Source organism: Rhipicephalus sanguineus, chromosome 2 (assembly GCF_013339695.2).
Source record: "Rhipicephalus sanguineus isolate Rsan-2018 chromosome 2, BIME_Rsan_1.4, whole genome shotgun sequence".
NCBI lineage: Eukaryota > Metazoa > Arthropoda > Arachnida > Ixodida > Ixodidae > Rhipicephalus > Rhipicephalus sanguineus.
In genome coordinates, this window is record NC_051177.1 from 120,649,591 (window position 1) to 120,787,997 (window position 138,407).

The window sequence follows — 138,407 nt, forward strand, 5'->3', positions numbered from 1 at the left end:
TATACTCTTAACTTGAACCAGTAGCATCGATTCTGCAATTTATTTTTTAGAAGGCTTTTTTTCGGCATATTCGTAAAACCGGAAGTGCTCGACCGGAAGTGCTTAGAAGAGAAACAAGGGTGTCACTCCTTGTTCGTGCCACTAAAAACACGACCGCACAAGAACGCCCGTCCTGTGTAGTCTGCTATTTGTGCTACATCACAAATAGCAGACTACACACTATACTATACTGTACTATACTGTACACTATACTATATTGTACTATACTGTCGCTAGACTGCGTCGCTTCTCGACGCGGCTACACTCGGTTGCAAACTAAGAAAAAAAAAATGTAAACTCCGCCCACAGCCATGGCTGTCCCTCCCACAGAGAATTTGCATAATTGCTCCAGCCAATAGCGCTTACTTATTTTTGTGACGTCAAGCACTATCATCGTGTTTCAGGTAGTTGACTTTCCCATACAGAAACACGTTTATGTCATTGGTTTTAGGTGGGTAACTTGAACGTCCTGACGAGGGTGGCGATGCGGGCTTGTTGGTTGGTCATACTTGAATGAGTTGAGCGCATACGAGGACACGGACAGAAGGAAGAGACGTACACACACGTCTCTTCCTTCTGTCAGTGTCCTCGTATGCGCTCAACTCATTCAAGTTGAACGTCCTGGTAAATTTCGTCGGGGGCTCTGGCACCGCTGTTCAGCCAACCGCGATATTTTAGTAAGGTAGTAACGACGAACCTTTAACTCCTAGTATGCGTAGTATTCGAATACATTAGCCGGGAAAGAAGTACTTCCTATTTGAGCGGAAACAAGCTAGCACGACTGTCTGTCACAGGTGAGGGTCAGGCGTGCCACGGTTCTGTGGGCGAGGCTTATATATATACACATATTTTATGTTGGAAACGAGTACGGTGCTCGGAAACTCGATGGTTAACAGCATGATGCGGCACGCTGACGCGCATGCTTCAGGAACAGGTTGGCCCCTCCGCTCCTTTTTATTTGCGGTGGAAACGGCGAAGCACTGATTTCAGAAGTAGAGTCACGCGTTTGACTTCAGGTCACATGCGTCCTAACCTTTATTTATTCATAACCGTTCTTCGGAAACATTCCAGCTTTAACATGCATCACATTTCTAAAACTTATTTTTGCAGCCCACTGCAAATAAGAACGAAGGGCGCGCGCAAAGGTAGCTTCTCCTCAGATACACTTTAACGGCGGGAAAGCCGCATACGATAAACGCAGGCATTCCAAACATCAAACTAACGTTTAAAGACCCACCCTTTAAAAAAAACGCTTAGCCACAATTAACCATCGCCATCAGCCACAGCATCAACAAAGGGTACAGGTGCGCGGACGCGCGCATTGCCTTGCAGAGGAGGCGTAGTGGGTGCTTCGTTACTTCGCTAAATGATTAATTGTGGTGCAGTGGGCACTTCGCAACTGTGCTTGCAGTAGGCATCCTAGTAGAGCTTTAAACGGCCAATGTTACGCGCACAGATGCTCCTTTGCTTGCGGCACGGTACACGTGTTAACCGAGAAGCGAAGTGTGGCAAACGAATGCGAAGGCGATGCAAGCGGGGCCCGATCACGCTATCGCCTTTTACTCTTGAAGGGTAAGCTCAAGCGTTCTCCAAGTTTTCCTTCTAATAATGATTTCCTGAGCATTAGAAGCCTCGTGATCGAAAAGCGCGGAAAAAGCGTGTGTGAGTTGCCTCTCCGCGGAAGCAGGGTCCTTGAACGTGATAATAATAATAATAATAATAATAATAATAATAATAATAATAATAATAATAATAATAATAATAATAATAATAATAATAATAATAATATTATTATTATTATTATTATTATTATTATTATTATGTCTTATTTTACTCCTCCCCTTTTGTGTTCATTTCTGTTTGTCTACGTGTATTTGCTCTTTTTATTTCTGAAGACTGTCTGTATTGTATAGTTTATTTTTATTGTTTTTTTTTTGCGTGCGCCTGCACAAAGACCTTACGGTTGTTCCTGGCCACGTTAAATAAATGATTGATTGATTGATTGATTGATTGATTGATTGATTGATTGATTGATTGATTGATTGATTGATTGATTGATTGATTGATTGATTGATTGATTGATTGATTGATTGATTGATTGATTATTATTATGCTCGTGGTCTACGTACCAAGACACGAGAGTTTTTCTCTAATGTTCTTTCGTCTTCTTTTCCTATTATTGCTATTTCTGAAACCTGGCTAGGCGCTGAAATTCCCTCATCTGACTTTTTTCCCCCGACCTACACCACCTTCCGCAGTGACCGAGATTTCAGTGAAACCAAGCAGAAAGGCGGTGGCGTGCTGATTGCCATTGACAATTCACTGAAATCCGTTAGACGGAAAGACCTAGAAACTATCGAAGAATCCATTTGGCTAGAAACCAACCTTGAGCGCAGTGAAAAATTGTTGATTGGATGTTTCTATTTACCGCCCAGCATGTCCCCTGCCTCGTTTCATGATGTCATGTCTTCCATTGAACTTGTGGTATCTTCTCATAGTGGGCACAGAATTATTGTTCTTGGGGATTTCAATGCACCTGGAATTGACTGGAGCACGCTTACTTTTTCTCATTACAATCATTTCATAGAGAAAAAGTGCAGCCTGCTCTTGGACTTTCTGGCGTTTAATTCCCTACTGCAACATAACTCAGTCGTCAATTCCAGTGGCAACGTCTTAGACCTGTTTGTGTCAAACGATCAACCCCTTGAAGTTTCCCGCTCCAGCATCTCTCTTGTACGTCCTGACAAATTCCACCCACCACTTAACGTAAGATTATCCGCATCAGCCGAAACAACGAGCTTCAGCAGTTACGTAAACAAATCTCCGAGATTTGCCTTCAAGCGAGGTGATTACACGGGCCTCTATCATCACTTGTCTACCGTTGAGTGGTCACAGGTTACTGACAAACCTAATGTTGATGAGCAGGTTGATCGGTTTACGGAGCTTGTACTGAGCAGCATGCGTAATTTTATTCCCCAATATACACCTAAACAACGTAAATATCCCCACTGGTTCTCATCTGAACTTATCAGTGCACTGAAGCATAAAGATCACGCACACAGGAAATCTAAATGTTCTCCATCCAGCGAGTGGAAGGAAGAGTTCAGCTTCCTTCGAACTCTCTCTAAACGCCTATATAAACGGGATCATAGTTCGTATATTGAATTCTTAGAAAAAAGCGCCTCTGACAGGCCGGCTGAGTTTTGGAAGTATGTACGTAAACGGTCCAGCAAAAGCGGAGAGTCCTTCAGACTACTGGACTCAAATGGGGTACAAGTGCATGCCGTCGCTGACTGTTTTGCCACGCATTTCTCATCCGTTTATAAGGCCTCAGACTCTAGCACTGATATCAGACAACAGCCCAAGGCGGTTAGCTCATCCAGTACTTTGTCGCTGGATGAAAATCTTATCTGCGAATGCATTAAGCGCTTAAAACCATCCTTATCATGTGGGCCAGATGGCATCTCCTCCGCCATACTAAAAGCTTATGGTAGTATATTTGTCCCAGTACTAACTACGATATTTAATAACTGCCTGGACACTTCCACATTTCCAAGCATGTGGAAAACTGCTCGTGTTTTTCCAGTATTTAAGTCGGGCTCTAAAACAGATGCTTCTAATTATCGCCCGATTTCTCTACTATCTGCCACATCAAAGATCTTCGAGCTGGCTCTTCACGACATATTGTCTTTTAGTGTGAAAAACTCATTGATTCCTAATCAACATGGTTTTCTCGCTGGCCGCTCAACTACCACAAATCTTGCTAGTTTCATGACGCAGATCTCCACACCTATTTCTCAGAGAGGACAGGTTGACGTAATTTACTGTGACCTGAGCAAGGCTTTTGACGTAGTCAGCCACACGCTGATTATGGTTAAACTTGCGCACTTTGATGTTGACTTGTCAGTTGTGAATCTCCTGCAGAGCTATCTGCTCAATAGATATTGTTATGTTGCCGTAAATGGCCAAACGTCTTCTTTGTATAAAGTGACTAGTGGGGTCCCTCAAGGGTCGGTATTAGGCCCACTCCTATTTTTAATTTACGTTAATGATGTTTCTTTTGCCATTCGTAATTCTTCTTTCCTCTTGTATGCCGATGACATCAAGATTTTTAAGGAAAATCATTCAGTTAACGACTTTCGCTTGCTGCAGTCAGACTTGCGCTCTTTTTCCGAATGGTGCGACGGTAATAACCTTTCTCTGAATACCTCGAAGACAAAATTCATGTCTATCACTCGCAAAACATCTAGCGTGTCATTTCAATACTCTGTCAATTCTGTGCCGTTATGCAAGGTTTATGAAATCAGTGATCTTGGTGTTGTTGTTGACAGCGCGTTAAACTTTTCTTCTCACGTTAAGCGTGCTGCTATGCGGGGCCTTCGTTCTCTCGGATGTGTTTGTAGAATATCTCGAGAATTCAGGTCTCCCATGGCCCTACACAAATTGTACACGTCAATATGTCTTCCGCAACTTGAGTATGCGTCCGTGATATGGAATGGCATTGCTCAATCCAGCGGTAACACCATTGAACGAGTCCAGAAAAAATTCCTCAGCATATATAACCATCGCTTTGCTAAAAATGACTCTGGATCTCGTTCAAGTACTGCTGCATTATTATCACTGCCATCACTTCACTGCCGACGAAATCGCTCTGATCTCTTATTTCTTTACAAGCTAGTCCACGGTATCATATCCTGCCCTGTACTTCTCAATTGTGTAAATTTTCGAATTCCGCGTAAGTTAACCAGAGAGAACAGACCGTTTCATGTACCCGCCTGCTTCTTCCAACACTCTACCGTTCACAGAATACAAAGTCTCTATAATGTTAATTTTCTTGATCTTGACGTTTTTCATAGCCCACAATCATTGTTTTTATCCGAGCTTTGCACTGTTTTGACATAGTGTGGCACAATGTACAAAGTCTTCCCTTCTCAGTCTTTCCACATAGTTGTATATATGCAATCTAATTTTTTATGCCCCGTCAATATTTCTCGTGTTGTCTTATTTTACTCCTCCCCTTTTGTGTTCCTTTCTCTTTGTCTACGTGTTCTTGCTCTTTTTATTTCTGAAAACTGTCTGTATTGTATTGTTTATTTTTATTGTTTTTTTTTTTTTGCGTGCGCCAGCACAAAGACCTTACGGTTGTTCCTGGGCACGTTAAATAAATCATTGATTGATTGATTGATTGATTGATAATAATAATAATAATAATAATAATTATTATTATTATTATTATTATTATTATTATTATTATTATTATTATTATTATTATTATTATTATTATTATTATTATTATTATTATTATTATTATTATTATTATTATTATTATTATTATTACGAAAATGAAACAATACACATCTGAAAAGTTACAGATAACAAAATGTTAAATAAACATAGCTACTTGAAGAACACCTAAATATTTCAGTTACATCGGTAATAATAAGTAAGACACTTTGGTACTATACTGTACTAATAATAATATCTCGGGTTTTACGTGCCGAAACCACGATATGACTGTGAGAAACGCCGTTGTGGATGGCTCCGGAAGTTTTGACCATCTGTTGTTTTGCAACATGCATTGACATCGCACATCGCAAAGTGCACGGGACTCTATCAGTTCGCCTCCATAGAAATACGATGCCCGCGGCCGGAATCGAACCCGCGACCGTAGGGTCAGTAGCCGGGCACCGTAACTACTGTACCACCGCGGCGTACACCACTTTTGTACACGCACAGGGAATTAACGTAGGTTCGCCTTTATTCAGCTTTTTTTTTTCTTTTTTTTCACTGCTTAATTGGTCTCAACTTCAAGATGTGAATGTAGCTAGGGAAATCCGGGTGTTGCTCCTTGCTCGGCACCTCTTCGATGAGGAAATGTTGCCGACAACCCTGCAGGCGAGGAGAACGAATTCAAGAATAAATTGTCAGTATTGTACAACGTACGAAGACTTAAAAATGCCGAAACGTGCTTTTTTTGAAGACGTTGTCTTCTTGGCCTCCTCAGCCCACATGCTGCAATAGGTTACGATGTCCGCTTTCTGACTGAAATAAACCGCAAGAAACAAAATAACGTAAATTGAAAACTAAAAAGAGAGAGAGAGATGGTCTTTTTGAAATCTCAATCAATTGAATGAGCTGGCTGTCATGATGTTTTTTTTCTTCGATTGCACTTAAGGGCCTCGAACGGCATACGAACTATAACTAACTAACTAACTAACTAACTAACTAACTAACTAACTAACTAACTAACTAACTAACTAACTAACTAACTAACTAACTTACTTACTTACTTACTTACTTACTTACTTACTTACTTACTTACTTACTTACTTACTTACTTACTTACTTACTTACTTACTAATTATTAGCTAACTAACTTACTAACTAACTATAGTCTGATACAGCTCTTAGAGGTCTGCGGCATTTCCTCCTCAAAGGCGGACGCACTCAAGCCTGCACCAATAGGCGCGCACTCCAGACTGGTATCATGAGCCGGACCGCCAGTGACCAACCTTCGGAGAACGTTGCTGAGGTCATGACCGGGACTATTTCTTTAGCCGCGGAGGCGATCGGCTGCCATGCTTCGGTCATCTGGGCGGGGCCACTCCGGATTTCTCACGTTGTGTCCGACTATAACTAACAATATACATACAAACGCATCATGCAGCGCAGTGCATGCGCCGTTATTGCCGTTCTAGCCGCATTGAAATCTAATTCCGGTTAGCCACGTATCAAATCGGACCGATGCTATCGAGGGAAAGAACATATCCGCTTAGAAACGATAGCGAACACGCACCCGCAGGAAGCGGGCGACAGCTGCCGTGTTAGCTTCGTTGTCCCAGTCCTCGTAAGACACGAGCCTCTCCGTGTTCGGGCCGCACAACTCTGTCATGGTCTTCAGAAGCGGGTCCACAGCCTGTGACAATGAAGGACGCGCGACAGGATCAAGGCCATATATTCTAATCCATCGCATGTGAGGAGGTGCAGGCTGGGTACCGGGCGTGCAGGAAATCAAAGAGTGAGCTACGGTCTGGGTCCGAGCTAGTTGGCATGTTGGCATCTTAAAAGAACATAAAGCGCACAAAAGCACGGACAGTGAGAAGAAGCGATTAGGAAAGACGCTTATTTTTCCAACCCATAAATGAGCACACCGCAGCGTCTTTGTGTGAAGGGGAAAGGGAAGTAAGATAAGAGCGGAAAGTATAGCGCTTGTGTTCGTATCGTACCTCTTCTTTGTCCGTGTGTCTTCCCGCGCTATGCTACTAGCCTGTTCAAGATGTACCAACAAGCCCATATCGGTACCCTAGTCGGAAAGTAGACCCTATCGCCCCCTCTCCACCCCTTACTCCGGGCCGCGTATCTTTTTAGCAGTCCTAATCAGCGCTTTCATTTTGCTCCAGACATGATCACAGTCGGAATAAACCTTGCGTAGAAAAACTTCCATGGTTTGATCACGATAGATTCCTTTTGTGCATCTCACTCTGAATGCACAGCTAGTCCCGACCCCCCCTCCCCCTGGTGCAAATGGGAAACCTACGCGTCATACTGACAACACACACAGACACACACCGCAGACAAAGCTATCGACTCAGCTGACGACAAACTGGCTTCACTGCACATGCACTTACAATGTGGCGAAGCATCTTTTTACAGCGGAGATGGATGGATGAATGGATGGATGAATAAACTTTATTTCGGTCCCTCGGAACACGCCCTAGCACGTTGCGGGCAGCTTCCGCGTCGGAACAGAAAGATCAAGTCTCTCTGCTGCGTCGCGGGCCCGTTGGACTGGCGATAGTTGTGCTTCGAGTCCGGAGCTTGTAATAGCATCTTCCCATATTGGCGGCGTGATGACTTCGCCGCCGTGTAACGCGGGGCACCGCCAGATCATATGTTCGAGCTTAGCGATATCTACGCATAATGAACGTGCATTAGTTGGCTGTATTTCAGGATAGATCTTGTGCAATAGCGCGGGGTTAGGGTACGCCCCGACCTGAAGTAGCCTGAGTGTCAGAGCCTGTGGTCTGCTTAATTTTCTGTGTGGTGGAGGGTACTGTCTCCGCCCCAGGTAAAAATGCTTGGTGATTTCGTTATGCGAGGTGGGAGGTCCCGATTCTCCAAAACCTCAGCGCGCCCTCCGGCAGTGGTAACAGCGGAGATGTTAAGCTTTTTGTTATCTTCAAATTGTTTTTTTGTTATGCCATGTGGCGACACCAGAAAACTATCATCATCACGAACTGGCACGCGCTCTCTTTGTCTTCTTCTTCGTATTTGTCCTCCTCTTCACCTTCTGCTTCGCTCCTAGAACACGCGCGCCGATTTGTCCGGCGTGGGGTGCAATAACTCTGACGAGCGAGAGAACGAGTACATAGAGAGAAAGAGAGAGAGAAAGAAAGAAAGATAAATAGAGCGAAAAAAAGGGAAGAACGAGAGAGAAAGATAAAAAGACAGAGAAAGAAATTGACAGAGAGAGAGGGAGAGATGGAAAAGAGAGATAGCAAGCATAGCCGTATATGGTATGGTATACCAAAAGGTGGGAAAGGGAAGTGAGGAGGAGGAGGAAAAGCAGGAGGGCAATGTCGCCCTCCTCCTCCGCTGCTTCCTCAGTCGTCGCACCACTGATGCATAGCTGCCCCAACCTCATTCTTCTTCTTCTTCTTTTTTTTGTACAAGACACGGGGGAATTGAGCCATCCCCCCCGTATCGTGTTCGCAAGCCTGAATCCTGGGAATTGGCGCAAGTCGTGAGAAATCAAACTAACGTTAACGTTGGCTCTCACGACACGCAGCGACTGCGTGACATTCGCAGGCAGCGAGCATGAGTGGGTAAGAGCATGTCACGCGGCAACAAAAATGACACCGAAACGGCTGTGCAACATGAAGTGCGGTGCATGACGGGCACTTGCACAGCCCATCTCACATAATTCCAACGTAGCGGTTGTCGCAAAAATCGTACCCCGACAGCATGCGGTATACGTAACTTTCTCAACAGCAAGGCCTTGCTTTCATTCTGAAAGACACTCGTGCTTTCTTTTGTATGGCTCTTACTGCTATTCTAGGTGAACTCTTTATTCTTATTTAATTATCCTTCCGATATTACAAGGTATTGCCCGCGGTCAGGACAAAAAGAGGTGGTTAACCGCCTGACGTGGTCGCGCTGGGCGTAACAGCAGCAGTGCTTACATAGCTATACATACTCGAAATACAAAATGCACGAAATATACAAAATTACCAAAGCTGTAGTTAGCTTGACTAACTACTGCTCCTAATGTGTAATTTCAAAATAAGCTACAGAAATGAACTCGCTCGCAGTATTTTTGGAACCTGCAAACGAGGTGCAGCTTTAGAAATAAATGGTGGGATAGCGGCATGGACTCAGTGGCAATGCCGTTCTGCAGCTCTAAACACGAGATCGGGGCTTGATTTCCGGTTGATCAGAGCTGAATACGAAAAACTGTCGTCGTCCGTGCTTTTAGAGCGCGTTAAATAATCACGAGTGGCCGAAATTAATCCTCGGACATTCACTAAGGCGTCCCCTTATAACTGACTATATATGCAGTTCTCGAACGTCAGGACCCATAATTATTTTTTTAAGAACAAAGGAGCACATTGCCGTTGAAATGAGAAGACGACCGTGTTTACGATGCTCATCTTTTCCTTTGTTCGTTTCCTCAAACGATAACATTTGCTAGATATTGAAAAGCTTGGCCATATGTGGGCTCACTCTTCGCTCAAAGAATATATATTGTCTCCGGGAAGACGCAGGACGACCGGACCAGACAACGGCCGCAGAACCGTTTATTCTGCAGTGTCTGCCTGGGCTCCAAACACGAAGAAGAAGAAAAATAGGGACGATGATGATGGCTATATACAAGTGAGAACGATGACGCACGTTTAATGTGCTTACAATATATATTGTAGCTGCTCTGCCGAAGAACCTGTTCTTTTTCTCTTTTTGTTTTCCCTCCTCGGCCATAATGAATCATCATCCGCAGCATTAACAAAGTGTGCAGCTGCGTAGCTGTTCGTATTGCCTTACAGACGCGTCTTGGATACTTCGTTACTTCGCAAAATGATTAATTACGGCGTAGTGGGTACTTCGCAACTGTAGTTGCAGTATGCATCCTAGGAGAGTTTACAACGGCAAATGTCACGCGTACAGACGTCCCTTTACTCGCGGCACGGTTGACGTGTCCATCGAGAAGCGAGGCATGTCAAGCGAATCAGAAGGCGATGAGAACGGGGCCCGATTTCACTATCGCGTTCCGCCCCTGAAGGCGAAGCTTAAGTGTCCTCCAAATTTTTCGTTCTAATCAACCACTGCCTAAGCATCAGAAACCTCACGCGCGACAGCAGGTTCCCCGAACATTAAAAAAATAGTAATAACAATAAATGAAAACAAAAAGAAAAATTAACAAGTGAAAATTTATACATAACGAAACATTAAACATATTTACTTGGAGAACCCGGAATTGTTTCGGTGACATCGGTAATGGCAATTAAGACGCTTCAGTACGCGCACAGAGGATCAACATAGGTTTGCTTTTATTGATCTCTTTTTTTTCTTTTTTTTTTTTCACTGCTCAATGGGTCTCAGCTTCAAGATGTGAATGTCGTGGCTGGAGAAATCCGGGTGTTGCTCCTTGCTGGGCACCTCTTCGATGAGGAAATGTTGCCGACAACCCTGTAGCCGAGGAGAAAGAAATACGGTTAAATTTTCACTATTCGACAAATTACGAATTAGGAGGAGAAACCATGCTCCTTTGAGGACGATGTCTTCCTCCTTAGCCTTCTCAAACACACATTCTGCAACTGTCTGATTTCTGAACGAAACAAACCGCAATAAACGAAATACAATGAACAAAAAAAAAATAGGAAACCTTTCAAAATTACTACAATACGAAAGATTGTTTATCAAATCTCAATCTAGTGACTTAGCTTGCTGTCATCTTTTTTCCCTTGGTTCCTCGAAAGGCATACTAACTAACTAACTAACTAACTAACTAACTAACTAACTAACTAACTAACTAACTAACTAACTAACTAACTAACTAACTAACTAACTAACTAACTAACTAACTAACTAACTAACTAACTAACTAACTAACTAAGTATAGTCGGATACAACTTTAGAAGTCTGCGGCATTTCCTTCTGAAAGGCGGATGCACACAAGCCTGCATCAATGGGCGCGCACTCCAGAATGACGTCATGAGCCAGACGGCCGCTGACCCCGCCTTCGGAGAATGTTGCTAAGTGCATGAGCGGGACAATTGATTCTGTGCGGAGGCGATCGTCTGCCGCGCTTCGGTCATCTGGGCGGGGCCTCTCCGGAATTCCCAAGTTGTATCCGACTGTAACTAATTACATACATACATATAAGCGCGTCATGCAGGTTGCAGCACAGTGCATGCGTCGTTATTGCCTAGGACAGCTATTACAAGACCTGCCATTTTATTCTCTCTTTTTTTTTACATATATTTCTGACCACATCCATCTGTGGCCTTTGTTTCCGCCCTCCCCTCTCGCTGCAGAATAGCAAGCAGGCGAATATAGGCTGGCTGATCATTCTGCTTTGAATAAGGAGCTTTCTCTCTCTCTCTCGTTATTGCCATTGTGCGCGACGTAGCTAACTGAAGCCGCATTTAAATCTAACTCCGGTTGGCCACGTATCAAATTGCGCAGATACTGCCCAGGGAAATGAATGTATCGGCTTAGTAACGTTGGCGAACACGCACCCGGAGGAAGCGGGCGACCGCCGCCGAGTTCGCATCGTTGTCCCTGTCCTCGTAAGATACGAGCATCTCCGTGTTCGGACCGCACAACTCTGTCATAGTCTTCAGCAGCGGGTCCACAGCCTGCGACAACAGAACGCGCAATATATTCCGGACAAGATTAGCGTTATCAATTCCAACCTTTAACGTGCGGCGAGGTGCGGGCTCGATACTCGACATGCAGAAAATCGAAGACTGAACTTGGGTCCGAGTCCGAGCTAGTCGGCAAGTTGACATCTTGATATAGAGCGCAGAAAAAACACAGACAATGAAAAAAAGAAAAAAGACGCACAGAGTGCTCACAGAAAAACGGAGCAGCAGCAAGAACAATGACAGGAACAACGAGCAGAAGAATAAGACCAAGGACGACAGCCGTAAATGCAACAGCACCGGCCCCGTAGATAGAGCGATGGCCACGTTTGACAATTGTGGAGATGGCGCATAAAAATTGGGGCGACCTTGCGACGTACCTTGCGCTCGAGAAACGAAGCAACCTAAATGAATCCAAGAGACAATTAAGCCAAGGGAAGCATGGGGGACATTACTTGTTATTTTTAACTGTATAGTGTATTAGTTATGACATAAATGTAACTGAATTACAGTGGATGAGAAACCTCCCTCGCCGTCGGTGGGACCCGAACCCACAACCTTCGAGTTAAGCGTAAGATGCTCAGCCAATTGAGCTACGACGGAGGGCCTCCCCCGTCCACATTGTTGGGCATTACTGAACAAAGTGGACGAGACGACGCCTTCTTAGGAAACACACACACACACACACACACACACACACACACACACACACACACACACACACACACACACACACACACACACACACACACACACACACACACACACCGCAGAGCAAAACAGCGTTGACGAGAAGCTGGCTTCACTGCACATAAAGCTACAATGTGGCGAAGCATATTTTCTGGCATAAGAAACGGAGCAGTGGATTCGGCCCGCGTGTGGTGTTGGCAAGCGTGAATTTTGGGAATCGGCGTAGGTCGTAAGGAAACGTTCGACGGCAAATCTAACGTTGTCTCTCACGATGCGCGGCGAATGCGTGACATTCGCAGCTAATAAGAGTAGGAAAGAGCATGTCGCGTGCGAACAAAGATTACACCGGAGCGGCTGTCCAACTTTGAGTGTGAGGCAGGTCGGGCACTAGCCTAGCATATCTCCAATAAATCCAACATCGCGGATGTCGCAAAAATAGTAGACGGAAGCATGCGGTATATGTAACACTTTGTCAACCGCAAGACATTGCGTTCATTTTGAAAAAAAAAAGAAAAAAGAAAAAAAAAACTCGGGTGCTTTCTTCTGTATCGAGCTTTCTACTATTTTAGGCGGACTCCTAATGTATAATTCTAGAATAAGCTACACAAATTAATTCGCTCACAGTATCTTGGAAAACTGCGAACGAGGTGCACCTTTGGAAACAAATGGTGGGATAGCGGTAGTGACTCAGTGGCAATTGCGTTCTACAGCACGAAACGCGAGATCGCGGGCTTGATTTCCGTCTGATCGTGGCTGAATGCAAAAAATTGTCGTCGTCCGTGCTTTGAGTCCGCGTTAACCCATATATGGCCAGTGTCCTACATACAGGACGCTTCTTCGATGCACTCTAACTCGCTATTTCTTTAGCTGATGACTAGCGCCACCTACAGCACATCAAGCAGGCCTCATTCTCAACGCGTGCAAGCCTATAACATTGCTTGCTTTTCATGCTGCCACGTGCCGACCGCTCTCTCCGGGCAAACGCGTGTTTTGTGTGAAAGGCGTCATGGAGAAGAAGAAGTGCAGTGTCGGTGTGCACGTGAAATGTCTCAAGGCTTACCACACCCGCACATAGCACCCCTAATGCCCAGTGTCCTATATGTATATGACGGCTTGAAAAACAGTGTTGCGTTTACCTGACAGTAAATAAAGAACTTGTTCTTTCTTTCGAGAGTAAAAGTACACTTTTTGTGAAAAAAAAAATATTTGTTTTTTTTTCATTTTTTTATGAGTTTCGGCATATATATGGGTTAAATAAGCACACGAGGTCAAAATCAGTCCCGAGATTTTCACTAAGGCGTCTCTTTAAAACTGACTGTGCAGTTTCTAAACCCCGTCATTATTTGTTAAGACAAAGGGGAACACATTGCGGTTGAAATTAGTAGATGCCGCTCTTTTCCTCTGTTCATTGCTATGAACATTAACTTTGCCAGCTGTTGAAAAAATAATCCACATATGTTGGCAGTATTTGCTGACAGAAATACTCACGCCATTACAGTCTACAAAAAAAAAAAAAGCTTTCTGCCTTTTTTTTTCGGCGTTGAATGTGCCGACCGCCATCATTATCAGTTCGTCAATTTCACAACTTTAGCGATCTGCAAGCAAGTCAAGAATTAATACTGCTGAAGTGTGATTTCAGACGCTCGTAGCTGCTCGGTCGAAGATTGTGTTTTTCTTTTTTTATGTTTCTTTCTCAACATTCTTGATTTCTGCGTGTGAACAGGGACCGCTACATGACGGTTTTGAACGCAGTGATGAAGTTTCGTTTTACACCGGTCCGTGCAACAGCGTCAATACATGCACACGCGTACCCGACACGTGAACGGTAAGCTGAATAAGGCGAGTTTCTGCAGGAAATGCAAACAGAAACCTCAACGTAAAACACAGCATGGTTCGTGTCTATAGATGGCTTGCACCAAAGTCACGGAAACCGCGTATGTTGGAGCACCAGCATGTGGAGACGCGACGCTAGCGATGCCACATTAATGCTATCAAAACATCACATGCAGGTTATTTCGTTATGCGCACGCGCAGAGACGCTCCTGCCATGTCGTTTTCATATTGTCGCAATTCGTTTGTCATCAAAACCACCATCGTGGAGTACCAGTACATTCAGAAGCGGCGTCCATGACGTCACGTACAAGGTCTATTCTACTGTTCTTTTTAACGCGATAGCCTTAGATGCCTCAGTCAATGCGAAAAAAGCCCGTCGGCGTCAACACAAATGATGCAAAAAATAACAGTGTGATGTCGTCACCCTATGACGTTATCATGGCGTCGCGGGTCTGAAATTTCTGACATCACGTGACGTCACGTGATGACGTCATCACATGACATCGTCGCTTAGTCAAAGGCGGGCCGATCACGGAGGCAGTGCAAAACCAGGTACGGTGCAGAAAGCCTTTCGATTTGATCAATACAATCGACCGAGAGGGAAAAGAAGATGGCTTTCGCCTTCGAGTAGTCTTAGGCGAATGCATAAGGGACCATCTAATTTTTTTTTACTTTTTCAAAGAATGGAATCGATCGTTAAAGAGATACTGAACAAAATTTCTGCCGCCAAGATTTTCAACCAAACTGAGAGATTGGCTGCTGAAATCGGTAGACAGAGCCTTCAATTCAGGCAGAAACTAGAGGAAAATAATGGATTCAATGCGTTTTTTTTTTTTTTCACAAACTACTGCGTCTAGCAGCCGCGCCGTGAACTAGAGGAGGTGACGTTTGGTGACGTTAAGTACACCTGAAACTGGCATGCCAACAATTCTAGCCTTCGCCCGCGTCTCTCAACCCGCTCAGCTCTCCCTACGATTCCCAGAACCACTAAACACGGCCGCCGGATGAAAGATGGCCCGTGCGCTTTTTCATCCAGCGGCCGTGCCACTACGAACAGCACCGGCAGCGAACGATGCCCTACGGCTGGGGTAAAGCATCAGCGCTTTTGTGGAAGGGGGAGAGTGGGATGAAAGGAGAGGTGAAGAAAAGAAAGAGGAGGAGGACAGGAATACGGGCACCCTGCATGCGTCTCGGTGAATGTGACGTCACGGCTCGCACTCGCGTGCAGCCGCCGCACGCTGACAGTCCACCAAAAATACAGGCAACTGTTCAAAAATACGTGAAATAAATCCTGTTTATCGGAACAGTCGCGTCTTCCGAGTAGAATTTCGATGTTTTCGTCAGTTTTTCGAATTTTTGTTCAGTAACCCTTTAAATAAAACGTGGAACAGTCTACACCTGCAGCAGTAGCGCTTTTTTGTCTTTCGTTACCTTGTCGTAGTAGACGCATTCGCTTATGAGCATGACATCGGGGGCGACCATGTATGTGTCAGGTGGGGCGCCCCACTCTAGCGTCCTGACGGATGCCTTTCCTCTGAGGCGGTCACGGTTTTCTTCGAGGTTCTTCTCCAACAGAGGCACAAACTGCGGGAGGTCGGTGAGCAAGGCATCGTTCCTGCGAAATAGAATCACGCGTAGAATATTCTGTCAGCTCCGAATGAACTGGACAGAGAGAGAGAGGGGATGAAACAAAAAAAAATAAAATAAAAGAAAGCGTGAGGATGACATTACATGTGTGCACATGGGTTGGGAGTGGGAGCGCCGACCTCTAATAATTTAAAGGGGACGCTTCATACCTTTCTTTAGTCGGACATGTCCGTTCATTGTTTAAAGAGCAGGGTTATGGCCATGCATGTTTTTGACGATAATGGCGGGCCGGAACCCCTGATGTTGTGTTCCATGAGCTGTTTAATACCAACCTTTACCCCCGGAAAAACGGAAACCTAAGGCAGGCCGTTGTGTGAAGCGTACCATGCATCGTTCCATTCTTTTTTTTTTTTTTTTGCATCCATTGCGAAGCTTCTTTTCTGTCAGACTCAACCAATGTGTGTGTGGAGGGGGGGGGGGCGGGAGGGGGGGAGGATGGGATGGAGGTCCTGCGGAGAGAGTCGCCCATCCCGCCGGAATACATAAGGGCACTCGTGACCATACATGATGCCGGCGCAAGATGGAAAGTATGACACAATCAATGACAACGCAGGTAGCATAATTCTTTGGAAGATAGAGCGATCGACGGCTTTGGCACACATGAAGATCAGCGTGTGAAAAAGAACTGCGTACCAATCTATAAGAAATACGCCATTGCCGCAAGAAGCAGAAGCAAACTCACGCGTGAAATAACTGAGGCCGAAAAGATAGATACTTTAGGTGATAAGTATGTGTCAAAGCCGTCGATCGCTCTATCTTCCAAAAAAATATGTAACATGCGTGTTCATCGATTGCAGGCACGTAGGCAAGGAGGGAAAGGCCGCCCCCCCCCCCCCCGAAATTCGTCCAGCCTTCTCTATTCCCGGGCAACCTTTTCTTTTTGCCATGGAAAGACTTTCTCTCGAACAATTAGGCCTTGCCCCCCCCCCCCCCCCCGGAAAAAAAAAATTCTGGCTACGTGCCTGATTGATTGTGTCATACTTTGCCTCCTGCGCCGGCGTCATGTACCGATCCCTACTATAGGTCAATGGTGTTGACTTACTGATGTACTCGTCGAATGAAGCTTAGGTTAGAACTCCAGTTTTCGAAAAGCAGGACCGGTGCGCGAGCGGCATAAGGACCACTGATTGATTGATTGATTGATTGATTGATTGATTGATTGATTGATTGATTGATTGATTGATTGATTGATTGATTGATTGATTGATTCTCAGAAGTACAGAAAGTTGAGCCATGAGCTCAGCTTTCCAGGTGGAATTCTTGCTTTACTGATCGATTCAAGCGCAGCTCAGAGCTCAATTTTACGACAAGTGGAGGCCTCCGACTAGCGGCATACGAGCTGTTGACGGGTTGACTGATTTACTGAAGCCTATAGAGTTACAGAAAGTTGAGTTTAAGAGTAAGAGCTCAACATTACGTGTTGGGCTCCTGTTATTTCTCTTACAAGGCATGCGTGATGGTTGTTCACCGATAAAGACTGAATCAGACCCACACAGACACTGCCAGAATTAGTCACGATACAGTGAGCCAAAACGAATATTTCAAGGCGACATTGATACCCCTCTTGCGCCTTTTCTGGCTTTTTAAACTCTGCTCACGGCGATGGTGACTTTCCTGCTGTCGCGTAACACTTAATATTCTTCGTCAGTAAGCCCATCAAGACCCATGGTAGACTACGTTAAAAATAAAAATGAAGTGGAATACAGAAAAAAAAAACGCTCCCCGTCGGGGAATCGAACCCCGGTCTCCCGCGTGACAGGCGGGGATACTGGCCACTATACTAACGAGGACAGGGTACAACCGGCACGTACTAACGCTTTAGTGTGGCCCTTGGCATCGGTCTGCCCAGAAGAAAAAAAGATACTAAGAACAAGAAGAATATGGCTTTCGCTTTTGACTCGTCTGAGGCGAACGCATAACAGACCATTAACAGACAATGACGTTTTAATTACCCGATTTGAGGCGCCAAATCCGCTATATGATTACAATATGCGTCAAGCTATTGAGGAAGAGTCAACATTATCGTACTTTTGACTACCTTAGGTGGTGGTCAAAATATACGAGCACCTAAATCTGGAAGAACACCATAGGTCTCTTCGATTTGGCTGTAAAGGGCACAGAACGGAGCTGAAAACTTAACGTTTTTTTTTCTTCTGGAGTAAAATAGATTTAATTGAAGTAAAGACACTAGGCCAACGCTAAAAAAAAAAAAAGAGTAAAGGTTGTTTTGTTTTTTTCGAGCCTGGTGGCACATTTGTCACCGCCCCGTTATAAAGGGGACGCTCATAGCATCCATCCATCCATCCACCGGCGGAACCAGTTCAGCGGGTGCAGCACCGTCGTCCTCGTTTTGCTGGTGCCGCGCGCGCCCGCTGCACCGGTTCCCTCGTTTTGTCAAGGTGCAAGCGTAGTTCTGCACGAGTTCTCTGCCGGCCTGCACTCGCTCAAAAGGAGGTGCAAAGAAGTGCAGCATGGCGCCCTTCCTCCTCCCAAGCTTGGAGCAGACGACGCTGCGTGTTGTTGTTCAGGGCGTGCAAAAGCAAGTTAAACTGCTGACTCTGACGGGTAATTTTAGCCACGTCTTTTCGGCAGCTATTAAGGCGGACCTTTTACATGTCTCGTGAGCAGAAAAATTCACCGTACATGACGGCAATATGAATGATACAAAAAAAAGTAATAAAGATGTGGCGCGATTCGCGATGCTGCTCTCTCAGTTCGCCTTTGCGAAATCGTGAAGCTGATGCGATAGGAAGTCTTCTAGAAATACTTTTGAGTTTAAAAATGTATTCATCAGGCGAGCGTGCGTATACATGTGTCTTAATGGTTTACAAGAATTGTCACATTCGTTCCCTATAGTCTAGCGTGAAGTGGCGACGCCAGTAAAACCCTTTGAACACAAATTTGCGAGCATACACTTTCCAAGATAGCTGAACATTCGCGTCAAGTCGTCTTAGCGTCGGTCAAAGGACCTCAGATACTTTCGTTTTTTATTGTTGTATGGCCTCGCACACGCTTTCATAGAAGGCCGAAACCAGCGCAATTTTCCGCTGAACCAGTAAAACGCCTCTAGATAGTCTGAACAGTCTCTTGAAATTACACTCATGGAACCTGCCGACGACGTTCTCGTACCCGGGAACAGGAGTTACATCTTCACGTACCAACATGCAGGCGACAAAACACATACACCGTCAAACTATGGTCCCTAGTCAAACTCCTCCTCGGAGTCGCTGTGAGGATCGCCATTGTCCGAATCGTCCTCGCTGCAGAGTCGAGCAGTTCCATACGGCAGCTACGAAGAGTGCCACCGCGGCAGTGTTTTGGTAAACAACACCAGCGATACACGCCGCATCGGCTGTTCGACCAAGACGGCCTGCTCTTGCATCTTCGGTGGTAGCCGCCGCGTGGTAGTGTCGCCAGTGTCGCGGCTGCACCGGCTGCACCTGCACTTGCTGAACCGGCGCAGCACCGCTTCGCACCGCCACGGCACTTTCCAGAACTAGTGCAGGCAGTGCAAGCCAAATCGAAGAGACCTCATGGCCGTAGCTTGGGGAGGGGGGGGGGGGTTGAGGAGTTGCTGCCCCCCCCCCCCCCCCCGAAATTCTCTCATGCTTTAACTTTCCGGGTTGGTTGGTCGGTTGGTTGCAAAACTTTGTTGAGGTCCTGCAAGGCGCGGGTGATACTAAAATATTTACACGCCTTCACAGCGACCACGAGTTTCCAAAGTTAGCCGTTCTACATCTGTTGGCCGCCATGTTTAGTCCGCGATTTAAGAGTGATTGGAATTTTCGTGAACCGACGTTCACATATCCCGAATATATATATGAACTACTATGCGTCTTGACCAAGTGCACCGCTGCATCTCTTTAACGGTTTGCAAACGTCAGGCCTTGGTTCCTCTGTTAATTTCGTCCTCTCTGAACATATATTGGCGCAGCCATGGGTTAGCAAAGACAACTGGAAGGGTCGCCGTAGCCTTTGGCAAGGTTTGTCGAATGTCTGTCCATGCTGTTCGTAATAAGCGAGATTTCGAATTAAGCGGGGCCGTTATGGGTGGACCCGCTTAATACCTCGGGGAGACAGTATACGTTCCGTGAACTCATAACCTGTATACAGTTCAGCTGTAGAAACTAGTGATCGTTATGTTACAAACATTTAAAATACGAACACGGACAAAATTCGAGGAATGAAATTATGAGGAACGAAATTGTGAGGGATGTACTCGCATCAGTCAGGCTCCAGCGCTTGACGAGCCTCGAATGCTGCTTGCACGTCAACTATGATGCGCTTGAAGTTGCACACGCCGATTATAAAAATTCAGTGGTAGCCTATATAGCAGGTAATGACTCGCGCAGCTAAGCTCAAAGACGCGTGTTCGGCTCCCAGCTTCGGCGGCCTCATATGGATGGGGCGAAATGCAAAATTAATCCGGAGTACCTCCACTACGGTGTGCCTCATAAATATATCGTGGTTTTAACACGAAATGCCCCAACAATAACTTGAAACAAAAAAGTGAAAAAAAAAAAAAAACTCACTCCCCGTCGGGGAATCGAACCCCGGTCTCCCGCGTGACAGGCGGGGATACTGACCACTATACTAACGAGGACTGATGCACCTCGCCACTTACTGACCATTTGGTGTGGGCATTTACCGCTTTTTGTCTTCGTACTAGCGCTGATGCATCGTGCTGTTCGTGCTAAACGAGCTTTCGCTTTAAGTGGGACCTTAAAACAAAATCTAGAACAGACTTTTACTGCACTTGGGATGTTTTACGCTCCGCTCCGTGAGGTTAACAAATGTACTACGTACAGTACAGCCCCGCCAGGTGAAACTGAAACGAACAAGGCAGTTATTGGCCTTCTGACGCAAACTTATACGTGATACGGAATTTTGGTTGAAATAAACGTGTAAGCATTTGTAGGGCCAGTCAGAAATATTTACAAATATGAGTATATGACGTATCGGTCGGGGAATGTTTCTTGCCCGAAATATGCTCTTCAAGTTGCAGACATTTAAAAGTGAACAAGAAAACTATAGATTAAATTCAAAAGAGAGAAAAAAAAAAAAAAAACACTCCCCGTCGGGGAATCGAACCCCGGTCTCCCGCGTGACAGGCGGGGATACTGACCACTATACTAACGAGGACTGGCAACAAGCGGTCTTTAAGTCTAATAAAAAACACACACTCACCCAAAGCTGGCAGTAATGATGCCGACGATACCCGTTCCCGAGCCCAATTCCAGAACATTTTTCTTCGCATCCCATTCGCCCACACAGTTCTTGTGGTCGATGTATTTACCCAGCACGAGCGCGCCGTCCCACACGACGCAGCCCACGTCGCCTTCCGTCCACTGATGTATGGCGAGCTCGACATCGGTCGAGTCTAAATGCACAGTGCGTACGAACGTGGACGCGTTCATCGGGTACTTCGAAGGAAGAAACGAACGAAATTACGCTATGATATGGTCGCTCTCTCTTGTTTCGCTCAGCTGACCTGAAACGCCTGAAACTTGGCGCGCACGCACGCCATGCGGGTAGCCGCGGTAACAAAGAGCATTGGTATCCGGTTTAGTTTGAAACCAACCCGTGCGTTTATTACAAGAAACTTCTGCGTTCTTTCTGAAAATTTCGCGGTGTTGTAAGCGTGGCTCGCAAAAAGCGTTGGCTACGGCTCCGCGGCTGAGGCCGATGCAGCTGACGTGTAAACTACGTGTGCTGCGGCCAACGGCCACGACCGTACGGCTTGCTGTGTCAACATAAACTAACGCGAGGGGTCTCTTCGGTTTTCAGACGACGATGAGGCGAGGCGAGTGTGCGTGTAAGTTTGTTTGGAACTTCTACTTTTATGCCTGAAAAGTGCGTTACGATGAGTTCAGCGTTTGCGGCGGGCATCGTGAAAGACCACGGATGCTTAATGCACTTGTTTCGGCGCCGCGCCGGCCGGCGATAAACTATTTTTTGCCGGTATTGACACGTGGCGTTATGCATCGCGAGAAACACTTGCCGGTGTGTCGTGTCCGCCAACTTCGCCGTTCCTAGAGATCGATTTCATTTTGACAAACTGCCTTTTATCTTTTACGGGAGTTAACGAAATCTACTACGACATCTTCAGCGCCTCACGGTTATGCTCGTCTTTCGCTTAGGTACTGGCTCCTGATACTAGATAACGGCACTTTCACTGAATATCCTGAAATGTCGCCGTTACGCGTTCGTCTAGCCCGTTAACTATGTCGTCGTTTCATACGTCGCACAGGCTGTAGTGCTCAAACTTCGTGGTTGTTTACTGTCAGAACGTTCGGACTTCGCCGATCGAACCGGTTCTGAGTGCAGGCGTCTTGTGGGTGGGAGTGCGTTTAAATTGCCTTTCGGGGTGAGAAAACTGTGAAACAACATTAATAGCTTAATTTCTTACAGAAAGTATTTAAAGCGTAAAGGTTACAGTTCTTAAGAGGACCAACTTAAAGGCATTCGCTTGCTAAATTTGAAAGCAATACGCAGAACTGATTGATGAGATTGCCGCGAATTAACCAACCGCTTTGCAAGAAGTTGTTGGTCTTACTGTCTCAGCTGTCGGTACCCGAAACTAAAGTTGCATTAGTAATTATCAGAACACATGATCTGTTGTAGTAAATGATCTGGTGTACGCCTTGCTTACGTGTGAGAAATGACTCACATTTAAGGAACTTTATGCACGTCGTCCCACCTGCATCCAGCGCTCAGCTTTTCGTGCCTTGTGAAACCTCCAATTGTATGCACGTGCCTGTCTGTGCCTTTCAAGATTCTCATTTCTATCAAGGTCTTGCTCTTAAGGTCAAAGTTTGTACCAAAGGCTGCCTACCAGGAAGGAAAGAGGTAGTGGCCAAATTCCAATTATGCACGTTGTGTTTTGTCTTTGAAATTTTACCATAATTCCTCTGATCGTAATAGTGCAGCTGTATTGTCTTGAGTACTTAACAGTGCAGTGCCTGATAACGAATACCTGGACCTGGACTATGGTGCACTTGGAAGGAAATACGAAAGGACTATTCAAGTATTTCTTACAGCCTGCATTTTATGTGATGGCCTTTGCAGTTCTACGCTTGGGAACACCTCTGCCGTAACAGTGCAACAGTAGTGCCTTGAGTACTTATCAGTGCAACACCTGATAACAAACGTGTACACACACACACGATGTCACATACACAGTTTCTTATTGTGCTAGTACTCAAAACGTAGCAGCCACGAGGACAAAAGTGAACCATATTATCGCATACGCATCCTTTTACTTCCAAACCGTGGTTGTTTTTCACCACATTATCAGTTATCGATTTGTCTATTTGTTGCTATTTCTGTTGTGCCAGCCTTTGACCAAACGCTACATTCATAAACCTTGCTATATTCAGTTTAGTGGTGAGAAATTTCTAGGTATGGTTATGGTCGTGAGTGTGCAAATTGAATGTTTGGATTGTTTGGTATCCATAATATCAGCATATCGCAGGCAATCCTTGCTGATCCTGTTTTGTAGTGATGCCTTCTTGCACTTAGTCAGTGGTCAGAGTGATGGTCTGTTGAAGTTATCATTGGGGTCAGCTTGCCATGAGAGGTGGGTGATAAGACCGGAATAAGATGAAACAGAAGTCATAGCTACAAGATAGCAGCCTAGGCTAGCGCAGTACACAGTGTTATGCTTATTATTCAAAAGTAAAACGTGAAATCCTAGAAAGATTCAATGGGATAGCTAGATCATTAACAGTAGCATACGGTTACTGTGTAAATGGTTTCTGCATTCTTATTTTCTATGTCATTTAGCGCTACTTGTGGCTGGTTCGTATGTGTACAACCCTCCCTTTCCTGTTGCAGCATTACTTAGGCTTCTCCTGGCAGCTGTGCTAGGGGCCCAGCTATGCAGTGCCCTGTCACTCTCCACATATTTTGGTCCCGAAGACAAAGCCCGCCTCAAGAGCCTCTTCACGTCGCCCAAGGCCCTGGCAGACTTGCCGTCTGCGCACTACGCAGCTTACGGGTTGAACCTGCTGGGTGAGAAGATCACAAACCCCCAGGCAAGTTGACTGTAGGAATGGCAGTTACATAATACGGTGGTATGTCTTTTGGATGCAAGAAGCCGAGCGAAAGAGAAAAATTAGCGTATTGGTAAGCTAGCTTTCTCGAAGGTTGTGTGTAGGGTTTGCGTCGTATGTGTAGACAAGTGCCCACGCTGTCTGCTCGGGTGATATTTCAACTGTAGACAAGAAAATCGGACAACCTCCAACATTGCAACCTCATTATGATGCGTTAGTGGTGTATACTACTGGATTATGACCAGTTTAACCAAATTGAAAGTTTGTTATACTCAGACTCCAGGAAAGCACATTGCCTGTCCTTTTATTTTCTTTGCTCTATGTGCTAATTTGCGTATATGACACATTCTAAGCTGGGCATGCATTAAAAATTTTTTTGCTTCAAATAAAGATGTAATATAGGCCTTTCTTTCTTATTGTTACTTTATTTAATGCTTCTCTCGGACCAGATTGAATTAATCTATTAAATGCCAACTTGCATCCTTTGCTTTAGAAGACATCACTGTTGCAGTTATAAAAGCTGGGCTGTAATATGGGTGTTTGAAAGGGCTCAACTTTCGGAGTCTGTGATTTAACAGAGCCTTATGAATCCAGGGACGTAGCCTGAAGGGAATTATGGCTTTAGTTTTTGTTGGTGACAGTGCCATGAAAGAAATGTTGCAGGAGGCAAATAGCTGTGCTTTTTCTTTCATTCCATCTTTATTGTTTCAGGACTACTGCAAAGTTTTAAAAACTGTTGATCAAAAGAACCTCGAGGCCCTCTACCATGCGGCATCTGGCAGCAAAGCGCTCGGAAACTGTCCTGTAAGTTTTCTCACTGGTGAAATGTTTGTTGTACACAGTTTTGTAGGTACTTCACTAAATAGTCACTAAGAATTAATTATGTAACTCGGGAGAGTGTTGGATTGGTTCAGTTCATAGCACTAAGTGGTACAGTGCTAAACAAGGTGGGAGGAATGAGAAGAGACGAGGACAAGCACTTACTGCCAAATACATTTTACTGTTTGAAACGAGAAGTTGTATAGCATAGAGAGACTAAAAAAAAAGTTTTGTGACGTGGTAATGTCCTCAATTTATTTTGTTCGAATGCCTTGTCCCAAGAGCCGGCTGCTATAATGCTCATCTTGACCCGTCGTGGCAGCCTAGCAGGTAAGGTGTCGCCTTGCTTAGCTCGAGGACGTGGGTTCTGTTCCTGGCTGTGCTGGCCACATTTTGATAAGGGCGAAACACAAGAACACTCGTGTACCTTGATTTAGGTGCACATTAAAGAACACAACATGGTCAAAATTAATCCAAAGTCCCCCACTACAGCGTGTCTTGTAACCGTAATGCAATTTTGACAAGTAAATTCCAGTAAAATTTCATAATTACATTAGTGTTCCTGTTCACAGCATGTGCTGCCAATGTCGTAAGAAGCAGCTTTCCAGGCAGCAGGGCTCGGCTTCAGTTTTTCCATTCTCCTTGCTTACATTTAAGAACGTTTGCGTTTTTGTACTGCTGTTTGAAGTATCTAACACATGGAAGTATCAACGGTGACATCTAACGCAACCTTTTCTCTGAGAAGAGCTGCAGTAGCTCGCTAAATGGTTATTGTGAATGACATCCAATTGAGGGCACAGAAATGGCTGTTGTGAGATGTTTAACTATGCCCTGTGCTTCCTGCAATGCCAGCTAATTAACGTCTCTCTTATTCACTGTTACAGCTTGACATTCCAGAGGGCAAGGCAACGCTGCAGGCTGCTTTGAAGGAGGACTCATCCGTACCGCAGCTTTATCACGCAGTTCTGGCCCTCAAGGCTCTTGGTGTATCAGGTCAGTCTTAGATGCATTTGCCCCGCCACGGTGGTCTAGTGGTTATGGAGCTCAGCTGCTGACCTGAAGGTCGCGGGATCAAATCCCAGATGCAGCGGCTGCATTTTTGATGGATGTGAAAATGTTTGAGGCCCGTGTACTTAGATTTAGCTGCACGTTCAAGAACCCCAGGCAGTCGAAATTTCCGGAGCCCTCCACTACGGCGTCTCTCATAATCATGTCACGGTTTTGAGACGTTAAACCACAGATATTATTAATAGACCTCTACCGGCCTACGTCACTCACGCCCCGTGACGTCAGGTCACGTGACCTCTCGGCGCACGGTTGTCAAACACGGTTGGCAAAACACTCCCGCTACCGGCTCAGCGTGGTACAGTCACACGTTGTTTGGCGCACGTTCTTTTTTTTTCTTTTGAACCTTTGCCTTAATCTTTCGGTTCCAAGATTATTTGTGGTATGTGTCAAAGAGCATATAAATGTGTCGCGGACTGCGTGATGAAAAATTTGCCACGCTGCTGGCTGTTTACCTAGGAGAAGTGAACCCACGTGGTGGTCTGTGCGAGGAACAGCGGCATCGTCCTCGAAAATGTGTCGCGTTTACTGTGGCATGTACTGTGCGTTGAAAGGCAGCGACGATATCGGTTCACCTTTACGGACGTTGAAACTGACAATATTGCGTGTGTTATGTGCTGTGTGAATAAGGATGCATCTTGTTTGCGAAAACATTGGCGCACGTTGTGTGTAACAGGGCCATTTGCAGTGACCGGTTGTCGACGGAACATCAGGATTGGACATTTTATTTGACGCGATGATCTGCGAGTGCGTACCACGTGCGCACATCTCAGTGTTTGTGCTGTGTGCACAAAGAAAAAAAAATAAGTGCGTGATGTCCGGGCTCAAAGGTGAGACTACGCATGAGCTACCAGCGTGTTTTAGCATTGCGGAACATGCACGTATGGTTTACCACGGCGAATATCCAGAACCATACGCGTATCGCCTTTTATTGGAGATGTACGTCTTAATGGAAGCAGTCGAGATTCTTGTTTGTCATATTCTAGTTAGCTTATCTTTACGGCTAGATATTTATGAAGTGACATTTCGAGTTTGTGCACCAAGTCTAAAAAAGGGGAGTAAGTATGGAAACACGTTATAGGCATCAGATACAGCGAAATAACCGCGCAAGCGATTATTTAAAACTAAATTATTGTGTTTAACATCTCAAAATTGTTCAGTGGATTATGAGGAACGCCGTAGGGGAAGACTTCGCTTGAATTTTCACGGGGATTTGTTAACCGAACGCACGCCAATGACTAATGAGCGTTTCCTTCGTGTTTTTTTTTTCTTTAATTATCTCTGATCAGAATTTTGCGCCGCGTGTGTGAGAATCTAATTCGTGACCTCGCGCACAGTAGCTGCGAATGCTGTACATCGTTTAAAACTGCAGTGCAGATTTCGCGACAGAAACTGAGTACGTTCACATCCATTCCATGCTAATATTTCTCCAAACACCAGTCGTCGTGAAAATGTACAACGTTCGCTTTCGAGGAGCATAAGATTTTTTTATGGCTGCCATCCACGACGAGCAAATCATACGTTGACCTAACGGAATCGTTCATTACAGGCAGTAACTCTTCCTTCTAACAGCTGTGAGTTCACAAAATAGCAATTTGCAAAAACTTCTATCGAAGTAACGCAGACACACGCAGCGCTGCTATAGGGGTATTCAGACGGGGGAGGAATGCTCAGGGGAGACGGGGAAATTGCGTATCACGTGACCGCGACGTCACGGATTAGCGAGTGGGCGTGAACCCCCCGCGCCTCCTCGGAGGAGACGGGGACGTTTTCCCCGAAAGGACAAACGATCCCCCTGCGGTGGGGGATGTGGCGGAATTTCGGGCTCTTGTTTGGCCACATTGTTGCACTTGCTCCTGCAGAGAGCGGCAGTGGGTGTCCAGTCTGCAGCTGGATGGTCGTCTGCAGCTCGTCGTCAGCAGCTCGTCAAACGGGTGGTGCAAGCCACCAGAGTAGTCTAGTAACACTGGTCTCCCCCTCCGTTTGCCTCGTCCGTGTGAGTGGGGGGCATTTGTGGAGACCTCTCCTCGCGAGCTGACGTCACTAGGCTCCGCCTTTACCCCCCGAGCATTTCTCCTCCGTCTGAATACCCCTTATGGAGAGAGATCCCCGCCGGTGGAACTTTCTTGCCAACCAGCCCCATCTCCGAAGGCGGGACTTGGGGGCGGGACACTGCCAGTGACGTCACACTGTTTGCAAACAGGGAGAGGTCTATTGGATGCATTTGAAGTTGCATAGGAATAGCACAGTATCACTTGCATGCTACGAAATTTAGCACTGAAGAGCATGGTTGTCATGCGACAACATTAATGCTGTCGTGCTGTAGCGGTAGATCACACACTACCAGATACATGAGTTAAGGAGCTAGCTTCTTATCGAGAAAACTCGCATCCAAGCAAACAAGCAACACTAAAAAGAAGAGTGATGGTGGCATCACAATCATGAGGACTTGAATGGATGAGTACAGTCTATCCGATCTTTGCACATGCTACTATAATATTCAGGAGGGATCACTGGTGCTCGTGTGCATTTGAAAATACACAGCACTGTTTGTGGGATGTGTGCTACTGTGCCATTGTATACAAGACTCTTCGATATACAACTGGCGTCAACATTCAGGAACTTTCACATGCAGCAGCTCGGTCATGACTCGATAACGGTGATAAGCCGACTAAAAAACACTTTCTGGCCAGAAGCAAACCAATCTGAGATCAACGATATCCTCAGCGAATGCAACACCACCTGTGAGAAAGTTTCATAATAGAAAAAGAAAAAGACTGCCACTTGTCTCATTACATTTCAATTTTTTCAAATTACTTTCCCACAGAATGCAAGCAAACAGGAAACTGGCAACATCTGCGGAACTTATGTGATAGTAGCTTAAAGATTAAAGGCGCATTTACGGACAAAAATGAAGTAAGATTTCTCATTGTATTGTCAAGCTGTATTAACCACGAGTGCCATTTTTTGTGGAACGAATAAGCTGATGTGCACTTGCAGGAAAATAGCAGTTTGTCATTTAACTTACTGGATTGTCTGTTGAGTGGTAGTTCATTAACTTGTTCAAGCGTTAATTTGCTCTAGTCTATTAGCAATCATTTGAGACTGCATGTTAAATACATTATGACAAGCTCGGCACACATGTAAAATTGTGCCTAAGGCACTGTACTACTACATGTTCATGTGTATTTACCTTTTCTGTCCTTTAAAGTGGACTCTGCTAAGGTCAGCCAGCTGCTGCTTGCCGCCCTCAAGAAAGACGACAACATGGTCAAGTAAGTGGCACAGTTAGCACTCTCTACGCAGTAATAGGTGTGCCATTCGACACCTTTAATTTTTCGCATTTTCAGCAAAGCTGCCTGCAAGTATTGCGCATTTTTCAATGCATTATTCCTTTGTTGCTAAAGACAACAGAAAGACAAGAACGACAGGACTGTACACTAGTTAGGAGCTGACTTTTTTTTTCCTTTTTTTTTTAACACCAAAGCTCTATGCGACTAAAATCCGGTGGATTGCGCCCATAGACAAAAGATGTGTAGAAAAAAAATTTTTGGTCCCCCTCACCTGCTGTTCACCATAGGTTCCTCCTCGCCACTGCTGATGCCTCTCACCACTGCTGATGCCTCTCACAAATGTCGCGATACTCGACAGCGGCACTTCCCAACAAACGTTGTGCCCCTTTGTCTCGTGACGTAGAGATCGTGCTAGCGCTGTTATCAGCAGTTGCCCCTTGAACTCGCTATGGGACGGACACATGTCATTCGCTCGGAGGGAGTACTGCGGGAACTGAAGGAGCGCCAACAGAAGCGCGAATTGGCACGAAAACGACGTGAAGCCACTTTCACTGGCTTCCATCCTCCCAGTTAGTGGAAGGGCTCTGAATTTTTTAAAAATTCGGAACAGGCCTTACAGAAGGCATCAAGCAAGTTACTTGACTATTCGCGTCCTGCGTGTAATCTTAACAGAATGATCTCAAGTAATTGCGAAGCTTCTCAAGCATTGCGGCACTGTCTGCGCCAAGCGTTGCTAATATTTTTGTGGCTGAAACCTGAATACATCAAAGTAAAGTTTATAAACACACGTGGCCTGGATGCGAAAATGCTCGAGGCCCGTGTGATTAGATTTAGGTGCAAGTTAAAGAACCCCAGGGGGTCGAAATTTCCGGAGCCCTCCACTACGGCGTCTCTCATAATCATATCGTGGTTTGGGGACGTTAAACCCCAACAAATATTATTATTGAACGCGCGTGGAAATACTGACACATTGTCACCGTTACCGTCACTGAAGCACTCCGACATCAGTTAACAGACACTTGGTAATCTCTCGGTCAAGCCTGAAACAGTCCATGTACCTTGTCCACGATGGCCAGTGACAGTGGGCTCGCACACAACTTTTCGTTATACGAGATGTGTTTATATTAGGGGTGTGCGAATATTCGAAATTTCGAATATTTTTCTAATAGTGTTTGCTATTCGATTCGATTCGCACTGGAATTTTACTATTCGAACTTCCCAAAAACAAATACAGTCAACGTCCGATTGAAAGTGACCTCTTCAGATTTTCAATATGCTTCACCTCATTACACTCTCGTATTGCGGCAATGCTGCCTTTCAAGCTCCGTTACAGTCGAACTTTGCCAAGAGACAGTCAACGTCCACTTGGAAGTGGCCCCTAGATTTTCAATATGCTTCACCTCATCACACCTCGGTATAGCGGCAAAGCTGCCTTTCAAGCTCCGTTACAGTCGAACTTTGCCAAGACACAGTCAACGTCCGATTGGAAGTGGTCCCTAGATTTTCAATATTGACGCAAGATACATTCAGATTACGCGCCCCAGCAGTTGCTACGCCCTCCACGTCGTCTACGGCGTGCGTGGGAAACAGAGGAAGCAAAGCGTCGATGGAGCACGCCAGGATCACCGCTGACAACTCAGGCACGTGCGAACTGCACGGGACAAGAAAAGAAGAAGAGGTGCCGAACTCTGGTGAACAAGAGGAAGGCGTTCCTGCTGGATAGACACAGCCATTGTTTTATCTAACTTGTTTGTTTATAGGGCACAAGTTCGCCCAGTTTAAGCTATTAATTAAAGTGTGCTTCTTGACCTTTGCGTGACAATATGCTTCACCTCATTACACTCCGGTATTGCGGCAAAGTTGCGTTTCAAGCTTCGTTACGGTCGAACTTTGCCAAGACACAGTTAACGTCCGATTGAAAGTGGCCCTTAGCTTTTCAATTTGCTTCACCTCATCACACCCCGGTATTGCGGCAAAGCTGCCTTTCAAGCTCTGTTACGGTCGCAAATGGATCAACTCAAGAAAACGCTGGTTCCAATATGGAGATGAAAGATGTGGCAGAGGTGGGGGCTCAATTAATGCTGTTTTGGACCTGAAATTTGGGCAGGAAGTCCGAAAAATCGGAAGCCGAAGCTTTTTAGCATCCAAAATTTCAGATGTTCTTATATATCGACGTCTACGAGACAGATTTGGAACTCCGGACTTGAAGGGAGCACATCCTTGTCCGCCACATCAGTTGGGCTTCCACAGAAGTTGAAAGAGGAGGAGAGGCTGAGGAAATGGCAACTTTGCCTATCATGTGTTAAGTGTTGTCAGCAACACTTTGGTTGCACCAAATCATGTACATAAATAGAAATCGGCCTCTACATTGCCTCATTCTTGATAAGACAACTATGAAACACCACCCCGCCTGCGCTTCATCAACCAGCAAAAAGAAACACTTTCATGTTGCTATCTCATAAGAATATGCTTAGGAATCCTCTCTAACTTTTTTTTCTGCAATTTCACTTCGAAGTATTCAAAAAATATTCTAGAAATATTCTAGAAATATACGATAAATATTCGAAAAATATTCGATTCGATTCGCACTCACACTTCAATATTCGAATTCGCTTCGCAACCAAAATTTTGCTATTCGCACAGCTCTACTAAATAGGCCTAAAACAAGGCAAAACAGGAACCCACCAACTTATTCTCAGAGAGCTCCTTGCATGAGGAACAGTTTGTGTCGCCTACAGCATACAAGTTCCTCACCATCAAACTAAAGAATACCGATTGGACCATTGAGTTTGTCAGTGCAACAGAATGTCTGTTCTTCTGTTGAATCCTTCTGCTCTTCGCATTCATTTACCTTGTACTATATATATGCAGCCTGGGCTACGCTTTCCACGTGGCTTCGGTCTTGGGTGGAAACCTGACCCCATTCATGGACCGCATCGAGGATGCCATCGTGCAAGCTGACGAAGTCGGCACTGACCTTCTTCAGGTGAGCGTGCCTGCTGATGAGTACGTGTGCTGCGTGAAAAATCTTGTCTGTCTTCCTGTGTCAAGAACATGGTCTGTTTGGATCTTAGTCCTCAGATATGCGAACTTGTTTGTTCCGAGAATGACTAAAATGCTGCCTGCAGATACGTGAGGGACAATTGTTGGTTATGTATAGATTACTTCCATTGATTACTATCGTGAATATAAAATGAATACAAAATGTGGTAAACATTATGTGAAGGACATAGATGACTGGACAAGGTCTCTGCCACCCCCCCCCCCCCCACCCCACCCCAATTCATGCATTTAAGACAGTTGACAAGGTGGAACATCAGAATGACGGCAGTTGACTGGTGGCCGCTTGCAGTGGGACTAGTAGTAGTAACGACCCTCACATTGCCTTGAAGGCGAAGTGTCTGAAGTGCTAAATTGAGTGATGGTTATCTTACATAGAAAGGAAGGAAATTATTGAGACTGTATGCTGCAAAGATCAAGGGCCAAAGTGGGCTCTTGTCAGCAACATGAACTTTTCAAACACCGTGCCAAGTGTCACTTTATCTTCTAATGAATGAAGGAAGGGAATTTTCGAGGGCTTGTTTCTTTACAAGTTAAAAACAGTGCTAAAAAGACAGGACAAGAAAGGACACGAGACCACGGCGCTGACTAACCAAATGTGATTTATTCCTTCAGTCAGCATAAATATACTTCACCACTATTGGAATGCGCACTATTTATGCTGACTGAAGGAATAAAACGCATTTGGTTGTTATTCAGCGCCGTGATATCGTGTCCTTTCTTGTCCCGTCTTTTAGCGCTGTTTTCCATTCACAATCGTGAACCAAACAGCCCAAATGTGTACCCTACTACTCATTTCTTTGTTTGACACAGGGACACTAAAGGCAAATAACAACTTATGTCAGAGTGAAAGCTCAATGTATGACAACGTCTAAAACGGCAATATTATCAACAGCAGTGCCCTAGTTACCGAGAAATTAAGCTAAATGTATCACACGATGAGCGCCACGAGTGGCACATTTTGAAAATGATCCCGATGACGTATGAGAGTCTGCCTACAATTATACACTAGTAATCAAACTAGCAGCAATAAAAAAAGAACCTTCCGTGCTTCAAGAGACGTAATAAAATGCTGCTTGTTCGTTTCTGTTTGATTCATGGAAAAAAGAACCTCTTTGGCGTTGCCATGGGGGACGCCGCATGTGGTTCAAAGGTTCCGTTTTCGCCGAACTGTGCTTCGCCCGGCGCCCTGCTTCGCTCACACGGTCGTGTCTCAGTGGTAGTCTAGGTATCGCGTACTGCCGCGTGCGTTTTGCGCGCTCGTGAAAGTCGCTCTGACAGAAAGTTCGACAAAATGCCGCATGCATGTGATGTTGCCGGATGCCCGATTGGCGGCGTACACGCGGCGGTGCACGTCTCCAGTGCACGCCGCCGCGCAGTAAAGGCGGGCAACGTTGGGCACGGCAGAAGTGACGTGTGAAAGACTGATTTCAGGCGGGTGATTTGAAGTTCGCTAATGCGATGCGGACCACTAAAACGTGATTTTATTTCAAAATAAGCACTTCCTTGGCATAAAAGTAGCACTACGACGTTTCTGGACCGCTATTTCAACAATCAACGTCGATTTAATATTTGCCTTTAGTGTCCCTTTAATGAAAACCTGCCGAAAATGAAGCTAAGGCAGGTATAGGGGATGTTAACTGCACTCTTTCAAGTGCATTGTAGTAATTACAATATAAATGTGAAGAAAGTAAAGTGGACGAAAAGACAATTTGCTGCTGGCAGGGACCGAACCTGAGACGGATCCGAAGGTCGCCGGTTCGGTCCCTATCAGCGACAAGTTGTCTTTTCGTTTACTTCCTTTGCATCTACATCACAATTATTACAATACACTTAAAACAGCACAATTAATGTCCCTTATACCGTTCCTGGCTTCATTATCTGCTGGCTTTCATTAAGGTTCTCTTCTAATGGACACATATGCCTTAAATTTGTTCGCCTAGTATGCATGTTGTGGTTCAGTGTGTGCCATGCTCGCAACAGACTGCCACCCAACGCATTCAAGGTCGTTCAAGATCCATGCAGTGAATTGTATAAGTTATCTGCTGTTGTGTGTCCATGATAACAGGGCATCCAAGCCGACAGACCAAAGCGAAAATGATCTGCATAGCTGAAATTGTATACCATATTTACTCGATTCTACCGCGCCCTCGATTGTAACGCGCACCCGTTTTCCGCGACCAAAAAAAAAAAAAAGTAAAGTAATACATCGATTGTAACGCGCACCCATTTTTCGTGAGAGAAAAGAGCAAAAAAAGTCCGTAGGAGTCAAACTTCGCACATTCTGAAGAACAAGTATTTGGGTTTTGAAGAACTAAAGTTTCAAAAAAGTAAAACACAAAGTCAAAAGGTGGGCCTTGCCGCTAAAACTGTCACCACTACGGCGGCGATAAGAGTCGCATAATGGATCAGTCCTTGTCGCTGTCAACGCTCTTCAATTTCGGGAAACCGGCCCTGCTTTGGTCCACAGAAGCCTTTTCGTGAAGCTTTGCTGTAAAACATCTTCTGCTTCTGTTTGCGCCAGTCTCGCATGCACGTTTTGGGAACTCCGAACGACCGCGATGCGGCCTGATTTCCGTCAGTCTCTGCACATGTAATAACCATTCTTTTAAATGCGGCATCGTGGTGCACTCGTCGAGTATTTGGAGTCGGCACTCCCATGCCGTCGATGCGAACGCAGAACGGGATGACAATCTCCTCAGCACACGTACGAACTGAAACAATAATGGCAGAAATGGCCAAGGTGCGTAGGAGGCGGCCATTTTGAAATGCCGATGGCAATATGATAACCGAGTTTCTTTTTTTTTTTTTTTTTCGGTACTCGATTCTAACGCACATGCCATTTTTGGACTCGTTTTACCGGAAGAAAGGTGCGCGTTAGATTCGAGTAAATATGGTACATGGCTTAATTTGCGTGGAGGTGTGATTTGTGTGGAAGAACACGCAGAATGTTCTGTGTGGGTCATAATTTCATAGTGATAGGGGTTTCTTTTAGTGAAAGGGTAAATGATTTTGCAACGATTTATTGGAATTACGTAGCTGAACATTACAAGGCACAAGTGTTTTGGCAGGTGCGTGACGTGAATGAAATTGAGTGCCCGTCTTCTGGTGCAGGTTTCTGCTGTGTGGTTTTTCACTTGACTTACCCGCTTATTTTTTGCTCCAAGGCTTGACTTTTGCTGCTTCTTTTTGGGTACGCAGTTTGAGGGAGGCCTCAGTGTCACCGCTACAATCCTGAGCGGCGTGTATCGTCTTGCCGAAGCTGCCAAGAAGGCTCCAACAGTCACTAAGGCATGTATTTCTAGTGTTGTTTAACTTGACGATGTTAAAACGATTGATCTGCTGTGCTTCCTTAAGCCGAGGCTGAGCGATTGAGACTTCTTTGTTGCACGGTATCACACTGTCGTGCCAGCTCCATCTACTATTTAAGTACTGTGCTAGCTGACGAATCATAGTGTCTGTGGACTTCAATGCAATGTTTCAAGCTTTCGTGGCAAAAGCTAGCGCGTGTGTAAATATTACAACCAGAGGAGCAGCGAGTTGGTGCATAGCTTGACGAGGTTAAAAAGGGGAAAGTCTGGGGCTCTCTTCTTCTGTTTTTCTAAAGCTTTTGCCATTGTGCCCCTTTATCATGTCAATTTATGATAGGAACACCAAAATATGCAAATCTTAAAAGGTTTTTCACCAATGCCACTTAAATTTCAAAAGCAGAGGAAATTCAGCGTTTTAAAACACAAAGTTTGTTGTACAGAAAGATATTGATATGTGGCATCAGTTTTCGTGATCGATCACATTTAGTGGCGCTTAATTTTTCCATAAGGCAACGATCAGCGTGGTAAGCACCTGTAGTAGAGGTGAGCATCTGGTGTTGCACCATATTCGCAGACTGAGAATCACGTCGACGTAAAGTTTGCTTTCCCAGTTTTAACCTGTTTCTTTTTTTTCTGGTTTATCGTAATCTCTCATTGTGCACTTCCATAAGTACTTCTGAAAGTAAGCAGTTGGGATCACGTCCCGAAGTAACACAACTTATGCAAACGCATCTCGTAAACAAAGAAAAACTGCCATTCTTTGAATCAGTGGCAAGGGAGCGTTAGAATTACAGCATGGTTGCTTTATGGCATGGTGTGAATTTTCCGATAATACAGCCCAACTGTTTTGTTTTCTTTTCTTTTTGTTTCCAGGAGCAAGTGCTCAAGTTTGCCAACTACCTGCTATCCCGCAAGAACGTCCAGCCAGTCAAGGGAGCGGCCCTTTTGTACGACGTGCTCAAGCTGCTCGCAACAAACTCGGTAATTGAGCATCGCATTTTTTTTAATTCAGCGTATTGTCCCTTTCAGCCCATTTTACAGCGAACCTGTGTATGACTCGGATCCCAGGATCTCTGAGAGTGCGTTGACAGGAAATTCTATCAACCGAAGCGAAAAGTGCCCATCTCCAGTGAAATTACGCATGCAAGATTAAATGATTTTGCTGGGTTCTTTTATAAACGCTTGGCTAATTACAAGATAAGAGCTGCGTATTCCAGTAGAAGGCAGTTAAAATTTCTGGCTTCTCAGGTGCGTAGCCAGAAATTTTTTTTTTTTTCTTTGGGGGGGGGGGGGGGTTCCACCATACTTTATTTATGTTCGTGCGTACATTTGTATGTGTGCGTGTATATATATGCAAGCAAAACGGAAAAATTTCAGGGGAGGGGGGGCCACTGACGTAATTTCTTTCTTCCGTGCCATCTCACCCTGTGTAGATTCCAGTGTGCTCATCGTAACGAGAGAAGAGATAAAGCACGGGACGCGGCTTTCGTATCGCGCAAAATCGCAAAAAAATCGATTTTTTGAAAATCACATTTTCAGTTTCTGTAGCCCTTTTTCTATCTGATTCCAAAATATCTTCACTGAAAACCACCTAGAAGTGCTTTAAAAAATTAGTTGCGCAGGCTGAGGTGTCGAAAATTATTGTGGAGATCGCAAAAAAACAGTGCTTTTCAAAAATTTCTTGCTCCGCAACGGTACAACCGGGCGCCGCCATTTTGAGCTCGCCGTAAAGGGAATTTCTTCCTTTTCAAATTCCCCGCCTCAGCTGGCGCCTCCCTTTAAAAACAAGCGCACAAAAAGCAAATCTCTGAAGGTCGTTTCGAGGCCTCCGATTGGCTGCGTCCGCCATGTTGCTCCAGAACGCCTCGCCATTGGTCCGATGCTCGCTTCGAGAGGACAGTCGTCTGCTGCTTACGCGTCGCGATGTTACCTGATGTTACGACTGTCGAAAATCACGCTACTTAGTGACGCGTCCGCTCTCGTTCTGTGTACACGGGTCGACGATAATTTAGAATATGATTACCCTGTAGTTTGACAGCTGCAAGCGGAAGCGCCGTCATCAGTGTACGATAGACGGTAGCGTGCCGCACTCGTCGCGAACATCGCAGATGCGCGTCTCGGGTAGTTCAGCTTGTCAGCACTTCGTCCTCCGTGACGAAGAACTTCGCGGGACTACTCTTTGTACTCGCGATCGAACATGACGTGCTTTGAAACATCGGGCACCGCGGCCACGCACACCGTGACCGAGCTTGCTGCTCGGAGTCGTGGCTAGGCCTAACTCCGCTTACGGCGCTGGTTTACGAGACGAATCCGAACTTTGCGGGCACGGACATCGCGCTAGCGGACAAGCCGTACTGTGCTTCGTCGCAAGCAACAAATCGCATCGTCCACTGGCTACTCGAAAGTGCGGATGGGCACTTTACGCATCGGCAGCGGACTCCCGGTCAAGCTCGTCGCGCATTGACCGCTCCGAGCAGCGGCTAGCAATTTCGCGCGTCGGTGCCGCAAAATGAGAGACCAAGTACGTTACGCGCGCCGATTTTTCGTCGCCGCGGCTGAGCACAGCGTATTGTCGCTGAATGCCGCCAGCCAGCATATAGTGCGCGACTTCCCGGACCCCGCGGCCGAGTACATCGGCATGAAAGAAAGCGCTGGTGATGCAATTTAGGCACGCTTGGATTCGTGCTTGGTATCGCCGCTAGCTCTGATGAATCTTCTAAAATAACGAAAGCCTCGCAAATTACCGTTTCCGCGACCGAGTGGATGACGAAACGCATCACAGGCGAGGTTTGCAAATGAGCGTGGCGTGTGTGAAGCAGGGAGTTGAATTTATATCTGACCAACTCGCGTTATTGAATAAACTGCTCATATATTTCATCCCAGAAATGTTTGCAATAAGTGTGCCAATTTTCATGAAAACCTACGAAGGAATAAGAAAGTTGGTACTGAATGCCACGACCCCCACCTTAATTTTATTCAGAAGCTCACTGGAAAGAATGACCTCCGACATACATCCAATGTTTGATGGAGACAGTGATACTTCCCTGACTCTTTCTGAAGAAAGAACATACGGATTTATTCCATTGGCTAAAGAAGACTGTATAAATCATGTCAAAAAGAGGATGGGTACAGCTCTGCCAACACCTGTATCAAGAAGCAAAAAAGATCAACCACTTGGAGGATGGGCCGGCCTGACTCAAGACCTGATTAATTTAAAAGACTGACTGGTTATGGTATGGCTATCCGTGACAACGTTGACATTGATGACATGCAAAAGGCCATAATGGCAACGTTCCATCATGTCACCTCGAGAGATGAGGAGCCACGCCATGAATTCGGTCCACTTGGGTCCCTGAGCTGGTGCAAGTACCGTGCTGCAGAAGCTGAAGGCAAGGCTCCACCACCGCACACGTATAAATTGGCAGCACTGCATTGCTGCCAGTCTACTAAAACCTGACCACCCTCAGTTGCTCGGCTGTTGCCAAAAAAAAAAAAGTCAAAATGCGGCCGAGAGTCTTCATTCGGTAGTTTGGTCAATTCTACCAGAAGAGCTAAATGCTTCACTGATTGCCGCCGAAACAGCTGTCAATGAGGCAGTCTGCAAGTATAATACTGGCACCCTCCATGCTTATAGAGAGTTTTGTGCATCACTTGGCCCGAAGCCTGGAAAGCACTCCATTCAATGAGCTGCAGAGAAGGATGCCACACGGGAAAAAAAGGCATCAAAAGTGCACCAAAGCAAGCACCAAATGCTCAAGAGACCTCACATCACTAAGAACACAAAAAACTATGATCCTGGTGCATTCCAGATCACTGGACGCAAGGTGAAACTTCGAGAGCCGTTTTCTCAAAAGTGCCTTTTTGCCTGCCTGCCAAGTTTGCGCAGCCATTTTCTTCCTAACCGTTTGGCCTATTTTGACTCCGTTTCTTTTGTCACGTTTCCTAGACTACAATGCATGTCGTGACATTCTTTATTTCTCACTTTGACGCTTTGTAATTTTACGAAGTGACTACTCGTTCATCCCAAGAGTGTGCCCGATTTGAAGGTGTCAAAAAGAATCGCAATGCAAGAATATTGTGTTGCAAAAAAAATAAAGCAAGAATGTCATGACACTCAGCGTGCATTTAGCTATGCAACAAATATTCACCTAGCCTTCTAGTCCTTTTTTTAAACTCTCCAGGCATTGCGCAAAGTGCAAGAAAATGCAAGAAATAAAAATTTAATTGAATAAAGAGTTCTGAAGATATCACTCTGAAACTTTTTTAGAAGCAGCAGGGAGACATGCTGAATATTTGTACCAATTTTCATCAACATCTGTTAAGTTATAAGAAAGTTGGTTTTCCAAAGCCACGTCCCCCCTTAAAGCACGCAACAAACCCTTGTAACTCCACTCGTTCTTGACGGAGTCAAGAAATTTTTGCGGCAATCGATTTGTGAGGCAATGCGCTTATATAGGAACCATACAGTCGAGTTTTCTAGTGCGACTGCAGTGCCAAAACGCAAAGCCTAGCGGATAAAAAAAGCAATAATGAGACGGTGTCAGTCAAAATGGAACGCAATGCACGTGTCTCCCTCCCTGCTTGAGTGGGCAGATTGTGGCCGGGCTACACGGGGGATGCGTGCACGCATCTGTTTTCTGTGTGCCCCTAATGGCCAATGTTAGTGAACTTGGGACGGGCCAGTGCGAGCAACTTAGCTCCCCTTGGTCAGTGGACGGTGCCTTACTGAGGTCATTCACTAATTACTTGGAAAAGTGGTTCATCACCCCTTTTAAAAGGGGTCTGTTTTCCCGTGAAGGCCTATGTGATCATGTGAAACTAGGGTTTATGGCACATACATGTAGGCATTGTCTGCAGAGCAGCTTTGTTGCTGCCATTTCTCTTCCTGAATAACCCCAAACTCAGTTTTGTAATTATTCAGGCATTTCAAAGCCTGCACTGTTGTGATACGGCACTGTTATAAACTTGTATCATTGTTCATAATTTCAGTTCATTTTGAACACTCTGTAAGCATTCGCCTGCATGCGAACCTTGCATATTTCAGTACCACGTTCCTGTGGCAACCAGCCTGTCGGGCTCTGGCGCCCTGAGCAAGGCCTCGCCCACCGTTGTCGTGCAAGTGACGGACGTCCTGGGCTCTCCCCTGGGTCCCCTCTCTGTGTTGCTGAACAAGGCCGTCAGGCTGCTCGACAGCCAAGTTGTGATGGAGAGGAAACCGTTCGCACCGGCCAAGGAGGATCCGTGAGTTGTGCATTGTTGCTACAACTAGCGGTAGCCAGATGGTGCTGTGGCTGTTTTTGTGTTTAGCTAGAGGATGCTGACACCATCCGGTAGCATAGGTTCTACGAAAATGTACACATAATGTAGGAGTATAAGTTGCCGCACGCATCTGTTAGCACGAAGTGAGGCTTTGCTCATTGCTTAGCGCAAATTTGTATTTAAGGGGGGACGCGGGGATCAAGTCGTGAAAAATGGAAGAAAATCGATTTTCTGAAAATCACATTTTCAGTTTCTGTAGCCATTTTTCTATCTAATTTCAAAATATCTTCGCTGAAAAACATGTAGAAGTGCTAGTAAAAATTGTTGCACCCTCTGAGGTGGCGAAAATTATCGCGGAAATTGCGAAAAAGAACGCGTTTTTGAAAAAAATTATAGCTCCGCGACGGCGCGATTGAGCACCACCATCTAGGGCTCGTCTGAAAGAGCATTTCTTCGTCTTCAAATTCCCCGCCTCAGCTGGCTACTCCATTTAAAAGCAAGCAAGCGTTTAAGGTCGTTTCGAGGCCCCCGATTGGCCGTGGCCGCCATGATGCTCCAGCGCGCCTCGCCGTTGGTCCAATGATCGCTCCGGGTGTGCATCGTCTGCGGCTTCCGTGTCGCGAGGTCATGGCTGTCGAAAGCACGCTACTTTGTGAAGCGTTCGCACTCGTTCTGTGTTCGCTGGTCGACGATAATTACGCGTTAGCAGCTGCACCCGGAAGCTCAAGCATCAGACTGCGACAGCGCGACGCGCTCGTCGCGAACATCGCAGAAGCACATCGCAGACCTGTATTGCATTCACTCGTCGGACCCGCTGCGCCCGCGGTTGGAAGTTCGGCCCATCGCCATCTCGGACCTCGTGACGAAGACCACCACGGGACGACATATTGTGCTCATGATCGAGCAGGACTAACTTTGAAACATTGGGCACCGCAGCAGCGCACACTGCGACCGAGCTTACTGCTCGGAGTCGTGGCTAGGCCTAACTGTGTTGACGGCGCCGATGAATCTGAACTTTGCGGGAAAGAACATCGTGCTAGCAGACATGCGAAAGCGAACAAGCCGCAATGTGCTTTGTTTCAAACAACAAATCGCATCACCCGCTCGCACCTCAGAATCGCATATCGGCATTTTACGCATCGGAAGTGCCGCAGACCCCACGGCCAAGCTCGTCGCACAGCGATCGCTCGAAGCAATGCGACAATTTCACGCGTCGGTGCCCCAAAATGTGAGGCCAAGCATATTGGACGTTGATGTTTCGTCGCCGTGGCTAGGCATATTGCGCATCGCCACCGAATGCCGCCACCCAGCATATCGGGCACCAACTTCCCGGACCCCGTGGCCGAGCACTTGGCGGGGAAATAAGCACTCCGTGGTGATGTAATTTAGGCGCGCTTCAAGCCGTGTATGGTATCGCAGCAAGCTTTTATGAATGTACTGAAATAACGAAAGCGTCGCCAACTGCCATTTCCACGACCGGGTGAACGATGAGGTTATCAAGGCGGGGTGTGACAAATGAACTTGGCTAAAGGAGGGGACGAATTTTTATCTGCCAAACTCACTTCATTAAGGGGGACGCGGGGATCAAGTCACGAAAAATGGCAAGAAAGTCGGATTTTCTGAAAATCACATTGTCAGTTTCTGTAGCCCTTTTTCTATCTAATTCCAAAATATCTTCGCTGAAAACCACGTAGAAGTGCTATTAAAAATTGTTGCGCCCGCTGAGGTGGCGAAAATTATCGCGGAAATCACAAAAAAGAATACGTCTTTCGAAAAATTATAGCTCCGTAACGGCGCGACCAAGCACCACCATATAGGGCTCGTCTGAAAGAGCATCTTTCAGTCTTCAAATTCCCCGCCTCAGCTGGCTCCTCCATTTAAAAACAAGCGCACAAAAAGCAAACATTTAAAGGCCATTTCGAGGCCCCCGATTGGCCGCGGCCGCCATGATGCTCCAGCACGCCTCGCCATTGGTCCGATGGTCGCTCCCGGTGTGCGTCGTGTGCAGCTTCCGCGTTGCAGGGTCACGGCTGTCGAAAATCATGCTAATTACTGAAGCGTTCGCACTCATTTTGTGTTCGCTGGTCAACGATAATTACGCATTAGCAGCTGCACTCGGAAGCTCAAGCATCAGACCGTGCATCAGACTGCGATAGCCCGATGCGAACGTCGCAGAAGCACGTCTTGGACCTGTATTGCGTTTGCTCGTGGGACCCGCAATTACAGTCAATCCCGGATATATCGAACTCAAAGGGGATCGCGAAACAGTTCGATATATGGATAATTCTAAATATAAAATATGCGTATTTAAGGCTTATATTAATGCACTGCAGGTCTCAAAACAGTTTTCGGAATTCGTAACAAGTGCTAAGATGATTCGCTCACAACTAGTATGCTAAATAACAAGGTGGCAACTTTTTCTTTTGCAAGTTACTGCACATTATTTCGCACGAAAATAGTGCGTAAACTTGTCTTCCTTCTAGTGCACTGTCAAGTTCATCAAGTCATCCTAAATATCATTGAATCTTTCCAAATTAGAAAATTCAGCACATTCGGCCTCAAAACGCCGATGCAAGCTCTGGAGCGCTGTAAAAGGTTGTTTAGCGGCGGCATTGGCATCTTCATAACCGCACGGGTCCACTTCCGCGGCATCGGCAACGTCAGCCTTGATCTTGGCATCGATGCAGTCAGAAAGAGCGACGTCATCTGCGCCGATGAAGCCGCTTGCTGTACTCCTGTCCGAAAGTGCGCCCGGAAATGCTAAGTCACAAAACTCACTGAGGCACCGTACACAGTTGTCTGCGGTCATGACGCACCCAAAGTCCCCACCTCGCACCAAAGCCCACAAGAAAACAGTTCGTGGCGGTGCTTTGCTTGACGTCGTTCCAAGCACCAGTCATCATTTTATCGCTACGAGCGGGTCAATGTTTAGTTCTAGGCTTGTGCGAATAGTAAATTTTAGGTTCGAAGCTAATTCGAAGCGAATAGTGATTTTGGTCGAATAATTTTGAATCGAATTCGAATAGTATATATCACATATTATAAAGAAAAATGAGCATATTTGTCATGACCCAACCAACCTGCACAACCTTTTTTTTTAATTATAACAAGGCATGTGCAAATGTCATTCTTTTTGGTTCAAAGGAAGTAGAAGCAACTTTTAATAGTAGCAGGATATGGCTTTCGGTAGAATGAAAATAATAACCTGTAAAATATGTTACATTTTAAAATTTACTATGCTTGGAGCATATAAGCCGGTATAACAAGTTTTTAAACTTAAAAAATGATGAATTGATGTGAGGGTAATATGTATGTTCATTTAACCTTGAAGTGGGGCTTCGCGGCAGTACGGACTTTTCCTGAAGAGGTGTATTCACAGTATAGCACCCCTTTACTGCAGTGAAACCACCTTTACAGGAGGTTACAAGCGGACAATGCGGTTTTTTTTGTGGAAAGGTGTATTCACGGTATAGCACTCCTCCACCGCAGTGAAACCACCTTTGCAGGGGGGTTATAAGCGGACTAATATACACCTATTCGTTCATTTCGAATACTTCAAAATTTTCAATAATTTAAATTCGAAACGAAGCGAATTCGAATACTGTATTATTCGTTCGAATATTCGATGTGCTCGAATATTCGTACAAGCCTATTTAGTTCGTCTCCCAAATGAGGATTTGTCAGGAACGAAGCGAGAAGTACACAAGTCCTCTAGCCGCAGGAGACAACGCTGCGTCACTGCCCACAAACAACGAAGGAAAAGTTTCCTAAAATTAACTAGAGGGGACTCTGGCGCTGCGATCATTCAGCCACCATGGGAATGATGGGTAGTACACAGATTTGCCTACTCTTCGTACTTGTGGGCTGCGAACGCACTTGTGGCTTTGTTTATTGATGTGTTCTGGTTTTCTTTCGGATAAATGAATGGATCGTTGTGAACTTTGGGCAGATTTGAATTGGTGAGCCTAAAAAAGTTAAGTGGTAATGTGGAACTGCTGAACGTTTGCTGAACTTCGTCTTGCGACAAAGTGGATGTAGGCGACGCCGAGCCAAACGTAGCCGAAAGTACGAAGTTTAGACAAATCCGTGTACTACCCATCATTCCCATGCTGGCTGAAGCGCCATGCGTTGCAGCTCTCATAGACACTAGCGCCAGAGTTCCCTCTAGTGTACTTATAGGAAACTCTATGGTCCCCACCACCGTCGACATCTTGGCGATGGCGATAGCACTTGCGGCTTTGTAGCTAGCAGCCGCAGCTTTGGCGTGAAAAACAAGAAAAAGCGTAGCCTCCGAGATGTGCGTTTTATAACCGAAAACGCCAAAAATATGTCACGACGTTGCAGATCTCAAAGGCCATGCTTTTCAGGCTGGCATGCCATCGTGCGCGAACAAATGGGGAAGGGAATGCGAACGTTGCGACGAGGCTGCCAAGTATCTCCGCATTCGTCTCATTTTGGTGCCTTCGGCAATCGGCCCCTTTAAAAAACACTATGCCCGTGCCTTAAAACCTACAGATCGCGCATCCAAGTGCACTTGCAAGCGCTGCGCAACCAACCAGATAGACGTAATGCAACGACACCGCCTTTTCGTTACCTGCACGCCAAGAGTAATCGGAACTTGTCAGAACGCGGCCGAAAATGACCAACATTTGTTAGGAAAAATGCACTCCCTGGAGATCGGCGTGGCACAGCATTTGATATATATTGGATGTGTCGCTGTGCGGGAGTTCGATATACGTGTGCACCAGCCCTATACTTTTGCATAGGAAATTCAAGGGGATTTTTCAACTGTTTGATATAGCCAATAATTTGATATATCCGAGTTCGATATATCTGGGATCGACTGTAGAAGTTCTGCCCGTTGGCATCTCGGACCTCGTGACGAAGACCACCATGGGACGACTTTTTGTGCTCGTGATCTAACATGGCTAACTTTGAAACATCAGGCACCGCGACAGCGCACACCGTGACAGTGCTTACTTCTCGTAGTCGTGGCTAGGCCTAACTATACATTCACGGCGCCGACAAATTCGAACTTTGCGGGGAAGAACATCGTGCTTGCGGACATTTAAAACGAACAAGCCGCAATGCGCTTTGTTGCAAGCAACTAATGATATCGCCCGCTGGCAGCTCGGAATCGCTGATCGGCATTTGATGCATCGGCAGCGTCGCGGACCCCATGGCCACGGCCACTCGATCTCCCCAAGTTCATCGCATAGCGATCGCTCGAAGCACCGCGCCAATCTCGCGCGTCGGCGCCCGAAAATGCGAGGCCAAGCATATTGCACGCCGATGTTTCATCGCTGCGGCTTGGCATATTGCGCATCGCCACGAAATGCCGCCACCCAGCATATCGGGCACCGACATCCCGAACCCCGTGGCCGAGCACTTCGCGGCGAAATAAGCACTCAGTGGTGATGTAATTTAGGCGCGCTTCAAGCCGTGCATGGTATCGCAGCAAGCTTTTGTAAATGTACTGAAATAATGAAAGCCTCGCCGACTACCATTACCACGACCGGGTGAATGATGAAGCGTAAAGCGTATCAAGGTGGGGGTGGATGAATTTTTATCTGCCAAACTCGCTTCATTAAGTACTATGTACTCAGAAATTTCTGTGCCACCAATGTCTTGGCCACAACTGCCACAGCACACCTAAATTTGCATGCCACAGACTTAATGTGCAAGTCTGGGCATTGAGCCTGATAGGCTCACCCTTCAAAGAGCTGACAAAAATAACCATTAAAGAAAAAGGAAAGCACGTAGTGCAGAAAAATGAAAGATCAAGGACATAAGAAAACCCCTGCAAGCAAAGACACTAAATATTACAGCCCCAGGGCATTTTGATTTACATGTAGTGGCTGTGCAACTTTAGGGCCCGTTTTCTCAGAAGTGTGTTTTGACCCGACTGTCCCGCTTGCAGAAAGCATAGCACGACTATGGCTTGATGGATTTTCATGAGGTCTGTTGCATTGTATTCCCTAGTCAATTCTCTATGCTATGACATTCCTATATTTTTGAATTACTCTCTCATTTTCTTACTCTTTAGCTAATTTGACATGTCAATAACGAATGCATTATGCGAACATGGATGTAATTTTCCGTGTAAAAAAAATCGGGGTAATAAAAATATTTGGAGAATGTCATAGCATGAACCATTCCTAGGGCTAAAATATAAGGGCAACTTTGGGCTTTTACCATGTTTTGTTTTTACGCCAGGCTTTCTGCAAGTTTGGTACAACAATGATGCAAGTAAAAATTTATAATGTCAGAACTGCTGGAGATATCTTAATGAAACTTTGTAAATAGTCATTCAGTGCACTTCCCAATAAGCATGCCAAATTTCATTGCTCTACTACAAAAATTAAGAATTTCAGCTCCAATCCCCACCTCCCCCCTTAATGTGTACTGAATCATTTCTTCTGTCTTAAATAGTATATAAAAAGAATTTAAGCACAGAAAGAGGAGACTTCTATCAGCAGTATCTTCTGAGACATCCAGCTGGGCAATGCTGAACTAGACTGAGCTGTTGCTAAAAGCACCAGTTGGTGTAAACATTTAGTGTAAACCCTTCCATCCACGCTCCACTGCCTATCTCTGGATCTTGAGCCTGTTCCTTCTTTTGTAAACATAATCGCAGTTTTTTAATGAGTGGTAAGACGTATGTTATTGTTTTACCATGCGACCAACCACAGTCTTGGAACGAATAGGCTACAGATCGCGTTTTTATGTCCCCACATGGAAAGCACGCGCCTCAGAACGAACATCTTGCAGAAAAAAACCCGCCCATGATATACTCGATTAACTTCATCTGTGAGGTACCTCTGTACATTATCGAGACTATGTGACTCAGTACCAGCCAAAGCATGGCTACTTCTTCCCTCTTCCAGGTCTCTGTATGTGTTCAACTTTGTGTCGAACAAGCCGCGACGGGGCTTCTACCAGCTCTCCCTGAACGCTATTCCTGTCAAGGCTGACAATCGCCTTGTTGGAAACACCGATGCCGAGGTGAGCGATGTTGCTTGCTTTGCTGTATTGTCCTCTGCTAAAGAGAACTCACAGTTGATAGTTTGCTATCAATTATTATGAATATATGGCACAAACGTCCACAGTGTAGTATTTTAATGTATAAGGGTGCATCAAAGCAAACATATCAGTCACTTTTTGACCATCAAAGGAAAGGAAATGCTCTCAGATAGACACGTAAGCCTGCAAGTGCTTTGAAAATCAGTTATACAAAACTCAGAGACAGCACATTAAATGTTGTCTCGCTTGTTATTGTTTTCATGGAAAATTCATGAACACAGGTTGTCGCTAGAGCAGATGTTTCGGCAAGCGGACTTGCCTTCTTCAGGCCTTGAAGAAGACGAGTCCGCTTGTCAAAACGTCGGCTCTAGTGACAGCCAGTGCTCACGAATTTTTCGTCTCTTCAAGTTTCCAGCTTTTCCTGAACTTCTGCCCTTTTTTCTGTTATTGTTTTAATGTCAGCTCATTGCATTTGCAGATGAGCAGACGTTTTAAACACTTGGATGTCACTAGTGCTGAATTCACGGAGATGCAGTCAGACTTCATTCTCTCAGCACTCGATGCTTCCAGCAGTTAACTACCGGTTCAGCAAACTTTCTTTAATAGCTGTGCTGCTTTAACACCGTCAACCTTGAATATAACTCAGTGTAGATATACAATGAAGTGTAACTTATAAATGTAATATTTGGTATTTCCTTTTTGCAGTATGGATGTGTGTAACAGCTGCTGTTATCTTATTATAATAAAAATGTTTTTTTTATTGGATACAACTTCACTGCTTTCGCAAATATTTGTTCTCATCCTCAAAGTATCAAATTCACAGTATTTTTTCATAGAATGAGTTTTTTTTTTTTGAGTGGTTGGAAATGCAGAAGGGGGTCCCACAGGTAGTGACTGTATCAGGACCTCATGGACTGCACTGGGAAACTTATTGACAGTTGTGCTGCTTTAGCACTAGTGTTTCGGTGATGCTGAGTGACCTTGTGTACGTGTTCTCTCAGCTTAGCGTGAAGGTGCTGACTGATGTGGAAGTGGTTGGACTTGAACTTGGCACTGCTGACCGAGACCAGACAGCTGCTCCTAAAATGACTCCGTGAGTAGCAGTTGGATGTAATCTTTGTTTCTTGTATGTGATGTGCACCCGTCCTCAGTGTCGAAATGACATCAGCTTATACAGTAGAACCCCGCTGATACGTTTTTGAAGGGACCGTAGGAAATAAACGTAAGAGACGGGAAACGTAAGAGCCAAAAAACAGGAAAAACGGCAAAATATTTAGTGGTACAGAATTTTATTTCAATTCTTACGAGCAGCTCGAAAATTGGCGCGCTCAGCCGCGATCTACTCGATGGATAGAAACGCGGAGCTTAGGACGGCCTCATCTACAGAAATGTAATCAACGTATGTGATTTTTTTAACACCAACAGCTGTAGGCATGAAAGAACTAAGCACACGCAATCACGACCGGCGCGGCGAGTCCAACTGCGAACCGCACGCACGACCACGCGAGCTCCAACCAGCTCGAACTCCTCCCGTTCTCCGACAAATAACGATGATGATGAGTCTACGCCAACGCGATGGCAGCAGTAAATGCCAATCTCGAAGGCCTTGCTTTCGCAAGCAATTACGTCATACACGCCATGTTTGTGCAATACAAATCTCAGAGGCTATGCTTTTGTCAATAGTAAATGCCAATCTCGAAGGCCTTGCTTTTGCGAGCAGTTACGTCATAGATGCCATCTTTGCAATTTGAATCTCGAAGGCCATGCTTTTGTTTGCATCAATTGAAAGATTCTGTTGCTTGCGCCTCTCATGCGGCTAATATTACGGTCAAACGAGGCCAAACTGCGTGAAAATGCACCATGGCCGCTCTCTTTGGTAGTCACTCGGTCGGCTCCGAGCGCACTTCGCGACGTATCATACGGGAACGGTCCGACAGTTACGACGTAACAGCGGGGTTCCCAATACATTGTATCCTATGGGAGCTATGCTGGGACCGGCGGAAAACGACGTAACAGCCGGGAAAACGCAGCAGTGAGGAACGTAACAGCGGAGTTCTGCTGTAGTATGGTTTGGTAATGAGTCGTTAGTGCACTCAAACTGCTTACCATTTTTAAGTGCTTTGTTCCTCATTCGATGTCAAAACTAACAGTGCTATGCACTTTCGTTTAATAATAGCAGCCTTAGACTGATGTACGCGTATTTCTCCGGTAGAAATCCTTTAGCATCAGACTACTGTATATCGTCGATTATAAGTTGACATTTTTTTTTTTTTTTTCAAAAAGTGTAGGGATGGGCAAATGTTCGGGCATTTCGAATATTTGAACGAATATTAAGGTATTCGAATTCGCTTTGATACGAATTTAGATGATTCGAAATTTCGAAGTATTCAAAATGAACAAATATATGTATGTATTTCACCGCACATAACTCCCTGTAAAGGTGGTTTCACTGCAGCGTCTGGTTGCTGTGCCGTCAAACCACCTATCCAGGGAAATCTGCACTGCCGCGAAGCCACACTTCAAGGTTAACTGTACATATATTCTTTTTTTAAGTTTAAAAGCGTGTTATATGGGCTTATATGCGCTAAGTCTAGTAATTGTTAAATTGTAACGTATTGTACCACTTATAACTTGCACCCTACTGCTATTAAAATTTTTGTACTGTTCAAGGTTTCTTCCACTTCATTTCAAACCAAAAAAGTTACACTCACTCATACCTAGTTCCAATTCTTAAAAATATTGTGCAAGGGTCATGACGAAAATGCTAATTTTTCTTAATAATATGTGGTGAGTACTATTCGAACTATTTGATTCGAAATTATTCAACCAAATCACTATTCGCTTCGGATTCGCTTTGAACCTCAAATTTACTATTCGCCCATCCCTAATAAAATGACCTTCCAAAGTTCGGAATCGTAATATATACGTGGAATCGTAAAGTCGACTTATCTGTGGGGTCCGACGAAAGGTCGTCGTCCTCGGATTTCCTGCTATTCGATGCATCGATAACATCAGCCGCAGAGGCAGCGGAGTCGCAACAACAGCTATCTCCCAACGCGCGCGTGGCGCTTCCGGAGCTGGACATTTTTGCGATCTGCCACAACGATCGCGAAACTATAGCGAAACCACGTGGGGCGAAACTACGGAGCGCGTTTAAAAATCACCGCCGCGCGGCATTAATGCGAACTGCTTGGGAAACACGGTCTCGAAAGCAGCATTTCAAACCTTCGATAGAGGGCAAATGATGCTCTATGAATAAAGAGGAATTTACGTTGCGATGCGCCCTGCAGTTTTGTTCTCGTACAATAGAAACGATTCGTTGACAAACCATGGGCGTCCGTGTGGGCTGGCAACACTTCTCGGGGAACTAAACCACATGACCAGTCACATGCGCCCACAAGCGTCTTCGCGTCTTTTTGCACTCACGCCTGTTCGCCATTTCTGCATTTCACTTCGCTTGCAAGCAGTGGTGTGCGCGATTTGCGACGCTGCCAAACGGACGCCAAGATGCCACCGCTACACTGGCAACAGTGCAGTGCTGCTTTCAAGAGGCAAGTGATCCTCTACACAGAGTTGGAAAGCAACGTTGAAGCAGGGCGCAAGTTTGATGTGTCGGAAAAGTCCGTGAGGGAATGGAGAAAACAAAGGACCAAGATCTTCGCGTGCGCTGCTACATGCCGTTCCTTTCGCGGGCCGAAGTCTGGACGATACCCTGCCGTTGAGGAGGCGGTTCGAGATTGGGTTCACGACAACCGGCACCCGTTCCGACGGCGAGCAGCAGCAGTGGCTCACACGATGGCAGTGAACGCGACTGCGTCCTTCTCTCAAGCGACGACGAGTCGTAAGCAATGTTTCACAGGCAAATAAATGTTTCTTTGCATCACTCCCTCTTCTGAAAAACTTATTGGTGAGCTATGGCCGCAGCTTGAGGCTGTGTTCGGAGTCAAATTTTTTTTTGTTCCCCTAGAAGGGGTTGCAAGTTGGGGGCCGACTTATAATCGGAGTCGACTTATAATCGGCAATATACGGTAATTGTCCTTAGGTTTCTCTATTGCACTAAAAGATGCAATTCGCAAGTTTATCTTGCCATGCAAGTACAGACGTGTACAAGGGCACAAAAATGAATGGGAGGCAATGTATGAGGCTCTAGGACATAGTATTCCCCCATGGTAATGCTGTTGTTACTGTGTTGTGTTATTCAGGACAACACGCACCAGAATGTGCTTGTTTTGTAACCTGCATAGTTTGGCATCACGTGTATGTGCCATGGACAGCTTGTGAGCACTCACCGACGTACTACTTCTCGTCTGCTGTAGAGAATACTGTGCAAGACTGCCCGTCAAAAAGCTGCGCGATGCTTGCTGAAACATTGCGACCAACAGTATGATGTGTGGCTACTCTAGGGCCAATATAGAACAGTAAGCTAAGTTCATTTGTTTGGTTATCGAGAATTTGTGTCTTCAGCACAAAAGACGCAGGGTCAGCAAGGAAAGCATTTGCTACCAATCGCCCCACATTCTTTCCTGCCTCTGTGATCAGCGTATGAAAACCGCGTTGTTATACGTGTACACGCAGGGTGGCTTTCCGTAGCAAGATGAGCCAGGTCGTGGAGGCGGACCACCACCAGAAGCTGGTGATGAAGTTCTCGCTCAAGGATGTCTCCAACGGGGACATCATGTCGGCACACCAGGTCTTCGTGCACCTCTACCACGTGGAGACCAAGCGCGAGATCGTCTTTCTGGCCGAGCCGGACACGAGCGTCATCTACCGCTTCGACCTGGTAGGTGCTGCCACCTTTACGAACCTGTTTAGCTAATGGTCCATAGCATGGCTTGTGCTAGTAGAAGTGCTTGCTCAAGTGCCCCGTTCCTTGCCCTCTTTCAGGACTTGTTCCAAAAGGCGAAGGACATGGGCTACCTCTCTGGAAAGTACGACTTGTCGCTCATCATTGGTGATGCTGTGATTGCCAACCCTTTCAAATGGCACCTGGTGAGTTACAGAATAGCCTTCGCTTAACTCTGAGGGTGAATTTCATCACCAGCCTTATTCGCAAAATAATGAAGACAGTGCATGGTTTTCGTTTTGTGTTGAATGCTAGCGCATTTTCTTTGCAGCGCAGTGATGTAATGTTGTGCTGGACATTCTTATTCAACAGTACAACATAGACTCATGAATGCAACATGCATTTTTATGCTAATTACCAGCCTGAGACGGCGCCCTATAATACGTTTAGGAGCCTGTTCTAGCTGCTACACGAGGCTTTTCTTACGACTGTCTTTGAAAAGGATGGAGAAATCAAAACGAGGACTTTCTGACCAGCTTTTTTTAAGTGCAGCCGACAGGCAAAATGTATCATTGGGTCATGTCTGCTTTTGTTTGTGCTCTATTCATGCTTGCTAAGTCGTTTAGTGTCTTGTAAGAGTGGACAAGCAAGCCATGGCATTTGGTAACGACAGCAAAATCTATTTTTGTCAGCATTGGCATCATTGGTCACGTTGTGCCACCATCTTTTCTTTTTCGCCAGGCTTCCCTGCAGCTGACCCTCCCACCGAACCCATCACCCCCGAAACCTACTGTCGACGTGCATGCTCCAAAGCCCGAAATCAAGGTCGGTGAAGTTTTACACATCTGGCGTCTTCTGATGTAAGCTCCTGTGTCTTCTCTTGCCATCGTCGTGCTCTTTTGAGGACTTGCCGTACTAGTTATGTGACATGCAGTTCTTTTGGGGTGAGATGTATTTTTACTTAATGCTATTTCCCCTTCGGGGCGTAAAAGTATTGCCGAGGGTAGTGTATTACAAGAACACAAATATAATAGTAGCAGACGGAACAAACAGTGCAGGGAGTACCGTGCTCACAGATTGAAACGTGTGAAAACGTGTGTGTGGCTAAGTAATGCATGTATATTAATTTCCCGCCATTTTCACTTTGTGTCACAATGGTGTAAGATTAGCTCATCACACCTTTAGTGGTCTTTTTCGGCCCCTAAAGGGGGGTTAACATTGACTTTAACGGCCGGTTTCATAGTTCATGACATGGTTACCTTGAACAAATTTGCTTACCGGTTGTTACGCTTAATGCTATGATGTTGCGTTTTATTCCTTGGGTGCTGTACGTGGCGTAAAGAGTGAAAGTTAATGCGGTGGGCAAAGTTACAATGGTGCCCACAGTGGCTACCTGCCGCAGTGGTTGTGGCATTCAGAAGGGGAAAGGCATGCAAGATACATAAAGGTTTACTGTCAGAGCACTTGATAAGCTCCAAGAAGTGTGTTTTAAGTGTGTTTAGGGGCACGGCTTGTCGTCCATCCATGCATCTCATGTGGCGTGATCACGCTCACAGTAAAGCGCTCAATACAGGCCATAACGAGGCTAACAATGCTCAAAACAGAGTTAAAGTGAACGAACAAGGTCTGAAATAATAGGATTAACATAAATGACCCAAGAAAAGTAATCGCAATAATTAACTTAAAATCGCTAAAAACTTTTCCGAAACACACGGCTGATTCTGACACCGTTCAAGAGAGGGCGCCACCGCGTCACAGAGCGCACAATTTCTCCTCTCACCGGCACTCTACGGCGCTACATCTGAAGGGGGAAACGACCTGACGGAACTCGCTGCAGACGACACACATCTCAAGTGCCGTAACAAGCAGGAAGTTGATAAACCACAGCAAAAAGTAACGCACATGTTGCACACTGAGTTTGCTAATCTCCCAAACAAGATTCTGCTTGTGCCGGGGAAACCCTATATGCTTACCTCAAACATTGGCGACATCAACGGTTTGGTAAACGGAGCAGTGGGAACTCTACGAACGGGAATCGCTGGGTCCCCGTGCTACCCACTTCCTCAGGTTTCACAGTAATGAAGCTGCATTTTGTTTTTGTTTTTTTTTTTGTTTTTTTTTTTCTTTGAGTGTGGTAAGCCTGTGTGTTTCATTGTCTTTCTTTACTCTCGCCCACGCAGCATCTGTTCAGGGAGCAGGAGAAGCGTCCGCCGGTGTTACTCTCGAACGCATTTTGCGGCCTCGTCCTGGCTCCCCTGCTGCTGCTGATTGTGCTGGTAGGCAGGCCTCTTTTTCACAACGTTCCTTATCATTACTAGTGTCTATGCCAAGCAGCTGGTGGCGGTGGTAGAAGCATGTCGGCTCATTTGTTCGCAATATAATAATTCAAGAGTATGGCGATTCATTGCTGCAGCCATTGCAGGTGGCCAAAGTGACCACGCAGAATGGGCACTGAACTTGGCTACATTTTATTCACGAAAAACACATTTCGTAAGCAAAGTGTAGTTCTTCCTTGTGCACCCTGCGTGGTTACTCTTTGTCGTTTTCATTTGCACTGTTTATAGGCATTAATCAAAGCCAACTCACCTAAGTCTCCATTCTTTTTTTTAATTATGAGAAAGTCAAATGTACTTGCTCTGAGCCCATGCTGCTGTGGTTTCCAGCAAACTGTGATTCAAATAATGTTTAAAAATGTTCACGTATACTATGCTGTGTGCTTGTAGCTAATACTTTAGCATGTTGAAACAGGTAACCAATAGGCCTGTGTGAACATTCGAGTGCTTCGAACATTCAAACGGATATTGCAGTAGTATTTGAAATTAACAAATAGAAGTACTTTACCTTGTGTAGCTCATCTGGAAAGGTGGTTTCACTGTAGAGTAGGGATGATATGCCGTGAAACCGCCAGAACTGCTTACAGCTGTTCTGAAAGGAAAAAAAGAGCGTACAAGTCAAATAAGCTCAGCCCTCGTGGAGCAAGTTTTTTTTATGAGTACACATAAAAAAATCTAGTTGTTCACGTTCAAAGGAAGGAAAGACTTTATTAGGAGAGTGGGTTGAGACCCACAAAGGTCCTGGGTCACTGCACTGCCCTCACAATATGCATATGTGTCTAGACCACGCAAGGCCACGGCACAGGCACCCCATTTCACATCCCAGTTTTTGTGTGCTAGGAGGGCCATGCACACAGCGACAGCGTGTCCGTACGTGTGTGTCCGTGTTTGCTTCTTCGTCTTTTGTCTCGTATTTTGCGCTGTACACTTCGATTTGTTATGAATCAAGACCAACTAGCCCGGCTCTTCCGTTCTGTTATCAACGTGTTCACGTTCCTTTCAATTCATTCCACAGTGGGCACGCATCGGAGTGAACTTCTCTAACTTCCCCTTCAGTCTGAGCACCATCGTGTACCATCTGGGTTTGGGAGGTGAGTGTGCTATCGAGACAACACGAGGCATCTAGCTCCTGCTGCACGCAATTAGGCTAGTTGTGTTCTACATGCATAAACGTACGATTATTAATGCATTCCTGCCAAGACTGGCCCCTCTTTGTTCGTGCTTGCATCTGCACTTACAGGCCTCGTAAAAAGAAAAAGGATAAGAAAGTATGCTTGTGTAACTTGTGCAAACTACTGCTACTGCATACAGGACTGCTTGAGTGTTCACAAGTGCAACCTGACTGCAGAAGTAACTTTACTTCTACGCTGACTGCTCTCTTTGCTGTTGTCGAGGGTTAGCGAGGGTGTATGTGTATACAGTGCAGGTTATTATGCAAGTCTTGACTTTTGGTGTTGCTTCACAACTGCATGAATCTCACTTTAAGTGCTGCTTCCACGGCGACCGTATGGTAACTTGCATACCCCCAGTTTGTCGTGAAGTTTTCGAGTTTCAATGCAAGCTATAAGCAGGGAAGTGTGGTACTATATAAGCTAGCCTTTGGAAACCATTGTTTCCTTCCATTGGCATTAGATGTCATATTTATTCAACTGTACCTGTTGTAAGATACGTGTGGCAGCGGTCTGAATACTGTCAACACTGTTTAAATGCCCTAATGATAGTTCTTATATCTTTGAATACTAGTTGAGGCATGTAGTGCCATTTCTTTCTGTAAATGACACTGTGATGCAACTATCTTCTTTCTTGCTCCACAGCCATCTTCGGCCTGTTCGGCTGCTTCTGGCTACGGCTGAACATGTTCACAACACTGAAGTACCTGGCTGGACTGGGTGCAGTCACCTTCATATCGGGCCATGGCATGCTCACGCGGCTCACGCAGAAGAAGTAGAATGGGGTGAGGTCCTCACCCCACATTTTTTGTATATTATATCACTAGTTAAGTTTGTTTAGAGCATGGCCTTGCAGCTCATTGGCCCAGGAAGCCATGCAAGCCGTTCTGCAGTTATTGAAGGAAATGGATCGTCTGTAGGTATAGTACACTGCATGTGTGCATTGAATAGTCTGCGTTCATGCTTTCTTACTTTCTCATTCACCCCTCCCCACATGTAGGGTAGCAAACTGGACAAAGTTTAGTTAGCCTCCCTGCCTTTCCTGCATACCCCCCCCCCCCATCTCTCTAGTGAAGTGTATTAGTGCTTGTAGCGCCTTTATTCTTTATTCAATCAAGACGGTACAGCGCTAACAGCATTATCGCAAAGAGCATAACATGCTGGCTGTGTTCAGAAGAATGTCGGTGCATGTCCGCGAACCCCCTTTAATTTTCTGAAAGATATATATTTTGCTGTTCGAGTCCCCAGGGCCATGAAACCATTCTAGTATTGCAGAAAAATATTTTTTTTTTAGTAAAAAAAATTCCGAAGTCTCCACTCAGCAGAACTGCTTTTTTCGAATTGCGCGAAAATGGGATTTTGACGAGGTCTTACAAGATAAATATTGTAGCTGTGAGTCTCAAAATTTTTCTTGGCATACTACGAGTAACGTATGTTTACCGAATGTTGTTATCTTGCAGTTTTGTTGCTTTTATTTTATGAAATACCATACCCACATGCCATACCCACAAAGTGAATGATGATTGAGGAGCTGGCTCGGAGAAGATCTGGAAAACCCGTGAATCTTCCATACAAGTCCTCTACCATCATATGAAGACGTGACACACGTTGTTATATTTACATATACAGCATAGACCGCTTATAACGTAAGTCGCCGGAGTCGCGAATATCCGCACTATAAGCGGTACCACACTACAGTCGAACCCACTTATAACGATCCCACATATAACAATCTATCGGTTATAACGACCATATTTGGGTGCACTTACGATTTTCCTATGCTAACCATTGAAGCTGCGTCCACATATAGCGAACATTTTTCAAAGCCTCCTACTTTTACAACGAACACTTCAGACACGGTCGCGGTAAAAATATGGTGCATACGAAGCGAAAAAAAAAGTTAAAACATGCCTTCTAAAGCGTGACAGGGGCGCGCGCTCGTGCGTGCCCCGCTCCAGTTTACTCGCAACTAAGATACCCAGATCGGCGAGCACCGCACGCAGATTTCGGACGCTGCGAGCGACGTCGCTCACTTTTGAGGTGTTTTTTCAGTGGTAGAATGGCAATGAGGGAAAAAAAATAGTAGGCAGCATGAAGCCTTGCAGGCAGCTTTCGCACAGTAACCTTTCCTGACGCCGTTCTCTGCAGCTACAACCGCCTGCGATGAACCAAACAATGCCTTGGAACGCAAGAAGGCATAAATGCAAGAAGTGATAACCGCGATAACTTTCCATCGCAAAAAGGTTCACTGCGTCCCTAAACTCGTCGACGCCACAATGTGCCGCGAAAAGTCGTCCGTCTTTTCGGTAACGCAGAGACCGGTCGATCGGTGATTACGACTTCCACGCGATTGCGCCGATGCCTTCGCGGATAAGCATCAGAAAAGAGCGAAGGCGAGGTGGCGGTCGTCGATTAACGTGCCACTACAGGGGCGTAGCCAGGGAAAGTTGAGGGGTTGAAACCCCTCCGAAATTTTTCAGTTTTGCTTGCATATATACACACGCACACATACAAACGCACGCACGAACATACATAAAGTATGGTTGAACCCCCCCCCCCCTTGAAAAAAATTTCTGTCTACGCCCCTGTGCCACTATGCCTTATAGCCGACAGCCTTATCACAGTCATCTGTAGATATCTGCTTGGCTGCGCGTGTGGCGTACGGCGTACACTGCGGATTGATGGCGGTACGAGCGCGCCATGCTTAGCCATGCTGCCGTTCGCAAGTTCGCCGCCACCGCGTCGTGCGAGACCGCTTTAAAGTGCGCGTCGCTTTGTAGAAACGAAAGTAGCTCGCTGTTGTTGAGCAGCGCGGGCACCGAGAAACGTCGATGCACTGACAGCGAGCGTATACTGCGTGTTTGACTAGGTGAGAACTCAAGTGCGCCGCGCATCGTCGTGCAGGACCGCGAGAGCATCGCGGAGACGTAGAGTGCGCGTTGCTTGGAAAATGCTTGTTTTCGCTGCGTTGAACGGAGAGATTAGTCGCCGCACCCGTGCACGGTCCGGAGTGAAGCAAGCACGAAGAACGTACAAACGCGCGCATACGGCATACAGCAAGCCGCCTGGCAGTGACTCCGCTACCCAAGTAGGCGAAGCGCTGCACGCAACTAGCCAGGGATGATCGGCTCCACGTCGCGGTACCGTGCTTCGGTGAAACGGTGTCAGCTCATTGCAAAGGCGGTTAATTCACTCGTGAGCACGCAGCGGGCGTTGCTTCACGACGCGAAAAGGCTTAGCTTGTCACCGAAGGGGTTGTTAGCACTTTAAAAAAGTGCACAAGGAAAAAAAAACAGCTTGGCCGCTAAGCGCACGTTTTTAAGGGCGAGTCCATATACAATGAACTACTGATATAGCGACCACTTTTTGCGAGACTTTCCAGTTCGTTATAAACGGGTTCGACTTTATAATCAAAACAACATTTTTGAAAGGTTGCACGTGTGCAAAACATGACCAACAGGCAGGCGCGCGATTCTGACTATCGAGGCATGCGACAGGGACGTAAGTTTGCATATGCTTACATTTCAAAATGTTGAATGGTTAGCGTCCACGGACCTGCGGTGCCGACATAATGAACGCGGAAAAAATGCGCCGTCACGGGAAGTCGCCGCGGTAACACAGTGCGTGTGCGCAATGTCAAAAACGGTGGCGACCACAAATCACCACTCGAGTGTTTCACACGCACGCCCGCGTTTTCGTTAAAGATGCAAGTCACCCCTTCTAAATGCAACAACTGCAAAATGTTTCATTGATTCGGCACCAAACCGCAACTTCTGTAGTCCGCGGCCACCGACATGGCAGCTAGCGCTTGTTAGGCCTAGCGTGCGCGTTGCAACTTTGCGTGCCGTCGCGAGAAGCTTGCCCTAGACAACACCGAGATTGGGCGTAGAAGAGATCGCACTCGCGAGCTAAACCGTGGGCATCACGCGTGAAACGAAGTTTTGGTTCGGGGTCGGGAGAACAGCCGCGGCAACTATCCTGAAGAAGTCTTTCAAGCTTGTAAGTCCGCCTCTTGGTGGCAAAGGCGAAAGGTCAATTGCGTCTCAAAGCATTGTTACTTGCGGGGGCATCGAGGTTGCACGCGCGATATCTGCGCTCTACAACGAAGCAACTATTTTCCCGACGGAGACAAACAAATGGTAATGCGCTCTTGATGCGGACGCAGACGCCCGTACGTAGCGGAGCGTGCATTTCAAGCGGCCGAAGGGGGCAAAGGCTTCTCCGTCAGCCACGCAACCGCTCCCCCTCCTCACACCACGCACCCACGCCGGGCTGCTGCCTCCAACCGCCATCCCTTTTTTTGCTCCTTGCTCCTTATTCGTTCGTTCCGTCCCCTCCTCCTTCGTAACACCGTCTCCGCATCTCCGCTGAGAAGCACGTTCGCTCCCTCGCATCTCTGAGAACATTCCGGCAGCCGCATTATAACCGGTCTTTCATCTCGGGGGGCTGCACAATAAGCAGTATGCGTATACATGGAGTTCTATGGGAGGGTAAACGGGAGTCAGAAAAAACCGCATTATAGCCGGTACTGCACTGTAAGCGGTTACGTTATAAGTGGTCTAAGCTGTATACACGTTTTATCAATTTACAATTTTGATGAACTATGTACACAATTTACAATTATATGTATGCACATTGGTGAAGTATATACAGTAGAACCTCGTTGATACGTTCCCGCTTACCGATTTCCCGGCTCCTACGCTCGAAATCGCGAAAATTAAAAATAACCCAATACAGCTGTGTGTAATACGTTCCGGTTAATACGTTCCCGGAAAATACGATTATTCGGCAGCAACGTTCAGCACCGCGGAAAACTGCGGTCGTATGATACGTTTTGTACTCAGAAACTCCCATTCAGGCGCGCAAAAAGGGCCCTCTCGTGTACTTGTGAAGCGAGAAGTGGCAGACAGCCACCGCACGGCGACGGCAGCTTCTCCGCAGTGCCTTTCCCCCCTCCGCGCTTTCTCTGCTTTGCACAATTGTCCCCTCCGCGTCTCTTCCGAATTGCTCGATCGTCCCCTCCGTGTCTTCTCCGAATTGCTCAATCGCCGCTCTGTCAACCACACACCGGAAGGCAGGCGGCGACGCTGGCCGTCAAAATCTTCAAACGGCTTGCCGCAGAAACGCACATGCCGCCGTCGCATCACCACCGCTGCACAACACGCCGCTACCCGTAACCATAGCAACGCCGCCATTGTGCCCAGTGAATATGGCCGATAATTTCCCCCACACTTTTCTCCCGGAGCGCATTCGTTTTTGGGTTGCTGCGCCCGGCGCAATTCCAGTCGGCGATTCTGCCTACCAGCGGGTCGTCAGAAGCTGCCAGAAAAGATTTGTTCTGGAAGATATCTGGAAATTTTTTGGTTATCAGACGCCAAAACGAGACGATGCGCGCTCGCCGCCATCTTTTTGAGGACTCGACAGATCAAAGTGCGGGTGCTTGGGGACTTCACCTTCGGTTGCCATTACGCCGGGCGTTATCTTTTAAAGCCCGTTCCGCCGTGCGAGATGGTGCGATTACGAGTGGCGGCGAACATAGCTCGTGTCTGAAGTTAAGACAGAACGCAAACTGATCAGCGCGAGTATGCAACGTAGTATGCGATTGCCGCGAACAGATGTCGCTTTCGGGGACGCTTATCACTTTCGCGAGATTTAGCATATCGTGTTGTACCACGATTGTTTCGTGCACTGCGAAGAGTTGAGCTTCTTAAGCCTTTAGCGGGGCGGATTTTTCTTCACGGACGGGGCAAGTCACGCGTGATCTTGTGAACGTACGTTAGCGTATCCCAAATGCGTATGCTCGAGAATATCACTTCTGCTCTTCGGCAAACCTAGCCCCATATTTCCAAACGGCAATGCAGAAAGGACCGACGCTCATGCGGCGCAAAGTTTCGTCTGCTGACATGGCGGTAGCGTTTCTTTACGTTTACGCTGGTTGTCACAGGGTTCGATTTTGCAATATTCGGGTTGTCTCGGGATTTCAATACACGTGACCACGACGTTGTTTTCGGTCAGGACCGGAACTAGCTGGCTGACCTCTGGCTGCCAGCGAGATGCCAGGAGTTCGAAAATCGAAGAGTCCCGCCATGTTTCTTGAGAAATTAATGTTTTTTGCCCTTGCACCTCAATATGGCCTTGTCAGCCTCAATTTTTACTGGATTCGGATCGTACGTTTTCCCGGATCATACGTTTATTTTCCGCGTTTTTTTCGGAAACGTATCAACGAGATTCTACTGTATACAAGAAATATCTAAGTGCGCCTGATTCTCCTTTGTCAACACTTGCAGACACAACGCTCCTAATGTTCTTTCAATTTGAAAACTGTCCTCGAGACACGCACGACAAAGTGGCCCTAAAAATAGCTGTCCGACGCTCGTCTGCCCGTCGACCGTGTTCCCCGCTCGCCCTGTGAGATTTAATGGCCAGACTAGAGGGAAGACACGATGCGCGTAGCGTTCCTCTTCGAGTTCTACGACGCTTTGAATGGATGGATGCAGGTTACGGTGCGGGACTTCGCCCCAGCTTAAAAACCTGGCGAGCCAGCTGCTAAAAAAATCACAAATATGCCACATTGCTCAATAACGCTCAAGCTTCAGATTTTTTTTTTTACGTCTGTAGTACTCAGAATTTCCAAAATTTCCCAGAGTGTTCCCACACATTAGTTTAACAATTGTGTTAAATATTATTGCTGAGAATGATGTCAAACGCAAACCAAAAATGCATAAGCGAAGGCATGTCTGTAAAAATGCAATATTTTGAAATGCAATTTAAAAAAAAACATCGATTTTTTTTAATCTCCCCAGAATTAAAGCCCAGTGTATGCTCTAACTGGATCTGTAAAAGCATGTGGTATTATTTTTGTGAGATAGGAGTTGCCGAAATTGACGTTCCCGCTCAACCGCTTAAATGAGTGAGCATGTAGCTGTTGTTGCCACTGTCATGATTTTTAGGTCTTAAATATGTTCTCTCGCGTTCACGAAACATAAAATTGACAGCAAGAAGACGAAGTGTTGCTTTAAAGTGCGAATTTGTACATATGCGTGTTTGTAGTCATCCTAGTATTGTTCCTGGCGAAAGCAATTATGGGAAAAAGTTCGTCTAGATGCATACTCGAGTCGGGTTTTCGCATGCAACAGTTTCTTCAGCCCTAATGCCCACAGGACGCGAGACAGGCATTGAAGGAAGACTGGGTCCGCGCTGAAAGTGTCCTGGAGACGGCACCAACGATCTCCGCCTTCTTGTGCCTGCCGTTGAACGTCCGACAATGACGTTTCCCTTTACCGCCATCTTCGGAGGAGAAATTTCTGTTAAGTAAATGACCAAGTTGAGCTCCACAACAGCATTTTGCTCAGGAAAAAAATTTTTGCAAGACACAGATGCATCTGTACATTTTACGGCGATCTGTTTGAAGAGGCTGAAGCAGTGTCCAAGACGAAGAGTTTCTTCTGGCACAGAGCTCATGAACAAGGAATTATCCAAATCTTTTATACACCGAGAGTTCCACTTATAGCTAATATTTCTGTTGTGCTTGTTCAGAGAGTGCTCACTTTGAGCTGTGCAACTGAGCCATAAACCTCAGGGGAGTACAAGAAGGGCATGAATACTCGCATAGGCTGCTGAACAGCGAACTGCCGGGCAGCAGACGACACGAATGACAGACGTGAAAGCTGATGTGCGGCTGCGATTCCAACGTTTCTGAAGCGTATTGAGCTTTTCATTTTTATTGTCGTTTCGTTTTAATTTGTCGTTTCATGAACACGAGAGGGCATACTTACGGCCTAGAAATTGCGGCGGTACAGGCTGTGCTTTTTCAGCCCTAGCGCACTGAAAAATTAAAAAATAAATAAATAAATAAAAAGAAACAGCTCGGTACATTTCAGAAAGGTTAAAATTGCTACAGCAAATCAGCTCTCACATCCGTCAGTCATGTCATCTACTACTTGGCAGTCCTCTACTGATAAGCCTATCTGAGTATGGCTATCTGAGTATCGTATTTATGGCTGACTTGCAGAGCTCAAAGCCAGCGTTTAGCGCTATCTGAACAAGCAGAAGAAAAAGATTAGCAATAACCGAAACGTTCGGAGTATACAAGATTTGGATAACTCCTTGCTCATCAGCTCTGTGCCAGAAGAAACTCTCAGTCGTGGAAACTGTTTCAGCCTCTTCAAACAGATCGCCGTAAAATGTACAGATGCATCAGTGTCTGTCAAAAATTTTGTTCCTGAGCAAAATGCTGTTGAGGAGCTAAATTGGTCATTTACTTAACAGAAATTTCTCCTCTCAAGATGGCAGTGAAGGGAAACGTCATTGTCGGACGTCCTATGCCAGGTCCTACGCCAACGGAGATTGTTGGTGCCGTCTCCAGGACACTTTCTGCGCGGACCCAGTCTTCCTTGAATGCCTGTCTCGTGTCCTGTGGGCATTAGGGCTGAAGAAACTGTTGCCCGACTCGAGTGCGCATCTAGACTAACTTTTTCCCATAATTGCTTTCGCCAGGAACAATACTACGATGACTACAAACACGCATATGTGACTAATTTGCACTTTAAAGCAACACTTCGTCTTCTTGCTGTCAATTTGATGTTTCGTGAGCACGAGAGAACATATTTAAGACCTAAAAATCATAACAATGGCAACAATAGCTACATGCTCGCTCATTTAAGCGGTTGAGCGGGAACGTCAATTTCGGCAACTCCTATCTCACAAAAATAATACCACATGCTTTTACAGATCCAGTTAGAGCATGCACTGGGCTTTAATTCTGGGGAGATTAAAAAAAATAGATGTTTTTTTTTTAATTGCATTTCGAAGCATTGCATTCGTATAGACATGCCTTCACTTATGCGTTTTTGGTTTGCGTTTGACATCAGTCTCAACAATCATATTTAACACAATTGTAAAACTAATGTGTGGCAACACTCTGGAAAATTTGAGAAATTCTGAGTATTATAGACGTGAAGAAAAAAATCAAACTAGAGCGTTATTGAGCAGTGTGACGTATTGACAATTTTCTTTCACAAAATATGGGCAACAAAACTGCAAGATAACAATATTTGGTAAACATACGTTACTCGTAGCATGCCAAGAAACCATTTGAGACTCACAGCTACAATATTTATTTTGTAGGACCTCGTCAAAATCCCATTTTGACGCAATTCACAAGAATCGATTTTGCTGAGTGGAGACTTACGAATTTTTTTTACTGTGGCAAGGATTTTTTTCACAAATATAAGAATGGCTTCGTGGCCCTGGGGATTTGAAACGCAAAATATATTTTTTTCAGTGAAATTAAAGGGAGTCCGTGGACATGCATCGACGTTCTTATCTGAACACACCCTGCTATAAACCAAATTGACAGAGCTTTGGCTTACAACACAGCAAACAGCTGTTTATGGGAAAACTGATGCCCTCCATGCTATGTGCGAGCTAGGCTCATCCATGCACTTCCAGTAAAAGCAGCCAAGGATATCGTCCATATTTTTCCTTTTCTCACGCTGCTACAAGCGAGCTGGCTTTGTCTCGCCCCTTTTCCGTGCTACTGGTCGATGACCGCGCACATTTTGTTGAGCAGCAAAAACGGGAGCCCATCCATCTGCATAGGGTAATTGAAATATGTAGGCAACTGGGATATTTAAAAACGATGCCTCTAGCAGCGCTGGCTGCTTTGGCATCTTCATGAAAAAAAAAAAGAAGAAAAAAACCTACAGAATTTTCCTTGGGAGTTGTCTAAGTGATGTGTGAGCGTTACATTTATTGTAGCCTCCGTCCCTGGAACGCGGTTTTCAAGCAGCAGCGGCATGACGTCTTTCCTCTAGCGCTTGTCACCGTCTCAAACACTGTCTCATGGCACGCGCGTCGGGCTATTACTGAAACAGGGGTTTGGCATCAAAATTTTGCAAGGTTTGAATTTTTCAGGTGCGTACAGTCCAACCTGTAAGCTTTACACCTTGTCCTACAGTGGACTTTTATCCACAAAATTCAACAAAGCCCTCATGGGGAGTGTTATCTCGCTACATAATTGTCTTGCACTGCGGGTACAGTGCATTCATGCAAGTCAGATGTGTTAATATTTTGCAAGCACAGATGCGTAGTATGGTGGTATAGGAGAACTTATAGTAGTATAGCGCTTTGAAGCATGAGGGCCCAAGTTAAAACCTCAGCACTGGAGTGAAAACTTATTTTCGTTTATTTCTTTATCGTGGCGATCGTTTTATGTGGCAGACGAACAGACGAGTGGCCATATTTCTTGCTGAATTGGCATACAACGCTTATGCATTTGAAAATTAAAAGTGGTGCATTTCATTGTCCGACTCTGAAGATGATGTGTGCAGCTTCTGTGTGAAGGAGAACTTGTCTTGTGGATACCTTTAGCCAGGGTGTCGGAACGAAATGTTTTTCGTTTCGGTTTTAGTTTCGTTTCACCGCAAAAAGTTCCGTTTCGTTTCTGCTCCGGAACGAAAAAAAAAAACGTTCCGTAACGGTTCGTAACGGTTCTTTTTTTCTTTGTATAAAAAAAGAAAGTATGAAAAAGGTAAAGCAATCATTAAAAAAAAAACATTGGGTGGGACAAGGGTAAAACACGTTCTTCAGAGGAGCGGAAGTGACTGTACCACGTATTCCTACCAACTAGCACAAACCAGTATTCTTTTCAAAGTCATAGTATTTATTTTCTCACAAGAAAAATACGAATTTTTTCAGTTGGCTTAATTCTTTGTGTCAAGGGAGTGAGCACGATCTCAGAAGCAGCACGTCATTGAGTGTACTCTCTGATGTGCGAGACCGCTGTTCTGATAAAAAGATCGCCAGGCCTGTGTGAAACACGCAGCAAGTCACAGCAAAAGCTAGAAGAGCGGACTTCGTAGAGCCCGTTGTTATCTCTTGGGGCAACTAATACAAGTAAACATGCAACGGACCCACTACGTCATAAATCGTCGCAATTTTTCTGAAGTAGCGATGTTCCCACTATGCCATTTTTCTTCATTCTTCGGAGAATCGCGGTACCCGCTACACATCTGTAAGGCATTATCTGCACTTTGTGCTGTGGCTGATAATGAAGAATTATGGCTGAGCACTTTGCAGTGGGTGGGAAGGAGTGTTGCGGAATGGGCGCCTCCATTCGATTCCAATTCCATTCCGGGGAATTAGAACTTGCCGCAATTCCATTCCTTTCAATTCCTCGGAATGAAAAATACTTAGCCCATTGGCACTCAGGGAATGGCCTGGCAGTCCGATTCCATTCCTGTAATTCCTCAACGTAGGAAAGGCATCTTGATAGTTTTATCGAGTTAAGAATGAACGCCCCATAAAGCTGATGTCATCAAATGCATTAAGAACTGCAAAAGTACGCAAAACACGTTGCCATGGTCGAGGAATAGTAGCTTGATGACATATCTCGTGCAGTACAAGCACCCTACTAATTCCCATTGGGGCAGTTCTCCCGCTACCGATAGTATTTGCGTCGTCAACATGTTTGGACGAATGTTGGTGTTTCAATATTGTTTAAGCTTAAATCTGTTAATGCTTAAATGACGACATAGCATATTTTTATGCTGACAAAAGCGCCTTTGCATCGATTACCAAAAACTGGGCCGCACTGCCCAACAGCATTCACGCTTGTCAAGCGCGCCTCGCAAGCATGGATGGGGTGAGGAGAACTTTCTGTGTTCGCCTGTGCGCAGGTATGAAATGTCTTCCTTGTCACAAAGGTTATTTACGTGTGTCAGGTACTAAACTGCTCGTGAGATAAAGATCAGGCTGTGAATAGAGTATTCGCCACTTTCGGGGGGGGGTATCAACGGGAACCAACGCGCAGGTGTAATTTGTTTCTCCCTCCGGTATCTGCTGGGATAATGCATTTGTTTGTACACTAACTTATGCCTCCGTTTGTAGTAGGCGCGTTGCTTATAAATGTACCGTGCTTGTAATCAGCTAAGTCATTTTAAAAATACTGCTTTAGTGTTAACTTGCGAGGCTCTGACTTACTAACGTTTGAAGCTTGAAAAACAGCACGTAGACGAAAACGTCCTCTATTTTCGGAAAAAGACGAAATTCCATTCCCATTCCATTCTTCCGAGCGTTGTCCCCATTCCATTGCGGGGTCGCGAAAATGTTGAAGATTCCGGAGTCATTCCAATTCCGGAGTGGTAACTCCGCAACACTGGTGGGAAGCATTAAACCACACACTCTTTGCGCTATTAGCATTGTGTGATGACTGGTTCTTATTTTACTCTTCTGCCACCCCTATATTACATATGTTAACGCGATTCCTTGCCCGACATGACGCCTGTGTAGAGTATTTTTGCGATGGAGTTATAAGCACCAGCGTGACACTGTGGTGGAAGACCCGACTGCCACGCAGAGGGCGCAGATCCTAGAAATTTGTTTCTCATTTAATTTTTTCTTATACCACGCGATAGCGGTCACGTACACCGGCGGCTGCGGACAACTATGGAGCCAAAATCGGCTGTTGTGATCTCATAACAGCTTTTGCTGTAACAAACTTCAGCGCCGACAATGCCCTCTCCACTTTGGCCTGCTTGACAGGCACGCAAAAGTCCACTTGCGTTAATATAAACATCTCTGGTTGCCACTGTTCTCGTTTTTCGCACAATTTCAACATTGCTTTGGATTTGCTGTCTGAGGTACGCGCTAATACCCTGAGATATGCTCACATTGCATGAGCTCAGTTTTTCCGGATTGCGATATTTTCTCGTGAACCGAAAAATGATTGAAAAAATTTCGGTTTCACTCCGGAACGAAATGATAAATAACGTTTCGGTTACGTTTTCGTTCCGGTCAAAAATATCGGTTTTTTTTTTTTCGTTTTCGGTTTTTGTTCCGTTCCGACACTCTGCCTTTAGCTATAGTCATCTCAGAGTGAAACCAGTGATGACAGTTGTGACTCAAATGTTGACGCGGAAAGGTAGTGGTGCTAGGACGCGGTGCACTACCTATAAAAAAAAGAAACTCTGTGTTATCCCCTGGTTTATACAGTATTACACAGTCTGCAACATCACTAGAGCAAAACCTACAGGTGAACATAGAGTTTACTTCACATTTTATGCCTATCGCATAGTATTTACCTCTCGTTAAGCTTCACTTTTCCAGCTGCTCTAGCACTTTTCTTTTTAAATATTGGTTGAGAGTTCAGTAAATGAGTGTTTAAAACATTGTCTGTCATGTTTTTCCTATGAACTTTCACAATAAAAAAAAAGATTAACCATTCTGGGTCATAATTTGGGATAATAGCACGATTTAGTGTCTCCCACCACTGTGCACCTCAGAATTATATCGTTGTTTCTTGCACGTAAAACCACAGAACTAAATTTCATCAAAGTTGTATGCTTAGCTAATGGTTTGCGGATTACTGGCACGAGCACTGAGAACCCAGAAACCATGTACTAAATATCACACTATCTGTTAGAAAATGATGGACTATTTCCAACTCGTATTGCTGACAAGCTAAACCCCAGAAAAAATTTTTGAAAATTACATAAATTTAACCATAGCTATGTTTATAATGTGCATGAGGCGTTAAACCTTGTGTCTTTTGGTGTTATTGTGCGCAGCTGAAATAAGGGCTTGTCAAATTAACCATTTCAGTGATGCAGAAAGTAGACTATGTCAAATTCCAGAAATGACAAGAATGTAATTACCTTTCCAGTCTATACACCATTTTGCTAATGATTGGTTCCCAACACCATCCTTTTGACTATATACATTGTAGCACATGCTGGTATGAGTTACGTTGAGGTGTTGGCAACTCCTAGATGGGCCATATGCATAGTTATTTTAAATTCATAAAAATATTGATACGTGATAGCCATTATTGACTACTGAATGAATCCAATACTTCATTACCCTAACTGAAGCACATAGGAATGTTCATGCATAGAGGTACATTTTGCAGACAATCGCAGGTAAACAGCGACGTGCTGATGCATTGTCATAGGTACACAATGTCTGAAGCAGCTTTGCATACTAATCATTCAGTCATAATTTAGGAATCTAGAATCAGTGTGTAGCGAAATGTTGGTGATGGACTACAATGATGTAATGCTTCTTCCCTTGCCTCATTAGGAGGTGCTATCTAAATTTGCCTCAATATGTTTGCTTAGACTCCTGTCACACGTGACTGTTATTGGTTATACTGTTGGATTCCAAGGCTAATAAAAGAAACAGTTGATTGGATTTCGTAACATATGGCTAGTAATAATGGTGTTAGGAAATTATAACGATGCTACGATTCAAAACACTGAGTGGTTTGAATCGGCAACAGCAGTTGTTGCAAGTTGGTTCATGCTTTATCTCCATTCAAATGTTGAATCAGCTTTTCATTTCACCTTTTCTTGCTCTCTCTCTTTTTCTTTTTTTTCCTTGCAGATCATCTTGAATGGAAGTCATCGGAAGCAAGGGACAGGGAAGGCATCATTCCTTTTTTTTTTTTTCTTACTTTAAACTGTTAGTGTGCAGGTGGGGAGTTGCATGTGTTGTGTGCAAGGACATTTTTCATTCCATGGGTCTCTGTTTTCATGAATGTATGGCTGTGCTATTTCCTTGTCAGCTTGTATAGTAGTACGATGAGTGACAGCGTGCTTCATTGCTGAAACTCTCTTGCACCTGTTTTTTTTTTACTTTGTATTTGTTTTTGCTGTTGTATTTCATGCCTCAGTGGCTGCTTAGTAAACTGATTGAAAAAGCTCATGGTTTCTTTTTTTTTGTAAGTTTTTTTATGCTCACGATATCTGTCTGTCATGTTGAAGACCTGTAATAAAGAGCTCTTTTTCGGGCAGTACAAGCTTTGCCTTTTCTTTTTTGTCTGAGTGTTCATAGCTTCGATAGTGCATCGCTTGTCAGTGACTAGTCGACAGGAAACCTGGACGCTTTTAACCAACTCTTCAACTACGTTCACCTTATCGGCACATCACCTCTAGGCTTTGCAGTCTACAAGTACAGAATAGCCAGTCGCAGTGTTCTTACAATGTTTAGCTTGGAAGTGAGATTTAGGTGCACGTTAAAGAACCCCAGGTGGTCGAAATTTCCGGAGCCCTCCACTACGGCGTATCTCATAATCATATCGTGGTTTTGGGACATTAAACCCCAGATATTATTATTATTAGCTTTGAAGTGTAGGTGTTCTGCAGCTCACGTCGAAGGCAGTACATGTTACATAATACTAAAGTTGAGTGGAGGGAGACTAATAAAATAATGCCTTGGTAAAAATAGCTCGCCAAGTGAGTAGGATCGTGCCCAGATTTCCAACTTCTAGTCTTCATGGGCAGCACAAAACATTATTTCAGTGGGAGATATGTAACAAGGCGTATAAGTCTTGCCAATTATATCTTTGCCAATTATATCTCTGCCAATTATGAGCACTGGATGTATGCAACTCTAGCTAAACTGCAAGGTGATTTTCGACTTGGAATTTTATGCAGAGTTAGTACTTTGCAGTAGGTTTAGCTTTATGTAGACGTTTGTTAGCATTACGTATCATGAGTGTGCATAGTACTTGTATGTGCCAAACATTAGCAGGCTCATTTATAGCAAGAACCTTTGAACTCCATGAAAGCAAGACTTTTTCTTTTCTTAATTTTTGTCGTAATCGTGTGAAAAGTGGTAAAGTCGCCAGGAAATGGTGGCAGTACCCTCTCCATTCATTCTTATTTTAAAAAAAGAAACATTGGCAATTACATTCACAATAGATTCAAAGTACGTCGTCAGTTTGTGGTTACATCACAGCAGTGAGACATGAGGCCACCACTTCGTCGTAGTAAAATCATTTATTAAATGACATTGCCACAAATTACGCGTACTTTGGCTCAGTTGTGAATGAAACGGGCCAGTGATGTTCGCAAACGTATCAAATTGAACCCACTGCACAAAAGATGAGCAGAAACCATGCCTTTTGCTCATCTGGAAGATTCACATGCACCTGGCACTCTACGTTCGCATTAGAAGTGGTGGCAAGTAATTTTCTTTCTTTCTTGATGCAAGTGATGATAGTACATTGAGGCTCGGTTAATTGAGTGCTATTTCCTAGGTAACGTCAAGGAACACTGGAGCAGAAATTAGTACAGCGCAGAAAAAAAAAAACTGGAAACTGTCCCAACACCTAGCATTGCAGGTGACTTGAGCGAATATCCTATTCAAGAGAGTTATTTTTCTGGCAACCAAAGTGGGATGTGCACTGGATGGGAGAAAATCGGTGAAGTAGAAAAGTTTGGAGACATTCGAAAACATGGCTGATTTGGATTTTTTCGGAAACCTTGAATATTCGAAGTCGCACGCACTGCCATCCAGCATGCACATGTAATAGTCTAAAATAAAATGTTCCGAGATGGCAGAAACTGACGCCGTGTAGCGGCAGATGTCTTCGCATGATTAAAGCAAACTTTGAGCAAACGAAATTTGACGACCCGCTCTGCTTAAAAAAGCCGAGTAGTGTCGCACATGTGCTTCACAAACTGGTTTCACAACGAAATAGAACACCATCATGTATGCCAAAGCGATCATTGCAAGAGACAGCTAGCTGCCAACCTTTGTAACTCAACGTAAAAGAGGCCACTAGTTATTCGTAGACCAGCTACAAAGTTAACCGAGACTGACAAGTCTTTTACAGCCCTAACAAGCTGGGTGCGCTTTGAACATGCTGCACGGAATAAATTTTATACGGAAGCTAGCAAGTCCAAAAAGGCGCGCTTAATGCTGAGTCAGTCCTCGTATAACCCGGCGTAACCAGATAAAAAAAAAAAATAAGGTCACCGATAGACGTGGTTTAAGTAGTAAAACACGTGTCGCGTCCGAAACGCACTGCGCACCGTACAGAAACCGCAACTGGGTGACGTCACGTAACTGTCATGCTTGCACGCCCTCTTTATTAAGTAATTAAGCTGTTTTTATTTCGCGTATTCATTTCCACAACGAAGTGGGTTGAGTAAAAATCGTCGCCGTTTTTCTCGTGAAAATTTTGCGCCACGGTTACGGTCAACTCGAGTCGCGGCGTTCTGTGTGTCCAATCCGTGGCCAGTTAAATACCGCCATTACGCCTCGTGGTCTCCTTTTAATCTCGACCAGGGAGGCTGCCGTCTTTTGTCGTCTCTGCGTCGACCGTGTAAGTTGGACGAAATCCTCTCTTCCGTTCTCCCTTTATCGTTTCTCGACGTCGGGTCAGGTCTACGCCGTCCGTTAAATTGCGTCCCTCGTTCCATCGAAGCTCAGCGTCGTTCCATAAAACTCGGTGAGCTCGGCTAGTTTCAATGGAACCCGCGAACCCTAACTCGAAGCGCGGCAAATCGCACTACAAAAGCGCAGGTTTTCCGCGTCCGCGCATTGGTTTTGCCCGTTTTGTTCTTGTACTGGTTTATCTTCTCTTTCGTTTCCCAGCCCTCCCCGTGTTCAGACTTTTCTTGGGTGGATTAGAACACCACTCGCGTACCTACGTCTTCGCCGCTGTCGTGGAATGACGATTGCGGCTCATCATTTCATGCACCGATTTTACACCCCGACTCTCGAGCTTGTTGAAAAAGCCGCGTGCGTGACCGGCTTTCGTAGTTCTCAGCGTCGAAAATATGCGCGTTCGCTAGTGTTATTGGTGTAGAGTGTAGGCATAGATCGTGTTCTCTTTTTTTACTGGCAGCGCGAGAGGAATCTAGGGACCTCGCCTATGCTTTTTCACCACGTGGAGTGGTGCTGCGCTCTTTGGCAAGTGTCGCGCCGGCTTATTCAGTGAGTCGCGAGTAAGAAAGCCTCCGCTCTTGTTTGCTTCCCTAGTAGTGACATCGCGTCACTGACGAAGCGATTCTTAGAACGATCCGTCTCTCGTCTTTTTCTTTATCACGCGTTTTTCCCGCCGCTCTCTTGTCTGCCGGCTCGCTGGTGGCGGGCGGCTGCTGTGTCAAGTTACGTCACGGCGCGCCGCAATTAATGCTACTGCGTACTTGGAGACGCGAGACGAGTCAAGTGTGCACAGGGCTTCCTCTTGACAGAGAAAGCACTCGGCTTCTGTACTGTGTTGTCGTTGTTCACATTCGCCTATTCTTTTTCTTTTGCAGAACTTATTTTCACAATGGCTGAGCCTACTCGGTGAGTTCACGGACCTTCGTCTCACGACGCGAGACAGAATGAAACAAAAAAGAGAGCGAGATGCCGGTTTTTGTGGCTTGTTTGTGAAGCCGCCTCCTGTTTTGTCATGTGACCGCTTGTGGCCTTTGTTTTTTAACCTCTCGGGCACCAGCCCAAAGCCATTAGAGCGACGCACACCTCTTTTTTTACGTCTAGCTAGACCGCGACGTTCCTTTGTTACGCATGCCGGCGGCACCGGTTCTTGAGAAACCATTCTGTCTATGGTAACGAAGAAAAGCGTCTAACCTCCGAGCTTCGAGTGCTCCTTCGGGGGGTGTCGTGTTTTATGAGATTATTTTCGTTTCCCCATATTTTGTCATTGGCTGGCGCAAAACAGCGCCCCCCGCTACTGTGAGGAGTCGGCCGCACTGTAGGGAGTACAAGAAATTAAACGATCGGGTGGTACAATACGCCTCTAAAGCGGCGATATTAACGTTCCTTTGCAGTTTTTGTCATTGGTCACGTCTCATATTCAGAACTACAAAGTTCAGTCGTTCGTCCACTGTGGTTTCATTCTGCGTGGAATATGTCTGTGAAGTGCCCGGCTCGTTGATTGTAGTGTTTTTTTCTTCTCCATAACTGGATTCGTCAGCGCAAGCCTTCACAAAAGATGTTGCATAGCAATGAAGTTTGAGCTGTTTAGGTCATTAGCTTTACATCTCATTGAGCCATGTGATGCCCTGCAGTATTTGCATAAATAGGTTGCCATACTCTTGGCTCTGGTCATGCTTTGCTATCAGTGAAAAGACTTGATTTGCTAGAATAATGCTGAGGAATACTTGTCATAACTTCTGGAGTAATTTCTGAGCACAAGTTGGCCTTATGTAGACCACGTGCTCGTATTGCATATGGGAACAGTTAGGCTAATTGGTATGTAATCGCGCACGAAGCAACAACACATTTAACAAAGCAGTTTCATTTTGAAGCCTACACCAGTGATAGGTAAAGCCGAGAAAGTGAACAATTCTAGAAACTAGGTCTTGGTCTCTGTGCATCTTTGTTTCAATACCGTGGGCGTGTGGGGTGATTGTTATACTTGAAACTCCATGATGTCATAGGTAAATGAATTTCAATAAAGAATTGAATTTGTCAGATGCTTGTGCATTGCATGTTTAGGTATTGTGCTCATATAAAGGAATGATTGGGACGTTAAACCCAATAATTATAATTACTGTGGTTGATGAGTAAATGTTGGTGCATCAACTACTTTTCCCATGTTTTTCACTCTTGCTTGTACAACCTGAAGTTGGTGACAGTTTCAGAATGCAACAAAGGGGCCTCTGTGAAAAATAAGATGCATGAACTCATTCTCATAAACCCGTAGCTGAGACTTTTGAAATGGGTGTGTCTTGTAGAAATTGTGTTGTTTCACTGGAAGGAATTCGGTGTAGTTTTAGCAAGTCCAACATGTACTGCATTCTTTTGCTGTCTTTGACCTCAGTGGTTTTATACAGCATTAGTCTACACAAGGAATGCCCCCCTGTACCCAACATTGTTATTGACAAGGGTGGTCTATATTGGTTTCAACAGATACCACCTTGCTAGATCGCTACTGACCGCTTACTCCACACAATCATATCAATATATGGGAATCTACTCCACATTTCACTCTCTTGGAGAGAAGCTATGCTCAATTTTCACCTGCCAAGACATCGCATCAAGTCTTTTGTTTGGGTCCCACTTGCTCTGCAGTGGTTAAGTGTTTGGTGTTCCTGACACAAGCCATTTACTGTCATGTTCAATGTGAGCTTCAACGCACAATTTATGGCCAGAGCAATGCTCCCAAGAAAAAAAGAAATGGGCTTTCGTCATTGTGGAAATGTGCATACCCCCTGCATTCAGTCATGCAGAGCAGAGCAGACATATACTGATCCACCGAGCAACTACAGTAAAAGCTTGTTAATTCAAACTTGCTGCTAATTCGAACTGACGCCCTGGTCCCGGCACAGCCCTATGTATTTCTATGGGGGGGAACTCTCTATAATTCAAATGTGTCGTTATCTACAACGGTTAAAGGGGTACTGACACGAATATTTTCAGTTATCGTTTTTTTGCGTCAAATGAAAGGTCAAGCCCTCAGGAGCCTAGAAAAGGCAGTGCTAAGCACGAGTGCGCCCTGAAAAAGTAATTACAGTATGTTTTTAAAAGCTAGTTTCGGTTCCTACTGTACCCTGACGTCACAACACGGTATGAGCTTCTCGTCACGTGCTCGCACAATATATAGTGACGTTTCCACGGCCGCCCCGGACCGTGGCTCCGTTGGTGACGCAAGAGCGGCCATTTTGGAAGTTTTGATGACGCACAAGCGGCCATCTTGGAAGTTTTGGTACTAACGTCATCACAACTAGCCAGACTGCTGCGTGAAGTCACCAGAATTTGTACTGTAGCCTGACGTCAAGCTAGTGTCGATATCAGTAGGTGCACCAAGGAAAAATTGACTTTAATATCAAATTAAAATATCTTGTCAGCATTTGCTGAGCTTCACACTTGCTCAGAGCCGTCTCTGCATACTGAAGATTTGTATGGCAGAGTAAACTCGCCTTCGAAAAAAGGTGTCAGTACCCCTTTAATTCAAACTAGGAGCCCTCTGGCTTTCTTTCCTCCTCGCAGTAACCGGTCCAGAATGATCACCCAAATTACTCATTACTTTCATCTGTAAAACAAGTGTAGTGATTGATTTCCATGTATGATTTTATGGTTGCAAATGTCGTCTGTGCTGCTGCTACTGCTGTATGGGTGGCACGGCCCAGTCAGGCAGTGTTTGCCTTTAGCCGTGTCCCCTTGGACAATTGCAATATTGTTCTGTAAGTAAACTAAGAAAGAAAGACCTTAAATTTTGATTGTGTTAACTGTGCCATGTAAATGAACATGTTTTGGAGCACAAATAGCTTCGTATATTTTGGCATTAAGGCTCATTGCTCGCCCCGCCACGGTGGTCTAGTGACTGGCGCTCGACTGCTGACCCGAAGGTCGCGGGATCGAATCCCAGCCGCAGTGGCTGCATTTTCAGTGGAGGTGAAAATGTTTGAGGCCCGTCTACTTAGATTTAGGTGCACGTTAAGTCTAGATTTCCGGAGCCCTCCACTACGGAGTCTCTTATAATCATATCGTAGTTTTGGGGCGTTAAACCCTAGATATTATAATAAGGCTCATTGCTCATGTGAATGCAAGTCTGCTTGTTTCTGACGTATCACTGATTGATCGATAAATTCTGTTGGTTGTTTGAGCATGAACTTAATTTACGAAATTACCTGCCACAAATGTGTAGTATCGCCTAATTTGCAGGAATGAGTCCAGAGGTGGCTTCTCTGGGTTCTCTCCACACGGTGTGGCACGATATCTGTTCAATGTAGCGCCCGCGCACATATTCGAACTTTGCTTAGTTGGAACAGTTTTATAGTCCCCTTCGAGTTTGAATTAACAATCGTTTACTGAATTGTTGCTCTGTTTTGATGCTAATTTTTACAAAGCTAGATGTGCCATGATGCACACACTGCGCTAACGACAAAGCCCCATCGACACTGCTTGTTGAGCCAATGCATTTCGCTCAGGTATGAAAGTACTAGGTTACACACATTGCTGGGGTGTTCATTTTTCTTTTTCTTTCTTTTTCCTTTTTCGAAAGCATTAACCTAGCATTGATTCCGGTAGTACTTGGCATAAAGTACACTTTGGGTACTTTAGAATAGACATTTTGCTCTGTGCACTTCTGTGTTAGCGTGGGTCAACTTTTGTCTGTCCACCTATTTTCTCAGGGAACTGGAGGCTGGCGAAGGCAATGATGCCGACGTTGAGGATGTGGAGGAGGGCGAGAAGAAGAAAGGAGGTGAGCTCTCTGCATCGCAGACCGGTAAGAACAGCAGGGCGTCATTTGTCTCACTGGGTGTTCATGCAGGCATGGTTTGTTCAGTGTGCACGGAAACCTAAGAACCTTCCTTTAGGCTCGTTTGATGACTTGACAGTTCGCCGTTACCTAAAACAACAGTATTCTGGTTTTGTCGGAAGTCGTTAAGACTAAACGGATCGCAACTGTTCATAAAGAATCGTGATGTGGCGAGCATTCCTTACATGGAGTGCAGTCGGTGGCATTTGAGACGCGAGGTTATTGTCCGCTAAGTGTAGTCCCAACTGTGAATTCAGCTTTTGCGTGGTCTTTATGGGCTCATTGCTACCAGAGAGAAGCCACTGCTGTATGCGAGGCACAGATAGATCACTTCACTATGTGGGGGTGCTATATTACCCCTGTAAAGGCGACTGCCGTAACTTGGGCGTGGCCGCTGTGTTTGGAACGCACGTGCTTGGCGTAAGCCTATGCGTTCGTCCAAGGTCAGTGATGCGCTGTCTGTAACCAGAGTTTAGCGCGGTGGCGCCGGCATCGCCACCGCGAATTTAGGCCGGCGCATAGAAACAGCAGTGAAGTCTCTTTTTGGGGTGTGGTAGCGCGCGCGGATGGACGTCTCCTCGCGGTGGGTCCGGGGACGGTACCGCGGCTCGCTGCCCTTGGACCTTCGTGGTGAGTCGTGCATCTGCGGCGCCGCATTTGTATTATTTTATGTCTTATCTAGGTCTTATGTTACATTGTATTGCATGTCTTAATTATCTTGAGGGTGCGTGTTGTTTTCCCAGTATTCATTGTCAGCGTATAAGTTTTAGCGTGTTACGTTTACAAATTCGGCCGGCGAGTTTTGCATATATGTAAAGAATTGTTTAATAAACGTCCACGTTTTGTTGCCCGACCGCGTGAACTGTGTCCGTGTGTTCCGAGGGCGGCGGCGGCTATATCGCTCAGACCCCACAATTATGATGTTCCACATTGATGAGTGGTTGTGCATAATGATTGAGTTGATGCATAGCTGTGAGTGGCAGGGCCTATGTCATAAGCCCAGGTTAGCTATGCATGTCGCTCCTGTCAGCACCACAAGTCGTACAAGCTGGTGTGCTTACAATTTTTGTTCTCTTTCAGCTCGGCTGACGGCAGAGATGATGAAAGACCCTAAGGTGCTAGCAGCGCTACAGTCAAAACTCGGTGTTATGGTTGGTTCAAGTTCTGGCTACATTGAAAGGTGAGTTGGTCTGGTCTGTTTTTCACTCTAGCTGATATTCTGCCTTAATTAGATTTTGGTGGGTAGCAGGAAGGTGTGTGTATGAGTCTTGCTTCATTCATTTCTATGTTGGGGTGTTTGGTAGGTACCTATTCAATGATGCATGAACAGTCCTCCAAGCTGCTGTACGTTCTTAACTTCAGGAACTCGTGCAAAGTGACACTGTCAAGAGTTAGGGGGCCAAGAGATTTCACCTCGTACAACCTGCCACATTTAAACAAGTTGCATGCATTCTACATGAGTTTGTGGTAATGTTTCATTACCATTCGGCTTTTCAGCCAATCTGTTCTGCCCGTTCCTTTTTGTGCTTTCACGCGAGCAGCATTTGTAAAAAGCACAGGCATGTGCCACTCATAGCAGAGTATACGGACTGTGCAGTTGACTAAGGATGTTGCACTTCGATGCAACTTTTTGTGCCTTAAGTGAATGCTTCGCTGCCACCCTCTTTTCCACATCACTCCTTCACTTGGTAGTGAAGGCTGTGAAACGTTAGTGAAGCTGCTTTACTTTGCAGTGAAAGCAAGGCCTAACATTGCAAGAATGAGTCTTATTGTAGCCTGAGCTACAACTGGTCATGGCAATAGAAAGTTCTAGTTGCATGTTGGGCTTGTAGAGCATGAGGACTTCGATGGGTTCTTAAGCAATGGCTGCTTGTTCATTCAGCATTGACATAGTCTCGTGCACAAAATATTTCTTGCTGTCTAGGTTTTAGCCTTCACTAAAAGGAGCCATTATCTGATGACCAGTTTCACGAGTGTAAATTTTGATTGAATGGTACCTCAAGAGAATTGTGGTGCATCATCATGTGGTATATATACAGAATTGCGGTGTCTTGATGGCAAAAAGGTATGCAGTCAACTGCCGATTGGTATGCAGTCAACTGCCAAGGTGTGCAGTCAACTGCCAAGCACCGTCACCAGCCCCATGGACGTCAACGTATAAGAACGTCCAATTTTTCGGACTTTGTGCCCGAATTGCAGGTCTGAAAGGCATTAATGGAAGCCCACACCTCTGCTGCATCTATCATCTCGTAGGTTCGAACCAGCGCTTTTGGCGAGTCAACCTGTTTGCGACAGTAGCAGAGTCCGAAAGTCAGCTTTGTCACGATGCTGAAGTGTTATGGGGTGAAGCTGACCAGAAATTCAAAGGGACCGCTATCACTGTGCCGTGCGGCGATGTCTTTATGGATAAGCAGCGGAAATGCACGGAGGCCTGATGGCGGAAGGTGGCAAACGCGCCAGTACAGCTTAATCGTTGACAACCCTTATGATAAGAATCTTCAGTTAACTGCTAGGCAGTGCATGTGGCCTAGCGCAGTTGCATGCGTACTGCACGCATTTAATAGGAGAGAACCCAAACGCACCACGCTGCCATTCATGCTGCCTCTTTGTGCGAGACCGCTAAGTGCGCCGCACAGACGCGTTGCCTTCACGAATGAAACCAGCACGCCATTGCCGCACCCGTTTGCGGTCGGGAATGGAGTGAGCATCACGAACACTTTCATGACAAATGCATGCGTACCGTACAGTGACAGTTGACGATGTGCTGCACACAACTAGAAACGATCTGCTTCACACGGCAGCAAATGCTGCCTATTGACGAAGATTCAGCAATGTGTGCGCACGTGCATCGGGGGAAAGCCGGACGAGTCGTCTGCTCTTCCACCACAGTCTTTGTGTTATGCATCATCGTTTCCGAACGCTCCATGCGAGAGAGCCATAAGCTATTCCGCACTTCGCTGGTATCGGCGGCGCTCATCACAAGACTCAAATTTGCAAATAAGTGGCGGTTGGCACGTAGTTAAGCGGGGTTCGCGGAATGTACCGAATATATTTGCAAGAGCCTGGTAAATGCCTGATAAGTGTACTGGGAGGCATCGGAGCTATTTCGGACGTGGTTGTGGCGATTTGACCGCTTCAACGGAATAAAAAAAAGCTTGAATTCGTTTTTTCGGACGATTTCGCAGTTGCTAGGGAGTCAAAAATTGGACGTTGACTGGAAGGGCAATGTGTCTGAAATTAATTTTGTCTGAAAGGAATTTGACCGTACATACTTTCGGTATAGAGAGTCTTGCACATCGGAGCTTCATAGAAAGAGGACTTATGCAAGTGCCTTACGCAGCAGAAACCTGGCAACTCGTGAAGTCTTCCTTTTTTTAAGTGTAGTGACTGGTGCGTCAGCTGAGCTGAAGTTTTGCTTGTTCTTCGCAGGTCTTACAAATGCGCCTTACAGTAAAAGCTCATTAATTCGGATTTTGCAAGAGCAGAAAAAATGTCTGAATTAACCAAATTCCGAATTATCGAGTGTCAACAAACAAAACCTCTATAGCTATTGATGCAATCGCCGACAGCGCCCATGCTGTTCACATGCACAGAGTAAAAATAAAACCAGTTTTGCCATAGCCGCTGCTTGACTAGGTGTTTTTTGCAGCTTTTAAGATTTTTTTGTACTTTGTGAATTACTCCTGCAGACACTTGGTGGTTGGACCTTCCTCATGTCCAATTCTCAAAGAAACTGACAGGTACATAATTTCTAGAGGGACACTCCATCCGTACTGGAGGTTCCGTACATTGGAGCAATCCAGTCCCAAGTGTGTCCTACATACTTTAGCTGGAAATTTCAATCCAGCGTATTTCATGGAATAGTCTTGATTGAAAATTTTTTTTGGCAGAGAAATGTGCTAGAAATCTGTGGGCTATTGTCAGTGTAATTTGTTGCCATGCTGAGAGTCGCACAGTCTACTGTTGGACAGATTTCATTTCAATATCGGATAGTCTACTGTTGCAAGAAATCACGTGAACAAAATAAGTATCCTCTCCCTCATTTTTTTTTTCTCTCTCCTAGACTAGCTTGAAGAAAGCATTTTGCATTCTCGCAGTGAACTTTCTAAAGTGCCTTTGTCATTGCAGTAAAAATTTGCACATAAAAAGAAAAAGGGGGAGGGGGTCATCCGCACATTGAGTTGTGAGAAGCTAGAAGGCTGGAATGAAAGCTTCCCTTGTGATGAAAAATTTATTGTCTGGGACATGGACCCAGGACCTCTGCCATACCAAGGGCGGTTACTCTACTATCTCTGCTGACCAGGTGGCCAGCAGATAGTGCGAGGGCGCATTGACAACTCCAAGCAGGGCACTGAATATGGCAAATCAATTCTGTGTAGTCCGACAAGCTGAACTTTCCGTGCATGTAACATGGACACACCTTTTGCACATTGTTGATGCTTTGCAGAAAGACAGGCGGAAGAAACAGAAAGCACACAATGAACTCTTCAGTCTTTCTTTGCTGCGTCAATGCTACCAATATTCCATCTAGCCCCAACTTTCCATTCTATTGCAACTTTTTTTCCTGTCTAACGATGCCATTTTAAACGTGTCGTGCAGCCTCCCGGCCTGCGTGAAGAGGCGCATCAAGGCCCTCAAGAAGTTGCACGTCGAGTGTGCCAAGGTAGAGGCCCAGTTCCACATGGAGGTCTATGCATTGGAATGCAAGTACCACAAGTTGTACCAGCCCTTCTACGAAAAGGTGAGTCGGCTGTACAACATTGCAGTCATCGAATTTTTTGTTTTCCAAGCTTGTTGTCGTTGTGTATGCTGCATCGACCTGGAGCCTGGCCACACCAGAGAAAAAGCACGTGGCACCAGCACTTGCGGGATATTGTGGGTCCCTTCCCCTTGGCACGCAGCTGTATGAAATCGCTGAAAATAAAATTTTCAGAGAATAATGAAACGGTGTGTATGGGTTTGTGTGTATTGTCCAGTTCAGTGCTCTCATCTGTTCAATACCTATCCTTAGTACACCAGCTGTTTTGGAGCATTTCTTCTCTGGTGTGGTTGTGGCCACTAGAGTGGCCATAATGTGCTTCTTAATCATTCATCACTGCTAAGCAGCCTTGCGTAGCATTAATTTCTCTTGTGCACACTGCTTTTAAAGTGAAATTTGTCATTGGGTTGGCATTTGTGCAAACTGTCGTTAAATAACGAGCTGCGGTGGTAGCTGAATTTCAACCATTGCTTCATCTCGTATGGACTGTAATCGATGACAACCTTGTCTTGCTGTGATGCAGAGGCACCAAATTACGATGGGCAAGGTAGAACCAACAGACGAAGAGTGCGACTTCCAGACAGACTCTGACAAGGAGGAAGATGAGATTACGGTGAGATTCACATTGTTGTCTGGTTTCAGTGTATTTGTTTGCTTATGCCCTAACACTTGCTGCCCTGTGCAGGAAGGCGTGAAGAAGGCAGACATCAACGAAAAGGGAGACGAGAAGAAAGAAGGTGAGTGGGTCGTCGCTATTAGGTGGTAGTCTTGTACGAGTGCCTTTAATACTATTACCACCTTAATTAAGGGGGGGACACGGGTCTTAGAAGGCCGAAAATCGCGAAAAGACATTTTCGGAATCTGTATCTATTTTTGCACAAATCTGCTAAGTTTCTAGCTTCTATTTTCATTATTTCCGCCGTAAAATCAATTTGTAACACCAATATGAGGTGTGTCTGAGCGCAAATTGACGCTAAAATCGCGCTCTTTCCGCGCCGAACTGTTGCCGCTACACACGGGCTATCGTGGCACATTCTTAATTTTCCCGCCACCGCTGGCTCGCCTTGCTCATTGGTTTTCTAGCAAAAACGCGTCATCGAGAAGTACAAGCGCGCGATTCTGTCGGCTGTTTGGGGCACGTGACAAAATCTAGGCATTCGATTGGCCAAGCAGCGTTTCCGGTGTCTGCTTCACCGCCGAACGTGCGTGAGCATGCACCATTTTGTTTGGTATTGTTGACTGCCTACAGCTATGGGTCGTGTCATCAAGAAGTTCCGCACCAAACACAGATTTGGAAAGCGGGTGAGGCGATTGCTAGCCGAGAACTTCAGGAAGCGCCCCGCAACGACCAAGGACAACTAGGATGACGAACGCGCAGCGGCCAGTGGAGCGGCCGTCGACGCCAGCACGGTAGGCCTAATGGACGCTAGTCCTACGAGCCCGTCAGTTGCCGACAACGTCGCGGAAAGCGGCCGTGTGCGTCACGACACACAAATTCTGCAGCACCAACAGATAGAGGACAAGAAGGCAGAAGAGAAGCTGCAAGAGATTTCATCTGTTGTGGCGACGGAACGGAAGCGCAGCCTTATCGCTAAACGCGCGGACGCCGCGGGTCCCCCATCTGATGAAACGACCTTCACCAACCTGGACTTGGAGGCTGTAAATGCTTTGATAATATTGCATTTAAAGTGCAAGATTTGCAACGGAGACGCCGAGATCAGGAGAGGCGAGAGGGAATACGGCCTTGCCGTCAAGCTTGAGCTAGTGTGTGTGAACTGCGGTGACGGGTCGTCAAAGTGGAGTTTCGCCGCGCGTCGACGGACAGCAGAAAATAAATCCATTCACAGTGAACGTGCTCGCCACCCGCGCAATGCAGGCTACTGGCAACAGGCAGACTGCTTTTAACGACATATTTGCAATGATGAACATGTCGCGTCGCGGCCTCCACACGAAAACGTGGCAGGCGTACGTGAAGAAGCTAACACCTGCCGCTACTCTTGCTGCCTCGAAATTCGTGAGTGAGTGCGCGAGTTCGGTTCGCGACATTCTACGCGGAACTCAACTGTGGACAACCCGGGAAACATCGCAGTGTCATACGACGGATCGTGGATGACGCACGGACACTCGTCGCATATTGGTGTCGGTACCTGTCATTGAACTGATAAGCGGCCTCGTTCTTAAGTACGTCGTGCCTCCGTCATTCCAGTGGCTTCAGCAAGCAAACGCTCATCAGCTGATAACTTGCAGAAGTTGAAGAAAAGGCATGCTCATGCTAACAATCAGTCTGATTATATGCCTGGTGCATATTAATCACAAAAAGTATGTCTGCCTTTGATATTTTTCCTTCTGTAATGCTAAATAAAGTTTTAACCTTTTTTGCTCATTTTATCAGAACATAGATTTTGGCCACTTCCCTTGTTTGCTTCTTCTGTAAAAGTCGACCTAGGATAGCTAGAGCCACAATTCTTTTTGCACAACCTAGCTAAATGTGCATAAAAAGCAATGCTGCAAGCAGATTTTCAATCTGCAATTCCAAAATTTTTTATATTAATTTAAAATTTTCTTGTTTTTGGCTAGGTGTAGACCATGAACTCATTAGTGCTGTAAATTGAGTAGTAGTTGTTCAAGCTAAATGTGCATAAAAAGCAATGCTGCAAGCAGATTTTCAATCTGAAATTCCAAATTTTTTTATATTAATTTAAAATTTTCTTGTTTTTGGCTAGGTGTAGACTATGAACTCATTAGTGCTGTAAATTGAGAAGTAGTTGTTCAATTTCCAATCAGCTTGCAGCATTGCTCTCCTTAGGCTTTCTAGTACTCATATATGGGTTTATAATGATATGTTGCATAGATCATTTTTTATTGTTTCGGCAAACAATAGAATGAGATTACTAATTATCTCTGGAAATAATTGACCTGTGTAAAATATAACTGGATAGTTAAATAAAGCTAAAAAAACTGAACAAAGCAGTGCAGTTTCATCTAATTTGGCCAAGAAATAACCTATGTTATCTCTAAAAACCATGTCCCCCCTTAATTGAAATAAAGCTCTGAGCATGTTTTAATGCATTAACATACTTTAACTCAATCTTAAGGAAAAGGTCTTTAGACTTGTAATTGTTTTTTTTTTTTTTTTTCTTATTTTCAAATTGCCCTTCCAGAGACAGTGAGTGGCATCCCAGAGTTCTGGCTAACAACACTGAAAAACTTGGACCTCGTTGTGGACATGATTCAGGTGACGAAGTTTGAACTTTAGCAGAGCTGCCGTATTTTCCTGCGTATAACCCGCACAAAAGGTAGCTTCACTGCAACGCTTTACGGCAGTGGCGGTTTGTGGGATGGTGGTGGAAATACTGACTGCTGAAACTGGCAGTAGGTGAGCACGAAAAGGCGACACTGTTGACTACAACAGAGACAATGCAGTTTTTGCAATTGTCGAACATAGTGGGGTCATTGCTATGAAGATGTCAAAATATTTGCACAATTGAAATGTGCCAGCAATGTGCGAATATTGTAAATATTTCCACAGGTTGCAATCTGGTGTGCGGGTTATATGCAGTGCAGGTTTTGCACGAGGAAATGCAGTAGTTCATTCCATGGTGTGTGGCTGTGTTGGATGCTCGATCGCATGCTTTGTTGCTGGTGGTCATGTCACGACCACTCGAAGTGCAGGTTTCCAGTACACAGACTGCGTTTTCCAAGCAGGCATATTGGTCATGGAATACTTAGAATCATCAGCAAAAAACCTGGAAGAGTTGGGGAATTTGGACAAATTAACCCTTTGAGGGTGAAATTTTTTCGCAAGATCCAGTCTAAAAATGTGTAAATTTTTTATTGCTGAATTAAATTCTTCCGACGATTCTATTTAAGATAAAAATGTCTAATTTTTTTTCGTGACCGTAAAGTGACAAAAATTTATTTTTGTTGTTACATGCACATGGTTTATTAGTAGTCCGCATCTTCTCGCCGCGCACGCTTTCCAGATGTCCCTCCTTGATCGTCATCGGAGTCTGAACTCGTCAGAAAATCCTCGTCTGACAAACCGAAATTCAATGAATCAGATTCTCATTCGGCACTTATGGAATAGTCCGCATCGGAAGAATCGCTGCTCGACTCCCCGGCAGCAGAGCAACCGGCACGCGCTTCCATAGCTATGTAAGCGAACTGCGTCAGTGAGCACACTGAAGAAAACTCTATGGTTGTGCGCCCGTGCTGAAAGCAAAACGAGTGAAAAAGCTACAGTAATCCCTCGTCTTATTGCCAACAAGACGTAGTTAGTTTTTCCGAGAACCCAAAACTCGAAACGCAATCATGGCAGCGTCGTTTGTGTAATTTAGCGCCTCACGGAAACAGATGTAATCGCGACTCGGGGAGCAATAAAATAACAAGCGGACACCCTTTGAGAGATTAGAAACCAAACAGCCATCAGCTTTGCGTGTGCAAGAAGCGAAAACCACCCGAAGGACGAAACCAGCCAGACCGCGCGCGCGTTAGGATGCGCAATTGAAAGCCGCCGCGCCGCTTTGAAAAGCAAAAAAAGACTGAGAGACATCGGCGCATTAAGGGGGGACGCGGCTTTCGTATCGCGAAAAATGGTAAAAAAATCGATTTTTTGAAAATCACATTTTCAGTTTCTGTAGCCCTTTTTATATCCGATTCCAAAATATCTTCACCGAAAACCGCGTAGAAGTGCTATAAAAAAATTGTTGTGCCTACCGAGGTGGCGAAAATTATTGGGGAAATCGCAAAAAAACACTGATTTTCAAAAAATCATAGCTCCACAACGACGCCATCGGGCGCCGATATCTTGGGCTCATCGGAAAGCGCATTTCTCCGTCTTCAAATTCCCCGCCGCAGCTGGCTCCTCCCTTCGAAAACAAGCGCACAAAAAGCAAATGTTTGAAGGTCGTTTCGAGCCCTCCGATTGGCCGCGTCCGCCATGTTGCCCCAGCGCGCCTCGCCATTGGTCCGATGCTCGCTCCGGGAGATCGTCGTCTGCAGCTCGTGCGTCTCGAGCTCACGGCTGTCGAAAGTCGCGCTACTTCGTTGCGTGTTCGCAATCGCTGTGTTCATGGCTCGACGATAACTTTGAACAAGAACTACGTTTTAGTTTGGAGCTACTAGCGGAAGCTCGGTGGGATTACGATGGCGCGCCGCACTCGTAGCGAACATCGCAAACGCGCGTCTCGGACCGACTTTCTAGCGTTGACTCGTCGGATCCGTGGTTGGAGGTTCTGCTTATGCGCACTTCGGACGTCGTGACGAAGATGATCGCAGGACGACTCTTTGTACTCGCGACCACGCCTTACGAACTTTGAAACATCGGGCACCGCGGCCGGCGCGTCTACTGCTCGGAGTCGTCACTAGGCCTAACTCCGCTCACGGCGTCGGCACGCGAGACGAACCTCGAACTTTGCGGGCAACAGCAACGCGTTAGCGGACTCGCGGCAGTGTGCTTCTTCGCAAGGAACGAAGCGCTTCCCCCACCGGCTTCTCGGTACAGCGGATGGTCATTTTACGCATCGGCAGCGGACCCCACGGCCAAGCTCGTCGCGCAGCGGGCGCGCGTCGGCGTCCCGCAATGCGAGGCCAAACACGTTGCGCGCGCGCCTATTTTTCGTCGCCGCACCTAGGCATATTGCGCATCGTCACCGAATGCCGCCACCCAGCACATCGCGTGCTGACTTCCCGGACTATGCGGCCGAGCACTTAGAGGTGAAATAAAGCACTGTTGATGCAATTTAGGCGCGCTTGGAGCCGTGCGTGGTATCGCCGTAAGCGCTCATGAATCATCTGAAAAAATAAAAGCCTCGCAGAAAACCGTGTCCGCGACCGGGTGAATGATGAAGCGCATCGCAGGCGAGGTTTACAAATTACCTTGACGAGTGAAACAGGGAGATGAATTCATATCTGCCCAGTTCGCGTCTTGAATAAACTGCTAAGGAATTCCTATTCCACCAATGTCTTGGCCATAACTGCCTGTTATTTAGGAGGAAGTGATAGGTTGCCATGATGAGAGCCGCTTTTAGTATCCTATAAAAATGATTCAATGATGAATTGCAATCAAGACTGTTAATTATGTTAATGAGAGCATGAATACAAGAAAGCTGGCAAATCATCATAGTACATGACCTACTTGAATTACAATATCTTGTTTTTTGTCATGTCTATTACACCACTTCATAACTTCGTTTAAAATTCATGCTACATGTTCTTTGTATATCAGAAAAGGATTTTAAGAAAAAAGAAAGAAAACAAAGGCACAACCGATGAAAGGCCACATGTGCAGGAGGTCCAACCTTATAAAACACCTTAAAGATCACAATCTTCTTGTGTTTTGGAGAAGCAAGGCACTTCGAACTAAAGACAGGGCACTCAAGAAAGTGCACATTACGAAGGACTCAAAAGATTACGACCCCAGTGCTTTTTGATGAAGTAATATCGTTGGTACAACTTTAAAAGCCGTTTTCTCAAAACGACTTTTCTTGCTTCCTGCTTCGCTTGTTCCGCTGATTTCTGACTGACCGCTGGGTCTATTTCAGTTCCGTTTTTTGTTCTATATTCCTTGAAGCACAGTTCAGGGCGTGACATTCTTGCTTTTTCAGTATGGCGTTTTGATAATTAGCTATTTGACGAGTTGCACAAAGCCTCGATGCCTGTTGCGCAGTCACCTCATGAAAAAGGACAACTAAAAAAAATTTTGTTGCAAATAAAACAATCTAAGAATGTCACGCCCGCAATCAGACATCTTAGAATGCATAGCACTTTGAACGAGTTTCCTATCGCATTTTTTAAGCGAGTCAGACTCGGAACAAGAGCAGAAGGTGAAATATATTGTAAATCAAACAGTTGTAAAGATATATTCATGAAATTTCTACAGTAGCATTAAAACAACATTTCAAATAAGTGTGCCAATTTTCATCAAAATCCATGAAGAAATAAGAAAGTTGGTACCGAAAGCCACGTCCCCCCTTAAAAGAATTCCACGTATTCCCGAAGTGTGTCAGCACATTTCAAGCAAGAGAAATAATTGAAGGCGCGCACTTTAAACCAGCTGCACCACGAACGGGCTCGGATGGGCAAGCAATAGCAGACAACGGAGGGACATAGGTGCATGAAAAAAATTTTCACGTATTCTCGAAGTGTGGCAGCACAGGCCAAGCAAGAGAAATGATCGAAAAAGGCACGCGTTTTAGAAATAAACGCTATGCCGTACATGTACGAAGAGAACCCTTTGGTACCAGGAAGCTTCTGCCATACATGTACGGCGAAAACCCTCGAGGGGTTAAATTGGTGGACTCCCAGAGTTCTGTGTAGTGTTGGCTGCTCGTCCACCTCTTGGGCCTGACAAATGAGCTGTATTTTGGAGCCAAATGTGCATGTTAATGAATTACTCCTGCAGACACTTGGTGGTTGGACCTTTCTCATGTCCAATTCTCAAAGAAACTGACAGGTACATAATTTCTAGAGGGACACTCCATCCGTACTGGAGGTTCTGTACATTGGAGCAATCCAGTCCCGAGTGTGTCCTACATGTTCGATCTCTGAATTTCAATCTCCTGTACAATTTTTTTTCTCTATTCTCGTTATTGTGAGGTTTCTCGGATGTTAATGCATGCCTTTTACAACCCTCAAAGGCTTTAATCTAATTGCATTATGCGGGTGTTTGTCAGGTTATTGTCAGAAAAGCTGGGCTGTGGACTGTGTGTGCAAGTGCTTGAAAGGATTCATTTGTTTCTGTTCCTTATCTCGCTACAGGAGCATGACGAGGAGATCCTGAAGCACCTTATAGACATCAAGGTTCGGCCTCTGGAACCACCAGGCCCTCTTGTGAGCGCTTATAATTCGTTATACTTGGCAGTGTTGAGGGCTTCCTTGTCAAATTTTGACGTCCGCACTAAACGTGTGTAATTTGCAGTGTGCTGAAAAATTTTAAATATCTTGACTAGTGCAAGAATATCCAAGAACTTACAGGTTCTGTGGTCTAGTGTCAATTTACAGTGTGCCTTTGCAGCGCTTGAAATTGAAAGAACAAATTTTCAAGGCCCTTGAGGGAGGGAGCTGAAATTTTCTTTCCTTGGCAACCTTTGAATTTCTGAGCAATGGTGCCCAAAATAGATGGTGACCTGCTTTCTATGGCAGATCAGTGTTCATCTGGCAATATCCATTCATATCAAAGTTCAGAAGCTGGGCAAGCCTGGTGACTCTAGACTGTCAGAAAAGGTACTCGTGAATGAAAGCATAAAGTTTCGAAAGAATTTGAAGCAGTCATTGCTGATTTGACTGCTTCAGCACATGACTGCTTCGAAAAAGTAGAAGCTCCATGAGACATCGCCTTTGTAGGGGGTTCAGTTTGCCAAAGACTGCAAAAAGTAGCATGGAAACGCTGACAAACATTAGCTAAGATAGGGAAAATAGGCAACCACCCGTTGTAGCACAAAGCCACAAGGAAGCCACACGAAGCCCTGGACCAGGACGAATATTTTCGGCAACTAAGATGCTTTATTTCTGAGAAATACGTATGGTTCTCCTTGTGGCTTAGTGCCACAAACGGGTGGTTGCCTATTTTCCCTATCTTAACCCTTCCGCCACCTTGTGGGATTCTGCAGAACTGATTTGCAATTAGCTAGCTAATCTGAGGCTTTCCAGCTGCTGCATTGATTGGTGTTTTCGCTAACTTTTGGACACTACAGGAACTTAGCTATCAACACTGGAAGTCTCAAGTGTAATTTTGTATTTTCTGGAGCAAATGAAACTATCCTATATTGTTTTGTAAACATTGTTATAGCAAAACACTTCTACTTGGGATGCTGCTCTGCATCCTTGAAAAGCCTTTGACAGGGACTCAAGTTTTTGACAATTTGCCTTTGAAACCTCTTTGAACCCCTGCCTGCATGTTTTAACAGAGGCGGCATTTGTTCTGCCACAGGGCTTTGTCCTGGAATTTTACTTCGAGCCAAACGACTTCTTCTCAAACACGGTGCTAACAAAAACGTACGAGGTCAAGTGCGAGGTGGACGAGAGTGACCCCCTGTCCTTCGAAGGTACCAGACATTGTCGGCTGCAAGGGGCAAGTGGCATTGTTGAAACTAGTGTGTGTGTGTGTGTGTGTGTGTGTGTGTGTGTGTGTGTGTGTGTGTGTGTGTGTGTGTGTGTGTGTGTGTGTGTGTGTGTGTGTGGATGCATTTCATGTGGACAGTGCCAGACAGTAAGCAGCCACCAACCTTCCTGCCATGAGGCAAGCTCTCCTTGCATCTAAGGTATCCATACTATGGTGGCATTAGCATAGCAGTGCCTGCAGCAAGTGTTCATTTATTTCACATTTGAAAGCATTGCAGAAGGCTGCATTGCATTAGAGATCAATTCTAAGAACAGTTGCTCACTCGGGTAACTGTGCTCACTACATTCCTTTTGAGACAGCTACATCACGCTGATAGCAAGGAAAGGCATGTGAGGTGATTATTGTACGCCCCGAAGGGTGATTATTGTATTATACACCCTGAAGGGTACAACTGTTTTTGGAAAGTCCCATGCTCTTGCGATTGCCTAAGCAAGCGGCACTGCGTCAGGTGGTTAGGCTTTGTTGTACCAGCCTCATCCGCCCAATTCAACAGTGCAACACAAAAAAAAAAAATGTGCTGTGCTCATTTTGCTGCCATGTTTGTTTGTGCATCGCAGTAATTACAACATGCACACATTTGTTCAGTCACTGTCCACAGACTGCTTTTGCAGAAGTTGAAAAAATTACGCCAGCATGCTTTTGTCAAAACATGCAAGGGAATTAGTCCTTTTGAAGTGCCATCTCACGATAGCCTGGTGCAGCTCTCTGTTGACATTGCATTGCCTTCTTGATACTGCAGCAAGCAGTAGAGATCAGTGCCATATTTCTTCATGCCAAGATTTGTAAAACTACATTCAAGTACACTAGGCACATGCTGCAAATGAAATGCCCCAGTGCTTCGGATTTGTATTGCTGCGCTTGTAATTTCCGCAGCTGTCGTCTGTACGTTCCACCATCTTGGCAGGCAAAGGCTTTAGGTTTGCCTGATGCTGGTTAGCTTTTTCCTGCCTGCAGCAGACTTTCTGCGGCCTAACGATCAGAAAGCAATACTCTGATATTGAACCACACTCACGATCGGTGTGATTTTAAAATAGCGTGCTCACTGTGTGTGCCCAGTGAAAGCTCAACTACTGTTTGCCGCAACCGTTGCAGACAAAATTGCAGTCCCTATCAAAGCAGTCGTAAATACCGCCCACACATTTTTGAAAGCACACTCATGGCATATGCACATTCAGAACAGGACCACTGCCTGCTGGAACCACTGCAGCTGTACTCTAGGTCGCTAGCAACGTTGTCGTAGAAGGGGACTGCAGTTCTAATTGCACATGGTAGAAAACTAAACTTCTGTTTCCCACTGCCGATGCAGACTGGGATCGTAAATCGCATCCATGCATTCGAGGCATGTGTGCAGCCTATGTCAACCTAAGTCAAAACGAAATACTGCTAGTCATAGCTTCTGCATATAAACCCGAAGTCACTACAGTGATAAAAGCAGTTCTGAAGGCACAGGGCAACAGGGTGTCCCACACTACAGTGAAACCTCGGTGATACGAATCTCACGGGACCACCAAAAATATTCGTACCATTCGAAATTCTTATCACCAGAAAGTGTGGAAAATTAGCGTGCGACAAAAGAAAGCTGGCGTACATTTTCATTTGTTTTTCAGGGCCACAGCAACGTCAGGAAGAACCCTGAATAATTGTCAGTTAAGTTTTTGGGTGTTGGCAATCATACCAGCACTCGTAAATATACGGTCCGTACGTGCGTATTTAATGAACCAGGTGCATTGTCACCCGCGACAGCTGTAGCCCCTTCGAAATTTTAGTATGCTTTTTTGCATGACACCGGAGTACTGCAGCGAAAGTAACAAAAACACTTTGACGCGATGTATCAAGGCCACAGAATTACAGAACGACAGTCCTGTGTTATGATTTTGTTGTCGTTGAGGTGTTGGGGATGTCTTTTGGGAGATTTACGGCCGTGCCCGCACAAGTGCAACCTCAACAGTTGCGCATGCTGACGTTGTGAGGCCTGACTCCTTCGCCAAGACCGTCCTTGCCTTCTTTTGGTCCTCGCCCACTTTTAGAAAAGTGTTTTTCTTACACAGTGATTCTGACAATTTGGTGGTGCGGAGCGCATGCCCACACTTGCATTCCTGCGCTCGCACATGTTTGGCGCGTCTTCCGCAACAGCGCGGACAGCCCCCCTTCGTACCTGGGCGGTAGCGTACGTTTGTATCAAACGTCGCTGTGTGGAAATCGGTTCGCAACAACCGTACTCCACTACATTGCAGTGCAATGGGCCTTGGCCGGGACCAACGAAAAATTCGAATGAGCTGTGATCGGATCACCAAGGTTTCACTGTATGTTAAATGCAAGTAGGCACTTCAACGTTCCAGCTTTCCAGGCATTAATTCACGATGGTTTAATCTGATAACAAGCGATGCGGACGCATGTTTGTTGGGACCAGAGGACAGAGTCCAAATTATCAGATTTTCCTGATTAAGGAGGGTCAAATTAAGCTTTACTGTATTTGTCTATAGGTCTCGAAACTATTGAAGACTTGTGGTAAATCTTTGTTTCTGTCTGCTTGTCGTGTTTGCTTTCTCAACTGACATCTTGCCGAGGTCATTTGTAAATGCGGTGTACACACGTTTTTGAGGATGCTTAGTGCTCAAAAAAGGTGAAGTTTTGTGGCTCTTTGACTTGTGCTAAGTGCACTCTACTCGCTCGTGTGCAGGTGTACGATTGACTGGAAGAAGGGCAAGAATGTCACGGTGAAAACCCTCAAGAAGAAGCAGAAACACAAGAGCAAGGGAACAGTGCGGTTTGTGACAAAGACTGTGCAGAAGGACTCGTTCTTCAACTTCTTCAGTCCGCCGAGTGAAGCAGCAGGCGAGCAGCTGGACGAGGACACGCAGGCCCTGCTCGCTGCCGACTTCGAGATCGGCCATGTGCTCAAGGAACGCGTTGTGCCCCGGGCAGTGCTCTACTTCACGGGAGAGGCCCTCCAGGAGGATGAGGTTTGTACAGCCTGTGCTCAGTTCCTAGTCGGCACATAGGTTAAAGGGACGCTAAAGAGAAAAACTGTTTTTCGCGCATTAGTAAATGACAATTTCGCGATGCAGAAAACGCCACTCTTGCCACGAAAATGCGAGTGGCGACGCCGCCTTGAAATTCCCTCACCAAATGCCGTGAAGTCGTAGATTTTGACGGTGTCTACTAGTTTGTGCGTATTTCTTAAATTTCCAGTTTCATTTTGAACAGGTCTAGTAGCTCCTGAGATAATTGATAGTCGCATTCTGTTTGCCGAAGCAATAAAAATATGCCTATTCTACAGTGGGGATGGAAAGAAATGCAAACGCTGTGGCATCTGTATTCTGTGCTGTTCCGTATTTCTTTTCAAGCAGTTGTAGCCTGGATGGTGATAGAGCCATAAGTCATCGCCGAAACAATCGAGCTATTCTAGCATCTTTTTATTGCCACCAAGATCTCAGCGGGATGAAACAGTGCACCGCTCTGTTCGCGGTTTTCTCCACTCGCCGGCAAAGGGACACTCGATGGCGCATGGTTTTGGCATACAGGTTGGCAGTCGGTTGTCTACTGTTGTGCCTAACGTTTAGTGATCATGCAAAGCCAACTAGCCAAACAATTGGGGTCGCTCAAGGCATATGTGAGAGACACAGATGTCATCGCCACCTTGGCATTGCGTTGTGTACGTGGATAACTCGGGCCCATCAAATTAGGCACATCACATGCAGGCTCCTAGGGGCCATGAGTATTGTGCATTGCCACAGAAAATGCCCACTTAGCACATGGTGTGCGGACTTCTCTGACCTTGCTTGCGATCAAGCACTTCACGGTCTAAGCGGTGCCATCAAGCACTGGAAATACAGTTTAGGCGTGCATACTTGGAGGCCATTCTTGTTGCCAGAAGTTATTACAAGTTCAGGCCTGCTCCACTGTTTTGGCTTTCTCGTATGTTATGGGGCCATTTTGTGCACTCCTCAGGGCATGTAAACATTTTTATTGAGGTTGATCACCACACAAGAAGTTGTGCTAATTATGAACAATTAACTAGCAAAATAATTATCTATTAAATCAGTTACAGGGCTACTAATTAATCACTTTCTTTGGAGTCCGCACACATCGCACACTCACCATGGCTGCGTTGCAGGCACACTGGCAGAGACATGAATCGACGTGGATGTTATAAAAAAAAAATCTCACCATCTCCCACTAAAGGGAACCATGAGGCGATATGAAACAGCGTTTCGGCATGTCGAGCCCGCATTTCAGAGGGGGAGTGGATAGGAATTGTGTGGAGAGGGTTTGCACATGCGCAGTAAGAGTGGTCACGCCGCACACCACCGGTTTAAACTCTGCCATGAGATACTTCGCATCTAAAAAATTCACTACGCAAAGAGTTTCTTTGCGTCCTCTCCGTACATGGCGGGCCGTGCTTACATTTTCTTTTTTTATAAGAATTGAATTGTCTGAGCAAGAGGGAGTAAGTTAAATAGGCAAAGCGTGTATACCCTGCATTTGCAGTGACAAGGTTAAGTGGGAGGCTACCTTGGAAGAGAAATTTTTTTTAAGGGCATATTAATGAAATTTTCAGGATACCGTATATACTCGTGTAAGGGCCGCACCCCTACTTTAAAGGGGGAGTTTTGGGCAAGACAGGGCCCTTTTTTTTTTTAAGTTTCCTTGCTGAAAAAGTTTAGCAGGGCACTGAATCTAGTGTTGCTGATTAGGCTTTCTTAAATGCCCTGAGAAATTTATTCAGGTACATAATAAAAAAGACCTGAATGAAATAAGATTAACGGTTCCAGAGATATCTCTCAACTAAGCCGCCTCACAAACAAAAGAAGTCATTTTAAGAAAATGGGCTTCGAAAGTCACAAGCACGTATCTTGATCTAACATTACCCTGCAGATTTTAGAACATGCGTTTTTATTGGGATTGTGCAAATATTTGATATTTCAAATATTTTTCTAATAGTATTTGCTATTTGATTCGCACTGGAATTTTACTATTCGAACTGCCCAAAAACATACAGTCAACGTCCAATTGAAAGTGACCCCTTCAGATTTTCAGTATGCTTCACCTCATTACACTCGTATTGCGGCAAAGCTGCCTTTCAAGCTCCATTACAGTTGAACTTTGCCAAGGCACGGTCAATGTCCAATTGGAAGTGGTCCCTGGATTTTATGACCTTCACCTCATCACACCCCGGTATTGCGGCAAAGCTGCCTTTTAAGCTCTGCTATGGTCGCAAATGTATTAACTCAAGAAAACACTGGTTCCAACATGGAGATGAAAGATGTGCCAGAGGTGGGGGCTCAATTAATGCGGTTTTGGACCTGAAAATTGGGCAGGAAGTCCGAAAAATCGAAAGCCGAAGCTTTTTAGCATCCAAAATTTCAGATGTTCTTATATATCGACGTCTACGAGGCAGATTTGGAACTCCGGACTTGAAGGCCCTTGTCCGCCACATCAGTTGGGCTTCCACAGAATTTGAAAGAGGAGGAGAGGCTGAGGAAATGGCATCTTTGCCTATCACGTGTAAAGTGTTGTCGGCAGCACTTTGGTCGCACCAAATCATGTACATAAATAGACTTCGGCCTCTACATTGCCTCATCCTTGATAAGAACTATGAAACGCCAATGCTTCATCAACCTAGCAAAAAGAAACACTTTCATGTTGCTGTCTCATAAGAATATGCTTAGGAATCCTAACTTTTTTTCCTGCAATTTCGCTTCAAAGTATTCGAAAAATATTCTAGAAATATTAGATTCGCACTCACACTTCAATATTCAAATTCGCTTCGCACCCAAAATTTTGCTATTCGCACAGCTTTAGTTTTTATACTTTTATCCTTTGCCACCTTTCCTAGTGTGTTTTTGTTTTGTAAAGTTGGGGTTGCGATCGCAGAGGTTGATTCAAGACCCAGGCGCATTTCAACTGTGCATTCATGTTCCAGTTGCGCATGCTGAAAATACAGTTAAGGTTCGTAAATTCAGATATCACGGGACCGGAAAAGTGTCCAAATTAATGAAATGTCGAATTATTGAAAGTATCAAGAAAACGAACAAATGTATGTTACATCAATACTTTCATTTTCTTGATGAATATGTAAATCCTGCACTTATTTTGCATAAGAGCAGTGTAAAAGCCGCAATTTTAATCATCCTGCGATTTCATTCTCAATGCGATAAGGCGCCTGACTGCCGTGTGTTAATTAGCTCGAAATGTGCTCTGCACCCCTCCCTTATTACGTACCGCCATCACCACGTGCACGTGACGGTAGTTCTTTTGCCGGTAAAATGGCCTGCAATTGATCATTTGGCCATCACGATGTAGCAAACTAGTTTTATGCCAGCGTGCCAACCCCGGCTGAAAGCTAATCTTCAACAGCTTCCGTCACGTTTGAGTTTTGTGACACTGCACACACATTGCATCAAGTTAAAACGAAGCTGCTGAGTGCCGGATCCTCATGTGGACAAGATGACACTTCACATGAGGCACATTACACTTCTTAGTAGGCATGATGCGAGATCGTAAACGCGATGTAGAATTCAGAACGTGCCGCAAGCGATAACGAAAAGTGAAGCAGAACACACGAAGGCTGGCTGTACGGCGGCTGCAATGAGCGAAGCAAGCGCTAGCACTAGCCATGCAGACGACGCACAGAGCAACCGCTGCAGAAGGCCCCCGCGTCATCAGGCACAGCAGCCAACAATAGCCACACGTTCCCCCACTCTTGGGGAATGTGCTTAGTCCAATAGCAGCTGCACGTCGACGTGCTGGAAACTCGAAAGCCCTTGCGAGTGAGCTCCCCAATCGTAAGCTAATTGTTCTTCAGCTGCACATTCACCACTACCACTGAGGGCGGTAAAAAGAAAAGCATGGGAATTCAGAAACTAGTTTTTGTTTGCAAGCGGGCTTTTATTAAACTTTTACAGCCTGTATGTTTTTATGTGCTGATTTCAAATATTTCAGTTATTTATGGTATTAGCTCCTCAAAGCTAAATATGGTATTTTATGTGTTGTGAGGAGCAGGAAACAGTGCAATTACAAAGTGAATCAACATATCGCAATACAGTAGGCTGTCTTTACACGGAACCTGTAGGGACCAGGAATGTATGTTCCGTTTAACGGGATTTCTATTTACTCAGAGATGAACTGTGTTGCAGCATTCTGGTATGAAACCAATCATATTAGAGGCAGTTGTTTCATTTTGAGCAGCAATTCCGTTCGAGATTTCTGTTTAGAGCCTGCTGTAATCTCGAATGAGAACTGCATGTGGTGGAACAAGAGCAGATGTTCTAAACCCATTTGAACAAATGTCATGGCATGTTGAACATGTGCGAGCGAGTCTCACACTGGGAGTTTGCTCACGTAATTTCGGCGTACCATAACTTTTGTTCAAATCTGCTTAGAACATACGTTCTTTCTTCACTGCATACAATTTTCAAGCCAGATTATTGATATGCTGATTTGCTTTGCAACTCTGTTTAGGAAAAAATTTTGCCTTGAACAAGGAACGTGAAATGTCCGATATTTTAGAAATTGCTTATTGTACTAGAAAAATGTGCGCTTGTATGACTTGGGCACACAAATATATGGAAGTAAAAGTTCAATAAAAATATACTGAAAAAAAGTATTTCTTAGGTGGGGTTCTCTTAAATCTGATCACGTCTCTGTAAATGCTGCCTTTGTAAAGTTTCCGGAGATTGTTGCTAGGTAACCTTTATTTATGATGTATTTCGCGATTTGTTTTAGTATGATGAAGATGAGGAAGACATGGATGATGAGGAGGACGATGACCAGAATGAGTTCCTTGATGAAGACGATGAGAACGACCCAGACTATACGCCTAAGGTAAGAATGTCATTCTGTTTTGCAGTTTATTCACAAATGCTAATCTTTGCACAGTGCACAGCAGCCATGGTCCTCTCTGCTTGCTTGCACTTCTTTGGCGAACTGGTGTTGCACTGTAGTTGCACTGTAGCTGGTCGCACTCGCAATTGTGCAAGAGTCGCGTACAAGCACTTCAGTCTTGAAACTGGCTGGGCTAAATTTGCCTCACGTGGGCTTGAGACTTGTTAGCGTGCAAATTAAAGGCTGGTTTGCGGCAGACTATGTGCACAGTAGTAGCTTTGTTACTTTACAGTGCTTTCAGGGGGGACTTCATTTGTTCATGTGCAGGGTTTCCTGCACAAGATTTGCCAGTTTTGAGCAACGGGTTTTTAAATTAGTTCGTCCCTTTGCAAGGTCTTTTAGCAGGCCCCACAATAACTCATTAATCTTCCTGTTCCAAGAATTAACAAGACCATAAACTGCACTGAAATTTTATGCGTACCTGGCTTTTTGCAGTAGTGGGTTCTCTCTCCCCCGAAGGTAGGATATTCTTTTAGAATTAGCTGTTTTGCTGTAAATGAAATATTCTTAAAGTGATATTTAGCAGTGGGAGTTTAAATTTGTAGCTGAACCTGCATCGTGCGAAATGGCCACAGAACATGCATTCAGCAGCCAAGATTTCACTACAGTCTTCATTTGTCTTACTCTCATCGCACATGAGGCTGTGGTGCAAATCGTACTGCCAATTCATGCAGTATCCTGCAGACACTTGGTGGTTGGACCTTCCTCATGTCCAATTCTCAAAGAAACTGACAGGTACATAATTTCTAGAGGGACACTCCATCCGTACTGGAGGTTCTGTACATTGGAGCAATCCAGTCCCAAGTGTGTCCTACATGCAGTAAATGCCCTGTGCTGAGGAGAAATACTGGCAAAATTAAGTGGTGCAGAGTAGTGCTGGTCTACTAGTGTCCGTGATTCACATGTATTATTTGATAGGTTAAGGCAAGACTAATACGTATGTATATGTTTGCTTTGCATGTCCAAAAACTATGACTTACTTTGCTCATTCTGCAATAAGTGCACAGCACAGCTAGACATTAAGGCTTGGAGTGTTAAGTAAAATATGACTGGCCAGGCTATTGGCTTGTCGAACTTTCAGAACAGCAAAAGCTTGTGTACAAACATCAAACCCCCACAGTGGAATAAAAATCCGCCACCAGTGAAGGACAAGCATTCAGCAACTATGGATTTGACACTTATTAGCTATACAAGGGTACCATTTAATGGTTGGATCAGAAATTGGTCTTGTGGCAATAAGTGCCAGCTAGCATATTTGATAAGTTTGTTGTGCGGTAGACATGTCTGAGGAATTGTGGGCTCAGTACACATTAAAGAACTCCTGATGGGTTAAATTTTCGAAGCCCTCTGTTACGGCATGCCTCATCATTTCGTGGTGTTGACACACAAAACTCTAGGTATTAGTAATTATGCACTACCAGCATGGCAAACTGCCTCTGAAAACATTAGTCAACTGCCGATTTTTCGGACATGCTCGAAAATTCGGACGTTCACGCGGCACCGTCACCAGCCCCATAGACTTCAATGTATTAGAACGTCCAAAATTTCAGACGCTGAAGCTATTGCGCATCCGATTTTTCGGACTTTCTGCCCAAATTGCAGGTCCGAAAGGCATTATTTGAGGCCCCCACCTCTGCCGCGTCTTATCATCTCGTAGGTTCGAACCAGCGCTTTCGCGAGTCGATCTGTTTGAGACAGTAGCAGAGCCCGAAAGTCAGCTTTGCCGCAATGCCGACGCGTTATGAGGTGAAGTAGACCAGAAATTCAAAGGGGCGGCTGTCGCGGCGCCGTGCGGCGATGTTACGAATAAGCAGCGGAAATGCACGGAGGCGTGATGGCAGCAGCTGGCAAACGCGCCAGTAGGGCTTAATCGCTGATAACCCTTACGATAAGCATCTACAGTTAACTGCTCGGTAGTGCACGTGGCCTAGCGCAGTTGCATGCGTACTGCACGTATTTAATAGGCGAGAACCCAAATGCGCCGCGCCACCATTCTTGCTGCCTCTTTCTGCGAGACCGCTAAGTGCGCCGCGTAGACGCGTTGCCTTCGCGGACAAAACCAGCTCTCCATTGCCGCGCCCGTGTGCGATCAGGAACTAAGTGCGCATCACGTACCATTTCATGATAAATGCGTGCGTACGATACAGCAACAGTAAAGTGACGGCGTCAGCTTAGTTGGCGATGTGCTGCACACAACAAGAAACGATCAGCTTGACACGGCAGCGAATGCTGCGATTCGGCGATGTGTGTGCGCATGTTTACATGCGCACACACATCGGGGAAAGCCGGTCGAGTCGTCCGCTCTTCCGCCACGGTCTTTGTGTTCCGCGTCATCGTTTACAAACGCTTCATGCGAGATAGCCGTAATATATTCCACGCTTTGCTGTTATCAGCGGCGCTCATCACGAGATGCAAAAGTGGCGGTTGGCACGTACGTAGTTAAGCGGGGTTCACGGCAGGTACCGAATGTATTTGCGAGAGCCTGGGCGCGCACCAAAATGCCTGATAATTGTACTGGGAGGCATTAAAGCTATTTCGGACGTGGCTGTGGCGATTTGACCACTTGAGCAGAATAAAAAAGCATGAATTTGTTTTTTTTTGGACGATTTCGTGGTCCCTAGGGAGTCCGAAAAATCGGCAGTTGATTGTATTAGTTTTTTTGTTATGGAAGTTACTTCTCTGCTCCAGTTGTGCTCCTACGACTAGGGCGTGGTTGAACACAACTAACCATTGTTGTTTGCAGCTGAAACGTTGCATTTTTTCCTGTGGACTTTTTTGTATTAGTTTCTCATAATCTAACTAAAACTAACGAGTTTTAGTACTTTAGTGCTTAATACATAGTTGTGTAAACCTGATTTCAATGTAGGCTGCATATTTGGTGGGAATGATATATTAATTTACATCATTCACATACGTACCTTGAAAATTAAGTGCACTACTACATGGCATTGATGGGCACCCTTTTAGGAGTCATTTTAATGTGGCTTACACAAGTGCCTGTAAGAATCATTTATACTTGACTGCCTGCATGAAGTGTGGGGGTACAGTCGCTCTGCCATCTTTTAGCAGCGGTATATACTCTTTTTGCTTAGTGTGCGTACTCTCATTTCACACGCTCAATTTAATGCCTTGTGCACAGCTAGCTGCTCACATTATTCTTTAATGCAAGAGAGACTCACGAATTTTGGAATTTTCTTGTATCGTAGACTGTTCATCCACACAACCTGTTGAGGTTTTGTGGGCCTGCTATTTTGACGGCTTGCCTGTTGTAAACTTTGCACAATAGTGACTTACTGCGCATTTCATGTTACTGTGCATGGCTTGCTGTCCTGAACCCCCACTGCAGGCTTGACTTTGATTACTTGTGCTGTTTTGTTTTCAGTTGTGATGTCTTTTGCTTCACAGAGCACCAAGAAAGGGGAGCCTCCAGCGGAGTGCAAGCAGCAGTAATCTAGATGTGGCTTAATCTTTTTTAAGGACACATGTACCCCCCTCTCCCTTCTCTGTATGTCAGCTGAGGTTTGAAATTGTTATATAAAAGGGTTGCTTTCAAACCGAGTATTTTGTGCTCGCGTATTTACATGTTGTCGCAAGTCACTTGCAAACCAAATTGAAAATAAACCTCGTTTACAAACCTCTTGTGTGGACTTGTACATTGAGCTCTGGGTGGCTGACAGGGTGAAGTGATGACGTGAGTATTGTCTGTTTTCCTTGCAAGTACACTATGGTGCTTGAATAATTTGCATGTCATGAAGATTCTGCATCATGATGCATGGATTCCCCAGTGAGAAGGGGAAAAGAAGTTAAGCAAGGATTTTGGTTTGCCTGCTGTAACTTCGCAAGGTGTGCAAAAAGGGCGACACTGGTGAGACTGGCCAAGCAGGCTTGTGGCAGCCCACAAATTTTGGAAAGGAGCATACAGACTTGACTGTTCTTTAAAGTTCTCAATGTTACGCGCCTCCGCTAGAACGATGCCTGCTGCGTGAGCCAAAAGCAGCTTGTCCTCTCTTTCCTCTTTTCTAATGGAGGCGGTAGCTGGCAATCCTTGCGATGGCCGCTTGCAGTACAAGTGTACATGCGCACGCTACCGCGGCTGCTGGATGACGCTACCACCCCTGACGTCGCACCACCCTAGCCCCATTGAAAACGAGGGGACAACGTTGCGCCGTTGCTCGGCAAGCGACAGCTGAAGGCAGGGCGGCTACCAGATTTCTTTCCTTCCTCCATGGCGGATACAATGCGACGCCGCAGGCATCTTTCTAGAGGAGGCGTTGGTTGCACTGAATGTTTCTACATTGGCTAGAATACTTGTGTTCAGCATCATTTGAAATGCAGAAAAAGTTAGGCAAACTGACTTAACTAGACAAATCCTGCTATTGCAAGGCTGCTTAATTGCTGCTTACTGGGTGAAGTATTCCAGAGGACCTTCTGCTTGGGCTGTAATGTGCATCTGAAGGGCTGCACACGTCCTGAAAGTTGATGTATGTTCTTGCTGGGGTCAACGGAAAACTGGTTGAGGCAGTCGAAGGTAACAAGTGCTTCGCAGCAGGTTGTAGATGTCTGTGCATGACTTGCATGGACACAGGGCTCCAGCAACGAAGGGAGGGTGTCCGCCATTCAGGTGATGATTGCGATTAGTCCGACTGCCAGTTATTGGCGTCCCATAGAGCAGAATGACTGTGAAAGAAGATATTAAAAGCCCAAAAAATTTGAGGACCCCTGAAAAGACAGGTTTTAGCTGCTGCTGCTGGGGTCTACTGAACTATAAAACTCACTTCCTGAGGCGCAAGCATGCTTCCATTTATAGGCTTTACTAAGAAACAAAGGGTATTTGGGACGTCTTTCTGCCACACAATCGTAGAACGCGTGGTATCTGCGTTACATGGCATTCTTTATGGGAGAGTAGAGAGCGCAGTTTTCGAGGAGTGAAATTCAGGCAAGCCAGGCTTGACGATGGTGTGGCAGAGTGCTCCCTTTTGCCCGTGGAGTATATAATCACCATCTACCTCGCGTGCTTTCCTTGCGTTATCGCGGAATATCGCCGCGGTCTAATAATTCTTGACAGGAAAGTGGCGAGAACCAATCGAGTTTTCAAGACAGAAAACGCGAGCAAGCCAGATGTGGCAAAAATAAATGCTCCATATTTAGCACGTTCAGCAGTGCCGCTGAATGCATGGCTGTGGGTGAAACAAAATAAAAAAATATCCTTGTGCAGCGATTGGTGTAATTATAAATTCTGCGCTACTGTGAAATTCGAGGAAGTGCGCGTAGCACGTACGGGCACCCAGCGATTCCCGTTCGTAGAATTCCCACTGCTCCGTTTACCAAACCGTCGATGACGTCAATATTTGAAGTAAGCACGTAGGGTTTCCCCGGCACGAGTAGAACCTTGTTAGGGGGATGCTGCGCTTTATCGACTTCCTGCTTGCTACGACAGTAATTGTGATACGAGTCGTATGCAGCGAGTTCCGTCAGGTTGTTTCCCCCTTCAAATGTAGCGACGAAGGCAACGAAGGCGCCAGAGAAGCGCCGGTGGGAGGAGCAATCGCGCGCTTGGCGAGGCGGTACGTGGCACCCTCTCTTGCGCGGTGCGAGTGTCAGCCGCATGTTTCGGAAGCGTTTTTAATGATTTTAAGTTAATTATTACAATTACGTTGTTATTTCTGGCAATTATATTATTTTAGACCTTGGTGATTTATTTTAACCCGGTTTTGAGTATTGCTAGCTACTTGATTCTAAGCGTGATCACGCCACATGGCCTCTAAAGTGCTACGCTCTTACCGCATTGCCAGCGAAGTGAAAGCAGTTTTCATTACATATTTGTGGCCGCTTGCGCGATAAGCGACTGCGTTCTAACTGTGATCAAGCTGAACGTTACCGAAGCCCCTAGATATTCTTCTCCTGAAAAATTGCTGGCATTCCTCGCTGGATGGCTCTATGTGTCAGGTGTGTTGGTCAGGTGGACTCGCGTACACATTAGCATTCGCATTGCTATCATGAGGAGTTGATTACGTCATGTTTATCACGTGACTTTCCGTCACAGAAAAAGAAATGGCTGATCTGGGTCGGTGTCGTCTGCTTACGAAAGAAATTCTGAAGAACGAATTGATCAATTCAATCACGTACGTTTGCGTGGATTGCGATGGTGAGTGGCTGGAACGCCTGTCGTCGAACACTCGTTCGGACGAGGGCCGCGACTCGCCAAGCTCGCCAGCGAAACATGGCTCGTGCCCTTGAAGTTTCCGCCGGTTGTCCTTTTCTGGCAGCAATTTCGAAAGAGGGTTTCATTCATCCGATCAACAACGTTTGTGTCTCCCGCTCTGTTACTTTGCAGGCGTCTTGTGGCGGGCGAATAATGCCATCCCTGGATCGTCGGAAGCGCTATCTTTGTTTCGAAAACTTGTAAGTCTTGGGTCGCTCATGCAGCTTACGTGTGCGCGGTGATTACCCCAGCTGTGACAGCCCGCGCGCTGCTTGCGTCCTTCGTTCGCAGGGTAAGAAAGTGCGCTTCGTGACCAACAACAGCTCGAAGTCACGGCACGGGTACCTCGCCAAGATGCATCAGTTGAAATTCGAAGCGAGCCTCGTAAGTCACCAAACATTTAATCGTTCGGGTCAGTACAAATTTCGAACGCTGTACGCATGTATGTGTGTTTGGTTTTCTTTCCCCGACAGGATGAAATAATTACGGCGCCCTACTGCGTCGTGCTTCACCTGAAGCAACTGAATTTCACCGGAAAAATTTATCTCGTTGCCAGCACCGGTCTTCGCGATGAACTCAATGAAGGGGGATTTACGACGCTGCCTGTCGGAGTACGTATACAATGCGTGCGCTTCTTCATAAATCCATGTTTTCTTCTGATACATACACGTCGTATTGGAAGGATGTCATGAATAAGATGTGCGTGATGATTTTTATTGTCTGCAACGACCTGATAAATGACCGCAGTACGATCGTGCAGCCAGCGCCGTAATTCAATTAGCCTTGCAGTAATTTCGATTCTTGAAACTAATCAATAAGTGATGGCTGTTCAAAGCAGATGTATAAACCCCATATTAATCGGATAGATTGTTCGAGGAAGCTCAAGCAGCATAAAAGTTGCATATCTCGTTTAAAAGCGTGCGTTAGCTTAGGCATCGCACATGTGTGTTAGAAAGCCCTGAATATAATTTCTTGTGCTACAAAATGTTCCTCTAAGCATATAAATTCTCTCAGTCTCGGTCTGAACGGTTTAGCTTGCTCAAAGTGTCAGTTATCTAGTGCAGTTATATATACACTATAATTGACGCCCTGGAACATTTTGTAGACAAAAGAAGTATGTTCATCGCTTTACTTACATAGGCAATGTCTGAGCTAGCACGATGACGCTTACATTTATCACGATAGTAACATTTTTGGGAACCACAGGAATTCAGAATATCGGATATTGATGGGCATATCCCGATTGACCGCACTGACGTATGCATTCAGCTGTTTATATTGCAACAGCAACTTTATTGCGTGGCTTATATATAATGGAAGCAGTTAGATAAGTAAGGCTCATAGATGGGCCCATAGTTTATGTAACTTATAACGTACATATATAAATATATCACGTTTATCTACCTGCTCTAAACTGTAGCGTTTCAGCTAAACTATGCCATTTATTAGCACACTAGAATGCAGCATGTGCAGTTTTATAGAATTTAGGTAACTGCATCACTAAGAAGTTAATTTGACACTAGATTCCAACATGTACATTGTATCTACATAAAAATTTTTAGTGCTTAGATAACCTTCAAAAATGCCAGTTATAGCTGTCTTTGAAACATAGACGACATCATGTAAGAGTCTACAAAACCATGTTGTGTACAAATACTACATGGTGTCCAAATGACATCAATCACAAATGCTGGTTGCAGTACTATGTATACTTAATGGTGTAACGTAAAAATGGTTAGTACATTTTTGTATTGAAATCAGCATCAAGTATTTGACTATTGTAATTAAAATTTTGCTATGTCACCGTGGTTCATTTCTGAATTCATTTTTCAGCCGGACGTAACTGGCCCAGACTGGCTGAAGTTTTGTCTGGAAGAAGTGAAGATCGAACCTGGCGTAAGTTAGCGAATTCGTTCACAGTTTTACAAAAGCATCATGAAGTATCTTGCAAAATATGTTTGTTGTTCTTTTTTTGTACCCACTACAACGAGGTTAGTAACTGCATGTTCCTTGTGCTAGCTAGAGAGAGGAGTGCTGGCTTATTGGCCTTCACTTACACATGCCACAAATGACAACGGAAAATCCTTTGCAGATGCGTAGGATATGAGCTTCAGATACATTATAAAGACATTGAGCCCTCATATCATTTCGTAGTGTTAGTGGTGTGTATTCTTACCACCAAATTTCTGCGTCATCTGCCTAAGTGTTGTCCAAGGGCTATTAAAAATAAAAATGATGAAATTATGAGCACTGCAATGTTGCCAGGATTGCTTTTCTACAGTGCTATGTATTACTAACTTGTAACTGATTTAGCAAATAAGATAATTTATTACAGCAAACGTGAAAATTTCCAAAGCCCAAGGTGGCCTAAGCTATTAAGGAACCTTTTATTATAGAGTCCCCTATGGCCCTTACTTTTCATAGCAACATTCAGCTGTATTGGTGGCTTAGTGACCATAGTGTTTTGCTGCTAAGCTTGAGGGTGTGAGTTCGATTCTCGCCTGAGGTGGTTGCATTTCAGTCGAGGTGAAAATGCAAAAATCATCATGACTGCGGCATGCAAAGCCCCTAGAATTTAATAATATTGCAATTCGTATGTTGTCTCAATCTCAAAGTTGTTACTGTGAGACTGAAGAGGATAATACCGTTCTGATGCAAGCATCAGACGTTATGTTGAGAATGATTATCATACATAATCGCTTGCAGGTTAATTTTTAGAAGGACAGATTCAAGGTGCACAGTTGGCACTGTGGGACGGAAGAGGATAATACTGTTACATTTGGCCATATTTGATTCGAGAAATATTTCAGTCGTGTTGTCTTTCCCTGATAAGCCCTTGTTTGTGCTGCAGGTGAAGGCTGTCGTCTGTGGCTTTGATGAGCACTTCAGCTTCAACAAGTGCCTCAGGGCTGCAACCTACCTGAAAGACAAGGACTGCCTTTTCCTTGCCACTAACACAGACGAGACGTACCCGTGCACCAACATGGACATCGTTGTACCCGGTCAGTGCATGAGTCGTAATATGTAGTGAAAAAGCCGGCAGATCCCACGCATTGTGGGAATCGATGTAATGCGAAGCAGCCAGCAAAGAGCTGCATACATTGTCTTGTATGTCATTGAGGAAAATGCGTGTCATGGTTTTCATGTTAACTCCTATTATTTATGTTCGTCACACAGTCACGTCGCGCAATACCAATTTTGGGGCAGATCAAGCTAGTGAAACGGCCGCCAGCGCCCCATGAGTGTGGCACGTAAGTCATGCTGTACATGACATGCGTGTCATGATTTTCATGTGAACTCGTGTTATTTATGTTCGTCACACAGTCACGTCGGAAGATACCAATTTCAGGATAGATCAAGCTAGCGAAACGGCCGCCAGCGCCCCATGAGCGTGGCACGTAAGTCATGCTGTACATGACATGCGTGTCATGATTTTCATGTTAACTCGTGTTTTTATGTTCGCCACACAGTCACGTCGCGCAATACCAATTTCGGGGTAGATCAAGCTAGCGAAACGGCCGCCAGCACCCCAAGAGCGTGGCACGTAAGTCACACTGTACATGACATGCGTGTCATGATTTTCATGTTAACTCGTGTTATTTATGTTCATCACACAGTCACGTCGGAAGATACCAATTTCAGGATAGATCAAGCTAGCGAAACGGCCGCCAGCGCCCCATGAGCGTGGCACGTAAGTCATGCTGCACATGACATGCGTGTCATGATTTTCATGTTAACTCGTGTTTTTATGTTCGTCACACAGTCACGTCGCAAGATACCAATTTTGGTGTATATCAAGCTAGCGAAATGGCCACCAGCGCACCATGAGCGTGGCACGTAAGTCATGCTGTACATGACATGCGTGTCATGAATTTTAAGTTAACTCGTGTTTTTATGTTCGTCACACAGTCACGTCGCACAATACCAATTTTGGGGTAGATCAAGCTAGCGAAACGGCCGCCAGCGCCCCATGAGCGTGGCACGTAAGTCATGCTGTACGTGACATGCGTGTCATGATTTTCATGTTAACTCGTGTTATTTATGTTGGTCACCCAGTCACGTCGAAAGATACCAATTTCAGGATAGATCAAGCTAGCGAAACGGCTGCCAGCGCCCCATGAGCGTGGCACGTAAGTCATGCTGTACATGACATGCGTGTCATGATTTTCATGTTAACTCGTGTTTTTATGTTCGTTACACAGTCACGTCGCAAGATACCAATTTTGGTGTATACCAAACTAGTGAAACGGCCGCCAGCGCACCATGAGCGTGGCATGTAAATCATGCTGTACATAACATGCGTGTCATGATTTTCATGTTACGACTTGTCATTTATGTTCGTCATACAGTCATGTTACGTCATACCAATTTTGGTGTACATTCGATTAACCAAGCGACCAGGAGAGCACAATGTCGTAGGCGGCTAGATAGATAGATAGATAGATACGCTCAAAGTCGCAGAAGTTCGCTAAGAAATGCTTCGCATTTAAAACTGCACCGGTGCACACCAGGGCACTCTGGTGCGCTACTTCGCCAAGTCATCCTAGTGCCCGGCCGTACAGGTGCAATTTGTCGAACATGCCATAAGTGAACAAAAGAAAGGCAATTCATCAAGGGGCCCAGTTTAGTTGACACAACAATACGAAGACAACTGACAATGAAGACATGGAAAGCATAAAGGGCATTATTTCTCGTTTTTAATTGAGAAAGTAAACAAAAGCAGACAGAAATACCAACTTCCCACCGGTATAGACTGAATACACAAGCTTCGCGCCACAAATGCAATACATCACCAGTTGCACCACGGTGCTGGCTGTACATTTTCTTGGGTATGTCTATGTGCGTAAGCTTGCTGTGAAATAAGGGAAAGAGGGAGAACAGATTGAAGGTCTTGTTTTTTAGTGTGAGATTACTTCTACCGTACCTATCGAGATCTCGCGGTTGTTAGGAAAGAGCACGAGGCTTCAGCTGGGCTCCGCGGGGGTATTGACTGTGGCCGATGCTCTGGCGTTCCTCAGCTCTGCGGTGCTCGTACGCGTTTGCTTTGAGTAGTCGGGCTTGGCATTCCTCGTGTGTTTAAGGAGCGCACCTGTCACGCTTGTATGTTTTTCAAAATTCCAACATGATTTGCCTTTGTCCGTGGTGGATTGCTTGGTGGAGCCGAACGCTCTCTCATTTTGTTAGACACAACCATATCATGCCAGCACATAGAATGGCAAAGAAAGCATAGGCGGTTAAGGTGCGAGGCCAAATGTTGGTAAAACGTTTTTAAAAAGCGATGATCACTAGAGATTATATTAGTCTACGTTATAAAGCACGCCTTTTTAGTCACATGTGAGCATTATAAATAAAGTCCTATTTTTGGTTAATTTTTCATAATTAAAAATTGAATTAAAAGTGGATCTTACACAAACACTCCTAACTCAAATTCCACTCAATGAAAAAAACCTCATTTTTTTGTAGGGACATAAAAGAAGCTTTGGCCAGTGCGATGAACCAAAACAAATGAGATCAGATGAATATTAAAAGCATAGTGTAAATAACAAAAAATTCTGCCCTAACACTAGAGGCACCATCGTATAATAGGCAGCCTTATTAATCTATTGGTCGAATTTTACTTATTGAGGTTCATTGCACACCCACTAATGTGATAAGGAAGTGTGTCAAGCTTTAATGAAAAATTATTATTGCCAAAAAAACTATGCTTGTTCACATACGGAAAAATGCTGAAAATATAAGTTTTGAGAAAATCAACAAAAAAGATTTGAAACAGGTGAAGCGCTTACACAAAGTGATTTGGAGTGCTGAAATCCTCCATATTTGTAGCTAGTTCCATTCTGGACCTTACTTTTGTCTGCCTTTGATCGAGTGGCACCTCGCCATTTTTTTCTAGCTTTCTTCGCAATGTGCCGTGACGGGATGCTTTTGTGATGCGCTGCTGATCATTTGTGAGGCAAGCTTTTGCAGTGTAATGGCCAGGCTCGATACCAGCTTGCTTCAAGATATCAAGTGTGCCTCTATTGCCTTTATTTAAATGACACACAGTGTCATACAAAGCAAATTTGATGATTAGCAGGCTCACATACATGTCCTTGAGTGTAAGCAGCATATGTATGACGTGCGTCCACCTGGTGAGAGGTTTATGACATTTAAGATTAAAGATAATGTGTTGGCAATGCTATTAGAGCATTATTAAATGTTTGCACTTGATATGACTGTTAAATAGCTGACAAAATACTGCATATCAAGCATATCTTATGATGCACACAAAACGGGTCAGTTTCGGTTAGATGTATGACGGGTGTCTAACATAATTGCTTGTATGTTTTGAAAGAAACTGTGTAGACAGAAACTTTATGCAGCAAAATGATGGGCATTAAATTGCACATTTCACATGACCAAAAACGAAAAAATGTCATTTTGAAAAAAAACTTGGGAGGGCGCTTGAGCTTCGCCTTCAAGAGTAGAACGCGATAGCATAATCGAGCCCCGTGCACATTGCCTTCTCAATTGCTAGCCTGGCTTCTGTTCTCGGTGCATACCTCAACCATGCTGTAAGGAAACGAATGACTTTGTTGCTTAACATTGGGTGTTGCAAACTATCCTAGAATGCCTACTGCAAGTACTGCGATACTTCTGCGATCTTCCTTTTAAATATTGGCCATGTACCCACTACGCGGCCGTAATTAAAGTGCCATGCGCACCCTCGCAGCTGCACACTTTGAAATGGGTGGGCAGCTCTAAATTACTCACTCGTTGCACTATTCACAAGTTTTGATGCCTGGGGACATGCGTTAAGGAGACTCCTTCCACTACATGACATTCATATAGTGTTTTTTTCCGAAGCAGTTTCAAGCAATAGCGTGGCTCTGTGGTAGAACGCCTGCTTGCCATGCACACGGCTTGGGTTCGATTCTCATTTGTACCTAAGATTTTTATTATTTACATTATTAACAGCGAAGCTATTTAGCAACTCATTGCTTGCGAGGCGATCGCAGGAAACTATCATCATTCTAACCAGTATTTTCCACTGTGCAGCTACCTGAGAATGAGTACAGAGAGAGAGAGAGAGAGAGAGAAACAAACAAACAGAAATACGGAAAGAAAGATATAAAGAGAAAAATTCTTGCCGAAAATAAAATCTTCACGAGGCAGGATTCGAACCCACGTACCCTCGATTCGAAGGCGAGTGTCCTAACCACTCGGCTATCCAGGCACGCTAGCAGAGCATAGGGTAGCCCTGTATAGTATAGTGTAGCAAGGGGGTGGGAAAGGGAAGCGAGTGTGAGGAGGAGAGACGTGATGGTGAGGAGGAGGGAAAGGAGTAAAGCACAGCACAGAAAGAATGAGAGAGAGAGAACATCAACGAAAGAAAGAAGTGAAGAGAGAAAAAAGACAGAAAGAAAGAAAGAGGAAGCAAGCATTGCGTCGTCTAGTGACCAGATACCGCACCACCTGGCCAAGCCGTGCATGGCTAAGCCACGCCCACCGACAGAGACATCGCGTGCAACTTCTGCTCTGTAGTGCATAGCGTGGCTGCGTACTCCTCAGGAGAAAGCCGCGCATCTCGAAGCTAGACGTGTCGGTCGACGGGGAGTACGAGCGGCGACGGGTCCGTACTTCGCTGTGCCAAGCTTTGCGCGACTTGGTGCAAACTGTCCGCAATTTTTTCTTGCACCTTTCGCGATTTTTCCATCACAGACAAGATGATTTTTCGCTCACAACCAACAACGCCAACACCGGAATTTCTGCGAAATGACCTCTTTAACGCTGCGGTGTTAAAAAATTCACATTTTCCACTTGGCCTCATATATTAAGGGGACAAAAAAGACAACCTTCCACTGTTGGGTACTGAACCCACAACCTTTGCATTGCAAGGTTGTATGCAGTGCAGAAAACAAGCCGAACAAGTGCCAAGGAGCCATGCTGCACTGACTCGGCATATTGTTGTCGGGGAAAAAGAGTTGCAAGGTTTTACGAGAGGCACGACTGGAACGCAAACAGGAAAGCACTTTCGCATTCGTGTTTGTGTTCCCATTGTGCATCTCACACACCTCGCCTGCATTGCTTTGCAATAATGCTATTTAATGTAGCCTTAATGAAGCAGTGAATTTTCTGTTCTGCAAGTGCTAGTAATTATTAGATGCAGGTAGCGTCAGATCTTAATGGTACAGCTTCGTGAAGCAAAGCACGACCAAAATTGGACAAGAAATGATTGATAGGGCAATAAGTCCAGGCACTAGAAAAAGAAAAACGTAAGTTGCCTAGCAGCATTATATATGTGTGCAAGAAAATAAGATAAAAAGATGCAAAAGTCTCTAAATGTGTGCACTCGTATATATATATATATATGTTAAAGAGACAGGGCGTGCAAACATGGACACAAGAGAGCAGTCAAGACACCACAAACGCTTGTGTCCATGTTTGCACGCCCTGCCTCTTTAAAATGAATACTTACCGACTAGCTGAGCTCTCTGTTATTTTAAAAAAATTGTATATATAGTCACAAACAAACAGAAAAAATAAAATTCATACTTTGATTTTACTTATTTCAGTCATATTTCAAGTATTAAACATATGCGAACATCTATCAGTGCTAATGTTTACCCGTCGGTAAATATGATCGCTTGCAATACAAGGTAATGATTTATAGATTTTTACAGTTTTACTTATGAAAGCTTCTATCAGGGCATTTTTTCATGACCCTACTAACTTGCACATTATTTTTATGAATTGGAACTAGGCCTGTGAATGTCACTCTTTTGGTTCAAAGTGAAATGAAAGCAACTTTGAATAGTAGCAAGGTTTTCATAGCAGTAGGGTGCAAGTTATAACTGGTACAATATGTTATGTTTTAAAAATTACTATACTTAATGCATATAAGCCTGCATAACACGGTTTTAAACTTAAAAATAATTAATTGAGGTGAAGATAATATGTACGTTTAACTTTGAAGTGTGGCTTCACGGCACAGCACACTCACGCTGCAGTGAAACCATCTGTACAGGGGGGTTATATGTGCTCAAATATATGTATACTATTCGCTCATTTCGAATAATCTAAATTCGTGTTGAAGCAAATTCAAACACTGTATTATTCGTTCAAATGTTCACAGCGCCCGAATATTCGCCCATCCCTGCTTCGAACCTCAACTTTGCTATTCGCCCATCCAAACAATTACTGCAACTCGAATATCTTGTTCTTTGCAGGGTCCGGCTCCATGCTGGCAGCGGTCCGCACAGCCGCCTTGCGGAATCCCACGGTTCTCGGAAAACCAGAGCAGCACATGGTCGATTGCATCAAGTACGTGTGCCCTGACCTGGTGCCAGCAAAGACGCTCATGGTTGGAGACAGGTAACATTTTCTTTTCTTTTATTTTGCAAAGTATGGAGACTGTGCTCTGTTTCACACATCAGGTGCAATTCTGTGGAGGCTAGCGAGACTTCTTGCAGCAGATGCATTTGCATTAAGAAATAGTTCAATGTTCTTACCATCCAGAATCGAATTTTCTTTTCATTTTTACGGCGAATACTAACCGAAGACTTTTTGCGCCTTACAAGCAGACAAACGCCGTTATACATCTGTTATTATGTGGCTGGACTGTTTAGCGTCTGCTTGCTTTTGTTTTTTTGGTATTTCATTTGCAGTACGTCACGACGCGTCACTCAGGCGCTCGTGCTCGGCTTGCGTGAGCGTTTACAACGACGAAAGCCAACCACAGGATGCGCGGATTTATACATTCCTTCCTCTGACTGAACTTCTTGCATAGCTTTCACTGTCTTGCGCCTGATGTGTGAAATGGAGAATAGCTTTCGCACATTCTAGCACTTATGTAAATAACATTGTGCATGTTGACAGGGTCCTCCACTGGTGCTTGGTCATTGCGCCCTCTTTCAAAATGTGTGATTAGCGTGCGTGTGTGTGAACAGTGTACTGTTACGTGAAGGGCCTGAGGTGCTGTTGTAACAAGCGAAATGACACATATAAGTGTGGACATAGAGAAAGATCATTTGTTGCTCCTCTTATGTGCCAATGGCAGCTTAAGGCGATGCAGGCATGAGGGATAATTCCTCAGTGAAAGGCGCTGAGGAATCGAACGAGTGCAGCTCAAAACGCCAGGCTACTGAGTGAACGTTTATCCGTTATCAGCAGCTGATTGTAGCCTAAATCATTTGTAAGTGCAACCTTTTGAAGCATGCCATTTGACAGACACAGTCTGTCTGTGTGTGGGGTGCCATACTGTGCCTAAAGATCACGAAGCAAGTGCATTCTGCGTTCTCCGTGCTGGCTGTGGCACAGTCATTACAGTACATAGTTCCATCATCCCTTGTAGTAGCCGCTCAACTGTGACACCTTCTGTTACTGTCATGCGTCTTTCAGGCTGGGAGGATGAATGGCAGGGGACACAAAATAGTCAAATATTCCCACAGGTGCAAATATAAACTCACTTACTTGGCTGTTTTCTTACGTGTGCCAACTCCCTGCTGCTTACCACATGTCACTGTAGTCCATTGACAAGCAGAGTTCCAAAGATAGATGCGCTCGCGAATGTTCATGGCTGCGATAAACTGTGACACAAACATAACCATACTCTCTCTTTTTCTTTTATTGCTGCTTATGTTGGCTTAGCCTCGCAGGCAGTTCATAGTGTTGATTAGCATGCTGCCAGCATTCACAGAATATGCTAATTTTGATCACTTACACATGGAATAACGCAGAAAAATGAATGAAGGTCAATTGGAAAACACTTTGGTGACAGAGTACACGGTGATTAATGAGCAATCACCGATGACCCACTACAAATGTTGCACACAATGTACAGTCACGCTCAATATGACTTGAAACACGAGAAAGCTTTGCCTCACGAGCTAAAAGATTGCGCATATGGCTTCAAATTGCCCTGGTTTTCATAAATAGATGAGATTTTCTTATTTGGGATTGTCCTCAATTGAGAGAACAGCATATAGTTGTTGAAATAAAGGCTAATGGAAGCTATGAGTGACCTTTGAGCTCTTGAGGCCATGTGTTGCAAGTCATACTGAGCACGATAGTACATGGCAAGACGAAGAGCACAATTAATAAACATTTAGTGCAAGTAATTGAAAAAGTAAAGAATGGTGAGCTCTAGTTACTACATAAATTGTGTCAGTAACAAGTCTTGCAGTTTTGATGGACAACATTGAGCGCCGATTAAATCGGGCAGTGCATTCTATTCTGATATGCATCTAGGCAAAAATGAATAGGTACAGCAGTTGTACAGTGGAGATCCTGAACGCTCACTGAATAGAAGTGCTGGCAGGTTGGAGAAACAGTGTTTTATGTAGACGAAACAGTGTAATATATCCTCTAAAGTAGGCACAGTATGACAATTTTGCATTGACGTGTCGGAGAAGGATGACTGAGCAAGGATTTAGTTTTGCCACTGGTGTGACTATGGCCATAGTTGGAACAGATAAATTGTACTGTATGGTTTTGGACTGCTTCAATACCTATGTCAATGAGTTAAGTCTGATGTGGATTCCAGTAATATGCAGCATATTCTAGCTTAGTTCATAGAAGCCATAGAACTTCTCACTTTATTACCTAGAAGGAAATCTGGTGCCACCGTCTATGCAAATCTCTTAGGGTGCGCTGTGCCATCATGGGAATGACGGTATATATATAGGTGTGTGTGCAAGGCTTGTGTTAAGCGAGGCTTGGGCTAAAAAGTGGATGCGGCTGCACAAATAAACCACCTCTAAAACAAAACCTCCATAAACTGATCTCATTCGCTCGTATTATATTTGAGAATAAAGGTTCACTCACCTGTACAGCATAACCAAACGGTGAAAGAAAGAAACACATGGCCAACTGTCACAGAGCTGACCCTGTCGCCTATCTTCCAAATTTAGCAGCCCTTCGCTACTTTTTACCTTTCATAAAAGTGTACATCTAAGCAGACATTCACAAAATAAAATAATACTTGTCTCAGTGTAATGCTAAGAAAGAACCAGTTTATTACGTGCTGCTTCAGTACGAAATTAACCATTTCGACTCTAGGATAGCATTGGATCAGCCAGATGCATCTTTGAGGTGTCCGGGCTCTTCGTGAATGTTGCCAATCGTAATTTGATGCATCCCAGCATTACCGTGCATACAACAGTGTTGCAGCGCCAGTTTTCCCTCTAGGTAACTGTTTTAAACTTTATGGTAGAAATTAGAGCTGTGCGAATAGCAAAATTTTGGGTGCGAAGCGAATTCGAATAATAAAGATTGAGTGCGAATCGAATCGAATAATTTCGAATAATTTTCGAATATTTCTCAAACATTTTTCGAATAATTCGAAGTGAAATTACAGAAAAAGTTGCAGAGAATCCCTAAGTAGGTTCTTGTGAGATAGCAACATGAAAGTGTTTTCTTTTCCCTAGGTTGATGAAGCGCTGGTGGGGGTCATATTTCATAGTCGTCTTTCTTATCAAGAATGAGGCAATGTAGAGGCCGAATTGTATTTATGTACATGATTTGGTGCAACCAAAGTGTTGCCGACAACACTTTACACGTGATAGGCAGAGATGCCATTTCCTCAGCCTCTCCTCTTTCAACTTCTGTGGAAGGCCAACTGATGTGGCAGACAAGGGTGTGCTCCCTTCAAGTCCGGAGTTCCAAATCTGCCTCGTAGACGTCGATATATAAGAACATCTGAAATTTTGGATGCTAAAAAGCTTCGGCGTCCGTTTTTCAGACTTCCTGCCCAAATGTCAGGTCCAAAACAGCATTAATTGAGCCCCCAACTCTGCCACATCTTTCATCTCCATATTGGAACCAGCGTTTCCTTGAGTTAATACATTTGCGACCGTAGCGGAGCTTGAAAGGCAGTTTTGCCGCAATACGGGGTTGTCATGAGGTGAAGCATATTGAAAATCTAGGGACCACTTCCAAACGGACGTTGACTGTCTCTTGGCTAAGTTCGACCGTAACGGAGCTTGAAAGGCAGCTTTGCCGCAATACGAGAGTGTAATGAGGTGAAGCGTATTGAAAATCTGAAGGGGTCACTTTCAACCGGACGTTGACTGCATTTGTCTTTGGGAAATTCGAATAGTTCGAATAGTAAAATTTCAGTGCGAATCGAATCGAATAGCAAACACTATTCGAAAAATATTCGAAATTTGGAATATTCGCACACCCCTAGTAGAAATGTTTTGATGGCTAGTTGGCTTCGCGAGAGTGCCGATAAAGAGCAACGTCTTTTGATGGAACCGAGTGGCCCGTACCAATCATCTGCAACCTTCGTCATGTGTTCTGCCCAAGTAGCCTAGCTGGCACACGCTGCGTTAACGAATGCATTTTTTAAAGCGGTACTGGCACGAAAATTTTCAGTTGTCATAGTTTTTTGCGTAAAATGAAAAGCCAAGCCCTCAAGAGCTGTACCCTGACGTCATGACACATCATGAGGGTTCATCACGTGGTCGCGCAAGATAGTGTGACGTTACGACGGCCGCCTCTGCTCTGTGACTCTGTTAAAGATGCACAAGCGGCCATTTTTAATATTTCGGTAACTGACGTCATCACAACTAGCCATACTGGTGCGTGAAGTCACTAGAATTGACACTAGCCTGACGTCACGATAGTGTCATTGTCAGTAGGTGTGCCGTTCGAGAATCGACTGTTAATGTCAAAATAAAACATCTTATAAGTATTTATTGAGCATTTACTCTTGCTCGCAGCCATCTCTGTGTACAGGAGATTTGTATGACAGAATAAACTCGGCTTTAAAAATTGGTGTCAGTACCCTTTAACGTGACTGGCACGTGTTGCAGGCTGAACACCGACATCCTGATGGGCTGTCGAGCTGGCATGAAGACGCTTCTCGTGGGCTCCGGCATCCATCACCTGGATGATGTACGCAAGCTGGTGTCCGAAGGGAAGAACAATGAAGTGCCCGACTTCTTTGTGCCCAAACTTGGCGACATAGTGGAGATGCTGGCGTAGGCATCCATGTCGCCGTGTCATGCAAAGTAGGCAGAACTTTGGCTGCGGAATCTCGCCGGACAGTAATTCGTAGACGTTGCGTGCCACGTACGTTCAGCGTAAACCCGGTGGTAGTGTGTGTGCATGGGGCAAGGAATCGACAAAGCTTTATTTGAAAGATTGTCCTCACCTAAAAATTGTCGGCATTGTTTGCCTCCTCCCTAGTGACAGCCAGTAAAAGTGAGTCTGTGGCGTTTTCAAGTTGTTCTTGTGTACAAATTTTATGATAGATATTTATCATATTTATCTGTATTTACTTGTTACTTGGAGCAAATATTTGGGTCATTGTACACGTCTCTCAACTTGTTGACACAAGGTTGTCATGTGCAAAAATATAGACACGGAGTTCTCTCCCTTTGGAAGCTGTAAAAGCTCTTTTAGAAGATAGAGACACTACAGGTTAAGAATAAATCAGTAAAGCATAGTGGCATTGAATTAAGAGAGGTGGGCAACAGCTGTTGTTGCACGTTAAAGTGGATTTGTATAGCTGGGTTTGTGGACTGATTATGACAGCCTTCCGTACTTTAAGCTACCCAAACTATATTAGTTTAACCATTGGAGTGCTAGACATGTCTGCTTACTGCTTGGCAGAGGTTTTTCAAAGTGAATCAGCTGTAACTTTTATCCGAGTTTAGTATGCCAGCAGGTTTAACATTCAAATGGTATTTATGAAGGCGATAGTCAAGTAGGGCTCACGAGTAAAAAGTGGTACCAAAAGACACATGTGGCACGTACCTGCATCCCTTGGGTGGACCCTAAAGTTGAATGTGAATGAAAGGTGAATTAATGTATCAAGTGTATGCCAAGCGATTAGAAGCGATCATTAAGTGCATAAGGTGAATAAAATGTAAATTAAAGTGAACTGAAGGATATTGAAGGGTGAATTAAATGTGAACTGAAGGGTTGAATTAAAGTTAATAAATGTGTATGAAATGCGAATTTAAAACGAATCAAATGTTAAGGTGTTGTGAAGTGAATTAAAGGTGAATAATATGTGTGAGCATAGGCTTTCGCCTGTGCTCTCTTTAGCGTTAGCAAAGAGAGCAAAGGCAAATGTTTAGTATCTTTAGCATTAGCTAAAGAGACTAAACTTTAGCGTTAAACTTTAGCGTAAGCTAAAGAGACAAAATTTTTCACGATATGGTGCTAAATGCTTTGAAATGTTCCTGATCAGAATATTCAAGAAAAAAAGAAAAGTTGCGCCAATTTATGGTTTGGTCACTTCATTACTAGTTCTACAAATTGCAAGCAACTCTCAAATTTCCGTGTCACTCAAAAACGTCCAGGGCTTCTTGAATCTGTTTGCCATGCTGAAAAGCTAGAGCTGTGGGCTCTGAGGTGGATCAGACACCTAAAACAGGCAAGCTCTGTCCCTGTCCTGTCTTCCTTTCTTCTGGACTCCTCTTGTGCTCTCCTTCTCAATATGTCAAATCAACTAGCCCAGCAGCTTACCATAATGACAGGCAAGCTTTATTGTGCCACCTATGGTATCTTATTAATATGATCTAGAAAAGTTTCGTGCAGAATCATATTAGTGAGATTCTATTGTACTCTAAGATCTAATCACAGTATTTATAATGTGTGTGCTTGTTGCCCCGTGGCCATTCGTGCTAGATTTATCAGGTCCAATTATATGTACGTGTCCTTTTTACTTGTGTACCACCGACAGTTCTAGTCATCTGTAGCACTTGTTACTGTTCACCAAACGCTTATTCATTCGTTGTGCTCTTTGAAATCTGTGGCTTTGCACTAAGTAACAGTATTTGAGTCTGTTCCTGTACAAACGCTAACAAAATATGTGTAGTAATTTATTGTGTCATACATATATTATCTCAGCGTTCATTTTACTATTCAAACAGCACTGTGGCACTTGCTATTGTGCCTATGTGCAGTGGTGTAAAAGAAGAAATATTTATTCAGTTGAAACAGCTATACAGCTATGGCATTCTGGCTGAGCACAAGGTTGCAGGTTCAATTCCCACCCACTGCATTTGGATTAGTGAAATTCTAAAATGCTCATGCAGTAGTGCTGAGACTTATGTGCAAGTTATAAAGAATCCCAGGTGGCTGGAATTGACCTGGATTTCTCTACTTTGTTGTTTCTCATAACCCGTATTTTTTAGAGACATCAAATTCCATAAACCAATCAATCAACCGTGAATATTAGGCCCTTGTTTTTTGTGGCAGTAGCACTTCATTATGATGAAATGGTGATGGGTGCTATCATACCCTGCATGTGGTGCACTAGGAACGGTCACAAGATCTGGTGCAGATCTTCTGGTGCTGCCTAAGATGACAACTAATGGGATGCATTTTTGGTGAAGTGTCACAATAGGTCAGTAAAAATAAATTGAACGCATTCAGACTCACTCGCAAAAGGTATTTCTGCTAAGCGTTCGCTCGGGCTCCTACTCACCAGAATTCCACTCAATCGGGCTCACTTGTGTTCACTCATAAAATCCTGCTCAGATAAGTTGGCTTCATTTCAAGCTCACAAGAATTATACTCGACTGGGCTTGCTGGAAGTTAAATTTGCCAAAAATTACATTTATCCGGGGTCATTCGAATTCCGACTTGCCAAAATTTTACTCAACTAGACTCAGCACTGTCCGAGTCGACTTGTTTGCGAGTCTGCTGAACTATGGGTGCGACATGTCCACACCATACCTGCACGTAATCGATTGCATTTAATTGATTACTTGTAATCAGTTACATTCTTGGGTAACTTTGTAATTGATTGATTACTTTTTTACTCTGTAATGGTCACTGTGATTTAGTTACACTCTCCATAATTGATCTCATGTAACAAGTTACCTTATTCTCAGCACACTTACCCGCCACGGTGGTCTAGTGGTTATGGCACTCGAGTGCTGACCAAAGGTCACAGGATCGAATCCCGGCCGCGGCGACTGCACTTCGAGGGAGGTAAAATGCTACAGGCTCGTGTACTCCGAATTAGATGCGCGTTAAAGAACACCAAACGGTCAAAATTTCCGGAGTCCTCCACTACGGCGTCCTTCATAATCATATTGTGGTTTTCGGACATAAAACCTTAACAATTATTATTATTCTCAAGAGAAGCTTGTAACAGGAGGTGCAGCTTTCAGCAGTTTTACTTTGCTTGAAGAATGGCAGCACGCCCTAGCCATGGAATGCAGCAGCTTCGTGAATGTACAGAGAGAGAATAAAACATTTATTTGATGTTCCATATGTACAAGTTTCGATTGGCAAACCTGAGCCCTCTATATTTGTTTCCTTGTCTCAACGGCAGGTCATGTGGCTTGTATTGTCGGCATTGTATTCGGTGTCTTGCTATATAGTTTCATTTCCACTTTTCCGTAGCACCCCACCTTTCTTTTACGAATTCGCCATCCATGCCTTCTAATTTGCTACATTAGTGAAAGTTTGTTGTGTCATGGGAGGACACAGCACCAGAGACTGTATACACTCAAACCTTATTACAGTCATGGGCACGTTACCAGTAAAAAGTAACAGTGTTACAGTTGCAGTTACCTAAGCCAAAAAGGCAACCCTGTTACAGTTACAGTTACAGAGTTTCCGAAAGTAACTTGTTACAGTTACAGTTACTGTGCAAAAGTAAAGTCGTTACTTTTCCGTTACTGTATAAAATAATAGATCCCAAATCAAATTATACAGTTTATTTAATAAGGGTTGCACGTCGTAAAACCCTAGACGAAGGAAACCTAAAAGGGGGCCCAAAACCAGCAATCGTTTGGAACGCCTCTTACTTGAAGTAGAAAACGTGGTTGATGTACTGGAACGACGGCAGTATCCTAAGACGTTTATTAACTATACGAGAAGCGCATGCCAAGAGCAGCGGGGAGTGCATCACGAGTAGGGACGACGTCCATTGTGTCTGCTCCATATGTTTAAGGTGTGTCAGACTCTGTTCGGAGAGCTTCCGGTCCGCTGGGCATACAAACCGTTTTTGAGTCCCGTTATTATACCTTGGAACAAGAAAACGTGTGTTCACGAAATCCTAAGACTGCACACCTGCGGATGATCATGGCGGTATCTAAAAGTGCGATGTGGGGATCGGCGAAATGGGCAGGAAATGATCAACGAGGCCTAAAGAACTCAAGCGGAATGTCGTTAAAGCAACCCATGCAACGCGTTCTAAGACCGAGCTTGTTGAGCACTGCTGGATGACAGGTCATAGCTTTGACCTAATCAATGCGACGACGCCGGTTTGTGAACGAAGGTGGGGGAAAAGCAACTCTTGGAATCGTGGTTCATTCACCGCGGCTTGCAAAACAACCGCGGCCCCCCACTGGACATTTACAAGGACATGTGTGACTAGTGGACTTGTTGACCTCGGCTCATTTTTTTTTTCTTTTTTAGGATGGCACCTGCATTGGGGCTGTAACGTCTGTCATTTTGTTAATAATTGTTGCATTAAGTCGGAGTAAACATTTTACAATCAGTTACAAAGAAGTTTTAAAAAATCGCTTCGCTAGTTCACGGAATTTCTGGCCTTAGCCGTTTCGCGTTCTGCTGTTTTCTAGCCACCTGTCAAACACGATTAACTCGGAGTCTCAGACAAGGGAGACTATAAACATGACATCCCAATGCTCCTCCACCTGTACACCAAGAACAGAGCTAGATGGTCAAGTGATGAAAAGGATATATATGCTGAAAAAAAAAAAAAAAAAACGGACGCGAACTTAGCAGGCTGTTCAGTTGAACCACGATTGATTTACATGTTGCGTTAATGACAGACTTCCAACCTCGGTCTTCTACAGGGAAAATAATCCGCTTAGTCACCTCCTCTCCTAAACTGCGAGGGGAGCCCTATTCTGGAAAGTTGAGGGGTGGAGAGGATATATGGTAAAGAAGAAAGCTCGAAAAAGTGTTGCTGTTGGATAATTTTTCATCAAGACAGAAGTAACTGTAACGGTATTTTCCGTTACAGTTACTTCGAAAAAAGTAACAGTGTTACAGTTGCAAGTTCCTCTAACTTAAAAGTAACTAGTTACAGTTACAAGTTACTGAAAAAAGTAACTAGTTACCGGTAACGCGTTACTAGTAACTAGTTACTGCCCAAGACTGCCTTATTATAACAGTCACATCTGCCATAAAAATAACATCGTTATATCCGAAAATTCGTTATAAATGTTTATTTGTAACACTGTAGCTATGACAAGACTATTCATTTACTTCGTTATAACCGATATTTCGTTATATCGAGGTTTGAGTGTACATACATCTGATGCTAAATGAGCACTCCTGCATGTTTCACGAGAAGCTGCTGTGCGGCACTATGTAGCTACAACTACACTTTTGTTGACAACTGCCGCATGCGTATGGTTCAAGTTTGTTCGTACCTTAAAGACCTGTGCAAGTAATGTACTAGTTACGAGACTTGACTGCTGGGCAGGAGGTCGCAGGTGCGATATGCGGTACTGCCAAACCGCGGTATTTTTTTGAAGTGCGAGTTGTTCCATTTGAGGCAAGATCACATCATGAGCAACTATTCTGGTACTAGTGGGTAAAGTAACGCTTGCCTTATAAAATTGGATGGAAGGTAATTAAAAGCAATCAATTACATTTTAGTAATTCAGTTACCTTCAGTTACTAGTAAAGAACTAGGACACTCATCAGCAAGTATATGGCTGGCAGTGTAAGTAATGCAAGTAATATGGTAACAAAGAGCGAAGTAAGAGAGGAAGAAAAGATTTGTTGGATAGCAGCGATGGAAAGAAGACCGGCTCTGAGTAACTGCAGAAAAGGTAAAGATGAAATGGGCAAGGATACATTTTATAATAATCCGCCTCTTTCACGATGCCATGGCGCATGTGCCCTTCCCCAGGCAGAAAAGTCGCAAAGCGCCCGTTCATCTGGGAGGCTTTCATTCCGGCAATACCAGTTCGCCCGGCCCCTACCAAAACCCTACTGAAAGGGGAGAGGGCAGCACAGGAAAAAAAAATAAGGCAGATTTAAGAGGAAGCGTTTTGCTTTTTGAAGCGAGGTGGGGTTGCCTTAGAACGCATAGTTATAAAATGAGATTCAGTAAAGAAGAAAAATGCACACGTGATGGGGAACGTAGGGGAATGATGGTGCATGTTTTAATTGAATGTGGAGATATACACCTGGGTGTATGTTACTGCACTAGCCTACAACAAGCCTTGGGTATTAGGACAACATTGGAAAGGTAAAGAGGTCGGCGATACAAATAAGTAGGAGACTGAAGGATTGGAGGAGAAAAAAAGGCAGAAAGCAAAAAATAGCAGGAAGACTAAGGTTCATCTGCAGTAAGGTGCAGCAAGTCGGCCTGCGAATTTATAGGATTTCTTTATAGGAAGAGAACCTTCATTCAGCTAAACAAGATTAGGCCTAAATGTAATAATAATAACAATAGTATCTGCCCTTGGTGGAACGCATGTCACCACCCCGTTATAAAGGGGACCCTCTTAGCATCCATCCATCCACTGTCATCAACGAAAGAGAGAATTTATTTGAAGGCAGAGAGGTCGACCTGAGCTAGTGCGCTCTAACCTGCTACTCTGCACAGGGGAAAACAGAAAGGGGAGTGATGATGGGGAGAGGAGAGTTATGCCTATATACACTCAAACCTCGTTATAACAAAGTCACACCTGCCACGAAAATAAGTTTGTTATATCCGAAAATTCGTTATAAACATTTATTTTTAATGCTGTATCTATGACAAGACTATTCTTCATTTACTTCGTTATAACCGATAATTCGTTATATCCATGTTCGTTATATCGAGGTTAGAGTGTACAATAACCACATAACACAGTGGTTTTGCCAGTCTAGTGTCCAGCCCTGTGCTTTTAAGAAAATCCGTAGTAGCCCTGATAGCAGTTGGCGACTTTGTCTGGTCGCACATAGCTGACAAAATACCAGTCTCACTTAGTGTTGCCACACCGATCCCTGCCAACGTTGAAGCGAGCATATTACATTGTGCAAGGTGACATGTAAAGTAGGCGATCACAAAATAGATGTGCTGTTGTACTTGGCAGCGTTCACAGTTGGGGCTCTCCGCACGGCGGATGAGGTGTCATCAACAAAACTCACATGGTCCCTTATGCATTCGCCAAAATTTAAAAGCCTGTCCACACAACGAACGAATGGGAGACGACGGAGAGGGCAATAAATCACTCATGGGATAAAACAACAATGCTAGCACAGGTACGTGTGACATATTATCTTTCATCTCTGCCCTATGCCGGTGACATGAGAAAACAGTTTCAATTTTATTCAAAGAACGACTCAGTTTTCGCATCTATAGGATTGCCACCCAAGGAGATGTCGCGCCGACCGCCCACATTTTTCACTGATCGATGATGAGCCAAAAGTGGAAATTACCCTACACATGATAAGAAAATGGCATTACCGCCCTACTACCCTATGCTGTCCGAATTCCAAAAATACCTTACGGTTGGCAACACTGAGGCAGTCTGTGCCACAGAAATAGATCAATCGCATGTCAACTGTAGTAAGATGAAAAGGTTGGCTAGTTGGTTTGAATTCGTTCTTGATTTAAATTCATGCACTGACAACAAAACGAAGGAGACACAAGGACCACAATGTCTGTTGTGCACTCTTGACCTTAAAGGAGTACTGACACGATTTTGAGACATCGCCAAAGGGACATTTTCCATTTCCTTGGTATACAGTGTCAACGCTGTCCACACACCGGTGTCGGAGAACACATATAAATTATTTTAATTTGACTGAAGTTTTCGTCGCTGAGCATCTGCAAGCCAGCCCCACTGTAAAGGACGTTATCCTGACGAGTTAAGACAATTTCTTAGAGCTTGCGAGTTCTGCGTCCTGCATGCAGCCTAAGTGGTAGAAACCACTCTCAGGGTCACTGGTCGACAGTTCACTCATCGCTGTTTATGTGCACCACGAGCAGATGACAGATTTGCCGCTAGTACGTCACGAGTTTCTGTATCCCCGTGACGTCATACTGGCATGAAACGTCACTGAGAAGCCGCCCCCTCGATATCGAAACCGAAAGTGTATTTTTAAGGTAGCGGTAATTAAAATATATACGATGCATTCCCAGGCACCACAATACTCGTTTTAGGTTTCTCGACTCCAGTATTTTTATTTAGAGCAACAATCTGAAAATATTTAAAATTCGTATCGGTACTCCTTTTAACATTCGAAGGTTGTCATATTCCAGATGTCTTATAATGGGAGTAAACTGCTGTTTGGCTAATTTATTAAAAACACCAAGTACCTGGCCTTATATTGGCACACCCTCTGGCACAATGTGCAAGGCAGCCTTGAACTCAATTTAACTGGATACTGCTAGATTCTTTTGATTACTCCACATGAAAGGGTATAACTGCACTCTACACTATTTACTTATGCATACTTTTTGTGCGTTGTACGTCAATGTCATGAGCTGAGCCAAATGATCTGAACTGCAACAGTTAAATGCAAAAAGGTGTTGGCCAATTACTTCCCTAGTTACGCTGTTGCAACAATTTGCAAGGCCAGAGGGCTGCTTTGCAGGATTTTACCAACGGCAACATGACAAAGTTCCACTTGTGGCAGATGATCAGCAAAATCCCTCAAGGCTGTGCTTAGTTTGCAAGGCACACGGCAAGAAGTCCAAGAGCCGATGGGAGTCAAAAAGATGTGAAGTTGGTCTTCACATGCCTGTGTCCAATGTTTTACAGCGAAAGCTGTTACAAGATCATTTCAACGGCCATTTTTGGCGCTGTAGTTGTCCGCCGCCGCTGCCTGTAACCGCTATCGCACAAAATAAGAAAAAATTTCAAGGATGGAATGAGGTTCGAACCTGGGCCTTCTGCGTGGAAGCCCAGTGTCCTACCTCAGAGCCATGCCGGTGCTTGAAACTGCGTTGCAAAAAGACCCTATACAGGCTTCATGTCGGGAAGGAACCAGGCATCACACAAACGCGAATTCTGTAACCGGGCGTCACACAATGCAAATTGAGCATCGAGTGGGTTGTTGAATGCTTCCTACCCATTACAAAGAAAGGTCTCTGCGATAATTCATTGTCATCAGCCACAGCATCAACAAAGTGCACATAATGCCTCGCAGGTGTTTAGCGAGTACCACTGTTCTCCGCAGAATGACGAATTGGAAAGTGGCTGCTTTCCTACTTCACAAAAATTATGATTTATAGCGTAGTGGGTTCCTCGCAAGTTAAATAATGACCGGGCGTCACACAATCTGAATTACGTAACTAGTTGGTCAATTAAAGCTTCCAACCCATCACAAAGGGCTCAGCCATAATTCATCGTCATCAACCGTCACATCAACAAAGTACACATAATGCCTTACAGATGGTACCTCGCTTCTCCACAGAATAACGAATGTCGTGGTGGGTGCTTCCCAACAATTATGATTTGTGGCATAGTGGGTACGTTGCTAATGTACTTGTATTAGTAGCCACAAGAGTTTATAACGGGCTCTAGAAATGCCGCTCTTCCAGCTTTTGCTGTGACTGTGCTGCGCTTTCCGCACAGGCCTGGCGTTTTTTTTTACACACGAAAATCACACTGAAACAGTTGATGCAGTTAAGCGTCGCCTCGTGCGATTGTGCACTTCTGCCATGCAACATTAAATGCGTTGAGACAACTCCTTCCACTACATGGCATTTATGTTTTTTTTGTGAAGCAGTTGCAACATTGTGGCAGAACACCTGCTTGTCACACAAACGGCCCGGGTACGATCCTCAATGGGACCGAGGATTTTTAATGTTTAGTTTACTCGTGTGTTTCTTGATTTTTCAGTCGCAACCAACGACGCCGACATCGGAATTTCTGCGACACTAGCTCTGTAACGCTATCGCGTTAAAATTGATTTCCTGGTGCTGGGCTCGGTTAGTGCAACTGTAGCAAGCAGCTGCCACTGCAGTTTTACGGACGTTGCAGCATACATTCCTGCAACAGTAGTGCACTCTGTGTACTCAAAATGCATGCACTGAAGCAGTCATGCTTGCAGTACGTATAGGAGTGGAAAACCTAGTGCGAATGTACGTACCACTCCAAACCGCACATCATAAGTTCAAATCACAAAATTTTGCAGTGCCATCCAAAACCATCAAATTTTATGCACTACTAGGTACAGTCCTCACAAATTGAAACGTGCCAGTCTAGAGCCAAGCAATGCATTTTTGTTCCAACTAGGTTTAGTTTCATGTAATCTCTGATTACAGTAGTGCCAGCGTTACGTTACATGGTGGCCACATTAGTGTTCCGATGCCACGTTTCAATCCACAAGCTCTGTACATGCATTTGGATGCCTAGGAATTGGCCATTGCAAGCGTGTTGCTGGTGCATGCCAATGGTATAGACACCAGCAAAAATCTTCGAGTCTCTCTGCTGAGCAATGTAATGGCAGGCAGTCTAGTTTTTGCTATGACAATTTCAATTACTAATCAGCCTAGGTAAATGTTCCATCACAAGTCATTATTGGTCTTCCGAGTTATCCAATTTTCAGATCACTTGCATTGTTGATCCTCTACTGTTGCCGTGCAGGACAATTTGCCAGCTGCTCAGTTATCAGTTGTAATCCTTTTCAGCAACTTGGGTAAGCATGCAATGTTGATCAAGCACTGGAGAGATCCTTGCCAGACTTATCCCACGAAGAACGAAAACAGTTCTTCCAGCAGCAACGTTTCCGAAGCTTTCAAACTAAATGTTACGGGCTTACACTGAACTCTCTCCAAACTTTAGCACCGCATGAAGGGTCAAGTTCCTGGCTCTCGGCCAGGCCAAAGAAATTTGAAAACACTCAAATTATACGAATATGTAATGTATTTGAAATGCTTGTCATATGCAAAAGGTACCAGCATTGCAAGTTTTGATGCAGTATCAAAATTTTTAAGACATTTCTCTAAACAACAATGCAATTACAATTAAAGCGTACACTAGTTTATGGCACCGATCCCAAATTCCAGACAGGCATACGTTTGCCAAAGCACACCAGAGTACAAATGTAAATACTTATTTCTACGTTGTAGTAAATGTGCAGACATTTCCTTTTACAACCATTCTAATGTTTACAGCACACTGTTTACTTCTGGTTAAAAATTAGTGTTAAATCCTTTGTATGATGAATGTCTTGTAATCAGACCAATAATGATTACATCTAACAAGCCTGTAGCAGATAAATGTAGGTGTTTCTGCTTTGATCAAACCACAGGCACATTTTTTGTATGCACACAATACAACCAAGCACCACACATGTCCAGGCACTTTCGCATAACTTTAGCGTGGGCACATCCAACGAGAACCACATAAAAATTACGCAAATCATTCTGCAAGGTCGGCTCAGTAGAGAATACTTTCCCAGAAGAAGAAAAAAGAAAAGTAGTATATACAGTGCAACCACATTCGCCACACAAGACTCGACACATCCTCTGAAACACACCAGTCACACGTCGTACAACACATTCACACCTCCCAAAAGGAGTACAGGCAAGAATTGGTGACGATGAGAAGAAAATTTATTCTTTTAAACCTGAAACTGTACAACCATCTATATTAAGTTCTTCACAACAAATGACGGTATGTGGTGTGTATGTCGGAAGAGAAAAACAAAAGTGAACTTAAACCAAAAAACAAATTTCAACAGCACAAGGATGCGCAGAGCAGAAAAACAGCTGGACAAAAGAAAGGAACCACTGGGTGGGGGTGGGGAATACACAATGCAGGGGATGCCTTTGTACATCAGTCCCAACATAAGTTAAAGCGGGGATAGCAATGGTGGTGGTGGCAGCGGTAGTAGTCTTGGGGAACTGCTTTGGTCCCCACGTACATGTAGTGGTGGAAAACAGGGGGATGGTGGTGGTGGGATGAAGGAGAGGGAGCTTGTCTTCTTTTTTTTTCGTCTTTCCGTCCTTGTGTGTCATTGCGCGCTTGGTGGATGTTGGCAGCGGCTCGGATGCTCGACCAAATCGAGCGCCTCATGCTGCGGCCTCCTCTGTAGGTGCGGCTTCCTTGGCAGCCTCTTCTTCCTTGCTCTCCTTCTCCTCTACCTTGGCCTTCTTCTCGGGAGTGCCGCTCACCTCATCTTCAAGTTTGTGCTTCTCCGCCTTTTCCGTGGCTGCGGTGTCTGACTCCTTGTCGCCATCGACGGCAGCAGCAGCAGCTTCTGCAACACACGGAAGATAACGGTCACATACGTGTCAAGCTGCAAAGAAGACTAGGCTAGCAACACTGACACGAGAAAGCAGTCAGGACACCACAAACACCATCTGTGTTGTCCCGACTGCTCTCGCATGTCGGTGTTGCAAGACTTATGAATCTACCAACTAGCTTGGCAGAGGTAAAGCAACAGACTTCGTGTCTACCGTATGTTAGAAGAGCTACACGCACCTTTACAGTGTTCTGCTATAACAGCAGGGCAGGGGAAAAATTTGCAGGGTGCTAGTTTAAGTACTATGTGCATACATACCTCCATTTGCTTTGGGTGCCTCTTCAGGAGCCTTCTCTGCTTCTTCTTTGGCTTCCTCTGCACTGTCGGCCTTCTCTTCAGCCGCAGGCTTGGCCTCCTCCTGGAATTAGAGAGGGCAGTGCTACCTACGGATGCACCCAAAGCTGCTCGTGGGACGGTAAGAATTCTGAAGCACTGGCAAATGTCACAAGTCTTGACACCTCATACTACTGTAAGACCTGGAGCCTTACATTTTGGTTCTTTCGATTTAAACTGGCAACAAATGTCCACGTGGTCGAACACTGATTGAGCAGAGAGCTGCAGTGACAAATCAATATTTACCGTTTTCGTCTCCGCCACCTTTTCCTTCACCGGGGACGCCTCGACGTCCTTCTTCACCTCCTCAGAAACAACCTCAGCCTGCTCGGTGCTACGAAGAAAACATGAAATTCGTTTTTGCATCACAACATCCCCTCCGGAACTACGTATAGAGAACACGCCGAAACAGCAGGAAAAAGTGCTTTGCGCAACAGTCCCGGCGAGATGAAATTACCTCGGTAACGCGCAACGATATAAACAGCCACGACGCGACGGGAAATCGGCCAGACTGCCACGCTCCCTCAACCGCGGAGCGAGCAAAAACCAAACGGCGGCGAGACATCACACGATCGCGGCTGCACGACGCAACAACGTGCAGCTCGCGCCGGCGGCATCAAGGCCAGACGCATAAGTTACGCCGGACCGACGGCTAGCGGTCGTGTTTCGTGCCGTGCGCAACGCCGGACAAGCGCAGAAAATAAAATTCCCGACTGGCGCACGCTAGAGCTCTTGCGCTTTCGCATGACTTCGCCTGCACGTGTTGTACGTCCTACGTAAAGAACGGCGGCTCCGGCAGACCATTATGGCCCTCCGAAAACGGCGCTTCCGCCCGAGCACGTTGCTTCCGCGACCATTCTTTTGCGAGGCCCCGAAACCTCCTCACCCTCAAAAGCGCGCCCACACGCTTTTCAAAATGGCAGAAGAGAGAACAAGAGCGAAGGCCGCGGCAACAGAGAAAAAAGAATAACATACAAAACAGGCACGAGCCCCGGTGTTCCACTTGGCGCCAAAACGCGGCGGCGGTAGAGCCCGGAACACCGGCCGGCCGGCGGCGAGGCTTAGCGATCGCGCGCATCGAGGACTGCTGGCTGCCGTTGAAAATGCCCCGTCACGAAATGGCATCGCGGGCAGCTGTCGCGCGAAAGGGCATGCCAAAACCTGTCCGCCGGGAACATATGCGTCGCAAGCAGCTCTCTCCGCGGACGTCAGAGGCAGAAAACAATGGGGCGCCGTTTTGCGGCAGCCGCTGCCGTCGCGCCGCTAAACCGGTGTGTGCGCTCAGTGGCGCGTGGTCGTTACCAACTGGTGCGAGCTTCGAAGAGCGCTCTGAGAAAGCCGCGCTTGGATTTGCTGCTCTACCTTTACAGTTCGCGTCACGACCACGGCGGCAAGCTTTTTTGCATCGGTCGCAAAAGGGAGCCGGCAAAGTTGCTCCGCGGATTCTGTATCCCCCTCGCCTTCACCGCTCGGCCGTGCCGGCCGCAAGATTAAATAAGTGGGTCAAGCGAAGCCAGCGCTACCGCAACGGTGCGTGTATATTGCCGCGCGCAATGTATCTATACTAACAGTACTTTTAAGTTATCCGCAGCACCGGGAATAAGTCTGCGGATTCGGAACTGACAAAGCACTTTGTCCCGGCATTAGGCCTAGCGCTTGGTCGCGCCGGTTCCATGACGAACTCGGCCGCTTTTCTCGCGCGAATGTAACAAATACGCGTCAATTGCAACGGAAGTCAATTTATAAATGATCTTACCTGGGCCTTGAACGTGTGGCGGGCATTTTCTGGTCGAAGATGTGGAATAAATAAGAAGAAAACGAAGCACACGCAAACCAACGCGACGGAGCTAGGCACACGCACACACCACAGCGTCGTCACTTGAATGCTTCACAAAATGGCGGGACAATGCTTTTATACCTGGGCCCACGTGGTCGGTAGACACCAATGAGCGACGAGCCGGTAAGCTCGGCCGTCCAATCGCGGCTCGGAAGGCTTCGCGCCAAACGCTGCGCTATGAATTACAAGCGGCGAGGCCCGGTCAATACCCGGAAACACTGCCGCTCCAGCGTCCCAAAGAATTACGTCATGATGACGTCACCGACACCATCTTGAATAATTTGCTAGTTCGGCGGCCTTTTAAAAGGGGCCGTAACTGAAGGTGAAATTGGCGCTAGTGTTCACGGAGATTCAAAATTAAAGCAGCCAATGGCAGCCTGCCGCCGTGCCGGCAAAGCCGTGCACCCCGCGCCGGCCGCGGAGGCCGCGCGCGCGCCGCGACGCTAGTTTTGAATTCCTCGAAAGTTCCGTTGTAGCACGAAGCGAGTGCTGAGAGCGGGCACCAGGCTGGCCGTGCAGGGAGGCTATGCTTGGCGGACACCTGCAAGTCTCCCGTTGTGGTTGGCGAGTCATTATTCGCTCTTGAAACTTATCGGAGTGGTCGTTATGTGAGCCGTGCTCCGTCGCCGCCATACAGGAGCCCGCCCTAGTCGCCGGCCTTGATATGAAGTTTCGTGATGTTCCGTTACATGAAGCGAGCTTTGGCCGGCGTGTGGAGTTTTCGTGGTGTTTGTGTGTTGTGCGCTCTTGCCGCCGTGGTGGTTAACGGCACGCACCATTCGTACATCATGGAACGGTGCACGGATACCTCAAGACCGTCCGAGTTCCGCAAGATTCTTCGAGGTTCCGAAAAACTAAAGGTGAGCATGCGGCTTGCGTTCGCAGCCACACATTTACGAATTGCAGTTGGACAACACAGTTATTGTTTTTTTTTTAATTACGGCTGAATCGTGAAAAGCACGATGTTGCAGTTAATATCGCTGTTCCTAGAAGGAATGAAATTAAAGAACTTGAGACTCGTAGTTTAACTTTTGCGTCTATGACAGAACTGCGTGATGGAAGTGCGTTTTGCTTTTTTTGCCTGTTTATCACTCGCCATCGTTTAAATACGCGTTCCTGAGACTCAATAGGCAGTTTTAGAATAGCGTACGAAAAGCTTTGCGTTGGCTTTTCGCGCAACTGTCATGCGTCGTACGCTAACCGCTTGCGGGCTCCCGTAGTGACGGAAATAGCGAGCCGCAAACGCTAAAATAGCGTACGCTATTCTAAAACTGCCTAATGTATCGCAGCTTGCACTGAGCCGAGACGACGAGACTACGTTTGCCTCATGCGACTGCGTAATTTGTATCGTTGGAATTAATAGTTTTCAATTGCTTTATTTCAGGACGGAAACGTTTTCGGAGTATTCGAGAAAGCAAGAACTGATGCGTTTGCCCAAGGAGGGGTTAACAGCTGTAGAATCAGCGCTCTGCGAAGTCTCGATCCGCAACTCAAGTGGACCAGCTTTCTACACTGCTCCCAGTGCTTCTTCTCGGTGCGTGAATATGCTATGTACTTACGGCTGAAGAAGTAGTTTGTGTGTTTATATATTGTCTCTGTTATTGCCTATGGAAAAACCGCACTAAGGATTCATGTGTAGGCATGAGACATGTCCTGTATGCAGAATTTTACTGTTTGTGTTTATCACAATGAAGTGCTCAGTGTACCCAACATGACGTCCTCCCTTCAGTGGCGTTATATTCAGCTAGGCATTGTATTCGCGGTGAAAGAAAAGCTGCGTATAGGCTTATTTCACCTGGTCGTTGAGTAATACGCTTTTCTTCGAATGTCATGTGCTGCTGCATAAACTGACCATGGCCTGCATCCCGTTGCCACCAACTAACTTTCAAGTAGTGTTCAAGTACCATATATCGTGTCTTGCTCTTTTTAGCGCAATGTACTACTTACTGTGCTAAATCTTATCTTTTTCATTTTGTTTATCTGGTGAAGGTGTCCAGCATTTCATGTATATTTGTGCAAAATCTGAGCAAATATGTAAGTGGTTGTTTTGTGTTTCGTATCATTTCAATGGTTAATAAGTAAATCATTGCAATATTATTTCATATTTACATATTTTGCGCTTCGTTATGTTTTTGTCATGCACTGACATTTCTTTAAACTACATGATTACCTCTCATCAGAGGCTCCTCTGCACTTTGCTCGGTATTGCACCAAATGAAAATCGTGTTTCTTATTTGTGTGTACGTCAAAGGGCCTACACTTTCCAATGTGTTCGATTTTTTAATTTCTAAATTTTACAATGAACTTTTGTGTTTAGTCATGCACACACTGTGAATTCTTCCCTTCTGTTCTTCTCCTGAACTTGTATCGTGCCCCATTACATGCAAATCTTGAGTTTGGGAAACAGAACAATAAAAAGAGGTAACAGAAATGTTGTAGGTGGATTCCTCCTTTATGCTCTAGCACATGCTGGCTGCGGGCAAACGCGAATGCGCGGCCTAGCACAGCACGTGCGCCAGCGCACGTGAACAAAAAAAAAAAAAAAAATCCCGGCGCGGGGCATAGGAGAGGAGAAAAAGCAAGCGTACAAAATAAAAAACGGTGCGCGGCATGGGAGAGGAGGAAAAGCAAGCGCACAAAAAAAAATAGAAAGAAAACGGCGCGCGGAGAGGGAGGAAGAGGGGGTGGAGGCGAACGGCTGTTGTTACTGTTGCCCTGACGACGTAAGCAACGTAATCGCTACGTCATCGCCCTTTGAGCTTGGCGGCCTTCTGCAAGGAGCGTAACTCAATAGCGCTCTCGGCGCTGTCGGCGGAGCGTTTGAATTTCGCGTCCTATGGGAGGTATACGAAGAAACCGACCCTTGGCCCGGTGGTGAGGTTTGTAGAAGAGCAAAAAAAAGAGAGCGAAAGCGGGACGGGATGCGGAACGCACTCCCTCTTGTGTTCTTCTCTCTCTTCTTTCACCCGACCGGCGCTTTGCTACGGGCCTCTTCACCGATGCCCTTGGGGGCAGGAAATTTACTTTCTTTTCTCTTTTTTCCCCGCATCTCTCTCACCTGATTCCTCCTCGCACTGTGCTAGTTTCTTGAAATGCATTCCTCCTTCCTTCGAATTCTCTCTCTCTCCTCATTCAAGCTTGCTTGTTTGTCTTTTCTTGTAACGCTGGCGCTCTTTCACCGTTTCTCCGCGTTTCTCTCTGTCGCTCGCTTTCACGTCAAACTTTCATATCCTTTCGCTCTAGTCGCGCGCCGCGCGCACGTTTCTTGCGGAACAGGCAGGACAAGCGCGGAACATCTGCCGGTTCCTGTTGCTTGCGAAACTTTTTTAACTGCTGCTCTTGCCTTCTCCCTCCCTCCCGCTGAGCGCGGGAGGGTGAGATGTTCCCGCTGCCGTGTCGGCCGTGTCTCAAACGTCACGTGGTCGATTCCCTTTTGCCTCGTCACCGGCGAGCACTTCGCTAGCTACGGCACCTTTTCCTCTTTCATCTCTCCGCAAGCATTTCTTTCGCGCTTTCTTTAGGTCGGCCGAGGAGTCGGTCGCGCCGCTTCCGTTTCGTAACTAGCCCCTTTTACACGAGTGGAAAACTACCGGCCGCCCACGTAACCAATCAACGAGCTCGCGGTGGAGAAGGTTCCACTGGTGTCACGTTGCATGCCGGCATGGAAACGCGCGCGCTCTTTTTGACTACGGAAAATAGAATGCATCAACTTCGAATAATAAGCGTAGCGGTAAAAATGCCAGTCACGCTCGTTTATGATGATGCGGTTGCACACTGCGCATCACGTTCCCATAAAACATTCTTCCGAGAGAAAAGCTTCACCGCATTGCCGATGAGCAAAGGGGCAA

The 138,407-nt window shown here is 45.2% G+C and overlaps 5 protein-coding genes and 3 non-coding genes across 9 annotated transcripts; 3 read left to right on the top strand and 5 right to left on the bottom strand.

The window, feature by feature from the left end:
• Positions 1-10,587: 10,587 nt before the first annotated feature.
• On the bottom strand, positions 10,588-21,566 carry LOC119383596 (protein N-lysine methyltransferase METTL21D). The gene is made up of 4 exons (XM_037651841.2): positions 21,258-21,566; positions 15,855-16,038; positions 11,775-11,894; positions 10,588-10,722 (listed from the first exon to the last, which is right to left on the bottom strand). The coding sequence occupies exons 1-4, from the start codon at positions 21,485-21,487 to the stop codon at positions 10,615-10,617; spliced, it is 642 nt and encodes a 213-aa protein (XP_037507769.1). The 5' UTR covers positions 21,488-21,566; the 3' UTR covers positions 10,588-10,614.
• On the bottom strand, positions 17,789-17,860 carry Trnad-guc (transfer RNA aspartic acid (anticodon GUC)). Its single transcript has one exon. It is a non-coding gene; the product is annotated as a tRNA-Asp (tRNA).
• On the bottom strand, positions 20,602-20,673 carry Trnad-guc (transfer RNA aspartic acid (anticodon GUC)). The gene has a single exon. It is a non-coding gene; the product is annotated as a tRNA-Asp (tRNA).
• On the bottom strand, positions 21,141-21,212 carry Trnad-guc (transfer RNA aspartic acid (anticodon GUC)). Its single transcript has one exon. It is a non-coding gene; the product is annotated as a tRNA-Asp (tRNA).
• A 64-nt stretch (positions 21,567-21,630) lies between the features above and the next one.
• LOC119383595 (dolichyl-diphosphooligosaccharide--protein glycosyltransferase subunit 2) lies at positions 21,631-71,036 on the top strand. The gene is made up of 18 exons (XM_037651839.2): positions 21,631-21,885; positions 23,907-24,106; positions 24,836-24,928; positions 25,828-25,936; positions 29,220-29,283; positions 32,173-32,287; positions 35,563-35,652; positions 36,546-36,653; positions 40,717-40,913; positions 47,819-47,936; positions 48,956-49,047; positions 52,530-52,734; positions 52,839-52,943; positions 53,479-53,562; positions 54,918-55,013; positions 56,086-56,161; positions 56,885-57,024; positions 70,622-71,036. The coding sequence occupies exons 1-17, from the start codon at positions 21,864-21,866 to the stop codon at positions 57,016-57,018; spliced, it is 1,908 nt and encodes a 635-aa protein (XP_037507767.1). The 5' UTR covers positions 21,631-21,863; the 3' UTR covers positions 57,019-57,024; positions 70,622-71,036.
• A 2,220-nt stretch (positions 71,037-73,256) lies between these two features.
• On the top strand, positions 73,257-103,648 carry LOC119383597 (nucleosome assembly protein 1-like 1-B). The gene is given in 14 exon segments (XM_037651843.2): positions 73,257-73,349; positions 74,290-74,320; positions 78,115-78,209; positions 79,323-79,422; positions 82,842-82,983; positions 83,525-83,614; positions 83,687-83,738; positions 86,163-86,236; positions 90,760-90,831; positions 91,931-92,047; positions 92,049-92,071; positions 94,803-95,085; positions 99,851-99,949; positions 103,415-103,648. Coding segments are annotated over 13 exon segments (1,209 nt in total). The 5' UTR covers positions 73,257-73,349; positions 74,290-74,303; the 3' UTR covers positions 103,460-103,648.
• Positions 103,649-106,016: 2,368 nt separating this feature from the next.
• On the top strand, positions 106,017-121,020 carry LOC119383598 (glycerol-3-phosphate phosphatase). The gene is made up of 8 exons (XM_037651844.2): positions 106,017-106,154; positions 106,344-106,411; positions 106,503-106,595; positions 106,685-106,822; positions 108,045-108,107; positions 109,063-109,213; positions 115,421-115,565; positions 120,008-121,020. Exons 1-8 carry the CDS (start codon positions 106,061-106,063, stop codon positions 120,177-120,179), a joined length of 924 nt encoding a protein of 307 aa, XP_037507772.1. The 5' UTR covers positions 106,017-106,060; the 3' UTR covers positions 120,180-121,020.
• A 10,659-nt stretch (positions 121,021-131,679) lies between these two features.
• On the bottom strand, positions 131,680-134,757 carry LOC119383600 (enolase-phosphatase E1). Of its 2 annotated transcripts, none has more exons than XM_049412591.1 (4): positions 134,479-134,757; positions 132,969-133,056; positions 132,648-132,747; positions 131,680-132,341 (listed from the first exon to the last, which is right to left on the bottom strand). In XM_049412591.1, the coding sequence occupies exons 1-4, from the start codon at positions 134,502-134,504 to the stop codon at positions 132,157-132,159; spliced, it is 399 nt and encodes a 132-aa protein (XP_049268548.1). In that variant the 5' UTR covers positions 134,505-134,757; the 3' UTR covers positions 131,680-132,156. The 2 variants fall into 2 exon arrangements, with proteins under 2 accessions (XP_049268548.1, XP_037507774.1); XM_037651846.2 differs by having other exon boundaries at positions 131,680-132,344.
• Positions 134,758-138,407: the final 3,650 nt, after the last annotated feature.

Coding starts and splice junctions, on each gene's coding strand:
- LOC119383600 (XM_037651846.2), bottom strand. CDS start 134,504: ATGCCCGCCACACGTTCAAGGCCCAG. Junction 132,748..132,968: donor AGGTGGCGGAGACGAAAACG/GTAAATATTGAT, acceptor CTCTAATTCCAG/GAGGAGGCCAAGCCTGCGGC. Junction 132,345..132,647: donor GGCACCCAAAGCAAATGGAG/GTATGTATGCAC, acceptor CGTGTGTTGCAG/AAGCTGCTGCTGCTGCCGTC.
- LOC119383595 (XM_037651839.2), top strand. CDS start 21,864: ATGAGGCGAGGCGAGTGTGCGT. Junction 32,288..35,562: donor TCGGCACTGACCTTCTTCAG/GTGAGCGTGCCT, acceptor TTGGGTACGCAG/TTTGAGGGAGGCCTCAGTGT. Junction 49,048..52,529: donor GCTGCTCCTAAAATGACTCC/GTGAGTAGCAGT, acceptor GTGTACACGCAG/GGTGGCTTTCCGTAGCAAGA.
- LOC119383598 (XM_037651844.2), top strand. CDS start 106,061: ATGGCTGATCTGGGTCGGTGTCGTCTGCTTACGAAAGAAATTCTGAAG. Junction 106,823..108,044: donor TTACGACGCTGCCTGTCGGA/GTACGTATACAA, acceptor TTCATTTTTCAG/CCGGACGTAACTGGCCCAGA. Junction 115,566..120,007: donor ACGCTCATGGTTGGAGACAG/GTAACATTTTCT, acceptor CACGTGTTGCAG/GCTGAACACCGACATCCTGA.
- LOC119383596 (XM_037651841.2), bottom strand. CDS start 21,487: ATGAACGCGTCCACGTTCGTACGCACTGTGCATTTAGACTCGACCGAT. Junction 16,039..21,257: donor ATCATTACTGCCAGCTTTGG/GTGAGTGTGTGT, acceptor TCTATTTCGCAG/GAACGATGCCTTGCTCACCG. Junction 10,723..11,774: donor CGGTCGCCCGCTTCCTCCGG/GTGCGTGTTCGC, acceptor CCTCGGCTACAG/GGTTGTCGGCAACATTTCCT.